We start from the raw sequence: 116,891 nt of genomic DNA, 5'->3' as shown, positions 1-116,891 counted from the left end.
ATTTCCTGTGATAGTAACCAATATTTATTGACCATTTACTAAGTGCTAGACACTGCCCTTGACTTGTATTAACTAATTTCATCTTAACAGCAACACTGTGAGCTAGATATGAGTTCCTATTTTATGGATGGGACACTGAGGCACAGGGAAGTTAAGTAACTTGCCCAAGAGTATATATTGCTAGTAAGTGGAGACACAGAATTCAAACCTGGGCAGTCATTTCCAGAGCCCAGGTTCTTATCCATTGCTCTACTGCCTCTCTGTATAATATTTTGCATCGTAAATAGGGCACTTACCTGATACTGCCGAGCACTGTAATTACACAGTGTGCGCGTGCACACACACACACACACACACACCTTTTTAAGAGGCAATGTTCATTAAGAAAGAGAGAACAGTCTGGCATCAGACCCTGAAGGTCCAGGGTTTCAATCCCAGCTTTACCACTAACTCTGTGAACTTGGATAAGTCATTTATCTGAGCCTCCATTTCTACATTTATAAAATGTGAATGAGGGCTTCCCTAGTGGCTCAGTGGTGGAGAGTCCGCCTGCCCATGCAGGGGACGCGGGTTCGTGCCCCGGTCTGGGAGGATCCCACGTGCCGCGGAGCGGCTGGGCCCGTGGGCCATGGCCGCTGGGCCTGCGCGTCCAGAGCCTGTGCTCCGCGATGGGAGAGGCCGCAGCAGTGAGAGGCCCGCGTACCGCAAAAAAAAAAAAAAAAAAAGTGAATGAAAATTCTGCCTCAAAGGTTTGTTGTAAGAATTCCATGTTAGTAAATTGCCTAGCACAGTGTCTAACATAATGATACCTCAATGGATGTGGTTCTCTTTTTGCTTCTTCTGCCTTCCTAATCCACTCCACAACTAGTTTAGATTATAAGCATTTAAAGGGGAGGAACAACTTCTGTATATCCCCTACAGTACCTAGAACAACCTCTGTTGTGCACCAGATCCTAATATATCTTGATTGGGAAAAATTTGATGAATTAAATGCAAATATCCTGGGGAGTGGTAACACTTTAAGATTTAGCAATCATTTATATCTTATAGTGGAAGCATTTCAGACTCTTTTCTTATTATGATTCGACCTATAAATTAGTGAGTGACTACAACGTGCATACAAGTGAATTAGGCACTGTAGGAATACACAGATAAATGAGGCATAGACCCTGCTCCCAATGGGCTTGTTGCATAGTAGAGAGTAAGATTTGTTAGAGAGGAGAAAATTTCTTCATACATAAAAGAAAGACTGGAAAGAATAAACCAAAATGAAATGTTTGTCTTTATAATTTGTTTTCCAAATGTCCTACATTGAATATGGCAGTAAAATGAGTACTTAGGGAAGCACATTCACATACTTAAGCAAATGATCAAAATATATATATGCTATTTTCCTTTCAAATTACATGATAATGGGAATAACTCTACTAATTATAAAAATGTATAAAGTACTGAATAATAAATATTACAAGGAAAAAATAACTCTATCCCAGTGTGCAGAGATAAACATTCTTAACACTTTGATGGGTCAATATTTTAATTGACCTTTTTCTTAAATACCTATGTACAAAATATATATAAATTATTTTTCGAAATTTAATCCTACTATAGAGTCAGTTTTATGCCCTGCTTTTTTTTCCGTTGTTAGCAATTTTTCTGTATCATTAGACTGTCTTCAAAAACACAGTCTTTTAAAAATGATTGTATAATGCTCCAGCATCATTTGAATATACTATAATTCATTTAACTATTCTCCTATTGCTAGATATTGATGTTGTTTCCATGGTTTTTCCTTCTGCATATCCTTGTATATCAGTCTTTTCTGAATTCCTGAATTTTTCCTTAAGATAAATTCCTAGAAGGTGAATAGGTCAAAATTATGAATTTTTCATATATACATATGCATATGTATACAAATTTAATAACAGCTAACATTTACTCATCACTTAGAGGATGCCAGATACTATGCTAAGTGACTTGCATGTATTGTGAGATTAGTACTATTAATTCTCTCCATTTCGTGAATGAGGAAACTGAGCCAGCAGGGAAGCAGCTCCCCAAGTCCAGAGCAGGGCTGCCACCTGTTGGGGTACTCAACTTAAACCTGTATTGTTCCTCAGTTTGCTGCTGCTGCTCCTTTAATTCATTTAGAAGATATGAATATTTAAAAGACTCGATACATATTACTAAAGAGCTTTCCAGGAAAAAAATTTACCCTCTGATCAGCAGTATAGAAATATATATGCATCACCACATCAGATCTGCATTGAGAGTATCAGTGCGTTTTCCATCTTCACTAATTTCATTATTTAGAATTTTGTATTTTGTGGATTATTTGTGTGTTACAACATTTTTTCATATATTTATTTGTAGTATGTATATCTTCTGTTTATGTCCTTTGCTATTTCTATTTTGAGTGTTAGTGGTTTTTGATTGATTCATAAGAGATCTATATGACATCAATCATGTTTTAAATATTTTTCCAGTTTGTGTTTGTCAATAAATTTGATGGAGTCAAATCTAACAACACTTTTATGATTTTTTCATTGCTTTTATGCTTAGAAAATTCTTCCCAATCTGAAGATTAAACATTTGCCTATATTTCCTTAAAGCAGTTCTATTCTTTCATCTTTTTTTACATTTAATATTGTTGACTAACTCTATCCTCATTGGTCTGTGATGCTTCTTTTATTGTATATCAGGTTCTTATCTTTTTCTAGGTGATACTCAAGGCTTTCTGTTCAGTCCTACTGATTTGTTTGTTGATTCTTGTGACAGTACTATGTTTTAAATATTATAACTTATATATACATGTTAATATCTTATAAGCCAAGTCTCCCATCACTATTATTCTTTTTCTAAAATTTCTTTGCCATTCTCCCCTATTTATTGTTTTAGGTGAACTTTAGAATCACTTTATCAAGGTAAAATAAGTTTGAATTTTGACTGGATTGAATTAAACATGTAATTAATTTTAAAAGTTGATATCTTACAAAATTTAGCTTTCCCATCCAGAAATATGGCATCAGTTTCCATTTATTCAAATCCCAGTTGCTGAGAGATGTACAAATATCCTTGTTTTCTTTGTGTAGAGCCTATACATTTTTTAAAAGTTATTCCTATGGATTTTATGCTATTTTTTTGTCATCATGAATGGATTTTTTTCTCCATTATATCTTCTAACTTGTTGTTGCTGACTTACAGGAAAAACTATTGATTGGTATTCAACCACTCTGCTGAACTCTTTTCTGAACTCTCTTGTTAAATCTATGAGTGTTTCAATTGATTCCCTTGGGTGTTTTCTGGATAGACAACTGGATCAGCTGCAAATAATGACAATTTTTGTCTCCCTTACAATACTTATGCCTCCTTTCTTTTTCACATCTTACTGTGTTAGCTACAGGCCAGCTTCTAACATTTGCCTGGCCTGGGGCAAGAGTACAAATGGAGGCCCACTTACCACATGTCAAGGAACCATGATTTGGAGCACAAAAAGAAACATGAAAGCCAATGCTTGTTACTACTGGGAAACAATCATTGTTATGAAAGAATCTATTCCTATTGAGAGAGGAAGGACTTGACAAGTTAATTTGTGTTTTCTCTTACTAAGCACTTCCGCTGCTCAAATTCTCCCTGTACACCAAAGCAGTGTCTGACATCAGCGGCAGCATAACTCACATCATGGCATTTGGATGTATTTGCCTTTTGTTTCAAGTTAGTAAAGAGCTATCATTTACTGAGGGCTTACCATGTGTCAAATGACATTCTAGGTGTTTTACATACATAATCTCATTCATTCCTTATAGCAACCCTAAAAAGTAGGAACCATCATTGTTAGGCTTCGATTAAGTAACTTACTCAAAGTCACATGCCTGTATGTCCCTGGGCTGGCATTTAAAACCCAGGTAGGGGGACTTCCCTGGTGGTCCAGTGGTTAAGACTTTGCCTTCCTAATGCAGGGGGTGCAGGTTCGATCCCTGGTTGTGAGCTAAGATCCCACATGCCTCGCGGCCAAAATATCAAAATATAAAACAGAAGCAGTACTGTAACAAATTCAATAAAGACTTTAAATATGGTCCACATCAAAAAAATCTTTAAAAGAATAAAATAAAACCCAGGTAGGTCTGAAACCAAAAGTTCATTTTGTTAACAACTACATTATACTAACTTCTATTTTATCATTTATCATGATTTTGGCTATTGGTTGAGATGGATATTCTTTATCTGGCTCTGGAGGTGAAATAGAATACTGGATTTTTCAACTTGAAGTTGAAACTGAGCTGAGACCCTATACCTGGTTCCTACAAAGAGGTGGCCCTCTTTGTTGTCTCTTAGGGCCTGAGAAATTCTGTTCTTGATCCATCTCATTCCTTACATCTTACCACTTAAATATCTGTAGGTTTTTGCTTCAACTGTAGAGGTCTCTGGATGGTGACTGCCCAAGGGTTCACAAACTCACATGCCTGCAGAGAGTGAAGAGTTAACATAAATGTGTAAATTAGTGAGACATTAGGCAACAGAACTGGGTTGTTTTTTTGTATTGTGACCCCTGAATGCTCTGGAAATTCTGGGGTAACTGCTAATGAGGTGACCAGCTATAGCACAGATCATCCCGCATTCTTTTGGTGGTTCTCAAAGTGTGGTCTGAGAACCCCAAGTGGTCTATTATTCCCTTGAGGTATTTTGCAGGCTGCTCTCTTAGACTATTAATGTTACTTTGTTTCTGTTTTGCATTTACTTGTGTCTTATTCAAATAAGCATCATTTCCTCAGTTTGTTATGGGAGAGGTTTGCTGTGATGTACAGTAGATGTTCTGCAGAGTCATTTGCCTTGTAATAGCAGTCCTGATTGAAAGACTGTGAGATCCACCCAAGAGTGGGCACAACACCCACATCTCCCACAGGGTCACAATCTGAGGACTTGCTCTGTAGATTGAAGTGGGATGCCTTAATTTTATTACAGGCTACCATCTAGAGAGAGATCGCTCTGTGCTAGGCACTGTATCATTACAGTGCATTATATACACCAGCCCATTTAATCCTCCAGACAGCCCTATGAAACAAGTCCAATGGGTTCAATTATTATGCCAGGTTTTACAGATGAAAGAAAGGGAGGCTCAGAGAGGTTAGGCCATCTTTTCCTAAGTGGCAGAGCTAGAAGTGGAGTCTGCCGCATAGCAGAGCCTATATTTTTGGATCATTATTAGTCCTTAAACTTGGTTAGCATTAGAATCACCTGGAAATGTGTTTTTAATGCATATTAGTGGGACCCATCTGCAGAGACTCTGATTTAATTGGTCTGGGGGGGTTCCCAGCACTGGTATTTTTACAAAGATGTCCAAGCGATTCTAGTGTGCAGCTACACTAATGAACACTTCACTCTGCTGCCTTGAAACTCAGCAGCCTCAGCTGTATCTCAGGAAACTACAAGGCACATGGTGGAAAAAATGAAAAGAGAAATAACGTTATGGTGGGGTAATTGTTATGTTCAACGTGTGCCTCTGTCTACTGTAGGTAACATGTGTTCTTTATAAGGTAGGTGTGAACAACCAGCTCTAAGGAGAGCTTGCAAGGTAATGGCTCTTTCCTCAGCTTCACAAGTGGTGCTAATCGAGCCCCTCCGCAGCCTCAGACTGAATGTGTGAGTTATATCAAAATCCCAACTGACAGGTAGCTATACTCAGCAAATACTGAGCTTCAATTTTAACCCTTCAGGTTACTTCCAAAGGAGAACCAAGATCACATGATACATGCAGCAGGTTTTTATAGCTGTCAGGACTAAGTTAGAAACTGAGCCTAACTCAGGATATGTCCAGTTCTTTCCAGAAATATTGTATTCTATGAAAGCAGCCTATGCACTGTGTACTCCCCCAGGGTGGAGTCTCTAGTCAGTTGTCTGGTCTTCCTGGAGTGGCAGAGGTAGTGACTGAAACCTGCAGATCAGAACATCCCCAGGATCCCTGAGCACTGAGCCATGAGGAGAGCACAAGCCCCCTGTGCTTCATTTCAGCTGTAGGCTCTTCTGCTCTTGACCGGAGGCAGTAGAGTACAGAGTGCAGGTCCTATGCTCCAGCAGCATCAGCATCAGCACCACTTGGGCACTTGTTAGAAATGCAAATTATCAGGCCCTGCCCCAGACCTACTGAATCAGAATCTCTGGAGATGGGACCCAGCAATCTGTGTTTTAAGGAGTCCTCCAGGGAATTTTGATGCATGCTGGCATCAAAATTTGAGAACCGCTGGCCGAAAGTTAAAGGATTAAGAGTGGAGATGTGGCACCAGACAGTTGAATTCAAGTTCTGGTTCCATCACTTACTGTGTGACCTAGGGCAAGTTACTGATCCTTCTCTAAGTCTCAGTTATCGCATCTATAAAATACAGCCGCCAATTTTCTTATCTGTAAAATAGGTACTTACATGGAATAATGCATATAGAACACGGAACACAGTGGGAGGCACAAAGTAAGGATTCAATAAATGTTGGATACTCATTACCTTCTTAAATTAATTAATTAGTTAACTTTTGGTTGCGTTGGGTCTTCGTTGCTGCGAGCGGGCTTTCTCTAGTTGTGGCGAATGGGGGCTACTCTGTTGCGGTGCGCGGGCTTCTCACTGGGGGGGCCTCTCTTGTTGCAGAGCATGGGCTCTAGGCACATGGGTTTCAGTAGTTGTGGCACGTGGACTCAGTAGTTGTGGCTCACAGGCTCTAGAGCGCAGGCTCAGTAGTTGTGGCGCACAGGCTTAGTTGCTCCGCGGCATGTGGGATCTCCCCGGACCAGGGCTCGAACCCGTGTTCCCTGCATTGGCAGGCGGATTCTTAACCACTGCACCACCAGGGAAGCCCTGGATACTCATTATTATTATTATATTGGCTGTTCTGGATAATCAACTTTCATTTCCAATGTGATTGGGTTCCTCTGGAAAAGATCCTAATTATAAGATCAGAAACCAAATAGTGTATCTTAAACAACTCAATGGGAATGGGGCAGAAAGTATTTCATCTACCAGTCTCGTCACAGAATCATGGAATATAAAAGTGGGTGCATGCCTAAAAGTAGTCTAGTTCTACCATTCCATTCAGCCTAATAATGGCTCTTAAAAGAAATCCAGGTACATAGCGTCAGGAAAGAAAGTAGAGATGAGTCTCTTTATTATTGAGCATTTGCTGAGGATGGTGATTTGGAAAGGACTGAAATTTTAGCCTCTAGGTAATTTGTAGAATTTGTGCCCTCAGTGCTGAGTCCCAAGCATGAAGCCAAGGTTCATGTACTGATGGCATTCCAATGTAGAGCAGGACATGGGATAGGTGTCCCCATGTTATTTCTCTACATCTAGATCTAAGGGATGACTGTCAGTGCTGGGATGATACTGACATTGAATTGCAAATTTCAACACTATAAAAAGCAAAGGGTTGAGACCTTATTAAGTCAGAAAATGAACATTAGCACTAGCCATGTAAATGTGAGGTAGTAAATATCTGTGTTACCCTGGAAACCAGAACATAAAGGTAGCTAGGTAGTTTGGTGACAGTTTCCAGGGTAATTCCTCCCACCTCCAACATAAGAGCTTTCCTATTATGTTAACTCTTTCTCTACATGCCCACTGGACCTTCACTCGATGTTGCACTATCATCTCCCTCTCCCAAAAGATTCCCTGATTTCCCTAAGTAAGTGCCAGTGCCATTCTCCTAAGTACTATTGTCAAAAACCCTTAACGTTTATCAGGGAACTGAAGGGCCCCAAAAGTAATGTGTATCTCCAAACCTAAGAGGTAGAGTTTAGAAAAAATTAGACACATAAATCAGGAAATGATAGACTCTTCAACTGAAAATTAAAAAAAAATAAAAGCTCACAGTGGATGAAACTAGCTGTCTGTGACTCTTCCCCGAAGTGGTTTCTTGTAAATATAATTTGTAGATATACTGCAGATGAGATTAAGATGCTTCCCAATATCTCACCTGGGAGCTACCAACCTGGAATGTAATTCATGTAAGATGAGCTGTTACCTTGGCAACTGTAACATGTAATGAGGCTAGGAGGCAGTTAATATTGTAATGACAGAAGATTCTGGCAACTAGTTAGAGATGGTGGAAAAAGAACATTGGAGTGTCAGTGTTTATCCAGCATTGTTCAAGTAACAGGAACACTGATCTGGTAAAATGTGTTACAAATAACCCAGCCAAAGAGCTCCCTCAAAACCATTCAGCTCCATATATTCAAATTACAAATGATCGTTAGTTTGGTTTCACAAGTACATCAATAGTAGGTAGGTATAACCTTATACAGGAGATAAGAATATGTCAGTCACTAGATACTGTATTCCTCACTGGCATTTGGCTCGTAAGCCAGTCTCCTATTAATCTGCTTAGTGTAAATTAGTCCCTCAGAGTCTAAATCACTTCCACGGGAACTGATGAAATCTAGTTCTCAGTTCCATATACTGGACTATGGGAGCTTCACCAAGATTCATCAAGTCACTTTTTTCTCTGATATTTTAGGTGTTTTTCTCTCCCCCCTAATTTTCAATGTAATGACTGTCTATTGTATAAAAAATTAGAAAGTACAGAAATGGAAAAAAATTGCAAATGATCACCCCAAGCCTACTCTCTAGAAGCAACCACTGAAAACAGCTGGCATATTGCCTTCCAATGCATTTTTTTCTTTACAAATTTAAAATCATACTGAATGCACAATTTTTTACCCTGCCCTTTTCACTTAAGGTTGCCTTCTACACATATTTCTATGTCATTATAAACTTTTCAAAGACACAATTTTAAGTTAAAAAATTTTTTTAATTAATTTTTGGCTGCATTGGGTCTCTGTTGCTGTGTGCAGGCTTTTCTCTAGTTGCAGCCAGCGGGGTCTACTCTTCGTTGCGGTGCGTGGGCTTCTCATTGGGTGGCTTCTCTTGTTGCAGAGCACGGGCTCTAGGTGCATGGACTTCAGTAGTTGTGGCACTCGGGCTCAGTAGTAGTTGTGGCTCGCGGGCTCTAGAGTGCAGGCTCAGTAGTTGCGGAGCACGGGCTTAGTTGCTCCGCGGCATGTGGGATCTTCCGGAGCAGGGCTCGAACTCATGTCCCCTGCATTGGCAGGCAGATTCTTAACCACTGAGCCACCAGGGAAGCCCTAAGTTAAATTTTTTATTGAAGTGTAACACATACAGAAAAGCACACATATGAAGAGTATAACAATGAATTTTCACAAAGTGAATACATCTTTATAACCAGCACCCAGATGAAGAAATAGAATACTACCAGCACCTCAGAAGCCTCCTCATACCCCCTGCCAGCCACTCCCTGCACCAGAAAGGTAATGCCATCCTGACTTCTAACACCATACTATGAGCATAATTTTTAGTGTCTAATAGTCTATGGACAGACCATATTTTACATAACCATTCCCTATTTTTCTAATGTTGGACCTTGAAGATGGTTTCTTATTTTTAACTTTGAGAGCCTCTGGGCATATATCTTTGTTCACATCTCTATTTCTTTAGAATAGATGCCTAGACGTGGAATTTCTGGGGCAAATAGTATAAAAATTTTAAAGGCTCTGGATTCTAATTGCTTTCCAGGAAGTTTGTATCAATTTACAATCCCACCAGCAATGCATGAGAGCATCTGCCTCACTGTCCATGGTCTACTTTGAGGAATATCAGTTCTTTTTTAAATCTTCATCAATTTTATAGATAAAATAGTATTATCTACTTGATGTATAGTTTGCATGTTCTGTCATTATTAGTGAGGTAGAACAAAGCATTTTTTGACTAGTTATGTTTCTTTTCCTGCGAATTACCTCTCCATGTCTTTGCCAAGGTCTCTATTGTGGTCATTGGATTTTTCTTATCAGTTTATACAGCTCTTTATACAATAAAGAAAATGACCTTTTGCCATAGTCGTATATATTTTTCTATTTGTTTATGATTGAATTTAATTATATTTTTGTCATATAGAAGTTTGTCAGATTTATGTAGTAAAATCTATGTATGTGGTGTTTTTTTCCCACTGCTAAAGTTCTCCTGCCTCCAAATTTCAGATGTATAATTATCTATATTTTATTTTAGGGCTTTTACGATTTGATTTTTTTTTTGACCTTCAACTAATTCATCTGGAATTTGAGTTGATGCCTGGTAGTAGGGCTCAAATTTTCACGGGCATCACTGGGGTGCTTGTTAAAAACCCAGATATTCTTGGGCCCTACCCCTCTCGGATTTTGATTCTGTAAGTGTGGGGTGGGGCTCAGGAACCTGCACGTGTTACAATCACCCCAGATGATTACGTTGCACACGGGCCCCTGTGCACATTTTGAGAAACTCTTGCAAAGTGCAGTGTAGCCTGCCTTAGTACGGAGACTCAGCACCTCCCATCTGGATGACTATAGCAGTCTCCCTCAGCTTCCAAGTCACTACACCCTAAAATCCATCCTAAACACAGCTGCTAAAGTTCACTTCCAGAAACATCTCATGAAAAATTCTTCACTAGCTGCCTGTTGTTAAGGGAACTAGATCAAACCCCTCATCCCAGCACTACAACTCCAGGCCCTTCTTTTTTTTCCTATTTAATAAAAATGTTTAATGCTGCCCAAAAGTATAAAAATACAGCATGAATGGCTCCAGGCCCTTTATCTTCCTGGACCTATTGATCTCCACTGACTTTGGCACCACAGTCCCTTCCAGCCGGGCCTGCCTCCTCCTGGGCCTTGGACATATATTTTGCTCATTCCTCTTTTCATGCTGCAGCCCCCACCTCCTCTCAGGTGATTAAAATTCTATGCATTAATTCAATTCTCATTCTCTTCCTTCCTTGACTACCAAGAATATCCTCTGCTTTTCTAGAATTACCAAAGCCCATGGTTGTGTATTCTGACTTTGTGAGCCTTGTCTTTCCATCAGGTCACATACTCTCGAGGGTGCAGGCTATGTCTATCCCTCATGGCCTCTAACACAGGCCTAGAGGCCTGGGAAGCACACCTGAAGAACACGGCTAATGCAACCAAATCAGCCCTAACTGCCAAGTGATTTTATTTGTTTATTTATTTTTCCAAGTGATTTAATACATGTTATTTCTGAGAGCTAATGAAATCTTTAGCCTCTCAGAAATCCTTTCTTTGGTCCAAAATGAGAATATTTGACAAATTTCTAGAGATTTCACTTTGTAGTGATTTGGTTTGCTGGTAACAAAGTTAAGCAAAGGTTTTCTTGGTTTCGGCCCTTATTTAATTCAACAATATTTCTTATCACCTATGACATGTTCATTTATTGACTTTCCTGTTGACGAGTCTAACCTTTTCTATAATATGGGATATTTCCTCCCTCTTACAAATGTAATGATTTCACTTGTAGAGAAGAACATGGTTTATCAGATTAAATATATATAGAAATGTTAAGGCTAAGTAATTACATTATAGCTTCCTTAATCTCTTTTCTCTGGTCACCCCTCAGGGTTCTGCCTTCTCAAATGACAGACCTGCTTTAAATGAGTTCGATTGGATGCTCAGAGCAGGTGAGGGTGGGGGTGAGCGAAGATACGCCCTTTTCCTTTCAGTAGACAAGGTGGGATTCAAATCAATTCAACAAATATTTATCGAGCTCCTATTGGGCACCTGGCTCTGGGCTAGGCACAACAAAAGATGCCAAGATGAGAAATTATAAAGGAGCAGAAGGGCATGGGAAGGAGAAGAAAGGGGAAGAAGAGGTGAGGAAAGGAGTAGAGCTGGCTTTCTGAATAAGAGGGGATTAAGAGGAGAGAAAGGGAGAAGAGACCCAAAAGCACACTCTCTGGCCTGGTTTCACTTGCTAGCCCAGTGCAGGCCTAGAAACCTGAAGCAGTGGTTTGCACTCCAATTTTGCTCAAGAGCCATTAGAGCAGTTAGGAAGGCCACAATCTGAGTCAAGCACTTACCTGCTCAAGTCTTTAGAATGGGAAGCAAAGATCTCTCTTCTTTTCTTTTTTTTAGTGGATTAAAAAATTTTTTTCATTAGGGTATAGTTGATGTATAATACTCTATTAGTTTCAGGTGTACAACATAGTGATTCAAAACGCTTATAGATTATACTCCATTTAAAGTTATTATAAAATATTGGGTGTATTCCCTGTGTTGTACAATATATCCTTGTAGTTTATTTATTTTACACATCGTATAAAGATCTTTTTTTAAAAAAAGGTATATATGCACGTGTGTGTATATACACACACAGTATATACAATTATTTTTGAATGATAATAGCTAACATTTATTGAGTGTGTGCTCACTCTGTCCTAAGCACTTTGCATGCATTAACTTCTTTAATCTTTATCAAAACCCAGTGAGGTAGGTACAATTGATACGGACGTTTTTTCAGATGAGAAAAATGAGGCACTGAGCAATTAAGTAACTGGCCCAAATTCACACAGCTTATAAGTGGCAGATCTGTGCTTTGAACCTTGGTCAGGCTGACAATGTTTGCTGTTATGTGAGTTATTGGTCCTTGTTTAACTTACTGCTGTACTCAATAGGGTTAATGCATTGCCTTGCACATAATAGGCATATTATGCTTTGAATAAATAACTGAAATGTTGACTATAAAGTGTTTTCCATTTAAGCCCAATTACTATTAAGCATACAAATCGAGCGTCATAAAATGTAGATTCACTTTGCTGTAAATTTTATTCTGTTAAAGTAACAGAATAAAAACAATTTTTTTTACAGCACATACGTGTGCATCCTTCAACGCTGCGATTTGAGGAAGCCACCCCGCTCTTCCTCTCCCAATCTTCCAATCCATTATGGATCTGATGCCTGCAATTCTACCATTAGAAAACTATTCTTTTGGTTGTAGGCTACCCCTATAGAGGTAGCGCTGTTTACGCTACAGTAGTGAGAATTTCTAAGTGATTTAGGAGATTTATCCAGATCCACCAATGGGAGGGTGAGGCGAGCAGGCAGGGGGCGGGGCCGCGCGGAGGGGTCGCTGGGGAGTGAAGGCGCCGGGCCTTAGCGCAACGAGTGCTTTGGCGGAAGATTTCTAGAGAAGCACCAGGACAAAGTCGGGGGAAGGGCTCACGAGACAAGCTTCCAGGTGTCGGGCCAGCCAGCGCCCGGGGGAGCCCAGCGTCCCGTCGCGTCTGTTCCGGGAGTAGAGGCGCTGGGCGCACCAGGAAGTGACTCTCCCCAGCGGCTGCGATGTGGACCCTTAGCTGATTTTGTCGTTAACCGCCTCCGGTTTGTAAGAAGATTTATAGGTTACGAAGGTAAGAGGGGTACGTGGAGTGTCCGAAAACCCGATTTATCCCCTGCGGTAGAGAAAACTGTTTACTGCGCCAAGCTGCCTCCTGGGCGGGGAGTTGGGAAGGCCGGCGAGGTGGGGGAGGGGACGACCGGACGCTAGCTGCATGTGGTCGCATCCAGCTCTGCTTCCGCCTGTGTTCTGACCTCCCCCTGTTCCCCTTGTCGGCTCTTCTGGCCCTGCAGCCCGCCCAAGTTCAGTGGTAGCCTTTCCTAGTGTCTCTTCCTCGTTACCCTTCTTACAAACACGGTGGGCAGAACTTGCCCAAAGAGGAGAGGGATGGAAGGGCTGGTGAAGGGGGTCTGGTGGGGGAAGAAAGGACCTGACTGCACGTGGGCTGCAGTCAGGACGCAGCAGTACCCATCTGTCCGTCTGGTTTAGCCAGGAACCATGTCTGGGGCCAGGCCAGCTGCAAGAAGGGTGAACGGAGAGTGTAAGCAGGATCCTTTTCCGTGGGTGAACATTTGCTCCAAGGAGATCCTTGGCTCTGTGAGGATTAAACCTACTACATAGTCTCTGCTTTGAACCTCTCTGAGCATTTCAGGCTGGTTAGCTATTCAGCCCTAGAGAGTTAGTATACCTTGCTCTCTGGCAGCTCTGGACCTTGGGTCTCTTTCTGATCAATTCCTGAGGCAGAAATAGAGCAGTTGTCACATTCTTTTTTTTTTTTAACCCAAGCATTTATTTAAAACAGGAAACACTATAAAAACAAAATATAACTCACTTTGACTGGTATTACTATACTGCCTTGAAAACTATATTTCACTTGAGAAATTACTAAGTATGATGAGAGACTCTTTACCAGGAGAGATGTCTGGTTGGCACCCTGAAATAGTAGAGTCCTATTGTAGACTATATCTGACCATTTGGAGAAATGTAGAAGGACAAGGGGTACAGGGCAAGTGGAGCACAGTCATGGTGGCTAGTCACCAGGGAGAGGGCCCACACTCACAAAAAGTCTAAATATCATGGGATAGAGATAGCTGTACTCAAATTCCTCAGCTCCCCTGCCCCTCTGCCAACCCCCAGTGGGCCTGCAGTTTCCTTCTTCCTTCCCTGCCAGCTGGAGGGACAGGGCCCCTTTCCTGGAAGAGCACCACTCTCTCCACCTGTAGTGTGGGCCTCCTCAGTGCCCCTCTCCGTACCATTCTTTATTCTTTGTCTCCTGCCCCTTCGCTCATTCCTTTCTCTGGTTTTGCTTTTCAAATATACACATCTGTCTCACCTTGGAAGAAGGTCTACCACAGGTCACACATTTGGTAGTATTAACAGGTGGTCCTGAGTGGGCCTTAAGTTCACCACACTCCAGCAGGCACTGAGGTTAGGAGAGTTTGCGTGTGTGTGTTGTTTAAGTTTCCACGTAATTGTTCTTACGCTCACAGCACTCGCATGCATTATATCTCACCAGATTTACAGGTTGGACACATTAAGGCGCAAAGAAGTCAGGTGACACACTTCGAATCAGAGCCTGAGGCAGGGCAGTGACACATGTTGAACAGCTGCTGTGTTAGGCACAGACCTGAGTGCTTCCTATATATGAGCTCATTTAATTCTTACCACAACCCTGAAACGTAGGTGTTACCAGTCATATTTTTATAGATGGTGACACTGAGATTCATAACACTTAAGTAACTTGCCCAGAGTCACAGAGCTAGTGAGAAGAAGAGCTGGGATTAGAACATGGCCCCAGAGCCCATGTTCTTAACGACTTGTCCCTTCCTGGGAGCTGGGTGGTGTGTGTTATTGTTAACATCTGAACTCCGGGCCAGCTTAAATTTATTCTGTTAGAAATTTGAAATCCTCAGAATGCTTCCAAGCTATGACAGTTACTTTCTTTAGTACTTTGTAAACATACAAAATACTGTATGGGCTAAATATTACAGCACCCATGTCAGCATCCTCTAAATTATGTAGTGATCATGCATACTAATTTTACAGTAATAGAGGGAGCCATGGAAGAATCTTTTTAATTTTTAAAATAAATTTATTTATTTATTTATTTTTGGTTGCATTGAGTCCATGGAAGAATCTTTGTTAATAAACCTATTCCATATGTTGGACTTGAAATGTATTTCATTACGAATTAAGGTATGACTTAACATTAGGATGAAATCCAAGGTAGAGGGCAAGGGCAAATAGGTAATTTCATGGCAGATCAGTGAGGTGTCTGGCCAAGTCCATTCATGTGTCCTGGGTACTCAAAATAGTTAAACATCAATGATCAGGCACCATTAGGTAAATAGGCAACAACAGAGAGTCCTGTGTGGGAGGAAGAGGGGTTCCTTCCTCTTTCCAAAGTGAGGCCCTTCACCTGTTCTAACTCTTCCAGCTTTTGACTCATAGTTACTCCCACTATTCCTTCCCCCTGCTCCCTTCCTTTAATATTGCCACCCCCATTCAGTCCCATACTGTCTTTAAACATCATGACAGTTGTAATTAACATGTACTGAGTTTTTCCCAGGCACTGGACACTGCTCAGAGCTTTACAAACATCTTGTCTATTTAATCTTCTGCTGAGTGCTTTTTTTTAACATCTTTATTGGAGTATAATTGCTTCACAATGGTGTGTTAGTTTCTCATTTATAACAAAGTGAATCAGCTATACATATACATATATCCCCATTTCTCCTCCCTCTTTTGTCTCCCTCCCACCCTCCCTATCCCACCCCTCTAGGTGGTCACAAAGCACTGAGCTGATCTCGCTGTGTGTGCTATGCGGCTGCTTCCCACTAGCTATCTGTTTTACATTTGGTAGTGTATATATGTCCATGCCATCCTCTCACTTTTTCCCAGCTTACCCTTCCCCCTCCCCGTGTCCTCAAGTCCATTCTCTACATCTGTGTCTTTATTCCTATCCTGCCCCTAGGCTCTTCAGAACCATTTTTTTAAGATTCCATATATATGTGTTAGCATACAGTATTTGTTTTTCTCTTTCTGACTTACTTCACTCTGTATGACAGACTCTAGGTCCATCCACCTCACTACAAATAACTCAATTTCGTTTCCTTTTATGGCTTAGTAATATTCCATTGTATGTATGTGCCACATCTTCTTTATCCATTCATCTGCTGATGGACACTTAGGTTGCTTCCATGTCCTGGCTACTGTAAATAGAGCTGCAGTGAACATTGTGGTACATGTCTCTTTTTGAATTATGGTTCTCTCAGGGTATATGCCCAGTAGTGGGATTGCTGGGTCATATGGTAGTTCTATTTTTAGTTTTTTAAGGAACCTCCGTACTGTTCTCCATAGTGGCTGTATCAATTTACATTCCCACCAGCAGTGCAAGAGGGTTCCCTTTTCTCCACACCCTCTCCAGCATTTATTGTTTCTAGATTTTTTGATGATGGCCATTCTGACTGGTGTGAGGTGATACCTCATTGTAGTTGTGATTTGCGTGTCTCTAAGGATTAGTGCTGTTGAGCATTCTTTGATGTGTTTGTTGCCAGTCTGTATATCTTCTTTGGAGAAATGTCTGTTTAGGTCTTCTGCCCATTTTTGGATTGGGTTGTTTGTTTTTTTGATATTGAGCTGCATGAGCTGCTTGTATATTTTGGAGATTAATCCTCTGTCAGTTGCTTCGTTTGCAAATATTTTCTCCCATTCTGAGGGTTGTCTTTTCATCTTGTTTATGGTTTCCTTTGCTGTGCAAAAGCTTTTAAGTTTCATTAGGTCGTATTTTTGATTTTTGTTTTTTATTTCCATTTCTCTAGGAGGTGGGTCCAAAGGGATCTTGCTGTGATTTATGTCATAGAGTGTTCTGCCTATGTTTTCCTCTAAGAGTTTTAGTGTCTGGCCTTACATTTAAGTCTTTAATCCATTTTGAGTTTATTTTTGTGTATGGTGTTAGGGAGTGTTCTAATTTCATTCTTTTTCATGTAGCTGTCCAGTTTTCCCAGCACCGTGCTAAGTGTTTTTTATTATCCTTTATTTAACTCTTGCAACCACTCTATAAGGTAGATGCTATTATTATTTGCTCCCCTGGTGTGCCAGAAAACCTCCAGGTTGGTCACAACTCTTTCTGGGCTCAGCATGTAAGGGAAACTTCACCCACATGATAGCCAAGAAGTGTCAAAGAAGACAGAAAAGTCAGAAGAAACCAAGACATCTTGGACCACTAGATGATTCCTGGCAGGAAAGGTAAGGCCCTGGGTGATATCCCTTCCCCTTAACAAATCTGAATCTCTGGGCCTACTGAAATTCTGTATGCCTGACGTACAGTGTGGCATTTGCAGGGATTCAGGGGGGCACCTCAGGTAGGATACCCAGGGCAAACTTAAGACATCTAAGGAATGTTGATGGAAATGCTTTGTGATTGCAGAAAATGTTCTCCTTGCCTTTATGTGTGTTTTTGGCAGAAAGAGAATATTAAACTGGGACCTTGTGTCTCAAAAGGTCCAGGACAGGTATACTGAAAACCAGGGACTTAGAGATGAGATGAATTAGAAATGAATAGTCCCACCGCAGCCATGCAAACACAAATATACCTCATTTTATGCAACAACTGTATTTTCTAAATCAAATTATATTTTAAAAGTGTTAGGGAGGTGAGCTATTTAAAGGAACGCAACAGTGAAGCCTTTTTATAATATGATTAATTACCTCCTGATAAATCTGGATTTTTCTTATATTAGGTTTGCCCATCTGTTCGGCTTTGTTAAGTAGACAGCACCAAAATGGGCTCTCTTCCCAGACTCCATCTCCCCAGGGGCCTGAGAGTTAGGTCTTCTGAATGATAAGTAAAATGCCAGAGCAAATGGTGGCAGGAAGTACTTATGCGTAGTAGGTGCTCAGTACATATTTAGATAATGAATGAGGTGCCTGGATTATTTTATTCAAGGCTGGCTGATGTTGTGATGCCACTCTGGAGGCTGAGCCATGAAGAACAGCTCAAGGTAGGTACCCAGCTTAAGTCTTCACTCCTCCATTCTATCAGGTGCTAGACTTGTAGGAAGCTTGGCTGAACAGGTCTACCCAGATGCCCCAACGTGTCCTTAAACTCAATATGCTAATGACTCTGAAATTTTCACTTTAGGCCAGTTATGTCTTCCAAACTCTAGAGCCTTATATCCGAATGCCTGTTTCCTTTCTTCCTTGCTTTTTTTGGGGGTTATTCTTATAGCTCTGTGTGTGTGAGTAGCAAGTGTTCTTGCTGCTTCATATATAGCTGCACTTTCCAACACAGTAGCCACTAGCTACATGTGGCTATTTAAATTTAAATACAGTCAATTCTGCTCTAATGCTTGTTTTGAAAATGAAAATTTGTTCCAACAGATTGATGTATTAGGGAACAATTTGAACAAAATGCAGATTTTATGTTTGCTTAGGAGTGATTCTGTCCACGAGAAACATGAGATGAAAGGGGATCTGTACCTGGCCAAACTGAGCTGCATAAGAATTTGTAAAATGAGCGCCCACACACATCTCCCAGCTCCCTCAGATCACTGAGTGTGGTATGAGCCACACCCATTCACATCTGCTGTGAGAACTTTCTGTTCCACCCCCATAACCCTCCTTTCACCACCTCATGATAACTCATAAGTGGACAGCCACTTCCACAAGCAAGTTTCAGGTCTTTGTCAGGGTAATGAGCCATCATTATTGTAGTGTTTATACATTGCTTAACCATTTAACATGTGCAAAACTTTTCTATGTTTATTAATTTCCTACTTTTTTTGTGTGTGTTACTGATAAATTTTTGGAATGTGTGTGCCCAACCCCATTTTCCCATGAGCCCTGAGCCCTGTGATTTCTTTTGAGTAATTTTGCGTAGTATAGTTTAGGAATGCTTGTGTCACGTGATAGCAGAGCCGACTGTTAATTAAAATGAAATAAAATTAAAAATTTGTTTCCTCAGTCACATGAGTCACATTTCAAGTGCTCAGTAGCCCCCTGTAGCTAGTGTAGGCTGCCATATTACATAGAACATAACCAATAGAGAACATTTCCATTATCACAGCAAGTTCTACTGGACAGCACTAACATATAGCTGGAATGTTCAGTCTGAAAGGTCAGATGAAATGGTGAGCTTACACAAGAGCTCACTTGACCTTTTCCCAGTACCTCATTAGGTCTGTTGCTGTTCCATCATTCTGAGTTCCTTATCTGCTGAGACCATGACCCAAGAATCCGTGGGACAACCTTCTCTTATCCTGTTTGTTTTCTATTCTTTGAGGTGATACTGCAGAAGTCTTTTGTTTCACTGGTTATATTCTTTTGCAGGTGAAATTTGAAGCTCAGAAGAAAATTTTACAGAGACTAGAATCTTACCTACAAATGCTCAATGGAGTCAATGTGACAACAGCTGCACCCAGATCTGAGGGCCTCTGTTGTTTTCTCCATCCTATTATACCTTCTGTAAACCCCTACTTCCCTATCCTTTATCTACCAAGTCTCCTTAATAGCTAATACTATCAGCCAATACTTAACCAGGCACTTGCTGGGGACCAGGCCCTATGCTAAGTGATTAACATGTATCATTGTCTTGTTTACTATTTACAGTCACACTGAGGGATAGACAGTGTCATTTTACAGATGAATACTTGAGGCTCAGAGAGATTAAGTGATTCGACCAAGGACACACATCTAGAAAGTGCCAGAGCTAAGGTTTACACTCAAGTTGATCTGATGCAGAGCCCACTTTCTCAACCAGTACGCTACTGCCTCCTTAGAAAGATTCCAGACTTTGGAAAACTTCTAATGAGGCCGCAGAAAGGCAGAATTTAATTTGTGGCAGAGGTTGGCAAACTATGGCCCTGAGGCCACATCTGCTCTGCTGCTCGGCTTTGTAAATAAAGTTTTATTGGAACACAGCTGAGCTCACTTGTTTATGGATTGTCTATGGCTACTTTTGCACTACAGTGGCAGAGTTGAATAGTTGTGACAGGGACCGTATGGCCTGCAAAGCCTAAAATGATTTACTGTCTGGCCCTTTATTGAAAAAGTTTTCTGACTCCTGCTTTCTCCTATGGAGTGTCTATGGAGTGTTTTGATCTTCTCAGTCATGGAATTTCACCTATGCCATACCTTCCAAGCAAGCATCATTTATTTTTTCTCATCCAGAGAACATTCTTTCATTCTTTGTATTGTCCTCCTTGGTTTTATTTGACCTGTTGTCCCTCTCCTGTCCTTCTGCCTTCTCCAGCCTGTCATCAGTGGCTACCGAAATAAGTCCACCTTCTCTGTGAACTGAGGTCCAGATGGCAATCCAAAGACTGTGGGGTACTACCTGGGAACTTGGAGAGGTCAGTCGAAGGCTGTGACTAGTAGAAATAACCAAACAAAAACTGAGAGGAAAGGGGAGGGTGCAGAGAACAGTGTCTGTGGGAGTATAGAGGAGTGGGAAATATGGTGGCTCTAAAGGAGAAAGTTGAATTGGAAGCCTTTGATGCAGAGCATGATCACAAGATTAATTGGAGATGTGGTATATATATACACAATGGAATATTGCTCAGCTACAAAAAATGAAATAATGCCATTTGCAGCAATGTGGACCTAGAGATTATCATATTAAGTGAGGTAAGCCAGACAGAGAAAAATAAATATATCATTTATATGTGGAATCAAAAAAAAATGATACAAATGAACTTACTTGCAAACCAGAAATAGACCCACAGACATAGAAAACAAACTTATGGTTACCAAAGGGGAAAGTGGGGGAGGGATAAATTAGGAGTTTGGGATTAACATACACTACTATAACATACACTATAAATCCATACAGTGGATTTATACACTACTATATATAAAATAGATGACCAACAAGGGCCTACTGTATAGCACAGGGAACTGTACTCAATATTTTGTAATAACCTATAAAGGAAAAGAATCTAAAATATATATATATATGTATATGTATATATATACATATAAAACTGAATCACTGTGCTGTACACCTGAAAGTAACACAACATTGTAAATCAACTATACTTCAATTTAAAAAAAGGCATTAAAAATAAGATTAATTGGGGATACTTTTTGGTGAGTAGTCATTGTATTATAGTGCTAGGAATCAACCTCCCCGCCCCCCAGCTTTCTTCCTCTAAAAGCCATATGCCTGAGACCTAGTAAGCACTTCATAAATATTGATGCTGGTGCTGCTGGTCTCATTATCATCATTGTTGTCAACATCGTCGTCATCATCATTGTTATCATTTTATGTTACTTTCTGTACTGGGAGCAGTCTCCTGCTTATTAGAGACATGCCCTTTCTATTTCACATCCCCATATCCCTGAAAATTAAGAGCTTTCTGCGATAAATCTGCCTTAAAAGAACTGGTAGGGGAGGTGAGTGCTGGTGAGAGAAATCACAGTGGCATATTTCTGAGACTTAATTCCAGTATCCATTCCCAGATTCTATTCCTGAACTTACCATTTGCCCATTTTCAATAAATCCACTTGAAACACCATCATTTTATATTAGTTACACTGTTTAATATCCATATGCCTTAAACTACAGTTCATTAGGGTAGGCACTTGGCTTTCTTTTTTTCCCCTGTGTGCTGAATTAAATGAGTATATGACGTCAGTGTTCTGTTATTCACTAACAGAAAAACAAAACCCATTACATTTTACTTCCCTCTTAAAATCTGAACAGAAAGCAGACATTATCATATTGCACATTTGTGGCATGAGAGAAAATATTGCGGACTAGCTCCATTAAGAATAAGCTTTTTAATGGCCAGACCAGGAAACAGGTTTTCTCTGAAAAATGGCCTTGAGCATGAATTAGGTACTTTGCTTCTTCATATTTGCATATGCCTCTTTGGATTAGGGGATTTGAGTTGCTAGACATTTTATTCTAAATAATCTTTTAGGAAGAAAACCATGTAAATCAAATTCTTTTTCTTTCCATAGACAGGAACATGGTCTGTGTACGGTCTAACCATCTGAAAAACATCCCCAAGAAACACAGTCAAGTGGCACAGGTAATAAGGAACAAAGGCTGGTTGAAGATGACCCCAGGCATTGCAGTCTATAACGGCAGCATGCCTGATATTTTAATCATAGAGCTCTTCTAGTGCTACAGGCGAGGAGGGGTTCTGTTCTGAAAGTGTACTTCTTAACGGTGGAGAGAACATTGCTAGTGTTTCATTTCAGAGAGGGTGGAGAGGACGAGAGAGAACTGCATCCATTATTGCAAATGTCAAGCATCCAAGGAATTTAATACAAGGGAAATTTAGGACAGAGAGATACTGATAAGGGCAGGATAGCAAGTGGCAGGTGTCTGTATTTGGAAGGCTAGTGTTTTCAGCAGAACAAGGTTGAAACATATCATGAGAGATGTGGGAATGGGCGTAAGGCATCTACATCATTAGATTGGCCTCTGAGACATTTTAGTATCCCTCTATTTCATGTACCCACTATTTATTGAGTACCTACTATGTGTCAGGCACTGGACTAGGTGCTGGGGATCCAGTGGTGATTCAAACAAACATGGTGCCTGCCCTCCTGGAACTTAAAAGAAAAAGGCAAAAGAAACAGGACTTCCAAATGACATACTTGTTCCCTGTTTATACTTACAGCATCCATCCTCCTAATGATTCAGCTTTCTGACACTTGGGTGGTGCCTTCTCATAGGACACATCTTGACCTCAAAGATTTCCTGGCTAGAACACAGCTCCCATCATAGGATCATTCTCTGGAAATCTTCCTGCATGACCCTTGTCAGCTTCTTCTCCCATTGTCTTCAGTGACTATTCCAAACTCTTACCTCTCCTCGAATTTCCTATCCCATCACATTTACCCTTGCTCTTGAGAGATGGCTGTGCCTGGTTCTTCACTGGAAAATTAAGACCAACAGATGAGGATTCCCTTAGCTGCTTCCCCTACCATCTACCAATTTCGCTGAAATCTTACCCCTCCTTTCCCTCCTATCTCAGTGAAATGCTGTTAGTCTTCTACCTGTCCAAGGCTATTCTTCCTTGAAACACCATCTTGGACTCATCTCCTCTCTCCCCAGGTCCCTTATTCCTTTGTTACATTCCCTCTTTCTCCCGTTTCTTTACCTACTTTTCTCCACCTCTACCGGCTCTTTTCTTTCATAAACATATTCAATTAAAAAAAATCTGATGGTTCTTGCTTCTGCCCCCAACAATTCCTAGAAATTAATCTTGCCAAATTCATCAGTGAGCTCTGTTTTGCCAAATTAAATGGAAACTTTCTGCCCCTAACTTACTCAACTTTTCTCTGCCTTTGGTACCACTTATTCTTATTTTCCTCCTTGGGAACACTGTCTTTGTTTGGTTTCTGTGATACCATTCTCTGATGGTTTTCCTCCTATTTCGCTGGCCACTTCTTAGTCGTTCTCATGGGATCTTTTTCTCCCTTTCTTTCCCACGATAAGTGTTGGTGTCCTCCAGGACTCTGTCCTTGGCCTTCTTTTTGAATATATTCATGGGAGATTGCACACCACTATAGCTGATGATTGGAATGACCACCTGTAAATTGATAACTCCTAAACTTATATTTGCATACCAGCTCCATCTTGAGCTTCAGGAGGTGGGGTTCCAAAGGCTACCGAACATCCTCACCTAGTTTTCCTGTAGAGCTCTTCAAATCAGCATTGGCCCAGATTCAGATTTCTCAACCTTCGCACTATTAACATTTTGGGTTGGATGGTTATTTATTGTGTGGGGCTATTAGGTGCACTGGAGGATGTTTAGCAGCATCCGTGGCCTCTGCCCCTAGAGGCCATGAGTTGTGACAACCAAAACTGCCTCCAGATATCTCTTGTGGGGCACAATCACCTCCGGTTGAGAACCATTGCCCTAAACTAAATTTACCCTCTTCCCTTTCCAAATGTGCCCTTTTTTCTCACGTTAGTAAATGGTAGCAACGTGTACTAGAAACATATGTCCTCTTAGACTCCTCTGTCTTAATCCTACCACTTCCTCCTCAGCCACATATAATAAATCTCCACGTCCTTTCAGTTTTCCTTTCTTTTTTTTTGTTTTCTTATTTATTTCGTTCAGTTTTCCTTTCTAAAAATACTTTGACTCTACCCTCTTCTTTCTATTTCCACCACCATCATCACCACTCCAGTCCAAGCAACTGGTCTCTAGCATCTGTATTGTTATGACTGTAGATATTCACTCCTGAGCCAAGTAGATGTACTAAGATTTTGTTTCCTTTATTGTACTGTTTTTTTCTTTCATTTTATGTTGTGGAAAATTACAAACGTGTAAAAGTATAGAATGGTATAACAAACCCCATGTACCCATTACCCAGCTTCAGTAACTATCAACACATGGCCCATCTTGCTTTCACTATACTCTCACCCACTTTCCACCAGCCCCTTTGGATTTGTTTGAGGCAAATTCCAGACATTATATCATATAAGATATAAATACCACAGCATGAGTTTTAACAGAAAGGACTTAATTTTTTAACATAGTTTCATACCATTGTCACACCTGCAAATAAACATTTATCCCATAATATCATCAACTACCTAGTAAATGTTCAGATTAGGCACTGTTTTATCTCATAAAAAGCTTAATTGATATAGTTGGCTTGTTCAAATCAGGATTCAAACAAGGTATATACATTGCATTTGATTAACATGTCTCTTTAGCCTCTTAATTTTTAAGTACCCCTCCCTATTAATTTTTTTGTCCCTGCAATTTACTTTTTGAAGAAACTGGTTTGTTTTCCTCTGGAGATTCTCCCATTCTGGATTTTGCTGATTGAATCCCCTTGATATCATTGAATGTTCTTCCTCTATCCCCTGTATTTCCTCTAAGCTGGTAGATCTAGAGTGTTGATCAGATTCAGGTTTGATTTTTGGCAAGAATGTTTTTATATGTAGATGTCTAATGGGCTCTCTTTTTTGGTGATGTTAACATTGAACAGCGGATTCAGGTGTCATCAGTCTGATTCACTCATTGAAAAGTTCCCTGTCAGCTTTTCGCTTAATGGTTTAGCTGTCATTAGTGATCAGTGCCTAGATCTCTTATTTTGGGCGGGGGTTGCAATGCAGTTCTGTTCTAAATCTATTATTTATTAGCTGGAATTCTTCTAGAAATAACTTTTCCCTATCAACCCTTTGGTTACTCTAAGGTACTCTTACAGGAAAGGCAGGATAAATCCTTGGTTCTTTCACCTTCCTCAAAAGATGATCAGTTAATGTGTTTGTTTTGGTATCATTAGGAACTCATAGATTTTTAACATACTTGATATGTTTCAATCTACTGCAGATACTAGGGGTTTTTTGGTACTCCAGTTACTCCATTTTTGGCCAATTGGAACCTCTTTAAATTGGCTGTGAGACGTAGATGGCCGTGATAGTTCTGGAATGATAAGATATTTCTAGCACATCTAGTCCATTTTATGCCTGGGAGCTGGAATCAGCCGTTTCTTTTTTTTTTTTTTTTTTGCGGTACGCGGGCCTCTCACTGTTGTGGCCTCTCCCATTGTGGAGCAAGGCTCCGGACGCGCAGACTCAGCGGCCATGGCTCACGGGCCCAGCCGCTCCGCTGCATGTGGGATCTTCTAGGACTGGGGCACGAACCCGCGTCCCCTGCATCGGCAGGCGGACTCTCAACCACTGCGCCACCAGGGAAGCCCTCAGCCGTTTCTTTAAGGAATCCTTGTCTCTGTTAGTGGGAAATGGCAGGGTGCTAGGTGCATGCTCATTTATACTGAGTTGGTCATATTTCAATGCCTTTTTAGTGGACAGAGCTAGGAAATATTTTTTTTTTTTTTTTTTTTTTATTTTTCTGCGGTACGCGGGCCTCTCACTGTTGTGGCCTCTCCCGTTGCGGAGCACAGACTCTGGACGCGCAGGCTCAGCGGCCATGGCTCACGCGCCCAGCCGCTCCGCGGCATGTGGGATCTTCCCAGACCGGGGCACGAACCCGTGTCCCCTGCATCGGCAGGCGGACTCTCAACCACTGCGCCACCAGGGAAGCCCCAGGAAATATTTTTTAAAAGAAAATATATCATGAGTTCACAGTAATATGTCCAAATCAAATTAAAAATTATAGAGTTTTTACTTAAATCCTTTGATTTTATATTTTTATCTCTTGTCTCTTACAATTAAAACTTCAGTCCTGACAACATTAGAATACTTACAATTGACCCTTGAACAAGGCCATGGTTAAGGGCGCCAACCCCTGTGCAGTCGAAAATCCACTTCGTATCTGTGGTTCCACATCTGTGGATTCAATCAGCCATGCGTCGTGTAGTACTGTAGTACACGTTTAGTGAAAAAAAACTTCATATAAGTGGACCTGTGCAGTTCAAACCCATGTTGTTCAAGGGTCAGCTGTACTTATTTATTCCATCCTACTCTTTACATATAATTTCAGAACAACAATACTAGTATTATTACTAACAAATGATTACTGAAAAGAGCTCAAGATTTCTGTCCAGTTCTTTTTGTCCAATTATTGTGGCTCTGAAGGAATTCATCTCTTTGTAGTTACACCACCAACTTGACATGATACATGGATTCTTTTTTTTCTTCATTCTTGCTTTCAAATTTTAGGGATTGATTTTTTTCTTTTTCCTTTTGATTAAATTTTTGTTTTATAATTTTGTAAGATATTTACATGGTTTCAAAGTCATATCTACAAAATAAAGGTGTATTTTCTTTTTGTTTTGTTTTTTGGCCGCGCCACATGCAGGATCTTAGTTCCCTGACCAGAGATTGAACCGGCCCCCCCTGCAGTGGAAGTGCAGAGTCTTAACCACTGGACCTCCAGGGAAGTCCCATAAAGGTGTATTTAAAGAGGTCTAGTTTTCACTTCTGTCCCCTCTGCCCAGTTCCCATCCTCCTTCTATGGGTAACATTTTTATTCACTTTTATTTATTTTAAAAAATGGAAACATATTTGTATCTCCCCTTTTCTTAGCTAAAAGGTAGCTTAATATGGACACAGTTCTGTACCTTTTTTCCACATAATAATATGCTTCATTTTTTTAATATTTACAATTGTTATATCTTCTTCTTGGATTGATCCTTTGATCATTTTTTTAACATCTTTATTGGAGTATAATTGCTTTACAATGGTGTGTTAGTTTCTGCTGTATGCTTCATTTAAAAAAAATAACTGCTTAGTCCTATGTAATATGATGGATTTTACAACTTTTAGTTTTCATTGGCTTGAATAATTACCTAATTTTCTCATTGGCTTAGTTTTCTCTGAACCTATTGCTATTTTTTTTTTCTGAGTGCTCTAAGAGCTCTGTCAAACATTCATCAATGTTCTCCATATGGTCTAAAACTTGAGTTTAGTATTTTCCCTGAAGACCTTTTTTCTGAAGTCTCCATCCTAGGCTCCTGAGGCCTTCTGCCTAGCTGTTATCTTGGGACTCCTTTTGCTGTTCTTCTGTCTTTACCCCTGTTTCTCAGATCCCCTGTCTTCCTTTTTCTGGTTTACATCCTCATTTAGTTGGAATACAACCTCCATTACCTTCCTGAGGAAGGGTGCCTAGGAGTAAACTTTGAGTCTTTGCATGTCTATAAATGTCTTAGTTCTTTCCTGACATATGACTGAGAGTATTTCTAGATTTCAAATACTAGGTTTGAATCATTTGCCTTTATAAATTTGAAGACATGGTCTCATTGTCATCTGGCCGCTAATATTGTGTAAGCCTGGATGCTACTTTAAGTCCTATTCCTTTGTAGATAATCTCTCCCCTCTTTATTTCTCTAGAAGCTTTTAGGGAATCTCTGTCCGTGAAACTTCATGATCATGTGGCCCTTCTTTCATTCATTGTGATGGACACTTTCTAGTCCTTGTCAAGCTGGAAACTAATACTTTCAGACATGGGAAATTTTCCTATATTATTATTTTTTTAATTTATTTTTTATTTTTATATTTTTGGCCATGCCACGTGGCTTGTGGGATCTTAGTTCCTCAACCAGGGACTGAACCCGGGCCCCTGCAGTGAAAGTGCCAAGTCCTTACCACTGGACCACCAGGGAATTCCCTATTTTTATTTTTTTTTATTGAAGTATAGTTGATTTACAATGTTGTGTTAGTTTCAAGTGTACGGCAAACTGATTCAGTTATATATATATATTCTTTATCAGATTCTTTTCCATTATAGGTTATTATAAGGTGTTGAATATACTTCCCAGTGCCATACAGTAGATCCTTGTTGTTTCTCTATTTTATATATAGTAGTGTGTATATGTTAATCCCCAAATTCTAATTTATCCCTCCCCTGCCCCTTCCCCTTTGGTAACCATAAGTTTGTTTCTATATCTGTGAGTCTGTTTCTGTTTTGTTTTATGTATGTATGTATGTATGACTGGCTGTGTTGGGTCTTCATTGCTGTGCGTGGGCTTTCTCTAGTTGCGGTGAGTGGGGGCTACTCTTCGTTGTGGTGCGCGGGCTTCTCATTGTTGCGGCTTCTCTTGTTGCAGAGCATGGGCTCTAGGCACGCAGGCTTCAGTAGTTGTGGCACATGGGCTCAATAGTTGTGATTTGTGGGCTCTAGAGCTCAGGCTCAGTAGTTGTGGTGCACGGGCTTAGTTGCTCTGCGACATGTGGGATCTTCCTGGGCCAGGGCGAACCCATGTCCCTTGTATTGGCAGGCAGATTCTTAACCACTGCGCCACCAGGGAAGCCCTCTGTTTGGTAAATAAGTTCATTTGTATCATTGTTTTAGATTCCACATATAAGTGATATCATATGATATTTATGTTTCTCTGTCTGACTTACTTCACTTTGTATGATAATCTCTAGGCCCATCTATGGGTTACTGCACATGGCATTATTTCATTCTTTTTATGGCTGAGTAATATTTCATTGTATATATGTACCACATCTTCTTTATCCGTTCCTCTGTCGATGGACATTTAGGTTGTTTCCATGTCTGGGCTATTGTAAATAGAGCTGCAATGAACACTGTGGTCCATGACTCTTTTTGAATTATGGTTTTCTCAGGGTATATGCCCAGCAGTGGATTGCTGGATCATATGGCAACTCTATTTTTAGTCTTTTAAGGAACCTCCATACTGTTCTCCATAGTGGCTGCACCACTTTACATTCCCACTGACACTGCAGGAGGGTTCCCTTTTCTCCACACCCTCTCTGCCATTTATTTGTAGACTTTTTTTTAATTGGAGTATAGTTGCTTTACAAAGTTGTATTAGTTTCTGCTGTATAGCAAAGTGATTCAGTTATACATATATATATATATCCACTATTTTTTAGATTTCCTTCCCATTTAGGTCACCACAGAGCATTGAGTAAAGTTCCCTGTGCTATACAGTACATTCTCATTAGTTATCTATTTTATATATAGTATTTGTAGACTTTTTGATGATGGCCATTCTGACTGGTGTGATGTATTATTTCTTTAAGTACTTCCTCTCATTTTCTTTGTTCTCTCTATACCTCCTATTATTTGGATTTTGGACTTCATGAATTGATTCTGTAATCTGCTACTCATTCCTCTTCTATTTTCCATCTCTTTTCCCTTTTGTTCTTCTTTTTGTGAAATTTTCTTGAAATAAATGCCAACATTTTTATTGACTTTTTTTCTACCACCTTTTAATTTTCAAAAGCTTTTGCTTGTTCTCTGATTGTTCCTTTTGTATAGCATCTTCTTTTATTAAAATAATGTAATATATATATACACACATATATATATATATATATATATATTTTAATCTTGCTTTTGCCTTTTTTTTCCCTTTTTTTTTTTTTTTTTTCGGTACGTGGGCCTCTCACTGTTGCGGCCTCTCCCGTTGCGGAGCACAGGCTCCGGACGTGCAGGCTCAGTGGCCATGGTTCACGGGCCCAGCCGCTCCGCGGCATGTGGGATCTTCCCGGACCAGGGCACAAAGTCGTGTCCTCTGCATCGGCAGGCAGACTCTCAACCACTGCGCCACCAGGGAAGCCCTTTTTCCTGTTTTTTGAATTGTCTGCTTCCTTCAGGGATTTTTTTTCCCTGTTTTGGGTATTGTCTTTTGCAATGAAGGCTTTAATCAAATAGCTGGTGGTAGTTGCCTGACCGTTCATGTTTAAGCATGAGGCTTTAAATTGATTGGCAATTCAGCTTGAGTGGGTTTGTTGATTCTTGGCTTGACTGCTGGTGCTTGTGGGTGGGGGCCCATATCTCTCTCGGGAGATCATTACTCCGGGACTATTCAGTTTCTTGAGAGAATTTACATTGAATCTTCCTGTTTCCACCCCTGTGCCACCACTCCGCCTGGTATTTCCTGGTATTTGTGTGTTCATTTTTTCCTAAGGGAAAAAACATCCCCAACCTCCTGCTACAGAAGGATAGAGGTTTTTGGTAGGATGAGGTTGTTTACCAGTTTTATGTCCAGACTTTCAACCAAACCCTGTTTTAAGCCCTGTACCTTATCCCATCTCTATCTCCTTGCACTTCAAGTTTGAGCCTTTCCAGGCTTGTGTGGAGCAGATAAGCCTTACCTCTCAACAGATCCCCCTTTGTAGGCAATCCGGATGTAGCTTCCTTCATCTTGCTAAGTCAGTTGCCATTCCAGTCTTTTATCTGGTTTGCTCTTGTTGTCTTCTCTCCCATTATCTCTGTTCTTTCTTTCATTTATTCATTCAACAAGTACAATTGAGTACCTACAAATGCCAGGCACTATTCTAGGTGCTTAGGATACAATAATGAAGAAAATATCCCTTCCCTTGTGGAACTTATATTTTAGTGGGGGGAGACAGATTTTTAAAAAAAAATGATAAAGTAAATTATATAATATGTTAGAAGGTGATAAGTGCATTGCTGGTCTGAATGTTTCTGTCCCTCCAAATTTCATATGTTGAAATCCTCACCCCCAAGGTAATAGTATTAAGAGGTTGGGGCCTTTGGGCGGTGCTTAGGTCATGAGAGTGGAGCCTTCATGATTAGGATTAGTGCCCTTATAAAAGAGGACCCAGAGAACTAGCTTGTCCATTCTTTTCATTTATTTATTTATTTATTTGTTTGTTTTTTAAAATTTTTTTGGCTGTGTTGGGTCATCGTTGCTGTGCACGGGCTTTCTGTAGTTGTGGTGAGCGGGGGCTACTCTTCGTTGTGGTGCGTGGGCTTCTCATTGTGGTGGCTTCTCCTGTTGCAGAGCATGGGTTCTAGGCACGCAGGCTTCAGTAGTTGTGGCATGTGGGCTCAGTAGTTGTGGCTCATGGTCTCTTGAGCGCAGGCTCAGTAGTTGTGGCGCACGGGATTAGTTGCTCCGTGGCATGTGGGATCTTCCCGGACCAGGGCTCAAACCTGTGTCCCCTGCATTGGCAGGCAGATTCTTAACCACTGCGCCACCAGGGAAGCCCCTAGCTTGTCCATTCTGCCATGTGAGGTTCCAGTGAAAAGACAGAAGCCGTCATTGAGGAAGCTGTCACCAGACACTGAATCTGCCAGAACCTTGATTTTGGATTTCCCAGTCTCCGGAACTGAGGAATTTTTGTTGTTTATAAGTCATCCAGTTTATGGTACTTTTGTTTTAGCAGTCCAAACAGACTAAGACGAATGCCCTGGGGAAAATGCAGCAGGATAAGGAGGATGAGAAGTCATAAGTTTGGGGGAAATGCGGGTTGTAATTTTAAATGGGATCAACGTAGGCTTCATTGAGAAGGTGATATTTGAATAAAGCAGTAGTTCTCAACTGGAATTAGTTTTGCCCTACAGGGGACATTTAGCAATGTTGGAGACATTTTTGGTTGTCACCACTGGGGGATAGTTGGACGGTGCTACTGGTATCTTTCTAGTGAGTAGAGGCCAAGGATGCTGTTAAACATCCTGCAGTGCAGAGGACAGCCCCCCACAACACAGAATTGACAATAGTGCCAAGGTTGAGAAACTTTGGAATTAAGACTTAAAGGAAATGAGGGTGTCAACCATGTGAAGGTCTGAGGGAAGAGCATTCTAGCCAAAGAGAACAGCCATGGCAAAGGCCCTAAGGTAGGAGTATGGCATGCTTTCTGGAGGAACTGAAGGTAGACTCAGAAGAGTAATAGGAGAAGAGGTAAGGTAGTTAATGGGGACCAGATAGTGTAGTGCCTTAGAGGTCATTGTTGGGACTTTGGCTTTTATTCTGAGCTGTTGGAGGTTTTGATTGGGGGGCGGGCATCTCATGATATGATTTAGGTTTTAAACAGGATCACTCTGGCTATTATATTGTGTATGGATTGTTTCAGGGAAAGGTAGAAGCAGGGAGAGACTAGTTAGGAGGCTCATGTGGTAATCCAGATGTGAGATGATATAGCCCAGTGGGAGCAGCAGTGGAGGTGGATATATCTTGAAGACAGAACTGCAGGATTTCTTGATTGATTGAGTGAAAGGTATAAGAGAAAGAGAGGAGTGAAAAATGGCTCTAGGTTTTTGGGAGGAGAAAGTGGAACAGTGGAGTTACTATCTACGGAAATGGAAAAAGCTGTGGCAGAGCAGATTTGAGCAGGGGGAGGTTAGTAGCTCAATTTTGGACATGTTGCATTGAGATACCTATTAGGCATCTGAGTGGATATGTTAAATAGGTAGTTGGATCTGTTAGGATGAGGTTCAAGAATTAGAAATCTTGGAGTTGTTAACATGTAGATGTTATTTAAAATCATGAGACTGGAAGAGATGACCAAGGGAGTGAGAGTAGATAGAAAGAGAACAGGAACATGGACTGAACCCAGGGGCATTCCCATTTTAAGAGGTCTGGGAGGAGAAGAGGAACCAGTAAAGGTGACTGAGAAGGGGCAGCCAGTGAGGTCAGAGGAAACCAGGAGAGTGTGGGATCCTGAAAGCCTAGTGAAGACAGTGAACTGAGGAGGAGGGGCTCATCAGCTGTGCCAGTGCTGCTAGTAGGTCAAGTAAGATGAGGAGTGTGAATTGACCTTTGAACTGCATGACACGGAGGTCGTTGGTGACCATAATGGGAGCTGTTTAGGTGGAGTGGTGGGGACCTGATTTGAGTGGGTGAGTAGAAGGAGAGGAATGGGAGGCAGTGAATATAGACAGTTCTTTTGAGGAGCTTTGCTACAAAGAGGAGCGGAGAAATGGAACAGTGGCTGGAGGGGAAAGTGGGTTCGAGAAGGTTACTTTTCTTTTTAAAGGTGGGAGAGTTAGAAGAACATGCTTGTGTATTGATGGGAATGATCCAGTAGTGAGGGAGGAAAATGATGCAAGAGAGAGAGAAGGGAGAATTGGTGGATCAATGAGTTTAAGTACGTTTATGTCTTTTTTATTCCTTTATTTCATTTTAGTAGGATTTTAAAGAGGAATAGTCTGTTATTTTAACCAGAAGGCCCTTTCACTCTTTTTAAAAATTTTATTTTATTGAGGTATAATTGACATGCAACATTGTGTAAGTTTAGGGTGTACAGTGTGTTGATTTGATACAATTGACCCTTGAACAACATGGGGGTTGGGGCGCTGACCCTCTGCACAGTTGAAAATGCACCTATAACTCTGTAGTTGGCCCTCCATATCCTTGGTTTTCCCATATCTGCAGTTCCATGTCTCGAGTTCAACCAACCCCAGATTCAACCAACCACAGATTGTGTAGTAATGTAGTACATATTTATTGAAAAAAATCCACATGTAAGTGGACCCACACAGTTCCATGCTGTTCAAGGGTCAACTGTATATTGCAATATGATGCTTAGGCATTCCCATGTAAGAATAGGAGTTTCAGGCTCTATTTTATAAATGAAGAAACCAAAGCCTTGGCTCATACAGTGGAGAAGCTGTATTTCATATTTACTTACCCATTATCTTCCAGGTCAGACTCAGTTTTTCAGTTCCCATCCTTCTAGGACCTCAAAGACATTTGAATCTTCTTCCAGAAAACATTCCTTTCCAACCAGCAAGTAAACAACAGTTGAACCAGTCTTTCTTTAAATCACCAACTTCAAAATTTGGAAAAATTTGTTCAGTATAAGTATAGTTAAGCATCTTATGTTGCATTTATATGAAATTATAGCAGAAGTGGTCAAGTGCACCCTTAATTGATTTTTACCCTCTCAAGTGGCACTGTTTTTTGGTGTAACTCTCCCTTCCATGCACTATTTTGGGTTTGTGTGAAAATGCAGTGGATCCAGAACCCATGCATTATGAAAACAAGAGGACCTAGTAGATCAGATAGTGTGTTCTGTTGTGGCAGCAACTGGCTTGTGTTTGAAGTTTGGCTTTAAGGATTTCTGATATCTCAACACTGAATCAGGATTGCTTTTGACCTGTATTTACCAGGGGAAGATGAAGGATCCAACTAAGCTAGTTGGCACCTGGTTATATGAAGAAATACAGAAACAATGGGCTTACATCAGGAAGTTATAAGTAAGAATGGAATTATAGCAGCTTAGTAGTATATTAGGAATTGCTGCCAGGAGGAATTCACAGAAATGGATGATTATTGTATTCCACGCTGTGTACACAACAAGCTGAAATTCTTCATACAGATACCTTTGCTGTTTCATACCTTCTTTCAATAATAATTATTGAGCACTGGTTATGTGCTAGACTCAGGATACAACTCTGAGCCTTCATGGAACATACTTTTTGGGCTGTCATGGATAGGATCCCTCAGTAAGGTTGCAGGGCAGTGATCATGTTTCTTATATCACTGCATTAGTTTGCTAGGACTGCCATAACAAAATCCCACAGACTGGGTGGCTTAAACAACATAAACTTATTTTCTCACAGTCCCGGAGGCTGGAAGTCCAAGATCAAGGTGTCAGCAGGTTTGGTTTCTTCGGAGACCTCTCTCCTTGGCTTGCAGATGGCTGCCTTTCTGCTGTGTCCTCATGTGGGCTTTCCTCTGTGCACGTGCACATCCCTGATGTTTCTGTGTATCCAAATTTCCTCTTCTTATAAGGACAACAGTCAGATTGGATTAGAGTCCACCTTAACTGCCTCATTTTAACTAATCACCTACTTAAAGGCCCTATTTCCAAACACAGTCACATTTTGAGGTACTGGGGGTTAGGACTTCAATGTATGAATCCTAGGGGGACACAGTTCAGCCCACAACACTCTCCTCTGGACCCCCAAAATTCATGTTCTTCTCACATGCAAAATACATTCACCCCCATTCCAACAGCCCAAAATTCTTCACACATTCCAGCATCAACTCTAAGTCCTAAATCTCATCTAAATGAAGTGTGGATGAGAGGTATCAGTCAAGGTATAATTCATCCTAAGACAGAATTAGCTGTGAACCAGTGAAGCTGGACAAATTATCTGCTTCCCAAATACAATCGTAGGACAGGCATAGGATAGACATTCCCATTCCAAAAGGAACAAATCAGAAAGAAGAAAGGGGTCTTGGGTCCCAAGCAAATCTGAAACCTAGCAGGGCAAATTCCACTAAATTTTAAGGCTTGAGAATAATCCTCTATGGGTTGATACTGTCCTCCAGGCCCACTGGTGTGGTGGGCCCACTGGGGTAGCAGCGTGGCCAACTGAAACCACAGCATTCGGACCCACCCTAATGGCCTAATTTTAACTTAAACACATCTTTAAAGACCTCGTCTCCAAATCTGGTCACATTCTGAGGTACTAAGCGTTCAACATATGAATTTGTGTGTGTGGGGGATACACTTCAGCCCGTAACAGTCGCTCAGCATGAATAATGAGCTGTCAAACTTTGTTAGTTTTGCCTGTGTAATAGTACTGTTTTCTTCCTAGTACTACGAAGTAACCTTCAACAGTCCCCATTGGAGCCCTGCCTTCTGTTTCGTGAAGGTGGGTACTGGCGTGAGCTCATAGCCCACACCAATAGCCAAGGGCACACAATGGCCATCATCTCTTTCCATCCCCAGGAATTAAGGCAGGTGAGACTCAAAGGATGATAAGGAACAGCTTCTATAGCAGCCCTTACTATCAATATGCTGCAGTTGGTATTTGGAGGTTTCAGGGAAGATAGCAGAAACAATGCATCCATAGAATGTATGGGTTGGAAAGAAGGGTTGGGGATGATGATGAGGAGATGGCAAGGATCCTGTTAACCATGCTGCTGGCATAATGAAACCAAAGAGACTGAGGCTAGGTTACCAAGTTAATTATCATGTGAGGACTCCTGAGGATTTTCACAAGAACTTTGCCCACAGAACTTATTAGGTGTTCTACTAATTCCAGAAGCCAATTTAATAGAGACTAGAATATGGTCAGAATTTCATAATCTGCATAATACTTTTACATTTGTAATACACTTAGAGCTTTCAAACATGCCTGTATCAAAATATTCTAATACTTATGTGATCATCTCAAGCAACTTGTGAAGTAGGCTGGAGAGGAAGAGGTATTGTTCCCTTCATTTCACAGCTGAGCAAATGGAGGCATAGAGGTACGCAAGGTTAAAGAGCTAGTAAATAGCAAAGCTATAGGGCTTGAACCCAGGTCGTTGATTCCTGGCCTTTTAACTCTATAGCTCCAACATAGTTTATTGTCATATGTCCTTGTGTCTAGCTGATGGATAGGGCTCTCTGTAGTGACGTAAGAATTTTAAAACGTTTAGAACTCGAAGAAAGGATTTAGTTACCGTGCTCATTCTGTTCCGTGCCCTTTCTTTCCTTTCTCTTAGGACGTGTGTCTTCTGAGGTGGTGTTTGGATGGGTGGATGGGATATTTGAAGTAGAGAAGTGTGAAAGGAATTGAAAGGTTATTGCTTGTTTGTGATGGGACAAAAGCTTAGTTTAGCTCCTAGGTTACAAGAATAACTCTCACACTTTCTTTAGAGAACTATTAAAGAGGCTCAAACCAGAGAAAGTGCCATGTCTGTTGTATAGCATTTGTCAAAAGCCAATAAGCAAAGGAGTGCTTCTGCTGAGATGTGAAAATAGCTTTTTTTTTTTTTTTTGGTCCTACAGAACATTGCTTTAAGTGTTATCTATAATAGGATTTGAGTAATGTGCCTTCTTGTCTGACTGCTGCAGGGCTGATTACCATAGAGCTTGGAGAGAAAATTTGTCAGAGGTGGGTTTTTGCTTGACTCCTGATTTTGTGGTCTGGGCAGGAGGAGCTCTGTGTTCAGAAGGAGACTGTAAAGAAGTTTTTCACCAAAGGGCCAGGAGCAGTCTGTGACTTGACATCACTTTACTTCCAGGAAAGGTAAACCTGGGACAGCCCAACAGCAAGCTACAGTCTGATGGCTTGCCATAGTCTGGGTTGTGGATTACTGAGGCAGCGCCGCTGATGACCAAGTGTTTGCATGTACCTCCATCCCCTGAGAGGGAAACTCCTCCAGAGCTCTCAGGGCCATGCCATGGAGGCTTTGTCTCCTAGCTGAGATGCTGGGGCCTCCCTCTCCAACCAACCACTAGAGATAGGTTGGTCTGCCATTCCAAGGTGCTTTCTTCTTTTATTCTTTTCTAGCACTACGACCCGTTGCAGCCATCAGCAGTCCCCCTACCAGCTCCTGTTTGGGGAACCCCACATCTTTGAAGATCTCCTGGGGTTGAAGATCTGCATCTCTCCAGATGCCTTTTTCCAGGTTAACATTGCTGGTGCAGAGATACTGTATCGGACTGTGGGGGAGCTGAGTGGAGTGAACTCTAACACCATCCTCCTTGACATCTGCTGTGTAACTGGCAAGTGGCAGCCCAGGGCAGAATCAACATGCAGCTTATCTCCCCAACACCATCCACGCAGCACCCAGGGCCCTTGCAGCCGAGGTGGGGAGGTGGTGATAGTGGTGCAGGCATAACCTCATTGGTAATACCATAAAATACCCTCCTCTTATTCTCTCCTACTTCCCCAGGTGTGATTGGCCTCTCTCTGGCTCAGTATACCTCCTAGGTCCTTCGGATTGAGTTGGTGGAGCAGGCGGTAGAGGATGCCAGGTGGACTGTAGCCTTCAATGGTACACTGCTCACATTCTGGGGAGAAATTAAGAGCTGTAGTTGTTCTGTACTGTGGGAACGGTTGTGTGGGAAAGGGCATCTACTGTATCCATGACTGGGGAGGAAGGGAAGGTGTTCTGGAGTGCTCAGAGTTGGATCCTGACTTTCTAAAAGAGGTCCCCCTTTTTTTTTCTTTTTTTTAAAAATTGAAGTATAGTTGATTTCAATGTTGTGTTAGTTTCAGGTATACAGCAAAGTGATTCAATTATATATATATACATATATATATATATATGTATATATATATATTCTTTTTCAAATTATTTTCCCTGGGCTTCCCTGGTGGTGCAGTGGTTGAGAATCCTCCTGCCAATGCAGGGGTCACGAGTTCAGGCCCTGGTCCAGGAGGATCCCACATGCTGCGGAGCAGCTGGATCCGTGCGCCCCAACTGCTGAGCCTGCACTCTAGAGGCCGCGAGCCACAACTACTGAAGCCTGTGCTCCGCAACGGGAGAGGCCACAGCAATGAGAGGCCCGTGCACTGTGGCGAGGAGTGGCCCCCACTCACCACAGCTAGAGGGAGCCCGGGCACAGCAACGGGGACCCAACACAGCCAAAAATAAATAAATTCATTAAAAAAATTATTTTCCCTTATAGGTTATTACAAAATATTGAGTAGAGTTCCCTGTGTTATACAGTAGGTCTTTGTTGGTTACCTATTTTATATATAGTAGTGTGTATATGTTAATTCCAAACTCCTAATTTATCCCTCCCTAATCTTTTTGTTTCTATCTGGAAAAAGCCTAAGGGAAGGAATAAGCCTAGCTGATAGGAAGGGAACTTGGCAAAACTTTGAATAATATAGAAGAGCCTTCTTGACATTAGACTCATGAGGCATCATAACAATACAATAGGTTTCAAACTATTTTTAGCAGTAGGACCTTTTCTTTGAACAAAGTCTTAGGCCAAACTGCAACATAGAAAAAAGATTTTCTTTCCCCTCTACCTCACTTCTAGACAGCTCCTGAGGCTCCATGTGAAAGCCTCCAATATAGCAGAAGGAGCACTTGAGTTATAGTCAAGGTTCTCTTCTTGGTATAGGTCCTTATGTGCTGTGTGAGTCACTAAGTTGTAAAATAACATATCTAGTCTCTCAAGCTGAAAGGCCTACAGAGATATTGCAAGGGAAAGCGCATTGGAAAAAATGAAGCAGCTCCAAAAGCATTTCTTTCATTGTTATGCAGAAGTATGTTAGATCTAAAGGGAAGATGGCAGAGCCCTCCCTGCTTTCTGTACGTTTCTATAAAGCTGAAGCTCCCCACCCCCAACTGCTTGGCTTGCATTTTGAGTTATGGCACGTGGGCCTCTCTTTTGCAGGCATCACCAACTGTGAATTCCATACTGGTCGAGCAGAGAAGATTTTGCCACAGCTACTGAAGTCAAAGGAAGATGGGCAGTTAATTGTTGCTGTAGTGAACCCAGCCCGGGCCGGGACTGCGTAAGGATGACTAGATTTCCTGCTACAGAGCTAGTTAGGTATTCCCATGATGTCCACCAGCTTTGGTCTCTCATTTCTATACCATGTTAAGGCTGCTCTCAGTGAGCTGGCTCTGAACCTGCTTCTCCTCTTTTCCTAACCAGTGCTATGTGCCAGCCAGTTGCAAGTTTGTGATAACCTGGACCATGATAGTTTAATTATATTAATAGCAATGTGTTTCTTCCTTTAGATTACCAGGTGGTTCAAGCCATTCGAAACTACGGGGCCATCCACATACTAGTTTTTGTTTCCTGCAAGCCCCATGGTGAAATCACAAGGAACATCATTGAGTGAGTCTTGACTTCGTTTTTAAATTATTTTTCCTGGGCTTCCCGGGTGGCGCAGTGGTTGAGAGTCTGCCTGCCGATGCAGGGAACATGGGTTCGTGCCCCGGTCCGGGAAGATCCTACATGCCACGGAGCGGCTAGGCCCGTGAGCCATGGCCGCTGAGCCTGCGCGTCCGGAACCTGTGCTCCGCAACCGGAGAGGCCACAACAGTGAGAGGCCCGCGTACCGCAAAAAATTAATTAATTAATTTTTCCTGATGGTCAAAGTAATCCTTATTGTTATGCTTATTGTGCAGAATATGGAAAGTGTACAGAAGTATAAAGAAATAAAAAAGTCATTATACTGTCATCAAGAGTCAATTATAGGGTCAGGTCTTGGATGAGGCAAATAAAGCAACCCACATCAGGTACAAAATTTAAGAGGATGCCCCAAATCTTAGTAATCAAGTTGCATTTTTTTTTTTTTTTTTTTTTTTTTTTTTGCGGTACGCGGGCCTCTCACTGTTGTGGCCTCTCCCGTTGTGGAGCACAGGCTCCAGATGTGCAGGCTCAGCGGCCATGGCTCACGGGCCCAGCCACTCCACGGCATGTGGAAGCTTCCCGGACCAGGGCACGAACCTGTGTCCCCTGCCTCGGTAGGCGGACTCTCAACCACTGCACCACCAGGGAAGCCCTATATATATCTTCTTTGGAGACCTGTCTATTTAGATCTTTTGCCCATTTTTCAGTTGGGTCATCTTTTTATTATTGAGTTTTAAGAATTCTTTTAAAATTCTAGATATAAGTTCCTTATCAGATATATGATTTACAGAAATTTTCTTTTCTGTGGGTTGTCTGTTCACGTTCTTGACATTATCCTTTGAAGCACAAGATTATTTAATTGTGGTGATGTCCAGTCTGTTTTTTCTTTTGTGGCTTGTGATTTTGGTTCTGAATAGGAATAGCAAGGTATACAGAATTGTTGATATAATGATAGCTATCTTTGTAAAAACGGACAAAAGGTGAAGAGAATATTGATTTGTATTTGCTGTATATGCATACAGAAACTGGTAAGTTTTATAAGAAACTGATTAATAGAAAAAAATTAAGAAAAAAAAAAGAATTTCCCTGGTGGGTCAGTGGTTAAGTCTCTGTGCTTCCACTGCAGAGGGCACCAGTTCGATTCCTGGTCGGGGAACTAAGGTCCTACATACTGCGATGTGCGGCCCAAAAAAACAAAAACAAAAACAAAAAACTGATAATAGTAGTTATCTATGGTGGGGGAAAACTGCAGGGATGGGAGTCAGAGGTGTGGAGAAACTTCACTATATACCTTTATATGTTTCACTTTTGAATAAAATGAAAATATTTATTTTGCAAAACAATAGATTAAAAAATGCAACGATTAAGAGTAAGCCTAGGATTCTGCTAACACTCAGACTGAATAAAACAATAAACATGGCCTCAGAAAGGCAAGAAAAAGTTACTTTGAAAAGACAGTATGTGCATATGGTAGGAAAAAAAAACAGTACATAAGAGTGCATGTGCATGCAGTGAATAATGAGTCTTCTTATTCCTGGCTCCTAGTCCTTCAGATGTCACCACTCTTCCTAGTTTCTTGTGTAGCCTACCAGATATATTCTGTGTGTGTGTGTGTACATCGCTCTTTCTTTTGTAAACAGATAGAAACAGACTATAAACACTGTTCTGATGGACCTAGAGATTATCGTATTAAGTGAAATAAGTCAAAGACAAAAAAATCATATGATGTCACTTATATGTGGAACCTAAAAAAGTGATATATAAACAAACTTATTTACAAAACAGAAATAGACTCACAGACGTAGAAAACAAACTTATGGTTACCAAAGGGGATAGTGGTGGTGGTGGGGGAGATAAATTAGGAGTTTGGAATTAACGTATACACACTACTGTGTATAAAATAGGTAAACAACAAGGACCTACTGAATAGCACAGGGAACTATACTCAGTATCTTGTAATAACCTATAATGGAAAAGAATTTAAAAAATATATATATATATATGTATAACTAAATCACTTTGCTGTACACCTGAAACTAACACAACATTGTATATGAACTATACTTCAATTTAAAAAATTTTTAAAAACCCACTATTCTGCACCATGCTTGTCACTTAACAGTAGATTTTGGAGATTGTTCTACAATGATGTAGGATCTGCATCAGTACTTAAAGGTCTACTTAATTTTTAAAATAGGCTGTATAGTTTTAACTTACATAAATATATAATTTAACTTGTCCCTTTGAAGGGACATTCATCCTAATGAATTTTGAGGTTGTTTCTACTCTATTGTTACCACAGTGTTGCAGTGAATGTCCTTGTACATATATCTTTGTGTATTTTTGCAATGACTATGTATATGTGATGAATAAGTGTATGTGATAGTATATTTATTAGATAAATCCCTGATGTGGAATTGCTGGGTTAAAGGATATATGCTCTTAACGTTTTCATGTATTTTCTAACAGAGCTCTAGAATCAACTTATCAAAAATATTCTTTTGGGCTTGTGATTGGAATTTATTGATTCCAATTAATTTAAGGAGAATTGAAATCTTTTACAGTATTTTTTCTATACAGGTATGTGACCTATCTCTTCAATTACTCTAGGCTTATGGAATTCTCTAAATATAAACACGTATTTTTTTCCCAATACAGGTCTTTTTTCTTAAGATTAATACAAGATATTATAAAGTTTTTATTGCTTTTATGACAGGGACCTTTTTCATGATATTTTCTAACTCGTTATTGCTGATTTTGTGTCAAGCTACCTATTCTTTTATTTGTTTTACAGGTTTTCCAGTTGATTCTTTCATTTTCTTGGTAGCTGGCCATATGATCACCATATAAAAGCAGTTTTGTCTCTCTCCTTCTAATACTTTTTTTTTCTTATTACATTGGATAAGAAGATGTTCCAGTGTAGGAGTGATAGTGAATATCTTGTCTTGTTCCTTATTTGAATAGGACAGTGCTATTTAAACGACTGAGTGTTAGCCAGGGAAACAAGAACTCATCTGGTGTGTTGGTTTGAGTGTAAATTAGTACAACCTTTTTTAACAAGGTTTAAAAAGGTTTAGTCATACATATCTTAGGGCCTTAAAAACATACAGGCCCTTCAACTCAGCAGTTCTTCTAAATAACTAAAAATGTAAGCAAAGATATAACTATAAGAATATTCATGAAGGGACTTTTTGAAATAGCAAAAGGTTAGAAACAGCTTACATTTCCAATAGCAAGGAATTAGATAAATAAGCTACATTACATTTATTTAATGAAATACCATATAGCCAATAAAAGTGAGGTAACTACATATAGTGGAGAGATGCTCATGATGTGTTATTATGTGAAGAAGCTGTTGTAAAACAGTGTGTATAGTGTGTACAGTGTGACTCCACTTTAAGAAACCAATTTAAATGTACATATTTGGAAAGATATATCCTGAAAAGTTAGAAGCATGTATTCTTCTCTGAATGGTGAGTTTATAGGTGAATTTTTGTTCTCAATTTTACTTGACTTCCTGTGATAAGGGAAAAAGTAATTTGCTTAGGAAGTTTTCAGTAGAATAATTCAGTAATATATATATTAATAACCTATTGTGTGTAAATCATACAGAAAAGTGTATGACTCAGGCCCCTTGCTCCATTCACCATTGAACCCCTACTCTGTGTCACACACTGAGAACACAGAGATGAATAATAAGCAGTTTTTGCCTCATTTCTAGCCTCAAAAAGATTATATACTCCCATGAGGAAGATGGTTTAAAAAACCCAGGTAGTTACATTAAATGCGATAGCTGTGGGAACACAGAGGAAGGGCTTAAATTTTAAGGAATTGTGTTCCTGTAGTTTCTCCTTGGTTTATCAAACTGAATATTTTTTCTTTGAATTTTATTTTATTTATTTTTTTATACAGCAGGTTCTTATTAGTTATCATTTGCCTTATGTATTGAGGTGCTTCTATGTTGGGTGCATATATATTTATAATTGTTACATCTTCTTCTTGGATTGATCCCTTGATCATTATGTAGTGTCCTTCCTTGTCTCTTGTAACATTCTTTATTTTAAAGTATTTTATCTGATATGAGTATTGCTACTCCAGCTTTCTTTTGATTTCCATTTGCATGGAATATCTTTTTTCCATCCCCTCACTTTCAGTCTGTATGTGTCCCTAGGTCTGAAGTGGGTCTCTTGTAGACAGCATATATATGGGTCTTGTTTTTGTATCCATTCAGCGAGCCTGTGTCTTTTTTTTTTTTTTTTTTGCGGTACGCGGGCCTCTCACTGTTGTGGCCTCTCCCGTTGCGGAGCACAGGCTCCAGACGCGCAGGCTCAGCGGCCATGGCTCACGGGCCTAGCCTCTCTGTGGCATGTGGGATCCTCCCGGACCAGGGCACGAACCCGTGTCCCCTGCATCGGCAGGCAGACTCTCAACCACTGCACCACCAGGGAAGCCCGAGCCTGTGTCTTTTGGTTGGAGCATTTAATCCATTCACATTTACGGTAATTATAAATATGTAAGTTCCTGTTACCATTTTCTTAATTGTTTTGGGTTTGTTTTTGTAGGTCCTTTTCTTCTCTTGTGTTTCCCGCCTAGAGAAGTTCCTTTAGCATTTGTTGTAGAGCTCGTTTGGTGGTGCTGAATTCTCTTAGCTTTTGCTTGTCTGTAAAGCTTTTGATTTCTCCATCAAATCTGAAGGAGATCCTTGCCAGGTAGAGTAATCTTGGTTGTAGGTTCTTCCCTTTCATCACTTTAAATGTGTCATACCACTCCCTTCTGACTTGTAGAGTTTCTGCTGAGAAATCAGCTGTTAACCTTATGGGAGTTCCCTTGTATGTTATTTGTCGTTTTTCCCTTGTTGCTTTCAATACTTTCTTTGTCTTTAATTTTTGCCAATTTGATTACTATGTGTCTTGGCGTGTTTCTTCTTGGGTTTATCCAGTATGGGACTCTCTGCACTTCCTGGACTTGGGTGGCTATTTCCTTTTCCATATTAGAGAAGTTTTTGACTGTAATCTCTTCAAATATTTTCTCAGGTTCTGTCTCTCTCTCTCTCTTCTCCTTCTGGGACCTGTATAATGCGAATGTTGTTGTGTTTAATGTTGTCCCAGAGGTCTCTTAGGCTGTCTTCATTTCTTTTCATTCTTTATTCTGTTCCACAGCAGTGACTTCCACCATTCTGTCTTCCAGGTTACTTATCCATTCTTCTGCCTCAGTTATTCTGCTATTGATTCCTTATAGTGTATTTTTCGTTTCAGTTATTGTATTGTTCATCTCTGTTTAGGTGTTTGTTCTTTAATTCTTGTAGGTCTTTGTTAAACATTTCTTGCATCTTCTCAATCTTTGCCTTCATTCTTTTTCCGAGGTCCTGGGTCATCTTCACTATCATTATTCTGAATTCTTTTTCTGGAAGGTTGCCTATCTCCACTTCATTTAGTTGTTTTTCTGGGGTTTTATCTTGTTCCTTCATCTGATACTTAGCCCTCTGCCTTTTCATCTTGTCTATCTTTCTGTGAATGTGGTTTTCATTCCACAGGCTGCAGGATTGTAGTTCTTGCTTCTGCTGTCTGCCCTCTGGTGGATTAGGCTATCTCAAACTGATATTATGATTTCTTTCTACAGGTTGTGCTGTCCTCCAAACTCTGCCAAGAAGCTCCTTGGCGAGCCTTTCGTCCTAAGACAAGCTGTGCCTGTGGATCTGTTCCCCCACACCCCGCACTGTGAGCTGGTGCTTCTCTTCACTCAATAAGCAGCCTCCTACAAGCCTGCAGGTTCTTTGTTAAGGCTGAAGTGTCAGTAACTTCCAGGTCTAGCATATTGCTACATCGCTGACCCTGAGAGCATTACCGAGGAAACCAATCTTTGGACCCTGAGCAGGAAGAATATAGTGGACCTCCTACCTGAGGTAGATTTATAACCTTAGTTTTCACGTTTGCTGCCTCTCTTGCGTGTTTGCCTGGTTGTGACCACTCCTTAGCCCTGGATCTGGACTGTTCCTTCTTTTTGCCGTCAGTCTATCATGGCTCCCTTGATCCTAGTTTACAGTCTGTCTCCTCTGTCTAGCTCTGCCTGTGGTGGAGTGACAACTGAGCTTTTTTCCACATCTGGTCATAATTTCACATTGACTCGGGTTTTTGTATTTGCCTGGAGATTTTACTAGATGTGTTCTGCATTCATGAGGTAGCCAAGGATTAGAACTAGAAACAAGTCTAGCTTTTTTAAAAAGCAGAGTAAGCTATGAAATGATTGCAGAGTGTCTGTGTGATCTCAGTAGAGATTCATTACTTTGGGTTTTCTAGGCTTTGAGGCTTCCAGAACAGCTTTTAAAAATGTGGTTTCCCTTAGGAGCAATACCACCGATTAGCTCTCACCTGTGGAGGGAGAAGTGGTTGTAGTAGAGACCCTATGGGAAAGGAGAGCTTCAAAGAAGAAACTGAATACCTATAATTGGGCTGTGTAGTATGGGTATTGAAACTGACGTTCTCTAGTCATGATTTCTTCAACTCCGGAGTTGTTCTTGGATACATGCCCAACAATTAAATTATGTTTTGAATCTTAACAGACTAAGGACGTGTAACTTAGTGAGCACTGTCTGATTTACAAACTGATATCAGGTCAGCTAGTGTTTTTAATTTTTCTCAATCCTAAATACCTCTAGAGAAGCCCCTTTCTCAGAAAAATATGGCTCTTAAAGCTACTATATAAATATCCATGTAAAAAATATTAGAAGGAAATAATCTAAAATGACAAAAAAATGTTGATTAATGGTAGTCAGATAAGTTTTATTCCCATTTCCCTATTTTTCATTTTATGTAAATAATATATATTTGTATATTATATACATTATGTTTCCATTTCCCTAGTTTATTTTATATAAATAATATTATATTATTTTTATAGCTGAAAAACCTTAATGTAAAACATAAATGAAAAGTGACTTTTATTTTCTCCTCCTTTGTTGCCTATATCTGTAAATGGCAATCCCATCTATTAGTTATGTAAACCGGAAGTTGGAGTTATCTTTCTCATTCTCATATCCAACTGCCGACAAGGTGGATTCCACCTGGATATCTTCTAGGTACTCTGAAATCAACATATCTAATGTTGCATGCTTCACATCTTTCCCCCAAACCTGTTCTTGCTCCTATATTTCCAATCTTTTTTTTTACATCTTTATTGGAGTATAATTGCTTTACAATGCTGTGTTAGTTTCTGCTTTCAAAGTGAATCTGTTATACATATACATATGTCCCCATATCTCTTCCCTCTTGCATCTCCCTCCCTCCCACCCTCCCTATCCCATCCCTCCAGGTGGTCACAAAGCACTGAGCTGATCTCCCTGTGCTATGCGGCTGCTTCCGACTAACTCTCTATTTTGGTAGTGTATATATGTCCATGCCACTCTCTCACTTTCTCCCAGCTTACCCTTCCCCCTCCCCACATCCTCAAGTCCATTCTATAGTAGGTCTGCATCTTTATTCCATCTTGCCCCTAGGTTCTTCTGACCAGTTTCTTCCTTTCTTTTTTTTTTTTTTTAGATTCCATATATATGTGTTAGCATACAGTATTTGTCTTTCTCTTTCTGACTTACTTCACTCTGTATGACAGACTCCAATCTACTTGGTCACTCAAGCCAGAAGCCTGGGAATTATATCTGAGTCCTTCTTTTCCCATACCCTCTGCCCACATGCAGTGTATCACCAAGTCTCCATCCCTACAAGTTACCATCATCTCTCACCAGATTATTTACTGAAAGGGCCATGTTCTTAACTTGTGCTGCTGTCTTCATTCTTACCCCCATCCATTCTGTTCTCTACAGCCACAGTGAGTTTTCTAAAATGCCAGTCTCATTGTGTTTCTCTGGTGCTTGAAATCTGTCTGTTATGGGCTCCTTCTTGCCTTTAAAATTAAGTCTCAGATTCTTCATGAAGCCTCAAAGCCCCTTCATAATCTGGGTACCCTCATTTTTCTATACACATTGAGTTCCTTTCCTTGAAAAAGATAATTTTTTTTTCCATTCTGGTCCTTTCTCATTCTGTTTCCTCAGCTGGGAATGTGCTTTTTTCTTTTGGCTAACTCGACTCATTTTTCTATTTTTAACTTAGCTATCCCCTAAGGAATATCTGATGAATAAATATAGGATTAGCTGTAGGTAATCAGCTTCCAGGTAATTCTGTTAGTGTTACACCTTGTAAGTAAGATGATCTTAGAATTATGCTTTCGTCATTTCTATAATGAAAAGTTTTAGGCATACAAGAAAGTTGAAAGAATAATACAATGAACACCAGTATACCCACCGCCAGGATTCAACAAATGTTAACATTTTGCCATATTTGCTTTATCTGTGTGTGTATCTATTCTTTGATAAACCATTTGAAAGTAAGTGGTAGACACCATGGCACTTCACCTTTAAACGTCTCAGCATCCATCTTCTAAGTGTAAGGACATTTTTCTACATAACCATAATACCGTAAGCCCAGCTAAAAAAGAAATTAACAGTACCTCAGTGATCTTTGCTAGTGTTATCCATTATCTAGTACAGTGCTTCCCAACGTGTGGTCTGCAAACTGCTTGATGGTTCAGAGGGAGATAAGGAGCTTGTACCAGAGTGTGTATCAGTGCACCACATCCTTCATTGAGGAAGTTTTCTTACCAAAAATATGTCAGCCAGATTAAATAGTGTGATTAGTGACCTGGTTCATTTACATCTGTGGGCTAGCTGAGTAGTACGGCTCTATATTCAGATTTCCCCAGCTGTCCCCTGAAGTCTTTTATGGCCAGTTCACATGTTGCATTTGAGTGTGGTCTCTCTTTAGTGTCTTTTAATCTAGAACAGTCTCCCCACTTTTTGTTAATCACTGACTTTTAGAGACCAGGTCTGCCCCACTTATGAATCTTTCTGACTGTTGTGTGTGTGCCCAACCGTCCTAGTTTTCCTGGGACTCTCTTGGTTTAACACTGATCCTGCATCCTGGACAGTCCTCAGTCCTGGGTAAACCAGGATGGTTTGTTTTCTTATGATGGTGTTTAGCTTTCCCTTCCAGCACCTGAGTTTCCTGTAAACTGGAAGTTGTTAGGTCCAGAGGCTTGATTAGATTCAGTTTTGATAAGTATGCTTCATAAATAATGCTGTGTACTTCATGTAGCATCCCATCCAGTGGTACATAATGGCAGTTGTCCACTCTTAGTAAAGGTGATGGTTAAGGTGGTGGCCCTCAGAACTCTCCATGTAATTTTAATTTTCTCTTCCTAATTAGCAAGAAATCTGGGGTGTTACTTTGGTACCATGTGACTGTCCTGTTCCCCAATAACCTCTCACCTAAAATTTCAGCATCCATCAATTCCTGTTTCCTCACTCAGTAATTTGTTTTTCTAATTTTTAAAATGTATTTCCTGACTTTGTCATTTAATCAGGGGTTGCAAGATGGTGATTTCCTAATTCTATCATCCAGTCTATGTTTCTTAGCTGGCATTCTTCTGTAAAGATGAGCTTTTTCTCATCTATAGGATATGAACCAAAAAGATCATGTAAAGGCCTAATTCTTTTCCCTCGAATACCAATTTTCAGAGCAAGTTGATGTAATAGTTACTTCCAATAGTAGAGAAGTAGTTTTACTTATTGTTTTGGAAGTCACTTAATTCTATGTTTTTCTTAATGTAAATTCAGTGCTTTACATTCAGTTCAGCATTTTCTTTGTAATGCTCAGATTTTCTCCAGTTTGGCCAGTGGGAGTCCCTTTAGTCCTTTTGACATGCTTCCATGAGTCTTTGAGCACTTCCTTAGATTCTGACAGAAAATTCCTAGGCTCACCATACATTTCTCTGCCCTAGTCCTGGAATCAGCTGTTTCCAAGGAGCCCTGGTTCCTTTTAGTGGAGGATGGATGCTGGATGTTAGAAGCAAAATCTAATAGTACTGGGCTTCCCTGGTGGCGCAGTGGTTGAGAGTCCGCCTGCCGATGCAGGGGACACGGGTTCGTGCCCCGGTCCGGGAAGATCCCACATGCCGCGGAGCGGCTGGGCCCGTGAGCCATGGCCGCTGAGCCTGCGCGTCCGGAGCCTTGCTCCACAACGGGAGAGGCCACAACAGTGAGAGGCCCGCGTACAGAAAAAATAAAAAAATCTAATAGTACTGTATTCCAATCTGTGAGCTGTAAAACATTACCACAGTGACCAACTGTCCCGATTTACTCTGAATCTGGAACTTTCGGTGCTAAAACCAGGAGCGTCCTAAGCAAACCAGGACAACAAGTTGGTCACCCTAAATTGGTCACATTGTTTTTTTAATTATTATTTTTAATTTTATTGAAGTATAGTTAATTTACAATCCCCATTGTTAATACACAGTAATGATTAAGGAAGAATAGTGGAAATTGGGATTGGGACATCTGGACCAGTAGTAGCTAAAGTAGCTATAAATTCTCAGGAAATTTAAGGGTTTATACTAAATGATCTCTTCCAGCTGTAAAATATCTAGGTCTAGGGCAGTGGATCACAAGCCTCAGTGCACATTTGTATCACCTTTAAAAACGCTGATCCCTGGGCCTCAGACATTACAATTTAATTGGTTTAGGGAGGGGCTCAGACATCAGTATTTTTTAAATGCCCACCAGTGATTCTCATGTGCAGCCAAGGCTGAGAACCAGTGGTCCACGGGGGGCTCTACCTTTCAAAGTGTGGTCCCTGGACCAACAGCATTGGCATCACCTAGGAGCCTGTTAGAAATGCAGACTTTCAGGTTCCACCCTAACTGGATCAGAACCTCTGAGGGTGAGGCCCAGCTATGTGTGTTTTATTTAATGTGCCCTCCAGGTGACTCTGATGCACACTCAAGTTTGAGAACCACTGGTTTAGAGTGACAGTTCTCAGCCTTGGTTGTGTCAACTGAAATAAAAACGCATAACTTGAGAGCTGTGAGTTCAGTTTTATTTGGGGACTTAACTGAGGACTAAAGCCCGGGAGACAGCCTATCAGAGAGCTCTGAGGAACTGCTCCAAAGAGGTAAGGAGGGAGGTCAGCATGTATGTGATTTTGGCGAAGGGGATATGTGCAACCAAGCACACATCCTGGTAGAAGGTTGCTGCTAGTCACGAGGAACAGACATCTTAGCTAATGATTTTAGTGCTTTTCTAAGTATGGGAAGATGCAAGAATCTGGGTTCATAAAAATTTTTCCTGAAGATATTGTAACTGAGGGCTTGTTCTGCCTGTTTTCCCAGAGCAGAGTGCCTCATTCTTGATCTTCGCTCTGCATTCCTTTCAGGGTGTACTGTAGGTAGAACTGGATGGTGGGCAATATTCTTTGTTTTACAGTTGCAACATTAGAATCACCTGGGGACCTTTTTTTTTTTTTTTAGCATTTTTAAGCAATTTTTACTTTTAAAAGTATTTTTATTTAAGATATGTATTTTTAAAAATGTTTATTTTATATTGGAGTATAGTTGATTTACAGTGTTATGTTAGTTTCAGGTGTACAGAAAAGTGATTTAGTTATACATATACATATATCCATTCTTTTTCAGATTCTTTTCCCATATAGGTTATTACAGAATATTGAGTAGAGTTCCCTGTGCTATACAGTAGGTCCTTGTTGATTATCTAGTTTATACATGGTGGTGTGTATATGTTAATCCCAACCTCCTAGTTTATCCCTCTCCCTCACCTTTTCACCTGGGGACCTTTTTTTTTTTTTTTCTGGGGACCTTTTAAAACAGAGATTCCTGGATGTCATCCCCTCAGAGATTGATTTAATTCACTTTGGGTGTGGCCCTAGCCTCATTATTTTAAAAGCTCCCTAGATGTCTCTAATGTGTAGGTAAGGCTGAGAATCATGGTCTAGGGCTTTTTTCCTCCAAGCCCAGAGTTTGGCTTGGTGAGTAAAAATGCACATGAAGTTGCAGGTAAAAACTAACTAGTTGGATAATACGTAGGTCAAATAGCTTGCTTTTCTGCTTCTTCCTTGTCTACATCCATGCAGGGTCTCTGAGCAGTGGTTTGCAGCCCTTTGCAAAGGTTTTCATCCCTTTAAAGTACTTTATTTCCCATTCTTTCTGCAGTTATTTTGGTGGGTGTGGTAGGGAGTGGGGCTTAGATACCATCAGTTACTAGTGATCCTAGACAAGCCTTAAAAGTTGACCCTCATACATGGCAAGAGAAAAGTGAGCTCATTTTAATATTAAAGTAGGACAGTTGTTCTAAGGGTTTGTCCTCAGCCTGCTTCCCACCTGGCTTCTAGAACTGGCTTCTTCACATTAGGCTCATCTTAGAGTTGCTGAACGTCTGAGTGCAAATTTTGCCTTTGCCCTTATTGCAAGTGTGGAGTTGCACCTACGGCCGTGCTTCTCAGCCTTGGCTGCACATTGAACTCCTCTGGGAGTTCAAAAAATCCTGGTTGTTTGAAAAATCCTTCTCAAAAAATCCTGGTTCCTGGGACTTGAGCACTACCCCCACATCTTCTAATTTAATTGGTCTGGGATGTGGCCCAAGCATCTGGACTTTTTAAAGATGCCCCGAAGATGATTCTAATGTGCAGCCAGGGTTATGATCCTCCGATTAGGGCTGTGGTTCCCAAACTTGTCTGCACATTAAAATCCCCTGGGGTTCTTTTAAAACTTCCAAAACCCAGGCCACACCCCAGATCAATTAAGTCTTCACAGTCTCTGGGGGTGGGACACAGGCATTGGTAATTTTGAAGTTTCCCCAGTGATTCCCATATGCAGCCAGCCTCGAAAACCACAGGGTTAGGGTATTTGATTGTTTGGAGGCTGGGAGAGAGAAGAGAATGATTGTCATTTGCTGAGATTTAAGTCTTCCAGCCCTTCACTTTTAAAATCACGTTGCCAGTTTATAATTTACAGGGTCATCATTGTCATTTTTCTAAGAAATATATTTCAAAATGGAATGCCATATAGTCATGAACCAGTTGAAGCTCCCTTAGAGCTCACCAATTAATGCAAGTGTGAAAAGACAGTTGAAATGGAATATAATTATTGTGTCCCAGACTTTAAAAATTTCCATCAGCTGATTTGATTTCATCATTATATGTATCTGCACATTATAGTTCCCATTGTTTCTCATCAAAGGAGACTAAGTGGCAGGGTGGGGGTGTGTGTGTGCAATGCTGACATCTAGCCCAGAGCCACAAAATAGAGGAACATGTCAGTATCCTCAAGTTCATTCCTAACTGTTAGGGATCCTCAGGGTACACAGAGGGGAAAGGACTTTTCTCTGAGGACCTAAAAAAGGAATTTAAATATATAAAGGTGTTGGGATTCACTGATTGCATTTACTGATCACCTTAACTTGTAACCAATCCAAGGAATACCTAAGAAGAGAGGGCTGTTACTTAGCTCTTTAATGGTCTCTCTCCTCCAACTAGACTGTAAGATTTGAGGGAATAAGGGCTGTTCAGTGTTGTATCTCTGTCTAGCACCCAGCGCAGTGACTGAAATGGAGCAGGTGCTCAGAGCGGCAATATAGCGTACTGGCCAAGACGACCAGCTCTGGAATCAGGCTGACCCAGCCTTGAATTCTGGCTCCATCACTCTATGCTGTGTGACCTTGGGTGAGTTACTTAACCTCTTAAATCCTCTGGAAACAATATTTGTAAAGCACTTTGCAAATTGCCTGGCACATAGTTGGCATGGATTAAGGGGGGAGTTATTCTTGATTATCCGATTATTTGTTGAAGGAATAAATGGATGTTATAGCCTGCTTTCCCTTTCCTCTCAAGATTAACGAGTCAAAATAACCTAATCAATTTGGTTTTTGTAAGATTTCAATACTTAATTTCAGGCAAACAAAACCAAACACACATTGGAAAGAGTACCTTCCCTGTTGGTGTGGGTGTTTCTCAGCATTTATGTTACACTCAAATATTACAGCTTCTAGTAAAAAGTTTCAATACAGTTTGAAGAAAAATGACACATAGGAAACAGATAAGGCCATCCTGCTCATTTTGTCACCCTCATAATATTGGTTGCTAAAATAACCCACTTGTCAAATCCCTTTGTACTACTGTGAGAAGTGCTGATGTAAGACATGTTTTCTGAAAATAACCATGATGAGGTGTTCTGAATTAAGGGCTTTGGTACAGAAGTGATAGAGTTCCCTTCTGGGTAGAATAGCTCAGGATCATAAATTGCCCAGACACCTACTGGCTTACCTGTTCCACCTCCTAAAAGGAAACTTGTTTCTAGGGGTGTTTTTTTTTAACTAAACATTCTATATATAATCACTACATGGGATCCTGGATTGGATCCTGCACAGAAGAAGGACATTAGTGGAAAAACTGGTGAAATATGAATGAAGTCTGTAGTTTAGTAAATAGTTTTTGTTTTTTGTTTTTTGTTTTTTTGCGGTATGCGGGCCTCTCACTGTTGTGGCCTCTCGCATTGCGGAGCACAGGCTCCGGATGCGCAGGCTCAGCGGCCATGGCTCACGGGCCCAGCCGCTCCGCGGCATGTGGGATCTTCCTGGACCGGGGCATGAACCCGTATCCCCTGCATCGTCAGGCGGACTCTCAACCACTGCGCCACCAGGGAAGCCCTGTAGTTTAGTAAATAGTATTGTGCTAACATTAATGTCATAGTTTTGATCAATATACCAGAGTTATATGAGGTGTTAACCTTAGGGGAAGCTGGGTGAAGGGTATCTAGGAACTCTTTGTACTATATTTACAACTCCTCTGTAAATCTAAAATTATTTCAAAATACAAAGTTTTAAAAAATATCTACACATAGTCTTTTAAAAACTAAACATACTGATTGGAAGCTAATTCTAGAAAAACCAAGTCTGGGCAGGTGTTGAAGCCAGGACCCCAGAAAGAGAATAGTGCTCACCCAGACACCCAAATATGTGCTAGATGTTTGGCTAACTCTAAGCACTACCAGTGACAAGGTGACAAGGGGTGGGGTTGGGGGAGAGCATTTAGCAATTCTTTTTCAATAAGGAATTTCTGTCAGCCTATCAAAAAACAGTTCCTTTCTCTCCATATAAGCTAGCTTAGTTCAAAACACAGCAGTCCGACTTCAGAGAGGTCCAAATACATGTTTCCTTAAACTCCCATCTTAGAGTTTGGTGGGCTAGGTGTTTTGAAGGAATTTCTCATTGGAGTGCTAAACCTGAAATGATAACGTGCCCTGATCTTGAGAAGGGGCGTGGGAAGATGAAGAATCCAGTCATTTTAAAGCACCAGCCCCCTTAGCATTCAGTTCTTCTTTATTCCCTGAATTAAATGATCTGCAGAGTTAACTCCTGTGTCACTTAAAAGACAGGTGCCTCAGTAACCTAGCATGACCAGCATGACAGTTTTAAAAAAGTGTATTATAATAAAAGGTGGTGTGTATGTGGGGGGGGGTGGAAACTCAAAGGACTGTGGTGCTCTTCATTTTCTTTGGTTCTTTAGGGATGAACTCTTTGATGTGTGTTTTCCATAGTTGTGATTGGCATGTGTACCTATTTCCTACTTTGCTGTTTTCATGTAACATTATTTCGCATTCTGCTTCCCACCTGCACAGTGTGCATAGTTTGCATCTTTAATGGCCGTATAACATTCCATTGTATTGAATAGCAGGATCGTTCTTAGGGCTGGGCTCATTTTTCTGAGCAGATATAAAAGGGCTGCTGTCTCTTAGCATCAGAGGTCTATTTTAGCTCCTGGAAGTGGTGACTGGCAGGAGCGTGGGATTGCGTGGGATTCTTGAGTCATCATAGAACAGCGCAGTTTGAGGCTTTGTTAACATCGTTCTGCCCGGCACCTGACAGCAGAGCCTCCCGGGCTCCCTGAACCTGAGCTGGGCACTTCAGGGGCACTGGAGTGGAAGTACAAGCCCCCTGACTCCCACGACCCTCAGCTGATACTATCTCCCTGCCAACAGCAGGAAGTTCCTCCTGCTTTCTCTCTTGCCTGGGATAACAACTCCACCTGTGTTTCCCACGTAACTTGATATGGAAGAAAAGGCAAGGAGGAGTGGGAGGATGGATTATTATAGCTAAAGGAATAAGGCACAGGTCGGGGCGCCATGGCTGCAGTTCTTTTAGGCACACCTGTGAAAATAAAGTGGGATGGGGGATGGTTTCAAGTGCTGGAAAGCTGGGCGATAGAGCTCCTGTTCTCTACACCCCTTCCTGTCAGAAATCCAAGTTTGGCCCATCCAATAAAGGGTTTACAGGGGTGAGTGACAAAGCAGTGAGTCCAGGCATGAGCGCTACTCCACCCATAGCCAATGGTGTTTTATAGTTAAGGATGCTAACTGGCAAAATTCTCCTGAGTGGTGTTGTGTTCGGTGTATTTGGTTACGTCTTGCCAGTTGCAACTGCCTTAAAAACGAGTGATTTTTAATAGGATACTGGGAGGGAAGAGTGATATTAGAAACACCACTGGGATGGCCCAGACACTCAAATCTCCATGGGATTTGTGACTAGGTTAGTTATTCCTGGTTTCCATCTCCAACCCTAAATTACCACAGTTCTTCCTTAACCCTTATGGTGTACTGAATCTCTGACCCATGTTCTGCAGATCATACTGGATACCAACCTTACTGATTGGGCAATACACGGTGGGTAGAAACAGTATATGAAGAGTAGTAACAAGATTTCAGGAGTAAAAACCATTCAGAGCAGAGGGACACCTCTACCTATACATATGGAATTCTCTAGTCTGAAAACCCAGACCTGTCTTTCAAGACAAAGTGGACAAGTATCCGGAGCCACATGGGGCTTGTTGAATGATGGGCCAGGGTTATATGTTCAAAGTGTCTCTGACAGGAGCTAGACTTTAAAAGTCCTGGAGGAGGGAGGCCAAGACCTTGACAATGAGAGAAACTCCAAGGCAACCGCTTGCCTGAAAGAAAATTTACCCTCAAGGCTCAAGAAACTCTCACTGATCTTGGTTCCTGGGCTGCCACGCTAAGACAGATTTGTAAGACTTCTTTGGCAGGTTTAGGATTCTCAAACCTGGGAATCATTGCTTGGCAGTGGTTATAGTTACCCTAGATCCCTATACTATTTGTATTTTAGAATCTAAGACATCTCTCTTTGGGTTGTTCTTTGCAGAAAAGAGGATACTTCTCTCAGAAAGGGGGTATAGCTATCTAATGATCTAAGATCCTCCCCTAATCATAATAATAGTAGCTAACATTTCATGAGCTACTTATGTGCCAGGCACTCTGCTAAGCATTTTGCTCTGGATTGTCCCCTTTGATTCGCCCAACAAGCCCGTGAGGTACATACTCTTATTCCAGTCTTCACTGGGGGAAATTGCTTGGCCACCCAGCTTGATAAGGGGTTTGGAGTATGGTAACAGCCTGCAGCAACAAAACTATTCACTCAAAAATAAATAAGAATACACTAATGATGAAAAATATGAAAGAGAAATTAAAGAAACACTCCCATTTACCATTGCAACAAAAAGAATAAAATACCTAGGAATAGACCTACCTAAGGAGAAAAAAGACCTGTATGCAGGAAACTATAAGACACTGATGAAAGAAATTAAAGATGATACAAACAGATGGAGGGATATATACCATGTTCTTGGATTGGAAGAATCAACATTGTGAAAATGACTATAGATTCAATGCAATTCCCATCAAACCACCTATGGCATTTTTCACAGAACTAGAACAAAAAAGTTCACAATTTGTATGGAAACACAAAAGACCCCGAATAGCCAAAGCAATCTTGAGAAAGAAAAATGGAGCCGGAGGAATCAGGCTCCTGGACTTAAGACTATACTACAAGCTACAGTAATCAAGACAGTATGGTACTGTCACAAAAACAGAAATATAGATCAATGGAACAGGATAGAAAGCCCAGAGATAAACCCATGCACCTTTGGTCACCTTATCTTTGATAAAGGAGGCTAGAGTATACAGTGGAGAAAAGACAGCCTCTTCAATAAGTGGTGCTGGGAAAACTGGACAGCTACATGTAAAAGAATGAAATTAGAACACTCCTTAACACCATACACAAAAATAAACTCAAAATGGATTAAAGACCTAAATGTAAGGCCAGACACTATAAAACTCTCAGAGGAAAACATAGGCAGAACACTCTATGACATAAATCACAGGAAGATCCTTTTGACCCACCTCCTAGAGAAATGGAAATAAAAACAAAAATAAACAAATGGGACCTAATGAAACTTCAAAGCTTTTGCACAGCAAAGGAAACCATAAACAAGACCAAAAGACAACCCTCAGAATGAGAGAAAATATTTGCAAATGAAGCAGCTGACAGAGGATTAATCTCCAAAATTTACAAGCAGCTCATGCAGCTCAATATCAAAAAAACAAACAGCCCAATCCAAAAATGGGCAGAAGACCTAAATAGACATTTCTCCAAAGAAGATATGCAGACTGCCAACAAACACATGAAAGAATGCTCAACATCACTAATCATTAGAGAAATGCAAATCAAAACTACAATCAGGTATCACTTCACACTGGTCCGAATGGCCATCATCCAAAAATCTAGAAACAATAAATGCTGGAGAGGGTGTGGAGAAAAGGGAACCCTCTTGCACTGTTGGTGGGAATGTAAATTGATACAGCCACAATGGAGAACAGTATGGAGGTTCCTTAAGAAGCTACAAATAGAACTACCATATGACCCAGCAATCCCACTCCTGGGCATATACCCTGAGAAACCACAATTCAAAAAGAGTCATGTACCACAGTGTTCTTTGCAGCACTGTTTACAATAGCCAGGACATGGAAGCAACCTAAGTGTCCATCAACAGATGAATGAATAAAGAAGGTGTGGCACATTGTACAGTGGAATATTACTCAGCCATAAAAAGAAATGAAATTGAGTTATTTGTAGTGAGGTGGATGGACCTAGAGTCTGTCATACAGAGTGAAGTAAGTCAGGAAGAGAAACACAAATATCGTATGCTAAAACATATATATGGAATCTAAGGGAAAAAAATGGTTCTGAAGAACCTAGGGGCAGGATAGGAATAAAGACAGATGTAGAGAATGCACTTGACACAGGAAGGGGGAAGGGTAAACTGGGACGAAGTGAGAAAATAGCGTTGACATACATACTCTACCAAATGTAAAGTAGATAGCTAATGGGAAGCAGCCGCATTGCACAGGGAGATCAGCTCGGTGCTTTGTGACCACCTGGAGGGGTGGGATGGGGAGGGTGGGAGGGAGACAGAAGAGGGAGGGGATATGGGGATATATATATACATATAGCTGATTCACTTTGTTATACAGCAGCAACTAAACATTGTAAAGCAACTATACTTCAGTAAAGATGTTAAATAAGTATGCTGGCTGTATTGGGGGATATTCTTTAAATTTTTATTTATTAATCATTTTATTATTTATTCATTTTATTATTGATTGATTGATTGCTGCGTTGGGTCTTCATTGCTGCCTGTGCGCTTTCTTGAGTTGTGGCGAGCGGGGGCTACTCTTCGTTGAGGTGCGTGGGCTTCTCATTGTGGTGGCTTCTCGTTACAGAGCATGGGCTCTAGGCGTGTGGGCTTCAGTAGTTGTAGCACGCAGGGTTCAGTAATTGTGGCTCGCGGGCTCTAGAGTGCAGGCTCAGTGGTTGTGGCACGCAGGCTTAGTTGCTCCACAGCATGTGGGATCTTCCCGGACCAGGGCTGGAACTTGTGTCCCCTACATTGGCAGGCAGATTCTTAACCATTCTGCCACCAGGGAAGCCCTCTTTAAATAATTTTGGTTGATAGATTTTATGTAGGAAAATTTGGTTGACACCCAGGAACACATATATTGTACAAAGGGAAGTATGCCAATATACTGAAATTCAGTTTTGTCAGAGGTCGTTTCAACCTAAATTCTCCACCCTGCCCATATTCATAGATAGCATTCCCACACCCTTTTAGCCATACTTTTCCTTCTCTCTTGGCTGAGAAAGTATGCCTGCCTCATAGACATACATGCCATATAGAGAAATGTGGGTGGTCCAATTTTCTGAAGAACCTTGGTTTGTTGAATTATAGTCTCCTGCCTGATAAAACTGTTCTTCAGTAGAGAGATTTGCTGCGTCCCTGGGTGAGAATGATTGTCAGCAGAATTCTCCAGTGATATTTATTGGGCAAATTGGAGGAAAGTAGGTGGGTCAAGAGTGGCCAGAGAAGCCCCAGAGAGGGTGTAGTACATTGGGGCATGGAAGATAGCACACTGGCTTGGGCATGCAGGAGATCTGGATTTTAGGAGCATGTCTGTCAGTGATCGCTCTACAGTCATGGGCAAGTCACTTAACCTTTCTGTACCAAATTCCTAATCTGTATAACAACTGGGGTTGGACTAGAGGTGTAAGGTTCCTTCCAGCTCCATGACTAATAAGCTGAGCCTTAGTCAGAATCCTGTCAAAGACCCACAAAGTGCCTGGGGTGATCCTCTTGGACATGAGGCCATATGCAATGCATAAAACAAATGCTGCAGTCTTTGACAGTGTCAGGCCCTCCAGAAGGGGTTGTGAGACTGATCCTTTATGTGCCAGGTTTCTATCTCTCAGAAACAATTATAGGCTAGTTGGTTTATACTGCCTGGTGAGACCATATAGGGTAGGAATTAAGAGCATGAGTTATGGAGTTGGAGCTTAGTTTGAAAACCAGTTCTGCCATTTCCTAATGGGTGCCCTGGGGTAAATGATTTGACCTCTCTGAACATTAATTTCTGCCTCTGCAAGATGATGATAATAGAACCGACCTCATAGGCTTGTGACGATGCAAGGCAGTAATGTATGTAAACCACTTAGCCCAGCGTCTGGCAGAATGGAAGTGCTCACTCACCCGTGTCTGCCACTACCATGGGTGTGCTTATTGCTGTCAACGTAGTTCTGACATGGGCGTGGTGAGGCTTCAGCATCTTTCCTGGGTATAGCTTTCTCTTTCTGGGTAGAGTTTGAGCAAAGCATAAGCAGATCTTTCTGGCCTAAAGTAGCTCTAGAGTCAGATCTGGATTTGGTTCCCTGCTCTGCATCTTACAGGCTGTGGGACCTTGGATAAGTTATTTAACTTCCCTACCCCTTAGTTTCTTCATCTGTAAAATGCAGGCAGGTATACTGCCTACCCCCAAGGTTTTTGTGAATAAGATAATGAACGTGAAGAGCTTAGTGCTGCGTCTGACATCCAGAAGGCACTCAGTAAATGGGGGCTGTGGTATTGATGGTGAAAGTAACAGCTGAACTAATAGTGAAGAATGATTACCACCACTACTACTGCCTTCCTTGGGATGGAGAGTTGAATGTGTTTAAGCTCGTACGGTTTTTGCATACCTAACCTAAGTGTTAGGAGAGACAGCAATTGCTATTCCTGAAGGGACAGCAAAAGAATTGTTGCCAGGCTTCTCAGACGGTGGTAGGGAATTTAAAACTGAGTTGTTTTCAGAGGCATGATTGAAAATGATTCAGCAGAGCATAATTCTCAGCAGAACAGTTCTATTTATTTATGCCAGTCCCCTTCCACCCAAGAACATAGGGGGAAAATGTAATTCTAAACTGTCCCTGTACTTCTAAGGCTCAACTGCAGTTGGTCACCCACAACATGTTGCTCACAAACTTCATCGGGAGCACCTGGGTACAAAGACGTCAAGGCTCTGATCTTCTTTGCCAACGTTGTCTTCACTCTCAAACGGATGCCGCCTAACTGTTCTTGAGCCTCTCGGTGGGGATAAGATTCATTTTATGGCTCGAATGTCGATGTACAGGCACAATGGGAGTTCTCAGGGATATTATGTTAAGAGTAGGTGGAGTTGTAGGGGGACTGTAGAGGTACTAACAAACAGAAATTGAAAAACTGAATAATCCTAATGGTTCTGTAGATGAACCCATTTACTAAAGGAGGGATATGAGATGTTTCTTTTGACTTCCCTTCATTTTCCTCTTTAGCACTCTGTTAAAAGTCTAAAAAAAGAAAGAAAATAGGTAGTCACTGCAAGCAAAGCTAAGCACCAGGCTTCCTGTCCATCCAGGTGAGGAGTGTGTTAGCTACTTTCCAAGGTCCCCAGTGTCTTCTCTCTTTTTTGCCCTTGGTTCTGAGGTTATAGAAATGAAAAATGGATTTCAATTTTGGACAGAGATTTAAGGGTAGATTCTGACATCTAGAAAGACACTTCCTCCACTCTTCTGCCAGATTCCATCCACTCACCTCTCATCCTCCTTCCCAGAGCAGTACCTCTCTCCTCCTCAATGTTCCTATCTAGGGCCCTCTGTGTAGGTGTAACAACCCAAGCCTCTGGGGTAGCCTGAAGGGCCAGATCCTTTGGAGAGCAGAAGTGACATTATAATATTGACAGTTTATTGTCATGGAGACTGGGGCCAAGGAACACTGAGATGGAGAAGACATTAACAACAATGGGCCTTTAAGTCATCACAGATTTTTTTAGTGCCTTTAGTATATTGGGAGAAATCATATATGATTATTAAAAAATTTTCCAGTAATAACAAAAATCCAAAGAAAGGTACCTTGGCTCTTCTCAAAATCACCTAGAATCTTACCCCTAGAGAAAACCACTGCTTGTGTTCGGTGATTCCCCTCCAGATGTTCTATGCATGTGTACACATCATGCTGTATGTGCTGTGCTCTCAATTGCCATTTTCTCTAACAAAACTTTGGGTTGTGGAAAACTTTCCATGTCAGTAAATATAAGTCAACATTAGCCCTTTTAAGGTCTGCATAGTATTCCATTGTGTGGGTGCACCATAATTGATTTAGCCATTCACTATTATTAGGCATTTAGCTTGTTTCCAACTTTTAGCTGTTATACACAATGCTACGATTGAGCAACCATGAGCATCCTTTTTGTGTACTTGTGTAATTATCTTTGGCTTCAGTTCAAGACATGAGATGATTGGCTCATAGGGTTTCCACAGTTTTAAAGTTCTAGATATATATCTATTGAGAGAGAGAGGGAGAGCAGGAGGGAGACATACAACCAAACTACTCTCCCTAAAGGTTGTACCAATTTGTACTTCCACCACTGGAAATCATAACCTTTAAGATAACCTTATAGCCATCCAAACAAAGATCTTGGGGCATCATACTGGACGGCCAGAGGGTGATCCCCAAGCACTTCATCTACATATCTTTCTTCTGACCACCAACCATAGTATGAGAAAAGAGTTTTGGACTCAAAATACGAATACTGTTTTATAAATTGTGAGGAAAAGCCTTTATATCTTTTCTTCTCTGACTAACCACTGATCCAGGATTACCTTCAAAAAGCTTTCTCAGCATATGGAGCTGGGGGCTCTGATTGTAGCCAGGCTCAGTGGTGTTACAAGCTCCATTTCCCCCATAACATTCATCCTCCTCCTTGGGTTCGTCTAAAGCAAATGTTACTGATGTGTTCTTTTTAGGTCTTGTTATACCTTCTTTCTGTATAGCAGGAAGATGAAGGAAAAAAAAGTCAGTTGGTGCCCGAGAGCTCAGGGATTGGTCCCTGGGGCAATAACATTTAGTGAGCCACTTACCTGTAGGATTGGCTTTAGAGGCCTAGGTTCCATTGAGTGTTGTCCTAGGTGCTGTCTTTTTTCTTCGGACTTTCCCATCCTGGTAGTGAAGCTGGGGAAGATAGAAAGGACAAAGCCATAGTGAAAACAGATGCAAGCTCCTTAATCAAATCCAGCTGTCCCCTCATCCCTGCCATATGTCTTTGGAACAATTAAAGGGACAACAGAACAAGAGGACATTTAGTCCTTTTATTCCTCAAAACCTTGATCACCCCGTTTTCTTTATTTTTCTTCTTCTTTTCCATATTCCTGTTCCCTCCCATCTTTCCTTATCATTGGGATGATCAGAGAACAGGAAGCGGAGAATGTGGGGCACCTCCAGGGTATTTAGCCATAGAATATTGCCAATAAGCTCCTTAAGGGGCTCGTGCTCCTTTTCTCCTCTCTGTGACAAACCAGGGAATTGAAACCCTGTTTTGGAGACAATGTAATACTGATGACTTAACTTATCCCACTGACGTGACCACTCAAATTGTGCCGAGGGGAGGGTGTACCTAACAATGTTGGTATGTTTGTGGTCACTGCCCTCACCCCATTTGGGCCAACTGATCTTGAGAGACTTGCTCAGCACCGCACAGAATCCATGCCCCTCCCAGAACTCACTGCTTAGGTTGAAGACTGACTTTTGCATCTATTCTTTTTTTTTTTTTTTTTTTTGCGGTATGCGGGCCTCTCACTGTTGTGGCCTCTCCCGTTGCAGAGCACAGGCTCGGGATGCGCAGGCTCAGCGGCCATGGCTCACGGGCCTAGCCGCTCCGAGGCACGTGGGATCTTCCCGGACTGGGACACGAACCCGTGTCCCCTGCATCAGCAGGCGGACTCTCAACCACTGTGCCACCAGGGAAGCCCTTTTTCATCTATTCTTATCAGTACACCTAATAGAGACAGCTTGGTACCTGTCTGATGAGCATATTTCCCCAAAGCCTCTGGTGCTCTTGGGGGCTGGGATGCTCGATGGGAGTGGCTGTTGGTGAGCACACAGCTCTTCATATTTATCCCCAATGGCAGATAACAGCCAGCGCAGGCCTCCAATTATAGGCTCATGGTTCCTTCTCTGGCGGTTTTTGATGGCTGAACAGGGCTCCTGTGACAAAAAGAGAAGGCTCCAGCCCAGCAACCTGGGACCCCTGGGGCTCACAGTCCCAGTCACCCTCAGCCAAAGAGCACAGGTGCACATAAGCTCTGCTGTGCCTAGAGAGGCTCTTAAGACTTCCTAGGAGATTCTCAGCATTCACTCCTGAGAAGGTATATGAAAGGTACAAAAGCTAAGATCCTTTAATCAAGTGTAATGTCTTGGATGTGTGATCTCGGACAAGTCACTCAGAGTCTCTGAGCCTTAACTTTCTTAACCATAAAATGAAGCTATTGAAACTTCCAACTCTAAAGAGCTATTTTGCAGGCCTAATGAGAAAACATGTGAAAGTGTTGTAAGAGTGTGATATTTATTATCACTGTTGAGTCAGAAATCATCACTGTAGTTGTTGCCTGGCAAAGAGAGGCTCTGCCTAAGACCCGGCATAGGAGGCTGATTATGGGCCAAGGGAGGCATCGGCCTTGCTTGAGAGGACAAGGGAGGGGAGGGCTAGACACTTACCACTCGGCACAGGGACTGGTTCTTGTTTGTTAGCCTTTCCAGCAGCAGATATTCAGTAATATCACGAAGTAGCAAGGCGTCCTTCTTGTCTTGCTTGTTGGCCAGGCTAAAGCCGGGCATTGGAGAGAGGGAGGGAAGAAGAGAGGAAGAGTAAAACTGAGATAGAGGCCAAGGGAAAGAAAAGAAGGGAAAGAGGGGGACAACCAATTCTGGTACAGCTGCTACATATCCAGGGACTAGCTTTTAAGCCATACCCAGTGCGGTGAGCCCGACATTTTTCTAGCCAACTCTCAGTGGAGGAAAGAATAGCACAAGTAATTTGAATCCGAGATAATCCCCAGGCCTCATTTCTCACTTCCTCTACACTGCACCATCAAACTTTAATTAGAATTGCTAACTGGGATACGAACGAATTTGGCGCTTCTACATCCTCCCCCAAACTCTGTCCATGCTTGGGTTGGTGGTCCTAACGGGGAACAAAAAAGGCTAAAAGGGAGTGGGGGAGGGGTGAGGATTGACTGGCCACTTGAATCATCACCCTGGGGTAAGAGTTAGTTACATAACTCTCGGGCAGTTTACCAGGGGAGGAGGCCATTGGCACTGAATATACAAAATAGGGGTTTTCTGCCATCATCTCAGGGTCAAAGACTGAAGCCAGAAAAAAGAAGCAAATTTAGGAAGGCAGTCTTCAGGAAGAGTCGAGGGATGGGTTGGGGCGGGGGGTGCAGTGGAAGATCCAGATATTACTCTCCATTTCCCTCTGATGCTTGCCTTCAAAATTACCTTTGCACAGTTAGGTAACAGGTTCCCCCATGGCAGTGCCTGGTAGAAAGTGGCTCTTGAAAACAGCCCCCAGAGGACTGGGCCACTCCCCCTCAGCCAAAGAGGAGAGGAAGTCTAACTGGATGTGACACAGGGACCACTTAACCCTCTGTCTACTTCTTCTAAAGGCACAAAATGGGAAGGGGAAATTGGACACAAAGGCAGACTCTTACAATAGGATGGGTTTCCCGGCCACTCTTTCATCAGACAGCAGGTGTGGTAAGATGACCTTCACTTCCTGCATGCGGCTTAAGTCACTGGAATCCAGGACAAAAACAAGTCCATGTGCCTGCGAGTAGTAGCTTGGCCAGATTTCTCGGCCATTCCTGTCTCCATTCAGGTCGTAGACGGAAACTTCATAATCATCCAGGAGGAGTGTGGTCAGTTCAGGTTTCATACTACCGCCCGTCCTACTGGGGAGTACTATACATAGGGGAAGAGAGGAGAAGCAACAACAAAATGGGGCTATAGTTAGATGAATTTGTTAAACGATGATCTGAACTTTGACTAGAGCCTGCCCTGAGGAATCCTACGAATGTATCCTGCCATCTGGCTCATGCTCGCCAATCCATCCTCCTAAACCGCACTTTGCTCATGCTACCCTCTCCTGGCTCAGTAACCTTCCGTGAGTACCCACTGCTCCGAAGGTAGAATACAGACTCCTTTGCCTCCTAACCTGCCAGATCCATCTCTTCCCTGACTGGTGTCCAGGGTCCCTGGTACCCAGTCTCTTCCTCCCTGTGCTTCTTGATTCATGTGCCTCTCTACCCCCCACTCCACATGATTGTCATGCTCTTTCTTGCCCTGGGCCTTCACAAGATGCTATTCCTGCTGGTTAGAACACTCTTCCACTACTCTCTGCTTGGTTAACACCTATTTTGTGTTTTAAATATCAATTTAGATCTTGTTCCTTCTAGAAAGTTTTCTCTAACTCACACCACCATCCCCCACTTTCTTCTGGGCTTACCACCATCACAGCACATATTACAGTGTTATAAATTCTATGATTTATTTATCTGGGTTATAAACTGCAACAGGATAGGAACCCCTTCAGTTTTACTTACTGTTATATACATAATGCCAAGCACAGAGGTTGGCACACAGGTGCTCAATAAATATTTGTTGAATGAATTTGATGAGTGAATGAATGAATGAACAGGACGCTCTTCTCTCGCATCCTTTCTTCAAGGCCCAGCTCAAGTACCACTTACTTTAGGAAGCTTCTCTGACCGGTCCAGCTCTCACTTCTCTCTCTTTTTGAACACGTGACCTGTTAAACTGGCCCTTCACCTCATTCTGTGCATGTCCTGTCTCCCCAGCTAAAATCTAAGCTCTGTGAGGGAGGGGCTCTGCATTCCCTTATGCACAGTAGGTGTTCAGTAAATGTTTATGGTGCCTGTTACTGTGGATGAGCGTATGAAGTCCTCTTCTCCTATCTCCTCTGAGAAACCATGCCAAACTCAGATACCTTTGCCCTTTCAAGGCTATGGCCAGACCATACAATCCCACAGGGCATTCCACCCCTCACTCAGCCCCCAGAGAAATGTGGTTCAGCATGACAGTCCATAGACACATTACAGTCTGTTGAACTGACCGTTCTGGCCCAGCTCTCTGCCCATATTAGTAGCAAAATGATTTTATAGATTCTCTACACTCATACCTGGGAGTTCTAAGACCAGAATCAGTAGCTTCTTATTTATAGTTTCAAATCTACCTGGAACATTTTCCATAGGATTGCCAGAATAAGTCGTTTAGCTGAGAAGTTAATAGGATGCTTTCAGATCTTTGGAAATGTATGATTATACACACATTTACATGTATGCATGTCTATATGTGTGTATATGTACATATTATTACATTTTAATGTCATCTCATAATGTCCTCTTCTGTTGTTATGTTAGTCAATGATTTATTTTTAATTATAGCTTTCACAGAACATATAATTTTCAGTCACAGCTTTGATATGTTATTTGTTATGTATTAGACTACTTAAAAATAATAAGTGAAGAGGTTAAAACTCTAAAGGTAATTTTAAAATCTTGTTTTCTGTATCAGTGCAAGCTTTATCTTTCCCCATTTTTTTCTTTTTACTTGAAACCTTACCATTTCTTCAATAATTCAGTGTACTGTTGGCAAACTCTAGATGCCACCAGAAGTTGTCCCCTGAAAATTTACATTTCTCTTATTTCCTCTATTAATTTATAAACACTCTGAGGACAGGTACTGAGATGAATCCATTTCTATATCCCTAGCAGAGTGTTGCATAAAGCATAGTTTGGGGACTGTCTGCTTTAGAGTTACATGTGGGTGATGGTTAAGCCCTACCCTGTACCAAATGAATCAGAATCTCTAGGCTTGGGACCCAAGCATCTGTATGTTTAGCAAACTCCTACATTTAACAAAATCCCCAGGTGATTCTTCTGCACCTTACATTTTGAGACCCACTGCCTTAAAGAGCAGTAAAATTCATGCCTGTTGTGTCTCAGCATCATCTGGTGCGCTTGTTAAGATTTTGATTCCCTGGGCCTTCTCCAGGCCAAAATATCTGAACCTTCAGGTCCCACATCAGTTGGTGTGAAAGCTCTTCAGGTGATTCTGATTTTTGGCTCTCAGTACTGACTATGCTTCAGGATCACCTGTGGAGCTTTTAAAACCTATGACATTAGGCCTCATTCTCTGAGAGTTTGATGCCATAGATCTGGGGCGGGGCTCAGGCAGCATTTTCTTTTAAAGCTCCCCAGATGATTGAAATGTATAGCCGGGTTTGAGAGAAACTGCTTTAAATGCCCTCATTTAGGGCACCTGCTTGTGCTCATGCTTGGGTTTCTTGCCCCATATGACCATGCCAGACAAAATAGTTATAGTGAATGATGTTGTTAATGATAATGGCTTATGTCCCCAAATATTTTATAGCTGGTGTCTTCAGAGATTCACACAAGTTACTACTTGTAGATTGGAACTTCCTCCCTAGGCTATTATCTGTTTTTGGCAATCATAAACATTTGCAGGAGCTGGTGGGGGGGCAAGCTATTGCATTTTGGGTACAGAGGAACCTACTAGATTGACTCTGGCAGTCCTGCATGGACAGAGGTGGCCTGAGATGTTCTTTAGAATGTGACATCAGTGGCACTTTGCTTCTTAGCCATTAAAAACTTCTCCATGAATGAAGTCACAACCATAAACCTATTGGTTTATCAATCAGCCCCAAGTTATTCACCAAGCACAAGGCAAGTTATACAGTAACAAATTAAATAGACTCCAGGCTCTGTCCTCCAGGAATTAGAATGGAAAGCAGATGCTATTCTCATAGGCAAAATAGCATAGGGCTAATTACAGATGAGTGCTTCCCAAAGCTGATTGGCCAATTGAAAGGCCTGGGGAGTTCTTAAAACATAGATTCCCGGGCCCCACCCAGACTGGATGGGAATCTAGGGGTGGGGCTGAGTTGGGCTCTAAAAATTATCCCCACTTTTATCAGTAATTTTGTGATTTACCCTGGCTCCTTGATTTTCTTGGTGCTGCTTACCTTTTTACCATTTCTGCCAATCAGAGAATTGGGAGAGGCAGTCAAGTCTGCTGCCCATAAGGTGGGATACCAGGCTGAACCATTGGCTAAAATGTGCTTGGGGCTGCCACTCTGAGGGTGGGGGGAGGGGAAGAGAGGGAAAAGTTGGAATGAGGCAACATGTAGCCTGAGGAGAATGGTGGAATAAGGGAGAACATTCATTCCACAAGTGAATGAGTACCTACCTGAACGTACTAAAAGTACAGAGACTGAAGATACAGAGCTGAAAAAAATCCATTATTTTTCCTCAAGGGCTCACAGTGTAGGGGATGGACTTGCAGTTGTGCAATGATGTTGTGATAAGTGCATGATCGAGGGAGGCACAGAATAGAGTAGAAGCTGAAGAAGGAGGCGCTGGGCATTAGGGATGGCTTTCCTGAGGTCAAGCTTAGGCTGTGTCTTGAGGCATTTGATTAAGCAGGTAGATGATGGAGGGGATGAAATGCTAGGTAGCAGGAGAGCATGTACAGAAAGCGTGGGCATGTGAACTAGAATGGTATAGTGGCAGATGAATGGCAAGTCATTTGTTTTGGCTCCATCAAGGGGCCTATGTGCAGAGCATGGGAAATGAAGCTGGAAAAATCAGGGACCAAATCATGGAGGGCCTTCCTTGTGTGCAGCTGAGGAACTTAAGTTTTATTTTGATGACAACAGGGAGGCATTGAGTGGTTTCATGCAGGGTTGGGTCATGATCAGATGTTTGCATTAAGTCCTTCGGGCAGCTGTGTGGACTGAATACTGGGGAGACAGCTACAGACGGCAAGATCAGCCAGCAGGCTGTTGCTGTATTTCAACGAAATTGATGCTGCCTTCAAGTAGGCCAGAGGCAGAGGAGTCAAGTTAGCCCTTTCCTCTACTTTGTAGATTGCTGCCAGCCTATATAAAACAACCACCTCATCATAACCCTTCTTTTATTTAATAAAAATCAGTGGAGGGCATCCTGTGCCAACCACTGTGCTGGGCTCTTTGGCTAGCAGTTAGCTGTGTCTTCACAACCGGAAAAGTAGCTCCCTGAAATTCTGTGTAACGGCTTCTTGAAATGTCAAGGTATTAAACTGGAGATTTGGTATTAAACTTGCACGTCTCTGAACTGACACCATTTCTCAAGCTCCAACCCTCTATATGAACTGTCACAAAGAGTTTCACGTTATTGAACTTCTTCATCATCCCCCACTTGTCTCTCTTATCTAGACCAAATTCCACTTTAATTGAGCTCTGAAACTAGACACTTTCAAACATGCTATCCTTCCTAATCGACTGTGGTGCTTTACATAGTCTGAGTTCATTCATACTGACATTAGGAGAAGACCTTCAATTAGGATATCTTATAAAGGGAGCAGGTGACAGGCATTACATAAACAGGCTGATAACACCCAAGGAGAGCAGAGAGAGAGAGAGAGAGAGAGAGAGAGAGTGTGTGTGTGTGTGTGTGTGTGTGTGTGTGTGGAAGTGTTTACCTTAAAAGAGGAAACTCAAGGGTCATGAAGTAAGGCTAGGAAGGAATGATTGTTTCATTGGTCGCTGGGACCCATGGGAGACCTAAACCAGGATCTAATACTCTCAATTCCTTACGTCTCTGGAATGCCTTCACAAGAACAGTTTTGCCTGAGTTGTCCAGTCCAATGATAATGATGGTCACATTCCTAGAAATGGAAAATGAGCCAAAGCTTTAAAAGTACTGTTAGTTCTTAGGCTAAAGAAAGAATTATACTCTTCCTTGGTGTTTGGGGCTCTGCCTGCGGTGGTCCCAATGCAGTCATAAAAGGCACAGCCAGGTGGTAGAAGGTGGTGTGGGGACCCCTCCCCAAAGCCTCCAAGGATGCTTTTCTTCCCTGATTCACTTGCCTTGTAGAATTGGCCATCCTCCCCCAACCCTGCCCTTAATCTTGTAGACACTACTTAGTCACTTCCCCTAATAATATATATCATAAAGATTTGTTCTTTGAGGGACTGTGGGCAGGTACATTGGAGGAAATGGTGGAACAGGTCTAGAGAAATAATTACAGTATTACCTTCGTGTCTCTTCAGTTGCGTTTACACGAGGCCAGCAGGAGGTCAGTATCCGGAACATGATTCAGCTTAGTTCTTTAATATTAAGGGAAACAAGTAAACAAGAAATCAGCCTCATTATTAACTCTGAACCTAAATCAGCTTATGAGTACACAGGTACTGATAAACAGGAAGCCTGGGACTGTCAGAAGTCCATTACTTCATTCTATCCAACCTTGTCTATGTCATAGAGGGAGGGACTGGTTATCGTCAACTCTAGTGGCAAAATGGGGTGATTTCTTATTAAAGCAACCCACATAGGCATGATGGCATCAGGTGTGACCTATCCCTTCAGCCATAGTTCATTCCTGTTATGAATATCTTCATGCAACCTTGGGGGTGCGGGTGGGGTGGAGAGATGCCTTGGAGAAGAACCAGCTTAGAGTTCAATTGGAAGACCTGTTCTAATGAACAACAGTTCATTGGGCTTGGTTCTCTTACTGCCTGTGCTTCCAAAATGTGGGTGTTGGTGACCCACTATCATAGATTTCATACAATTCCTAGTGCTATAAGGGATTTTAGAGATCATCTACTCTAACTGATTTCAAACATCAGTCCAGGTACCCTACTCTCAAAGATTCTCAGGGAGCAGCATAAGCTCCCCAGGTGATATCAAAGTACAGCCGTATTTGGAAGTGATTGCCTAAGTAGAAAGGGTAATTTACACAGTCACTTTACAGTTAATCCGTGTTTTAGCATGTATTAGTATTTCATTACTTTTTATGGCTGAATAATATTCCATTGTATGGATATACCACCTTTTGTTTATCCATTCATCAGTTGATGGACATTTGGATTGTATTTACTTTTTGACTCTTATGAATAATCCTGCTATATACATGTGTGTACAAGTTTTGTGAGGACATATGTTTTCAGTTCTCTTGGGTATATACCTAGGAGTGTAATTGCTCGGTCATATGATAACTCTATGTTTAACCTTTTTAGGAAGTGTCAGATTGTTTCTACATTTTACATTCCTACCAGCAAGGCAGGATGGTTCAAATTTCTCCACATCCTCGCCAACTCTCACTGTATTTTTTATAGCCATACTAGTGGATGTGAAGTGGTATCTAATTGTGGTTTTGCTTTATATTTTCCTAATGACTAATTACGTTGGGGCCCAGAGCTGGGGGTAGCTCTGGTTGGGTTAACAAAGGACTTAGGCTGATACTCAGATGGGCTTTTCTTAGCTATCTGATGAGCACAGTGTATGTGCCAGCTTATCAATGAATAACTTAGCAGGGTTCTGCAGAGTCACCCACTGTTTTAGAGAATAGCCATCCCCAAATAGGGACTCACATTTCATAGCATGTTTTAGAGCATAGTTCATTCCCTAGAAAATTATTTGGATTCCCATAAGGACCTCCTGGAGAATAGCTCTGGCTTATGCCAGATGAAAGGGAAACCTTATATGTGGCCTGTGATCAAAACCAGCCTTACTCCAGCTTTGCTCATGAAACTGATAAGACCTGGAGCCTGAAACACCAGAGTCTGATTGTCTGGGTTCCATGATAGCCATCTCCCTTTGAGACAAGAAGTAGCAGCTTCATGTCTACTTCCTGATAATTAGCAGAGCTTCCTAACTTGATCTCAGGCAGTCTGTATTTGTTAGTACCACTAAAAAAGGTCAAACTGGCATCACACAAATTCTTCATTAAGAACATATCTTAAAGAAGGATCATGTACCACAATGTTCATTGCAGCTCTATTTAGCCAGGACATGTAAGCAACCTAAGTGTCCATCGACAGATGAATGGATAAAGATGTGGCACATATATACAATGCAATATTAGCCATAAAAAGAAATGAAATTGAGTCATTTGTAGTGAGGTGGATGGACCTAGAGTCTGTCATACAGAGTGAAGTAAGTCAGAAAGAGAAAAACAAATACCGTATGCTGACACAAATATATGGAATCTTAAAAAAAAGTTTCTGAAGAACCTAGGGGCAGGACAGGAATAAAGATGCAGACATAGAGAATGGACTTGAGGACACGGGGAGGGGGAAGGGTAAGCTGGGACGAAGTGAGAGAGTGGCATGGACATATATACACTACCAAACGTAAAATAGATAGCTAGTGGGAAGCAGCCACATAGCACAGGGAGATCAGCTCGGTGCTTTGTGACCACCTAGAGCGGTGGGATAGGGAGGGTGGGAGGGAGATTCAAGAGGGAGGAGATATGGGGATATATGTATTTGTATAGCTGATTCACTTTGTTATAAAGCAGAAACTAACACACCATTGTAAAGCAATTATACTCCAATAAAGATGTAAAAAAAATAAAATTAAACCTACCATTTTCAGATTTCTTATCTACAGAATGGAGATAATGATACATTTTGCTTACCTTGGGGTGGTTAATTATGTATCTGATTAGAAGTTGGTTCTTTTTGGGTGAAAGAAATAGGTTGGGTAGAGTAATAGGAAGGTGTATTGAGCTTTCTAGCCTTCTTGCCAGAGTAACACAGCTTAGTTGCCCCCTTATGAAGAGTAAGTCCACGTCCTAACAGTGGCTGTCAAGGTTCTGGCATATCCATGGTAATCACTGCCTAGTTCATAGCAGCCAAACCCCCACATCTCCCTACCTTGTCTGATTAAAGCTAATTACTAAATGAACTTTTTTTTTTTGGCTGTGTTGGGTCTTCACTGCTCCGCGCAGGCTTTCTCTAGTTGCGGTGTGTGGGCTTCTCATTGCGGTGGCTTCTCTTGTTGCGGAGCACGGGCTGTTGGTGCGCGGACTTAAGTAGTTGTGGCTCACAGACTCTATAGAGTGCAGGCTCAGTAGCTGGGGCACATGGGCTTAGTTGCTCTGTGGCATGTGGGATCTTCCCGGACCAGGGCTCGAACCCGTGTCCCCTGCATTGGCAGGCAGATTCTTAACCACTGTGCCACCAGGGAAGCCCACTAAATGAACTTCTGGTCATCATGGTTTTTTTAAGTTTACAAAGTATTTATATAGAACTTACTATGTGCCAGCACTCTTTTTAGCACTTTATACATATTAAACTCACTTAATCCTTATTATAACAAAAAATAGGGGCTATCATTCTTTTTAAGAGATGAGGGGGCTTCCCTGGTGGTGCAGTGGTTGAGAGTCCGCCTGCCGATGCAGGGGATGCGGGTTCGTGCCCCGGTCCGGGAGGATCCCACATGCCGCGGAGCGGCTGGGCCCGTGAGCCATGGCCGCTGGGCCTGCGCGTCCGGAGCCTGTCCTCCGCAACGGGAGAGGCCACAACAGTGAGAGGCCCGCATAGTGCAAAAAAAAAAAAAAAAGAGATGAGGTTCAGTATATTAATGCATATATGTGGAATCTAGAAAAATGGTACAGATGAACCAGTTTGCAAGGCAGAAATAGAGACACAGATGTAGAGAACAAACGTATTGACACCAAGAGGGGAAAGTGGGATGAATTGGGAGATTGGAATTGATATATATACACTAATATGTATAAAATAGATAACTAATAAGAACCTGCTATATAAAAAATAAATTAAATTTTTAAAAAAAGAGAGAGGTGAGGTTCACAAAGAGGTTGAGTAATTTGCCCAAGTTTACCCAGCTAGTTAGTGGTAAAGCCCAGAATTCAAACCCAGGCAGTCTGGTTTCAGAGTCTGTGTATTAAGTTAAGGGACTCACAGGCTGTGTGAGTGAGATTTCAGAGACCAGAGAAACTGCCTCAGCTCTGGGCCTTTCCATCTTTTCTGGACAGCCTATATTGTACTTCTTTTTTTTTTAAAGTCAACTTCAAAAAAACTTTATTTTTTAGAACAGTTTTAGATATACAGTTTTAGAAAAATTACAAAGATAGTACAGAGAGTTCCCATATACCCTGTACACATTTTCCCCTTTTATTAAGTGTTGACCTAAATCACATAGGCTGCTGGTTATTTCTCCAGCAAAAATGGGTTTATTCGGGATCAACAGAGAATTACAATTTGGGGTCTGCAACCATGACAAGCCAAACATAAGTACCCCTCACAGCAAGGAGGAGAAAAGGAAGTTGGGTGAGCTATACTAAACAAAAAGTCCATTCAAGGAATTGAGAGTTTGAAGTATAGTGGCTTTTCATTGGCTGAGTTGTGACAATCTCATTGGCTGAACTCTTGCCAGGCAAGAAAAGGAAGTCTTCCTGTTGGTCTCTGCTGTTGTCATAGGGTGTGAGACCTCCCCCTTCTAGCCTCTTGACTATTTTAATTGTGGTTTTTGTTTATTAATTTTTACATTTCCTCCTTTTGATCATGATCGTTCTCTGAAAGCATCACTGGTTAAGAGTCAGGTTTTCTGGTTTCAGTGGCTTTTTGTCCCTCAGTGCCAGAAGGGACCTTTCCTGGGTGTAGTGTCCCACAATGCAGGGAAAGTGCACATACTGGAAACTTATTGAGATCACATTTGAGTAACAAGGAAGGGCAGGAGGGACAACTCTGAGGCACTTTTTATCTAAAGTCCATATATCATCAAGATCATAGACATTGGAGATCATATGACATGTGGTATCATCATCAAAGGATTGGCAGACAAACTTCTGACAAGCCTGTCCTAGATATCTTTGGAAAGTTGTCTCATCAGATGTTGTCTGCTTCAATTCTGGGAACTATTTACTTTCAGGTCACCAGATGATGTGCAGGTCCACTCAGGGTGCGGTGCTTTCTTTACATGTGTCATGTGAATCAAAGAGTCTGTTCCCTGGAGTTTGATGGCACAAGGGTTGGTTAGCAGTACCTGATAGGGGCCTTTACAGTGACGTTAAAGAGAGTCCTTCTGGAGGTGTCCTTTTTATAAATTTTTTTAATATTTATTTTATTTATTTTTGGCTGTGTTGGGTCTTTGTAGCTGCGTGCGGGCTTTCTCTAGTTGCGGTGAGTGGGGGCTGCTCTTCATTTTGGTGCGCGGGCCTCTCATTGCAGTGGCTTCTCTTGTTGCAGAGCATGGGCTTTAGGCGTGCAGGCTTCAGTAGTTGCAGCACGCGGGCTCAGTGGTTGTGGCTCACAGGCTTAGTTGCTCCACAGCATGTGGGATCTTCCCGGAACAGGGCTCGAACCCATGTCCCCTGCATTGGCAGGCAGATTCTTAACCACTGCGCCACCAGGGAAGTCCTGGAGGTGTCTTTTCCAGTAGATGAAATCTCCAGGCTGCGAGGGTGCTTAAGGTCTTTGTCTCCTGAGAGCACACTGTGAAAACATTGCTCTACTAAAACATGGTTATTTTTAAAATTTATTTATTTTTTGCGGTACGCGGGCCTCTCACTGCCGTGGCCTCTCCCACTGCGGAGCACAGGCTCCAGACGCGCAGGCTCAGCGGCCATGGCTCACGGACCCAGCCGCTCTGCGGCATGTGGGATCCTCCCGGACCGGGGCACGAACCCGTATCCCCTGCACTGGCAGGCGGACTCTCAACCACTGCGCCACCAGGGAAGCCCAAACATGGTTATTTTTAATAGAAGCGATTAGGCCTTTGCAATATTGGAGTATTTCTCATTTTGTCAGTTGTGGGGCAAAAGAGGTAGGAACCAAGTGCATTGAGTGACCTGTGACTATCTCAAAGGGTGAGCGTTTGAGTTCCAAAAGGGATGGATATAAGATTTAGAAGGATCAATGGCAGTGCTTTTGGCCAACATATTTGGAGGGCCCATACAAATTTTGCCAATTGAGTTTTAATAATGCCGTTACTGCATTTGAATAAACCAGAGGATTGAAGGTGCTAAGTGCAGTGAAACTGTTGTAAAACTGGCCAAACAGCACAGACGTCAAAAATACCTGACCAGTAAAATGGGTCCCTTGATCATTATGAAGTTTGAGAGGATTTTGCCAGGTAGGTATAATATTTTCCAAAAGGACTTTAGCCACAGAAGAGGCAGTAGCCTCTCTGCAAGGGAAGGCTTCAGTCCAGTGTGAAAACATTCAGGCCATGACCAAAACGTATTTATTTACATCCCTGAGATGGAGGAAGTTGTATGAAATCCAATTGCTAGACCTTGAATGGTCTATAAGGCAGTTTAAAATACTTGGGAGCAGTAAGAATAGGTTTCCCTGGGTTGTACTTTGGACCAGTGGGACAAATGAGGTAGGCATTTTTTTCAGCTTTGTTAATGTTTCCCGACGAATATTGATTCATGAAAGTTGTAATTTCGTCAGTAGACCAATGGTTTAATGCATATACAATGATTAGGAGTAGGAATATTAGAGTCTTCAGCAAGACTGAATTGTTATTTGATCTGAACCAAAGCTTTCACTTTTTATCAAACCAAGAGTTGTTGAATTTCCAATCTTGTGTTTCCTTTTCTGAGGCCAATTATTGGGCTTCTCCAGCCAGTTTTTCTAAGTTATCATTTGGGGAAATATCCCTTTGGACCGTGACAGAAGTTTGACTGCTTTTGGTTCCTTTAAGGGCAGCATTCCCTTTGGAACTGTCAGCAAGGTAATTTCCCTTAGCTTCCAGGGAGTCAAGTTCAGAATTTTCTGGAATTTTAATAATAGCTTAAGTGGCAGGTAAAAGTATTACATTCAATAATTCCTGAACATAGGGGCCATTTAAAATTTTATTTCCACTGGAAGTTAGGAAGCCATGTTGCTTCCACAATATTCCAAAATCATGAGCTTTTCCAAAAGCATGTCTACTATCAGTATAAATATTGGCAGTTTTGTACTTGGCTGAAGTACAGCCCTGTTGGGCTGAAGTAGCCATAGGTAAAGATGCTGCCTCAACAACATAAAAAGGAGTTCTGATAGCATCCCCAGCACAATATTTACTATGATCACCTTTTAAAAAAGAACCATCAGCAAACCATGAGAAGTCAACATTACCCAAACGATTTTCCTGCAGATCATCACGAGGTATCAGGAGGTGATCCATAAGTGTTAAGCAGTTGTGAGGGACTTCGTTGATGATGGAGGAGAGAGGAGTCACAGGGTTAATGTTATTACAACCTAAAAGAGTTATGTGAGGAAGTTAACAAAAGGACTTCTTAGGAGTTGAGGTGGCTGAGAAATGTTGAGTGTGATGAGAATTCAGAAGGGCTTCTACCGCATGAGGTACAAAAATGGTTAAAAGGGATCCCACCACGATCTTTTTGATAGCCTTAACCAAAAAGGCAGTGGCAGTAATGGCTCTAAGGCAAGGTGTGGGGTGGGGGTGTCCCTGTGCCACAGGGTCCAGTTGCTGGCTATAATACCCTGTGGATCAATGGTGGTCCCCATGTTTTTGGGTGAGTACCCCAAAGGCATTACCTTCCTTTTCATACATAAACATGGAAAAGGGAATCTGATCATTGGATGCCCAAGGGTGTGTGGGTTCATCAAACTCTCCTTTAAGGCCTTAAAGGCTATTTTGTCTGGTTCTTCCCATAAAATTGTGTTGGGGTTGCTCTTCAGTAAAATATACAGAGATTTGGCTGTAAGAGAGAAATCTGGAATCCAGTTTCAGCAATATCCACCTAGCCCGAGAGAACCTTGTAGTTGGCGCTTAGTTTTGGATTTTCAGAAACTCAGGACATCATGAAGCCTTCTGGATCCAGGTATAGCCCTTTTTCTGGTATCAGATGCCCTAAATATCGAACCTGGGTTTGGGAAAACTGCAATTTTTTCCTTGGCAACCTTATGTCACTTTAAGGCTAAAAGATTTAGCAAGTGGTTGCTGTTTTCCTATGAGAAGGCTTGAGAAGGAGGGCAAAGAAGCAAATCATCCACATACTGCAACAAAGTAGAACCCCAAAGGAACTTTATACCATCCAGATCAGCCTTCAGGATTTGTGAGAAATAAGGACTCTCAGTAAAACCCTGAGGCATTACTGTGCAGGTGAATTGTTTCTCTTCCCAAATGAAGGCAAAAAGGTATTGGTTAGAATGCGCTGCATAAATCAATCATAGTAAAGAGTTTGCTTCTGTTGGAAACAGATGTTAGTAGCATATGAAAGTCCAGAATAACAGGGTGTTGAAGGATAACAGTCTTGTTTATTGCTCAGAGGTCCTGGACAAACTTCCACCCTCAGCCCTTAGGTTTTCTTGCTGGTAAAATCAGAGGACTACAGGGATTAGTACAAGGGATAATGAGGCCTTGAGCCTTGTTATCTTCTATTAAGGGCTTTTTACCTTGAACGCCTTCTTTACTTACAGGGTGCTGATTAATTCTGGGGAGAAGTTTGGGGGGGTATTTGGATCTTGATGGGATGTACACTGTGAATTACCAATATCAGTTGGAGATTTTGCCCACAAGGAGGGTAGTAGCTGATCCAATAGGGACAAATGATCAATATTTCCAGAATCAGCTGTAGTACCATCAGAGACAGAGCAAACAAAAGATGTCAAAGGGTCATTTAATTCACCTGATTGACTGCTTTGATGACTACTGTCAAATTGTAGAATTATTTCTTCCTTTTGGGAGAGAAAAATTCTGGCATGACGCTGTACTTCTCTAAGAAGACTCAGTGAAATAAATGGATAGGGGTGGAGGAACTAAGGAGAAAAGGGTGTGTATCTCTCAAAGGGCCTAAACAAAAGAGAATAGGTTCAGAGACAGGAACCTCTTGAGGTTCATTAGGGATCCCTACTATTTGAACTGTCTTAGTGCTCCAAGGTAGAAACCATTTTATTGTAGTGGGGTTGAGCATCAAGAGTGTGGCTCTGGTGTCAGGGCTGGAAAAGATTTATCCTTAATCTGGAGAAATGTTCTTCAAGATAATTAAGAGGGAGGGATTGGGAATAGCCCTTATAGTTCCTTTGAATCCTGTCATTGAGAATTGGGAGGATGTTGGATAGACAAGTTAGAAGGCTGAAGGCACCTGAAGTGCTTAAATTGGTAACAATCTCTTTTCTGATATCCTGGCTCTTTGCAATAATAGCAGAAACTAGGAGGGTTTTGTTTTTGTTTAGGGGCCTCCATTTGCTGGAGTTGAAGATCAAGAATTTTAGCAGTTTTCCTTTTATGTGACTCATCTAGAGTGTAAGAGAGCTGGTTTGCCAGATTAACTAAATCTGGAGTGGACAAAGTTTCCCATTCCATCCTGGTCGTTTTTACTAGAAGAGAAAAACCCTGGTTCAGCCCACTAATAAAAATAGAGTTGAAAGCTACCCAGGAAGAACAACATCTGAGGGAAGATTAGAATTTTCCTTAAACACATTCTGAAGTTGATCATAATAGTCATAAACAGGTTCATTAGGTTTTTGTGTGCAAGCCTGAATTTTGTTCCAATCAACAGGCTTTGGAAAAGCACTATGAATTGCTCTATAAAGTCACTTAGCGATTGCCTGAGCTTGATTGGTAAATAGGCTGGTCTCCCAGTTGTAATTCTAGAGACCTTTCAGGATTTCCCCAGTTGGTGATTTTCATCCAAAGCTGGGCCTGGCCTTCACTGACAAGCATATGAACTAGCTGATTTAAGTCAGAGTTGATAAGTCTGAATGACTATATTAAATTCCTCAGCATATCTGTAAGGATTTCAGTTCCTTTGGGAAAATCTTTGACTATAGCTTTGCAGTTCCACTTTAGTCCAGGGCATATAAAAAAATTAAGAGTTTAGTCTCTGGATCCTCACAAGGCTTAATTTTAGAGAGACAGGTTCTGGTAAGTTCAGAGGAAATGGCAGTGGGGAGAGTTTCAGAGAAAAGGGCAAGTTTGGTGAGAGAATTAGTATGGGGGAACTGAGGGTTACAGAGGAGGGATAGGTGGCATAAAAGGGAAGAAGGAGGATGGCACTGGAGGAAGAGCCAGGGGAAAGGAATAAGATGACACTGGAGGCAGTGTCTGTGATGCAGAAGCCAGGGAAGAGGAACATGAGGCTTTTGCAGCCATTCTATCTTTCTTTGTTTGCCTCAGAGGATCTTAAAATCTTATTTTGCAGAGATGCAATTTTAGGCTCCTGATAATGTTTGGAAGCCTCAAAATAATTGAAATAGGCATTCCATTCAGTTTTGGAAATTTTACAGGTGTGGTTGTCAATTTGGTCTTAAGAAAAGTAAGTTTGGAATTTCAATAGTTCTCCATAATGACCATTCATGTTCTAAATTGCCTTTGGTTAGGTTGGTCCATTTACTTAGAAATGTACATGAGGAAGGAGTGCGTTTTTTTTTTTTTTTTTTTTTTTTTTTTTGCGGTACGCGGGCCTCTCACTGTTGCGGCCTCTCCCGTTGCGGAGCACAGGCTCTGGACGCGCAGGCTCAGTGGCCATGGCTCACGGGCCCAGCCGCTTCGCGGCATGTGGGAACCTTCTCAGACCGGGGCACGAACCCGTGTCCCCTGCATCGGCAGGCGGACTCTCAACCACTGTGCCACCAGGGAATTCCAGGACTGCAGTTTTTAAACATAAAATCAGCCAGGGTCCCTGTAGGTAAGGGTGCCCTCAAGTATTTAGATAATTGGGATCCCATTTCTCAGAGGTTTTTCTTTAGAGTAAAATAGTAATTTTCAAACAGCCTAAACAGCTTAAACAGGCTCAAACAGCCTGAAGGACTACCACCAGCCAGTTCTAAGGGAACAATCTAATCCCAAAGGAGCCAGGCCAAAGGCTGCTCGGAGCAGCCTAATCCTGAAGGAATCAGGCTGAAGGCTGAATAGCACAGTTCCAATGAAACAACTCCTGTTCCAAAAGAAATCAAGCTGAAGGCTACCACAGTTCCAGTTGGAATAGCCTGATTTCAAAAAAAAAAAAAATAACAGGCCAAAGTGCCAAAGAAGTACTCACTGACAGAATAAGGCCTTAATCAGAAAGAATAAACCATTAAAATAGATCCCAAATTAAACCTGGAGAGCTTCAAAACACAAAGAGGGCAGGAGCTTGGATCCAGGAGAAAAACTTGCCCTTAAACCTCGGGGTCAGCAATAAAAAACCGTTCAGTGGGATTTTTAGTTACCGTACCTGTCTGTGCACCAGCCTCAGAGTTGTTGGGGGTCTCCTCTGGATCCCTGTATGGGCCCCCAAAATGTTGACCTTAAACAAACAGACTGCCAGTTACTTCTCAGGTAAAAGTGGATTTACTCAGAGTCAGCAAAGAATTGTAATTTGGTGTCTGCAACTGTGGTGAGCCACAGGCAAGTCCCTCTGCCACAAGGAGGAGAGACCTCTTACAGTTCGAAGAGGAAGTTGGGAAGGCTAGTAAGCAGAGAGTCCATTGGAGGAATTGAGAGTTCGCAGTATAGTGGCTTTTCATTGGCTGAGTTTTGGCAGTCTCTCATTGGCTGAGCTCTTGCCAGGCAAAAAGACTAAGTTTTTTTCCTGCCTGTTGGGGGCTGCTATTGTCGTAGGTTGTGAGAGCTCCCCCTTCTGGCTTCTTTTTTTTTTTTTTTTGCGGGGCCTCTCACTGCTGTGGCCTCTCCCGTTGCGGAGCACAGGCTCCGGACGCGCAGGCTCAGCGGCCACGGCTCACGGGCCCAGCCGCTTCGCGGCATGTGGGATCTTCCCAGACCGGGGCACAAACCCGTGTCCCCTGCATCGGCAGATGGACTCTCAACCACTGCGCCACCAGGGAAGCCCCCCTTCTGGCTTCTTGACTCTATTTTATTTGAGGTTTCTGTTTGTTAATTTTTACAATACCTCACACTAGTATTTGTTAAAATTAAAGAACCAGTATCGATACATTATTATTAACTAAAGTACATACCTCATTCACATTTCCTTAGTGCATTCTCTTTTGCCTTCAGTGTTACAGACTCCACTTATTTCCAAAGTCAGTTGGGTCACCACACTTACCCTGCCTCCTTCAATGAAGTTGTTTCATACATTTGTAATACACATACTGTAATAAGTTAATTTTGTGTGTCAACTTGACTGGGCCATGGGGTGCCCAGATATTTGGCCAAACATTATTCTGGGTGTTTCTGTGAGGGTGTTTATGGGTGAGATTAACATTTAAATAGACTGAGTAAAGCAAATTGCTCTCCCTAATTTGACTTCATTCAATCAGTTGGAGGCAGGACTAAGAACAAAAAGGCTGACCCTCCCCCAAGTAAGAGAGGAAGGAGTCAGAAGTCTGACTGCCTTTGAGTTGGGACATTGACTTCTTTTCTGCCTTCAGACTCAAAGTGAAACAACCCAGGCTCTTCCTGGGTCTTGAGTCTGCTGGCCTTTGGACTGGAACTACAACCATCCACTCTTCTGGTTTTCAGGCCTTCGGACTCGTACTGGAACTAAACAGTCGGCTCTCCTGAATCTCTAGCTTGCCAATTCACCCTGCAGATTTTGGGACTTGCCAGACTATATAAATGCATGAGCCAGTACCTTATAATAAATCTACACACACACACACACCTCCTGTTGCTGGGATGTGAACAGCTACATGTTCTTGCATCAGGACCTCCTTCTATCCTACCCCTTCTCTCCTGCCTCCAGTTCTCTGCCTCAGATACTCTCCTCCCACCCTTCACTTTCATGGTTCGTTCTCATCTCTCAGTTCTCTCATCTTCCTGTCACCTCCTCAAAAGAAGCCTTCCCTGACCCAGGTTATTTCCATTTCCCTTTTCATCCCTGTTATTTTTATTTTAAACAACTTTTTAGTTAAAATAAAAATACAGAAAACTACACAAAACAAAACTTAGCTTAAAGAGTTACTATAAAGTGAACACCCTAGTAACCATCATCTTATTTAATCTACATGTTTATCCTCTATTCCTTTCTCTTTTCTTTTCAACATTACCATACCTTAAAATAGACTTTAAAAACCCACATCTATACAGTTTTAAGACACATAGATTCATGTATCCACAATCTATAGACAGAACAGTTCCATCACCCCAAAAAGCTCTCTGTTGCTATCCCTTTATAGTTTCACCTCTTCCCCAACCTCCCCCACCCCACTAACCTCTGGCAACTAATAATCTGTTTTCTATTATTATAGTTTTGTCATTTCGAGAATGTTATATATATGGAATCATACATTTATGATTAAAACTGGCTTTTTAACATCAGCTTCATGCCATTGAAATTCATCCAAATAGTTGTATATATAAATAGTCGGTTTCTCTTTATTGCTAAATAGTATTCCATTGTGTGGATGTACCACAGTGTATTTATTCTATCTTTTGAGGAACATTTGAATTATTTCTAATTGGGGCAGTTGTGAATGGAGCTAGAATAAACATTCACGTTCAGGATTTTTTTTTTTTTTTTTTTTTGCCGTACGTGGGCCTCTCACTGTCGTGGCCTCTCCCATTGCGGAGCACAGGCTCCAGACGCGTAGGCTCAGCAGCCATGGTGCACGGGCTCAGCCGCTCCGCGGCATGTGGGATCCTCCTGGACTGGGGCATGAACCCTTGTCCCCTGCATTGGCAGGCAGACTCTCAACCACTGTGCCACCAGGGAAGCCCTATGTTCAGGATTTTTTTTAACAAGATGAATGTTTATATTTTTTTAATTGAGGTATAGTTGATTTATAATATATTAACTTCAGGTGTACAAGATAATGATTCAGAATTTTTCTAGATTATACTCCATTTATAGTTATTATAAAATATTGACTGTTTTCCCTGTGCTGTACAATATATCCTTGTAGCTTATTTATTTTATACATAGTAGTTTGTACCTCTTAATCCCCTACCCATATCTTGCCCTTTCCCCTTCCCTGTCCCCACTGGTAATCACTAGTTTGTCCTCTATATCTGTGAGTCTGTTTCTTTTTTGTTATATTCACTAGTTTTAGTTCTTAGATTCCACATATAAGTGATAATATAGTATTTGTCTTTCTCTGTCTGATTTATTTCACTAAGCATAATGCCCTCCAGGTCCATCCATGTTGTTGCAAATGGCAAATTTTCATTTTTTTATGGCTGAGTAATATCCCATTGTGTGTGTATGTGTGTGTGTGTGTGTGTGTGTGTATAACTTCTTTATCCATTTGTCTGTTGATGGTATATTCAGGATTTTTACTTTTTATTTTGAAATAACTATAGATTCACAGTACAAGGAGGTCCTATGTACATTTCACCTGGCTTTCTCTATTATTAATAATAGTTTGTATAACTATAGTACAGTATTAGAACTATGAAACTGACACTGATAAAAATGCACAAACCTTACTCAGATTTCACCGGTTTTACATGAACTCATTTATGTGCATGTATAGTTTTATGCATTTTAAAAAATAACAGCTTTATTGAGACATAATTCACAAACCATACAGTTCTTCCATTTAAAATGTGCAATTCAGTGGTTTTTAGTATATTCAAAGAGTTGTGCATCCATCACTGCAATCAATATTAGAACATATTTTCTGTATTCTGTAAGTTTTGGTATGTTGTATTTCCATTTTTATTTGTCTCAAGATGTTTTTTTATTTATCTTTTGATTTCTTCTTTGACTCATTGGTTGTTCAGTAGCATTTTGCTTAACCTCCAACTATTTGTGAATTTTCTGGTTTTCTTCTTGTAATTGATTTCTAATTTCATACCATTGTGTTTAGAAAAGATGTTTGATATGATTTCAGTCTTCTTAAATTTATTAAGACTTATGGCCTAACATATGATCTATCCTGGAGAATGTTCCATGTGTGCTTGAGGAGAATGTTTATGTTTATGTAATGTTTCTTTTCAACCTACCTATGTCATTATGTTTGAATTGGATTTCTTGTAGACACCGTGTTTGGGTCATGTTTTTTTAAGCCACTCTACCAAACTCGTTTTTTAATTGGTTTTTTTAGGCCATTTACATTTAATGTAATTGTTGATATGTTAAGGCTTATGTTTCCTGCTTTATTTTTGTTTCTTGTTTGTTCCCTCTATTTTTTGTTCCTCTTCTCAATTTTTTCTGCCTTGCTGTGTGTTACTTAAACTTTTTTTTTCAATTTTTAATTTTTCTAGAAAGATATTTATTTATTTATTTATTTATTTTTGGCTGCATTGGGTCTTCATTGCTTCAAGCAGGCTTTCTCTAGTTGTGTCGAGCGGGGGCTACTCTTCATTGCCGTGTGCAGGCTTCTCATTGTGGTGGCTTCTCTTGTTGCAGAGCACAGGCTCTAGGCACGCAGGCTTCAGTAGTTGTGGCACACAGGCTCCAGAGTGAAAGCTCAGTAGTTGTGGCGCACGGGCTTAGTTGCTCCGCAGCATGTGGGATCTTCCCAGACCAGGGCTTGAACCCGTGTCCCCTGCATTGGCAGACAGTTTCTTAACCACTGCGCCACCAGGGATGTCCCTTGAACCTTTTTAAAGAATTCCATTTTGGTTTATCTATACACGTTTTGAACATATTTTTCAATAGATTTTTTAGTGGTTACTCTAATTATTACATTATACATAAGTAATTTATCACAGTCTACTAATATCCACATTTTCATCTTTGGGAAGCTTTCAGCCAGTTATTTCTTCAAATACTTTTTCAGCCCTATAGTCTTTTTTCTCTTTTTCTGAGACTCCAATGATATAAATTCTGTCCTTCTTTCATTTTCCCACAGCCCCCCTGAGGCTCTGTTAATTTCTTTCCAGTTACTTCCTGAAGGGTGTGGAAGTTCAGCTCCTTGCTAGATCTCCTCAACACCAGATGGAAAAGTGGGGAATGGAGGGTTGACTCTCACTACCTCACAGCTGCCAGGTGGGGATGGCCCCACTAACATTACTCCAGTGGGCTAATGGAGTGCCAGCTAGCACCACCTTGCATTGCCTTGTTCCACTTCTTTGCTACCAGGGAGGTGGGGTGGAAGTTCTGTTCTCTGTTTGGTCCCACTGATATCACACTTGTGGGGGAAACAGAGGGCCACCTCTCCCTGTCTAACTGCTGCCATGAGGGGCCAGACATGGGTGACTCTATTTGGCACCACTGACACCACAGGGAAGGGACAGTTTTTCCTCTGATGTTTGGTTAGAGTAGGTTGGGTATTATCAAAAATATTTTTCTGTTCTGGCTAGGCAGCCATTTCCCTGATTATTTAACTAAAGGGAACAATCTTCTCTTGGGGCTTTTCTTGGTCTGGGCCTTTTTGGCAATTTCAGGTTGTAGTCTTCTCCAGTGCCTTATCTGCAATATATGGGAAGCAAAAAGAAATCCCAGGCAACTCACCACTGTAGTGTTCCTCACATCCTAAAGTCTCCAGGCAGTCCACTTTCTTCTTTCCACTTTTCAGAGTCTTCCTACACTTGATTGTTATTTTGTCCAGGTTTTTTTTGTTGTTGTAAGAAGGAAGACTAGAGAGAAGTGGGCCGTTAATTTTGAAAAAATATTTAATTATTTCTTTGGGTATATTTTATTGTTATTTATGTGTATTCTTGAGTTGACTTTAATTCATTTTTTGTCAGTGAAAATAATTCATGTATTATCAGTTGAAATATATTTGAATATATTGGAATAAATAAATGAATTTAATGCTACAGCTTTCTTATGAGTACCACTTTAGCTGCATATCATGGGTTTTGACTTCCTTGCTGATCATTTCTAAAAAGTTTGTAATTTCTGTTTTGATTCTCTATTTAACCCAAGGGTTACTTAGAAGAGTGTTTTAAAAATGCTAAGTGGATAGATGAGCACAGAGCTGTCCTTTGTGCTTGCATATTTCTATGTAAGGCCAGGCAGTTCTTCAGAGAGCCTTTTTCTGAGAAGCTATCATAGAAAAATGAGATTAAAAATTTGAATCCTGCTATTCTTTCCTTATTCTTCATTCTTTAGGTGTTTATCATGTACATATATTCAGTAAGTCTCAAGATGCTTGGTCTTGACAAGGAGAAAAAAATAAAGTTAAGACATAGTTCCTGCCTTCAAGAAGTGTACTATTTAGTTGGGGCAATGGTATATATACCCCAAACTAGTTAAATAACAATACCTGACACTAGTGACTAAATTACTGGCAATGAGGGTCCAGAGAAAAGGGAAATCACTGTAGGCTAAAATAGCTGGGGGAAGACCTTTTGAAGGAGGGAGAAGTGTTTGAGTTAGAACTTAAAGGTAAGTAGGTAAGATTTAAATATACAAGGAGGAAAGGGAAGAATGTTTCAGGCTGAGAGACTAACATATCAAAGGCCACCTTTGATAGAAATGGGAAAGTTGAGTTATGGTGATAGAGGAAGATGATTTCAGTTGTAGCTGTGTTGAGTTTTGGATGATTATAGGACATCTGATGGGGAGATACCCTGGAAGTTATTGATCCTCATTTGGTGATAAACTAGTTGAGTTTAGCTTTGTCTAAAATAGTAGTCTGTTCTCTTTTGGCTTGGTCAGAATAGTATTCTGTTTTGGATAGAATTTTGGTTCAGTATATGTGTCATGGATGATGTACCAGATATCTTTTGCTTACCCTTCCTGATCCACCCTCTGCCCTTTTATACCCTGCTCTGTGCCCCAGGAGGCTAACCTATATGGATTACATCAGTGAGTTCCCTTTCCTTCTTGGCCTCTGGTAGGGTTTGGGCAGTGGAGATCCCTGGCAGGACATCAAAGGGAGAAAAGAAACTGAGGTCAGGTTGTTTATTCCTGGCTTCCTTCTTATAGGATTGCTTCTGGTTGGCTGCTATCCCTTAACTAAAGGTCATAGCACCTTTCAAGGGGACCCTCTCTACACCACATTCTCCTTTTTCTGGTATCTGTTCCCTCCCCTCATACTTTTGGGTGTAGGGGTGGTAACAGCACCAAGTTACTGCACTATCTATCCCTCTTTGTTTTCCTATACTCTGCTCACACTTGTGGATAGTCCTTTTCGTAAACTTTCCACTAATTATGCTAATGCAAGTGCACCATCTGTTCCCTGCTGGGACCCTGACTGAAACAGATGAAGTCTCAGTTTTCAAAGGCTTAGAATACAATAAAGTAAGCCTAACATAAAATATGACTAAATATGATCCAACATAAAATATGACTAAATATGATTCAATCTGTCTCTCTGTGATTAATCTAGGCTCTTGCAGTGCTTCCAGATAATCATTCTGAAGCAGTCTTCAGAGTATCATAATGTGTAGGAGTGCCAGTTCGTGGAATATTAACAATAACTGGCATTTATCAATTACTTACTCTTTCCATGCACTGGGCTATACATGTTTTATATGCATTATTTTACTTAACCTTCACAGCAAACCTATGAAGTAGGTAATTTTTATCTTTTTATAGGCGAGGAAACTAAGGCTCAGAGAGATTAAATAGCTTACCAGAGATTTCACAGCTAAGAAAGCAGAGCTGGGATTTAAACTCGGGTCTGTCTGGCTCCATAGCTCATGTTGTAAGCACAAAGTATGGTCCTGGATCAGCAGCATCCAGGAGCTTGTTAGAAGCACAGAATCTCAGGTGTCACCTCATATTTCCTGAATCAGAATCTGCATTGTAACCGATCTCCAGGGGATTCACACATACATGAAGGCTTGAGATGCAGTGATCTAAACCATGTTACTTTACAGTCTATTACTGAATACCATAGAAAGTTCTGTTTGATTGGTGCTAGGTAAAAAGAACATTTTTTTAAAAGGTAACTATGTGAGATGATAGATATGTTAATTAGCTTGATTGTAGTAATCATTTCACAATGTATAAATGTATCAAAACATCATGTTGTACACCTTAAATATTTACAATTTTATTTTGTCAATCATACTTCAGTAAAGCTGGAAGGGAAGAATATTTACCATTCTGTGCTCTTTAACATTGGTATCATGTGGCCTTGTAAGTGGAATCCACAAAGCCAGAGCTGTCATTTTTTGAGATGAGGGCATTGAGAGCCCGTTCGGAACTCGACTTGTTGAAAGGTGCCAGGAAGCAGCCAGAGCTGCTGCTCTTGTGGAAAAGAGAACTTGGCCTTTGGTCGCTGCCAGATTTTTATGATTTACTTCAAACATGTTTAACATACACTTTTACATGCACCTTTATAGCACCTTTAGCTGCTGAATTTAAGAGACTCCCAAATCTGTGTACACTTGGCTAGCCCTCAGAAAAACTGGTCTGCTTAGAAAGTGTGATTTAATGTCCTTAGGCTCCCCTTTCTACAGTGTTATCATCCCACACCCATCCCTTAGTCACTACCTCCCCACCATGTCCTTCCTCTCACCTCTTTCTCATTCTTGTCCATATCTCCTTTAAGAAAGCATATCAGATGATAAACCTATGAAATGTGCTCCATCTCACTAGTCATCATGGGAATTAAACTTAAACCACAATGAGATCCCACTACACATCCATCAGAGTGGTTAAAATGAAAAAAGACCTACAATACCACGTACTGATGAAAATGTGGGTCAGTTGGAACTTTCTTCCACTATTGGTGGTAGTGTAAATTGGTACAACTACTTTGGAAAAGTATTTGCCAGTGTCTACTAAAGCTGAACTTATGCATACCCTATGACCAAGTAATTCCACTCATGGATTTTTTTAAATTGTACATTTTATTTATTTATTTATTGCTTGATTGATTGATTGATTGAAGTATAGTTGATTTACAATGTCGTGTTAGTTTCAGGTGTACAGCACTCATGGATTTTTAATCAAGAGAAACTCTCCCACATGTGAATAAGGATACGTATGCACGTACAGATGTCCACTGAAGGATTTAGTTTGTGATAGTCATTTAGGTTGTTTTCCATTTTTTACTATCAACAGAATGAATACATAAATTATAGTATGGTGAATTCATCTGATGATATTCCATAAAGCAGTTGAAATGAGTTATAACTACATGTAGCAATATAGAGCTAGAGCAAAATGTAACAAAACCATACTGTTGAGAAAAAACTTGCATAAAATTCTGTATAATTACGCTTATGTAAAATATAAGAACACAAAACAATACCCTATAATATTTATGGTACATGAATGGATAGTAAAAGGAAAAAAGTTCTCACTAAATATTTGTACACACACACACACACATACACATGCATAGCCAGTTAGTGGCAGAGCTAGGAAGAGAAGCCAATATTCCTTCTTTTTCTTTTTTTATTAAGACTTTATTGTTTTAATTAATTTTATTGACGTATAGTTGATTTACAATGTTGTGTTAATTTCTGCTGTACAGCAAAGTGACTCAGTTATACATATATACATTCTTTTTCATATTCTTTTCCATTGTGGTTTATCAAGGATATTGAATATAGTTCCCTGTGCTATACAGTAGGACCTTGTTGTTTATCCATCCTCTATATACTAGTTTGCATCTGCTAATCCCAAACTCCCAATCCGTCCCTCCCCCAGACCTTGGCAACCACAGAGACTTTTTTAGAACAGTTTAATGTTCACAGCAAAATTGAGGAGAAGGTACAGAGATTTTCCATACTCCTTATTCTTCTTTAACCTAAGTAATGGAGGCTTCAAACCCTAAAGGGTCTGCATAGTCATTAACGTAGCTCCCTGTCTCGAGTAACTACGCCTTACGTAGCTCAGAACACATTATAGGAGCCTGGTGAGTTTAGGGGATCAACAGGTTGTCTCTTTTACATGAAGTCAGGGCTCAGAGTTGCTATAAACTTTTTTTCCTATATCCTCACCCTCGGTGTACTGGCCACGAATGCTTACGTTTGACCTGCTTAAGGGTATCAGTAAACAGGGCAATGTGAAACACTAGTAAGTAGGTGACTGTTCCAGCCTAAAGCCAGACTCCTCCAGCATTTCTATTATGTTTGACTACCTCTAGTAGTAGCTGCTGGACACAAAGTCTAGCCCAGAGAACAGAAAAGCTATAAACAGTCTCCAGTGTAATTAAAATGGACTATTGGCAGAGTGCTTGCATCGAAATTCCAAGTCCTGAACAACACAAGTTTTAATGCTAAGGGCCTACAGGGTATTTAGGAAAAAACAGAATTCCTGAAAATGAAAGGCAATATATGGTGCCTGCTCTCCCTGACCTACTATGGTTACTTTTTCTCAAGTACTTATTAAGTGGGTTTAAATTCCCCAGGCTGTTAAGACCTTGAAAATCTATCAGAGGCCTATGTGAGATAGAATAAAAGAGAGTTTTAGAAGGGCAGGGAAGAAAAAGGGAGAAAAGAAAAGAAGAGATTCCCTTCGATGGGTTGTTTCCTTTCTTTGATGTTGTAATTGATGGTCTGCCTTGCCTATTTTAGGCATTTGATCTAGTAATGACCCTTGAGAAAAACCTTAAGAGAGGTTTAGGTTTCTAGTCCAAGCACCACCACTTACTAGCTCTGTGACCTTGAGCAAATCAATTAACCTCTTTGAACTTTAGATACCTCATCTATAAAATGGTGATAATAGTATTTACCTAATATGGTTGATGAGGTATGTAAAATGCTTAGCACAGTGCCTTGCACACAGTAAGAGCTCAGTATATTAATGGTGATCGTTCTGGTTGTTACAGCGTCATGGAAGCAAAGGAGAAGAGCATTTTGAGTAGACAAGGGAAATCTGCTCTACATAATGCCACATACAGCCGAGGGGTCAAGGAGGATGAGAGCTGAGAAAAGGCAAGGGTTTTGAGACTTGATTAGAAATGCTGAGTGATATTTACATTCGAAACTTATCTTCTGAGCTCCTTATTTTTACTGGAAATAGGAATCAGAGTTTAAAAAGAAAATGCATCACTTTTTTGTGGTCAGGATACATATTTACTTAACTTCACAGCAAGCAATGTTTATAGGGAGTGTATATAAGAAGGTAGCTGTGGCTGTGACAGCCATAGCAGACTCCTACAATGCTGTCCATTAGAACTTTCTGTGACGTGGAAATGTTCTCTCTCTGTGCTGACCAATACACATGTGGCTGTTAAGCACTTGAAATGTGGCTAGTGTGACTGAGGAATGGAAATTTTAATTGTATTTAATCAATTAGCTTAAATTTAAATAGCCACATGTGGGTAGTGGCAGCCATCAATCTAATTGGGGAAGCAAAGCATATACTCTTGAAACCAGTTAAATACCAAAAGGATTGAGGTCAGACAGTAGAGACTTAATTGTTCAATCCTTCTGGTCTGGAGAGTTTAAGGATTTTAAGTCTTGTAGAGCAGGTGAAACTAGGGCTTCACCTTGAAGGATGTATAGTGTTTGGATAGGAGGAAAGAAGGCAGGAGGTCATTCCAGATGGGTAGGATGGTGTGGGCAAAGGTTTAGAGTTAGAAACGCTTCCTATATGAGAAGTTAGAGGACAATGGCCTTTCTAGAATAGAGTATTCATATCAGGAGTTAGATGGGTTGGGGCCAGGTCATGGACAGCCTTGAATGCTAGAACAAAGTGTTTGGGCTTTGTCCACATAGGCCAATGTTTTGCAAAGCTTGTTTAAAACACAGATTCCCAGGCCCCACCCTAACCTACTAAATCAACTTTTCTGGGTCACAGCTTAGGAAATCAGTATTATAAGTAAGCTCCACAGGTGTGTATGATGCACATTCAAGTTTCAGATCTATCAGATAGGCAGAAAGGAGCCCTTGGAAACTTTTTGATCAAAGGAGTGACATGTTGATAGAGGAATCATAGGAAGCTTGATAAGGACAGAAGATGTAGGATATAGAAACTAGCCAAGGAAACCATTTAAGTGACTGTTCAGATATGGACTTCACAAATCCTGATCTTTCTGGCTGGTGTCCTTGGAATTGTTCAGTCGATTCCTAATATTTCCCTGCAGGCCCTATTTGAATTTTCCACACAATTTGTTTGTTGTTTTAAATGACTAGGGCCCAGGCACCACAGCTTGACTGCCTAGGCTCAAATCCCAGCCGTACTATCTAAGCTGTTTTAGCTCAGACAAGCCACTTAACTTTTCTGCGCTTCAATGTCCTTATCTGTCAGCTGGAAATGATCATAGCCCCATCCCATAAGGGCATCGTGAGTATTAAATCACATCATAAACGACTTACAACAGTACCTGCCACATAATAAGCACTCAATTAATGCTTGTATTAATATTATTTAAACTAAAGAGCTCTTGGGATTTCCCTGGTGGTCCAGTGGTAAAGAATCCACCTTCCAATTCAGGGGACATGGGTTCGATCCCTGGTCGGGGAACTAAGATCCCACATGCCACGGGGCAACTAAGCCTGTGTGCCACAACCACTGAGCTTGTATGCCTCAATGAGAGAGCCCGTGTGCCACAAATTACAGAGCCCACGCACTCTGCAGCCCGTGCACCACAACTAGAGAGAGAAAACCCACACACCACAACTAGAGAGAAGTCCGCGCACCACAACAAAAGATCCCACGTGCTGCAACTAAGACCCGATGCAGCCAAAAAAAAAAAGAAAAAAGAAAATTAATAATAATAAAAGAAAACTAAAGAGCTCTTTCATTTATTCCAAGTTATATAATAGTTAAAGCTAATCTTCACCAACAAAGTGTTAAATTTGCCCATCCAGAATATTAAACCCAAGCCCTAGACTTTTTGTTTAATGAGTTGTATTTCAAAGCATGATTCTTCACTAAATTTAACATATGATTATCCTTCATAAAATAAGTCTAAATAGAGGACAAATTGTTCTTCCCACTGAACGTTTTAATCTATGGTTAGTTCTTGGCTATGAATTATATATCTTTTAAAACTTTGTACCTTTTATATTGCTACTAGCTTTCAGTGAATGCTCTTTATGATATTCATTTCAGAAAAAAAGAATGAACTCTTTTTTGTTCTTATAGGGGACTGATAATGGACTGATAATGCAAAGATATATATCTCATCTGGTGTCAGTGAGCTCACGATGTACTGTGGGTGCAGTGACAGCTTTTTCAAGGAATGAGAAATTCTCTTTAGATGCCTACTTGGTAGTTTGTGAACTTTTGGCTTCTGCTTCACTTTTCTTCCAGGCCTCACCGGAATAGAAGCTTCTCCTAGTCTCTCCAGTTTCTGTTGACAGTCAGCTGCCTGAAGCAACTCTCAAGATGTACCTTCAAGCTTGAAGGCAGAGAGGGAAGGAAACAGCTGAAGACCCATCATAGCTACCTACACACTTCTGAGACAGGCTGAGCCAAGAAATTGCCTTAGACTCTTCTTTCTGCTTTCAGAAACAAAGTCTCTTCCAACTTTGTTCACTTACGTTCTGCTAGATGGTTGAAAAAGATGGGTTTGTGACATGGCTCGTTAAGGTTCTTTTTTATATTTTGAACAGATGAATATCTATTTTCCCTACTACCATCTCCCTCATTGTCCATTTCCCTTCACTGGAGTCAGTCACTGTTACCAGTTTCTTGTGTATCCTTCTTGAGATATTCTATGCATATTTGTATATGTACACCCCTAATTTTTATACAATTGTAGCATACCATAAATGCTATTCTGCACCCTACTTTTTTCACTTTTTACATAGAAGGCTGTTTCATATCAGTACATAAAGAGCTTCTTTATGGCTACATGGCTGCACAGCGTTCCATAATTATTAGAGATATACCAGAATTTATTTAAGCAGTTCTTTGTTGATGGATGTTTAGGTAGTGTCCAACCTTTGGCTGTTATAAACATGCTTATACATATTATATTTCACATGTGAGAGTATATCTCTAGGAGAAATTGATTAGGACACTTTGGTCATTGGCTTGTTCAGTTGCTTGGTGGCGATAAAACCACAGTACTACGTGTGGAATCAAAGATTCTAGGAGGCCTAGCCATGCCTAACTACACCGATGTCATGGGATGTTAAGCTAGACAGAATCTTGGAGATCCCAGAGAGGACCAAGATCACACAAAGATTTAGAAGCAGATCCAGGATTAAAACCCACAGTGTTTTACTCCAGTCTATAATGTAGCTCTTTTTACTACACCAGACTGCTGTGGGTCAGAGAGATTTGGCATGGCCTGATTTCTGTCCTGCCAGGCAGGACTGTGCATTATCTGGCCCACGGTGATCTCACTACCCTGTCTTTACATGATTTCTCTTCCCGGGATCTGACTTTGCCAACCTAATTTATCCTACTTTTCCCTGCTGCTCTGACTTCTCCCACTAATAATAACTCCATCTTTTTTAAAAGTTAGAACTGAAGTCCTTGACAGTTGGGGGACCCTTTAGTAGTAAAGCCAAGTAGGAGAGGCAGGAGTACTGGGAAGGATGTCTGGTAATGGCGTAAGATTTATGATCTTACACAAGCTTTCTACTCTTAGTTCATCTGTTGAGTCATCGTATAGTGTAGGAGGAGTCCCTTTCTCTTCTTGGCACGGCTGGAATATCTCCTTTCCTTGGCCATAAGGTCAAACACCTTAAGGTCCAACAAGCATATAATGTGCCCAATAGGAAAGAATATGAAAGTGTGTGCGGATAGTTTAGTTCTTACTGAATTGTGCTAGGGAGCAAACTACAGGTGATATTCTTCATGGGCAGCCCAAGGAAATCAAGGACCCATGTGTGGACTGACTCTTAAGTCTATCTTCACTTTGGCTCAGGCCACAGAGGGGTCAACTGCTGCCAGTATTTTATGAAATGCTCACTATGATGATGGATAAAATTGTTTTAGGAGCAGATTGTAGAGCTATCCCTGGGACAGCTTTTCTCAAGTTATGATCCTCTGAGCACTTGCATTACTCGAAGGATGGGGCCCTGGAATCTGCAAGTAGTCTTCTTTCCCAAATAACTCTTATGTGAATGTAACTATGAGAACTACTTCCTAAGGAATGGTAAATTGAGAAGGTGGTTGTGAGCCTTCGAATTTGGGGTGGCCTGTAAAATTAGTGAGAAGAGCTGACCAGCAATTCCAGGTAGCATATGGATATTTCATTTGAGAGGATATAAAGACTGGGTTAGGTGCCTCCTATGTGCTTCCACAGATTCTGTGCTTCTATCATAACCCTTGTCACACTGTATTGTAGTTGAATGTTTTTGTCCCTTCCCCTATAATCCAGAGGGTTCTTAGTTGTGAGCAACAGAAATTGATTGGCTAATTTAAGCAGAAAATGCTTGTCTTAAAAGCATATTGAATAGCTCCCAGAATCACAAGTTGGACTGGAGAACCAGACTCAGGGCTACACAGCCAACATCACAGCTGTCACTATTACTACCGCCATGCTAGCACCATTAGTGGGTTGGCTTAGGTCCTCAGAGATGCAGAAACCAAGCTGGGATTAGATATGCAGGAGATTTATTGGGGAAAATGTCAGTGAGAGAACATAGGGAGGAAGCTGGGAGAGATGTTAAACTGCAGTGTAAATCTGACCTTTATGGATGAGAGAAGGAAAGAAGAAGGTTAGGTAGGAAGTGTCGTAGACTGAAGTGCAGTGCTAATAAAGTTTGACCAGGCTGATGGGGAGTTCTGTTGCCACAGTCACAGGCCACATAGTCCTGTGTCTCCCAGAAATGGGGCTGACTTAGTATCCCTGCTGTGCTCAGTCACTGGCTGGGAGCAGTGTGGCTTCAGAGCAAAGCAGCAAATATTGGGGTGAATTTAAAGCACAGCAGCTGGGGCAAAGGTCAATGACACTTCCCACATTGGAAGAACCAAGAGGCACATTTTCATGACTGTCTGAATTGGAGAAGATTGTCCACTTCTTTGGGTCACTGGCTCCCAATTCAAGGGATGGATCCTTGGATTGAGGGAGCCTAAGTCACATGCCTGTGCCCCAACTACAAGGGGGCCCTGCTTCTTAGCAAGAGTCCTGTGTCCTCTCCCCCAGATAAAGGGTTCAAATGCTGTACAGCGACACCCCTAAAAGGACAAATGTCTATTATACCATTACACTCTGTGAACCCCTTGAGAGCAGAGATCTTTGTCTTACTGCTATTACAAATAAATGTTTATTGAAATAACTGAATGAATGTGGCCAGCTAGTGTTCAAATGACCTTGTACACACACACACACACACACACACACACACACACACACACACACAATCAATCAATTTAGCCATCAGGGAAATGCAAATGAAAAACCACTAGGATGGTTATAATGAAAAAAGATAAGTGCCGTTGAGGATGTGGAGAAACACAGTGCTGATAGAAATGTAAAATGGTGCAGCCACTTTGGAAAATGGATGGTGAGGGAGTGGCTTGGAAAAGGATAATCAAAAGTCTTTGTCCTCAGGGAGCTTAGAGCAAAAAGAGAAGGCCCAGAGGATACCTGACTGATTTTGCATTACATATCTCTTAAGGATTCTAACAGTCCAAACCGAGCATTCTACAGACGGAAGCCATTCTTCCATCCTAACTACTGATTCTCCAGGCCTTGTCCATCACCTCTCACCAGATAGTGTTCTGTGACTGGACTATCAGCCACTTGCAGCACATCTCTCTCCTTCCTCTCCTCTTCCCTCATGGATGCCAGCTACCTCTTATGAATCAGCTCTGGCTGTAGGGGCTTTGTAAGCTCAAACCTATCTCCGAACCTTACGTAGTTCAGAGGGGTTCTGAAAGCTGATAAATACGCCAAGAGCTTTTCGATCAAACTGCTTTTAGACCCGTTCTCTGTTCCTGCTGAGTCGGGGGCTGGAGGTAGGGGGAGTGGGGAGTCAAATCTTGGGTCTCCCTTTCTTGCAGAACCAAACCCCTGAACATGGCCCTAGCATTCAAGGGGAAGCACGGGGTTATCACCTCAGATGATCAGTCCTTGGGAGAACAGTGCTCCTAATGGGGAAGGGGTTCCCAGGCCCTCAGCAGTCTGATGAATATCAACATTTCCAGGTCTGTAGTCTTAAGAAGAGTAAAGGGCTGGAGTCTAGAGATTGTCTAAAAGAGGAAGGAGAGTTGGACAGAAACAGGGCAAATTCTCAGTCAGTTTCTCCCAGCAGGGCAAAAGGAACAAGGAAATAAGAGACCAGAGGATTTAGTGACCTAAAGCGCCAGAGAGTCCTAGGGCTGAAAACAGAGAAGCTAGTGGGTGAGGGGGATCAAATGGTAGGAGATTTACACGTATATATCAACCTTGGGGGTCCAAAAAAAATGTAACAGTAGGGTCTCTGCCTTCAAGGAGCTTATGGTAATTTAGTGGTGAAATAAAGATTAATATACTTGAAATAATTTGTAATTTGGTGCTAAACTGTGGGATTGACCCAAAAAAGTGCTGTAGGAGCTCTGAGAAGGGAGAGATCATGTGGGCTGACATCCTCTGTGAGCTGAATGGCTGACTGAGGCAGTAGGTGCCCCACAGGACTTTATGCTCCAGCTACAGTGGCTACAGCTTTTAGAGATGAGTGTGCCTGAGTCTTGTATGTTTTCCTGGAGGAAACACGGGAGGAAGCTTCATCATCATCACTATTTGTTAATCACTATCATCAACAAGAACCACAATAAACATTGAGCATCCCTCCCTGAGTCTACACTTCTGTTTAGGAGGCAGGGCAGACAGAAGGAGTTGAAGGACTAGAGCAAGAGAGTATATGCCAGTAGCACGAAGACAGAGGGAAAAGTGAGAGCTGGGGAGGTGAGGGAAGGCTTCCTGGAGGAGGTAATACTTGAACTGACCCTTGAAAGAAGATTAGGCTTTGGGCTAATGCAGAAAAGAGTGAAGGGGGTTGTAAACGGCCTCAACACGGCACTGAGAGAGCAAGGCAAGTGTGATTAAGTAAGAAAACCTGCTGGACTGAAGCAAAGGGTGTGGCAGGGTAGCGTGGGTGATGAAGTTGGAGAGGAAAATAGTCTGATGATTATAGAGAGCCTTAAATGTCAGACAGAAGGAGTCATATTGGAACAAAGTAGGAAGGCAGTGTAGGTTTGTGTATTTGGGGAATGAGAAGGGCACAAGGAAGGAGAGGCTAAAAGAAAAACATGGGGATTCTACATTCTTCCTAGTTTCAGTCTCCCATGTCAGGGTGGCCAACTCATCCCAACACAGCAAACAGATGAGTTTCTCACCCTACTTGTGATCCATCTTGGGAATAGGTCCTGAAGAAGCCTACAAGAAGTTCTGCACCGTTATACTGTTGGCAGAGAACTTTGTGCCTTTTGGAAAGGCCCAAGCCATCAACACTATGAAGTGTTCTCAGATAGCATTGCCCCGCCTTGTGAAACAGAAAGGAGGAAGGGTCAGCCTCCTAACCCAGCTGCTAACACAGGTACAGACCAAGATAGGACATCTGCTTCAAAAGCAACAACCTTTTGAAGCTGATCTGTTCTTGAATCAGCTCTGGGGAAAGGAGACAGCAATTGCAGGAATCTTAAAAACCAATACAACAGCAAGACTAAGCCTTTCTTGAAGCCATCATTTTGGTGGCTGCTACTTGGCCACTCCTCACATAGATCTTTTTTACTGACTGCCTGCAGCAAAAGGAGATTGGCACAGGCTACATTTATATTATTACCAGGAGGCAGATGTTTTCTCTTTTCCCCTGGGGTTTAGAATTATGCAAATGAAGGCACAAAAACAAAAGCTCAGCAAGGTGGGGGAAGATTGCTCTTAAGAATCTAGGCAATTTTCAGAGCTCTTTAAGACACACCTCTCAGTTCTTACTAACAGCTCTCCTGGCTCCTCTCCAGTCTATTTAGAATTTGGCACCTCTTTAGAACCTTACAGCCAAAGACCTGAAAATTCATTCTTAAGTTCCCATCCTGGCCTCATTTTGCAAGTGGAGAAATTAAGGCATATAATATGGGTCTGTGGGCTGACTTTGAGTCTTTCTTTGACATTCCCTCTTTCTCTTTCTTCCTTCTGCTACATACACTCTCGCTTGGAAAGGAAACTCTACGGCCCAATTGCCCTCCAGGTCTCTCCCCAGCCCCACCTTGATAAAATCTGTAGGGCAATAGGACCTAGGGAAATTTAACCCTGAGGCCGAGAGAGACATTCCTGCTTAACCGCCTGGCTTGAGCGAGTGTGGAAGCGAGCTAGTTAGGGAGGGCGGGGTAGAACTGGGGATCTGCTGCTGTTGGCGAAGAGGAAAGCTGTGGCTCCCTCCAGGGTCCGGGGGTCGTGATGAGAAGTGCTTCTGAAGGTTGACCCAAGCCCCTTTTTGTCGCGCCTCTGTGCACCGAGCATCCTTCATCTGCCCGCCCTGGAAGTCGCAGGCTGGTTTTTTTGGCCCCAGCTGTCTCTCGCATTTCGTGCAGCCCCGCCATCGGTGCCTTCGTTCCTGAAGCCACCGACCTCTCACAGCTGGAACTGCGAGCCAGGCAGGACTCCGACAGCAGACGGCGCCCAAGAGTTTGCCGACGTCCGTCGGGCCGGGTTGGCGCCCCGCACGTCGTGTTTTTCGCTAGTAAAGTTTCTCTGTGGAAAAGAAGCCCCTCCAGCTTTCTCTTGATCCTGCAGCGGGCGCGTGCTCTGCTTCTCTCCCCGGTGACTGCGCTCGGGGCCGGGGTTGTGACTTTGCTCCTGTCCCTGGCCTGGCGGCCTTGGGGGCGGAGCTTGGGGAATTGGAGGAGCCGCCGTGAGAACTCTTGACTGAGCGAGGGTGCGGAGAGACCGCCGGCGAGCAGGCGAGCTAATAGCCGCAGCCTAGCATTAGCTAGGGTGCCTGGGCAGTGAACTGGATCCCCGAAGGGACGCTCAGGCTGCGCCCCGTCTTCTGCCCTCGCTCAGTTCTCAGCTGATTTGAGAGAGCACACTGGTCAGGGCTCCTCAAGAGGAGCTGCTGAGTGTCGGTGCCCGCGAGAGTGGCTACCCGTCCTGCCTGGGGGGCTGCGAAAGGCGGAGCCGCCACGGAAACAGCTGTTCCCATGGCTCTTGACGCGCCTGGAATTGGACTCCGGACTGGGCGCTAAGATGATTGCTTTTGCCTTGTCCAACTTCCACAGCACGTAGTTGACGATTGGAATCCTGGGCCAATCAAGAGTCTAGTTTCAAAGTGGTACTCCTGGGCTCTTCATCCCAGACTCCAACAAGTCTAATTTGAGACGAGAAGAGAGCGGTCTCCTGCTCTAACTAGTAGATCTCCGTTCTGGAATTGGACTTGACAGCTCTCCTCACCAATACTTGCACTGCAGTGGTTACAGGGTTCTCTTGGGAGGTGGGGATGGGAGTGCTCTGAAGACCAGACCACAACACTCAGAACCTCGACAATGGACCGAGTTTTTGAAATTCCTGAGGAGCCAAGCGTGGAGCCGATATCCTCTCTGGAGGAAGATGTCATCCGTGGGACGAACCCCCGATTTACCTTTCCATTTGGCATCCTCTTCTCCACGTTTTTGTACTGTGGGGAGGCAGCATCTGCCTTGTACATGGTTAGAATCTATCGGAAGAATAGTGAAACCTACTGGATGGCATACACCTTTTCCTTCTTTATGTTTTCATCCATTATGGTCCAGTTGACCCTCATTTTTGTCCACAGAGATCTGGCCAAAGACAAGCCACTATCATTGTTTATGCATCTAATCCTCTTGGGACCTGTTATCAGGTGAGCAACTTTTAAATCTTTTCCCTCCTCCCCTACCCCCCAACTGTGCAGAGAAAGATGAATTTAATATTTTTAAGACTGTTACTGTGCCTTGAATCGAATCGATTCTCCCATTCCCTCCCACTCTTGGTTTCCCTGCCTACCATCCAAAAAGTCTTATCTGCAGTCTTAAGTGCCACCACAATGAACATATGGCATGTACCTGTGTTCCGAAACCATGTATGGTACCGTTAATAAGACTTCATTTGACAATGTTTGCTATCTGGATTCGGGTTGTGAAATTGGTATGAGACCAATTGATGTGGTCACCTTGTAAACACAGGCTATAGCTTCAGAGTGTGTTATTTTGACTCTGCCTTTTAGATGCTCTTTAAATTGGATGGAAGTTCCTTACCCCCTCCATCCCATCTCACATTCAGTTTCTTTACCCTGAGTTGCTTGGGCTGCTGCTACTGATATTTTCAAATTTTCTGGAGTTATTTGACATCTGGAAAGTATTTTAAGCCATTTGTGCTCATCTGGTACCCAAACCCATTGTAGTTTATTTTTCTCTGTCAGTTTATTGGTCTCCTATTTATCTCTGTATCTTTCTGCAATAAAGGTACACGGTTAGAAGGGGGCAAAGGAAGATAGCCTATCTCTCCATCTGGATGCTGTAGCACAATGTAATAGTATTGAGTCTTTCCATTCAGATTGTTTTGAAGGGACAAGAATGTGCCTTCAGGGAGATCAGCTGGGTGCTTTGTGACCACCTAGAGGGGTGGGATAGGGAGGGTGGAAGGGAGACACAAGAGGGAGGAGATATGGGGATATATATATATGTATAGCTGATTCACTTTGTTATAAAGCAGAAACTAACACACCATTGTAAAGCAACTATACTCCAATAAAGATGTTAAAAAACAAAAGAAAGAATGTGCCTTATCCTAGGAATACAGGCATCTGTGTCAGAAGTCTCATCTGGATGCTATGTGATTTTCAAGGTAGAGAGATGTTGCAAAACTTCTGAGGTCAGTAGGAAAGAATGGACCAAATTTATCTTGATTGCAAGAGAGGCAGAAACTTGCAGTCAGCTGAGGAATATGGGTCAGAGTGTTGATGTTGTAATTGCAATGGGAAGATATTTCATCCTTAGAAATAAACACAGTCTGAAGTTCAGGATGGAACTGCCCCCTTTAAAAAAATTATCAATATGTTTAAATGGGGAGGAATTGATTACGCTCCATCAGCGAAAATATGAGACAGAAACAGTGGCCTGGAATTCAGGAGACCTGGAATCTAGTTTGCCCTTGTCATTGACTAGTTACATGGCCTTGGTGAAATCCCTGAAGATGCCTTGAGCCTCAGGTCCTTCATCTGTAAAATAAATGGGTTGGGCTAGATCATGGGTCATAAACTCAAACACTTACGGGGGCCAGGCAGGTATCATAAATGAGTGAAGCAAGCCAAGAATGAGAAAAAACAGTAGTTTCCTGTGTGATGATAAGTAAAAATGAAGTCTCGGTGTTAGAGAAATGATGGAGTGTTAGTGAGTACTGTGGTAATCTGGAGTTCGCAAGATCTGCCTAAAGGAGGCCAGCCTCTCTACAGCTCCAGCCCATTGTTTCCCTGTTGGAATTCAGACCCCGTATTGCCAAGGCCGCAACTTTTCAGGACAAGCTCCCAAGACAGGATTTTATGTGAAATGGAATGATTGAACATGTTGACAACTGATTTTGGTAATTAAATAAAAGAACTGTCTGGGCCAAACACGCCACAGCTGTTCGTCAGATGTGACTCAACTGGCCTATGCAACCTCTGTACTAGGTAATCTAAAGGGCCTTTCCAGTTCTAAATCTTTGAAGTTAAACTGTGAAAGGAAGACCTCATCTCGAACTTGGAACCAAGATGTCATTTAGAGATGTCATTAGAGGAGCAAGGAAACCATTCTTCTTGCCCTTTTCAAATGCAATAAATTGAGTTAACGGATCAATCAATCTTAAGATGCAAATTTCAGTAAGTTCTGCCCCAGCTCCGTTTCTACTTCTCTTTGCTTTGTGGCCTCCCAAGCCATCTTTGATTTGGACCATCCATATGGAGTGTTGAGTACTATGTTTCATTTTTGTCATTTAGCTCCCACTAGAAATGATTGGAAAGCATTTATAATCTCAGTCAGCTACCCCACAGCAGGGAAAAAATAATTAAAAGCTCATAAATCATATCCTTGATAATGCTTATTTTCAAGGCAAATTACTTTTTAGGTAGGCAGGAACTTGATGAATGCTATTAGGCACATGAAGGTGTTTGGAGGTCCTGGCTCCCTTATATGAAATGCAAAGATACTTCTGAAAATGAAAATGTACTCTCATTTGCTGCCGCTTATAAGCAAGGCAAACACGCTTACTTAAACCAGTAAATGGCCTTAAGAATAGAAGCATAAACAGAATTCTTCATGCCACCGCCTCCCCCAATGTTTTATTCAGCAATAGTATTGATGGGCTTGGGTTAAAATCTAAACTCTCTTGGTGGAAATGCACTTATGCATTTTTCCTGAATAAGAAGAGAAAGTTGCTTTTTTTCCTTTTCTGTTCTCTCCTTCCATCTTTTTCTCTCCTGGATTTTAGAGTTTTCCCTACAACATGGATGTTTCCAACTACGTGCTTTAGGCCAGTACACATGCACCAGTCTCAAAGGGCTCCTGTGGAAAAATGATACAAATGAACTTATTTACAAAACAGACTCACAGACTTAGAAAACAAACTTATGGTTACCAAAGGGGAAAGGTGATGGGGGGAGGGATAAATTGGGAGTTTGGGATTGACATATACACACTACTATGTTTAAAATAGATAACCAACAAGGACCTACTGTATAGCACAAAGAACTCTGCTCAATATTCTGTAATTACCTAAATGGGAAAAGAATTTGAAAAAGAATAGATATATGTATATGTATAACTGAATCACTTTGCTGTACACCTGAAGCTAACACAACATTGTAAATCAACTATAGTCCAATATAAAATATTTTTTTTTAAAAAAGGGATCCTGTGGAGAATGGCAGCCAGCACTGTTCCAAGCTTTTCTATTGGGAGCCAAAGGCCTAGAGAGCATATAAATCTGAGCTCGTCTTTGGTCTGTTTTTTTTTTTTGTTGTTGTTAAATTACATTGCCATTATTAATTATTATCTTCTCCTTCCATCACTTCTCACCCTGTATTCTTTTTTTCCTTCTAACTCTTTCATTTACTCAGCAAATATTTATCAAATGCCCACTATGTGATAAGGGCGGTGAGTAAGATAAATGCAACCCGTGCACTCAGCCTATCAGGAAAGACTGCTTAGTTTTTGACACAACTGTTCTTACTTAGAAGAAACAGTTCACAGTTTCCATTTATTTCAGTGTGAGTGGGGGAAGTAGTAACTCAGGTGTTCCAAAACAAGATGTTCTAGTTGCTTCTCTTTTCACCACATCAGAACTGCTAAAGACTTCTGATTTATATGGGGGATATGGGACGGGTACAGCAGGAAATGTGGTCTTAATATTATTTCAAGGATGATAAGATCTCCTAAGTATGTTTTACTCTTTGTAGAGAAAGAATGAAGTTTAAAAGGCTATTGTTCCCAAACAGGTCAAGAGGCCCCAGAACAACCTTTAAAGAGATCTTTTGAGGTTCCCTAGGTATATAGTATATTCGGTTCTGAGTTGTCAAGCCTTTTAAGTACCTCTGTTGCTAAATGGCTTTCCTGTGTATTTGAGAGATTTTTCCAGATCCCTTCCAAGACTTTTTGGCTGAGACAGTTATAGTTGTGGGCTTTGTTTTGAAAAAGCAGAGCTCAAAAGTTCTGATTATGGAGCTGAAAGCTTTGAATAAGGAATGCTTTACCTCAGGAACCTGAGGTGTTATGAAAACCAGAGCCTTTTGGAACCTTCATCATTTTCTCTCAACAAATTTTTAATGTCTTTGTGTTCTAGCCATTTTTCTGTCACAGGCTTATTCTTAAGTCCTCAAACACTTCTGAATTGGCGTTCTTAGGTTGGTCGATTGCCAACCCAACACAAAGGATTTAGACTGAAGTGACACGTGGAAGGCATGACCAACTCCTTGCCTCATGAGAAATGAGTAGAACAGGAGAGAAGGAATGGCAAAAAGCACAGCCCTCCTGAGTTATTTTTACCCCCTCACTACAACTTTCCTTCCTAGGACAGCTTTAGTTAAGTACTCATGATGCTTTACTTCTGCAGATGTTTGGAAGCCATGATTAAGTACCTCACACTGTGGAAGAAAGGAGGGCAGGAGGAGCCCTATGTCAGCCTCACCCGAAAGAAGATGCTAATAAATGGCGAGGAGGTGCTGATAGAATGGGAGGTGGGCCACTCCATCCGGACCCTGGCTATGCACCGCAGTGCCTACAAACGTATGTCACAGATCCAAGCCTTCCTGGGCTCAGTGCCCCAGCTGACCTGTCAGCTCTATGTGACCCTGATCTCTGCAGAGGTCCCCGTGGGTAGAGGTGAGTGGTGTCAGGAGAGGGGAGGGCTCCACTGAAATCAAGGGTCTTAGAAATCTAGACCTGAGTGTCCAATATACTGGCCACCAGCTTCATGTGGCTATTTAAATTAAAATTAAAAATTAAAAATTGATTTCCTCAGTCATACTAGCCACATTTCAAGTGCTCAGTAGCTATGTGTGCCTAGTGATTACTCTATTGGTATTATAGAACTAGTTCTATTGTACAGCACTGAGAGTCAACTTGGGGAGCCAGACATCTCAGGCCTACCAGATTTCTGAAACTGGGGTAAGGTGTTTAGACTAAAAATGCCGCAGAAAAACCCTCTCTGGACCCAGAAGAAGCGAGTAATACCAGAAGCCAGTAGGACATGTTCCCTACCCACAGTGTTTAAATTGTACTGAGTGTGTTTGGTTGGTTGGTTGGTTGGTTGGTTGGTTTAGGGATGGCTGCCTTTAAGTAAGAGGTTCCCAAATATTACGGATCATGAGAAAACATAATTACTGGATGAAAGCTTCCTTTAAAACTTACATCCCATACTCAGACCTGAATCAATCTGAGTGTGGGGAGGCCAAGAATCTGCATTTTTAACGTACTCCAGTTGATTCTGATCAGCCACTTTTGGGAACCGCTGATTTAATCACTCCTTCCAACTTCAGTGGGGAGAAAGAAAAAGGGGTGTGGAATGAATACTGATGCGAGTCAGGCCTGGTCCCGTTCTGACCTTCTCTGTAATCTTTAGAGGAAGTTACCAAAGAGGTCACTGTCTTAATTTCCCACTTGTAAAAGAGGGATCCCGAGATGAGTAAGCCTCTAGCTTGGGCTGGAGCTGGTACAGCTGTGGGTACAGCTTTGGACCGTTTCCTTATTATTAGGTGCTGACCCTGCTTGGCAAAGCCCTATGTTTCAAATAAAGGAGGAAATGTGCCCTCTTTTTTTCTCTACTAAGAATTGTTCATGAAGTTCTACTGGTCTTGAAGCTTTTTACATACCTAGAATTGACAGTAGTATGGGGAGAAAAATCTGGAAATGCTGATGCTCTTCCTCCTGAGAATTTTGAGGGTAATTACATCATCTAATTAAAATATGTATGCATTATAAAAGTAATACATGCACAAACCGGATGGCCTGCAGGTAATTGTATATGCACAGACTATTTCTAGAAAGATATGCAAGGAACCATTTACCTCTAGCGAGTGAAAATGAGAAGTCAGCTGACTTTTATTAGCTTTTACTTTATACCCTTTTATATGGTTTGGATTTCTTTTTACCGTGATCATGTATTACTATTTTTGGTCCTTATTCTTTTTAATTATAAAAATCAGACATGGTTATGGTAAAGACTCAAAACTGTACAGAATATATACAAAATAGGAGATGTAATCTCATTTCCCAAAGGTAATCTGTTTACCATTTAGTGTATATCCTTCCAGACTCTTTCCTTCCTCCCTCCCTCCCTCCCTCCCTCTCTCTCTTTCTCTCTTTCTCTTCCTTTCTTTCTCTCTCTCTCTCTCTTTTTCTTTCTTTCCTGTGCTATACAGCAGGTTCTCATTAGTTATCTATTTTATACAAAGTAGTGCAGACTTCTTTTTATTATGTAAATATAAACATACATATAACATATATATGTGTATATATATATTTGCCCAAAAAGGAAAATTAAACATTCTATTCAGCAGCATGTTTTTTTTCAAAAGTATGCCAATATTTCTTCAACAGTTATCTATATATATAATAATAATGATAAATATACTATATATTTCCTTTATATGAATTGGACCATTCTTTCTTATTTCCCTAATCTTCTGTTGGTAGGATTAAAGTTTGTTTATAATTTTTCCATCCATGCAAAAAAGTTTTTCTCTGATTACAGACTATGCTCCTGTGAACACCTTTATAAGCACCTGTGTACTGGAATGAGACTTTGTAGAATAACTTCTTAGCAGTAGAATTGCTGGGAGAAAAGATATGCATATTTAGAATTTTAGCAGTACTGCCAAAAGGTTGCATGAATTTGTATTCCCACCAGCAGTGTATGAAGATGCCTGTTTCTTTATATCTTAAACTAAATATTTATATAATTATAAAATAACTGTTTTAATAATTTACTTTATGAGTGAAACTGAGCATCATTTCATGTTTGGTCATTCTATTCTTTAAATATCTTATTTATATGTTACTCACTTTTTCTAGTGGGTTGTTTATCTTTTCCTTATTAATTTGGAGGATCTATTTACTTATTCTGGCTATTAATCCTTTCTCTGCTGTGGATAAGTGTGTATGTATACATTTGTATAATGTTCTGTATTTGTGTACATACACACATTCTAAATGTGCATATACATGTCATACATGTAACAGATGTGCAACACACTATATGTAAGAGACAATATACTTGTAGTATTTTCTGGCATTTTGAAGTATTACATTTTTATGTATTCAAATTCTTTATTGCTTTTAGGTCTTGTGCCTTTCAAAGGCCTTTCACAGCTCAGATCTAGTAGAGCAATTTAGCCTGATCTTCCAAACAGAATGAATTTTCACAATCAATTTGTCAATTCCCCCACCAGAAAACAAAACAAAGCAAAACAATAACAACAAAAGAAAAAACATTTTATTGAGACTGTGATTGGGATTGCATTCAATTATTTAGGTTATTTTGGAGGGAGTTTACATCTTTACAGGATCAGTCAATTTCATATTAGAAGATAATTTAAGTCTCCATTTCATTAAATATTTAAAAATCACTTCATCGAGGTACAATTGACAAACAAAAACCTCTACCTATTTAATGTGTACAACTTGATGAGTTTGGAGATAAATATACATCCGTGCAGCATCACTACACTCTGTGCCATAAATATGTGAGACCCGTAGCAAGAAAACTATACTTGACCCTGGGTATCTTCAGCGGATTGTTTCCAGGACCCCCTGCGGATACCAAAATCCGTAGATTCTCAAATTCCTTATATAAAATGGTGTAGTATTTGTGTATAACCTGTGTACATCCTCCCATATAGTTTACATCATCGCTAGGTTACTTATAATACCTAATACAATGTAAATACTATGCAAATAGTTATGAATATGATGTAAATGCTAAGTAAATAGTTGCCAGTACATGGCAAATTCAAGTTTTGCTTTTGGAACTTACTGGAATTTTTTCCCGAGTATTTTCTATCCATGGTTTTGGTTGAATCTGTGGATGCAGAGGGCCAACTATATACAAGTTTACCGAAGTACATGTCATTAAATATTTTTAAATATACTTCAGTAAAATTGTATCATTTTCTTATTATAGGGTTTTCACATTTTTGTAAGGCTTATGTCTAGATGTTCTATCAGTTTTGAAATCACCTGATTTCCTAAGTGTCAGGGTAACACCTAAACAAAGTAAATGCATCTCCTGTACTTCTGGAAATAGAGAATGGTGATGATGATGATGATGATGATAATAGGAGCTAACAGATAGCATTTACTATGTTCCAGGCATTTCTCTAATTATTTCATTTAAATCTTCACAACAACACTATGAGATACTTGTTATTATCCACATCTTACAAATGAGAAAACAGAGGCACCAAGAGGCTAAGCAAATTTCCCCACAAGGTTCCATAAGTAATAGATGGCAAAGAGGATTGGAATGCAGGACATCTGCCTTTAGGATCCGTGTTTCTAACTATAGGTCACTCTACAAAGGATGTAAGGGAATCTTTCTACAAGGCCTTGTTTTCAATTCTTCAGTGATTTCTCCTATTAAAAACTTTCTGACAACACCCTCTCTTTTAAGGTTTTGTGAATTACTTTTTGGTTTTAGTTTTCCTCATTTTCACCCACCCTCCTGTCTTCTCTTTGCTACCCCTTTTCTTATTCCTTTTTCTCTGGGAGGCCGTCTGGATCAGCATAGATGAGCAAATTTCACTAGCAGCATTATGACCTCTTATGGCATGTGTCTTTTTGTAGGGAGACAGATGGAAGGTGTTTTTACATTTATTGGAAGCATCAGGCTTTCTGCTTTTTATTACACTACTATCAATAAACGAGTTCTAAATTTTAGGGAAAGCATCACCACACTTGGCTGGCTGTACCTGATGTTCCAAACTCTACAAGGAGCATCAACTCTTGAGGATGGGACTTAGAGTGGTTTATAAAGCTAAGAGTATATCAAATCATTATGCTGTACACCTTAAACTAATACAATGTTATATGTCGATTATATCTCAATAAAGCTGGAAAAAATAATACATAATAAAAGTAAAGATAAGAGTAGACACTTTAAGAGAGCCTTCCAGTCTTTGAGACTGCAACCCTCTGCTTAGAGCTGGAAAAGATCTCGGAAACAACGCTGTGCTTCTTTCTGGGTTTCTATCAGAAGGTCTTTACTTTTCTTGCAGATTAAATTGACATTTCAATGGCTCTAGTTCCCTGGATCCAGTGTTTTTATGGGAACAGAAAGCTCCAGCTTTTCTTTTGGATGAGTATACTCTGGTGTCTCACTCTCCTTGAGAGCACTAGATTTTTCTTAGTGATTGGTATCCTCTGATATAAAGAAAGGAAGAAAAGGAAAGAGCCACTGTGTGACCTATAGTTGAGACTTAGGATAGCAGGATTAGAGGGCATCCTGATCCTTCAGGGCCCCTACTCTAACGCACAGTGGTATGGATGTTATGGGCTAGGAAATAGGATTTTAAAATTTTTAAACCACTCTGCCAGAAGTTTGGGGACTCCTAAAGTATACCAAAGCATTGGGAAATTGGTATTGCTGATGAGTAATACAAGCAACTCTAGAGTATGTCAGTGACCTAGGGGACCGAGGCACATGGATATTCAGTGAGTCGCACAAGCTCTCACACTGCTGAACCAAGCACTTCTAATCGTAGGTATGTTATGGTGCCTCTCTAAACTCAGAATTCTTCATTAATTCCACAAACATTTGTTGAGCACCTACTATGCTCCAGGCAGTGTGCTAGGCTCTGGTGATACAGCAGTGAACAAAATAGACATGGTCCCTTCTGCTCTCATGGAATTTCCAGTATATATTTTATGTTCTAGAAGTATACACAAACAAGATTAGTTCCTTGAAGAAGATGTTCATCAAAGCAGGGACTTCTATAACCAAAGGCATTCTCTCTGAGTCTTCTAAGACTGGATTTTTTTCAGATCCAGTTCTCTCTGCCTCCAGCACTGTTTTCTCAGAAGCTTGTTTCATCAGGTAGATGCTGCCCATCCCTTTATATGTACTCTTCTTGTGTTAGTGACCTCTCAATGCTAGTGACCCCTCAGTGATGGTTCTGAGGCCCACTGTTTTTTTACTTTATTTTGTATGTTTATATGATTATTAAAATATTGGCAGTATATGTTCATTTCTTATTTCATGGGAAATTTAGAAACTAGGGAAATGTAGAAAAAATTAAAAACTGCCCCAATCCCTGTCACGCAAAATAATTTAGTTTATTTCCATTTTCTTTCTGTGTATGCTGTTTGTTTACATAGCTCTGTTCATTCGTAGGTTTGCTCTTGACTTGGGCCCTTGAGTCTCACCTATCATCTCTCTGGACCTCTGGGTCAGAGTACAAGCTTCACCAACATTGACTGATTATCTATTTTCTTCTGTTTCTTTTTTTTTCTTACAGCTGTGCTAATAGTCTTTTCCCTGATATCTGTCACCTATGGGGCTACCCTCTGCAATATGTTGGCTATCCAGATCAAGTACGATGAATACAAGATTCGCCTTGGTCCACTAGAAGTCCTGTGCATCACCATTTGGCGGACATTGGAGATCACCTCCCGCCTCATGATTCTCGTGCTCTTTTCAGCCACCTTGAAATTGAAGGCTGTGCCCTTCTTATTGCTGAACTTCCTGATCATCCTCTTTGAGCCTTGGGTTAAGTTCTGGAGGAGTGGTGCCCATATGCCCAATAACATTGAGAAAAATTTCAGCCGACTTGGCACCTTAGTGGTGTTGATTTCCGTTACCATCCTCTATGCTGGCATCAACTTCTCTTGCTGGTCAGCTTTGCAGTTGAAGTTAGCAGACAGCGACCTTGTTGAGAAAGGTCAGAACTGGGGACATATGGGCCTGCACTATAGTGTGAGATTGTTAGAGAATGTGATCATGGTCTTGGTTTTTAAGTTCTTTGGAGTGAAAGTGTTACTGAATTACTGTCATTCCTTGATTGCCTTGCAGCTCATTATTGCTTATCTGATTTCCATTGGCTTCATGCTCCTTTTCTTCCAGTACTTGCACCCGTTGCGCTCACTCTTCACCCACAATGTAGTGGACTATCTCCACTGTGTATGCTGCTACCAGCACCCTCGGGGCAGGGTTGAGAACTCAGAGCCATCCATTGATGCTGAAGCAAGGCAAAGCATTGTCTGATTCTGTCTTTTGGGTATTTTGGGACGGGTTGGGGTTGCCAAGAGCAACTGTGAAATGGAAGGAGACGATGAGGCTTATGGGTGAGTACCCACCAGGACATTGTTTTGAATTTTCTGAAAGCCTATCAGAAGAAAGAGCAGCCCCAAATAGATTTTATTTCCTTAAGATTGACTACTATGTTTGGACACCAAGGTAACCACTGTGTACCTGGGAGGGTCAGATATATCATTCACATTCCTCCCACCCAGGTCAGCTGTCTGGCTGTCCTATGAGATAACTTACCTCCATGCACCTAAGGCTCTCTGTGACCTTTAAGCTCTGCTCATTCGCTTGAGCATTACTGAGGTTTCTGTGGGCTGAACCGAATGGCCCAGAATCCCACCAGAATATATCCTGACTGATCAGAGGATGTGCCTGCTTATCAGCTATGGGTACCTCCCGGGAAACAGTCTGACTTATGTGAAACCTGTAACTGTGAACGTGGCTGGGGTCTTTTAATTCCAGTGAGAAACACTGATTAAGAGGAAAACCCCCACTATTAAAAGAGCTGCTCCTTAAATGAGTTAGCTCTCCATTAGGACTTTACTAGTGATCATTCATCAAGGATCTTTCCTTTCAGTGGCCCTTCAAAGGCACACTCTGAGGAGGGAGTACAGAGTGGGTTTCCTTCAAGGCATAAAGCAGAATGACTATCTCAGGGACCTGCATGGGCCTCCACTGTGCTGAGTGGAGTGGTTGAATCAAAGCTCTCACTTCATGCCTCCTTATCAGGGATTCCCTCCAACATGGCTTTTCTGTGCTCGTTGACCAACATTTGATGTATATCTCAGAGAAGCTGAACTGTAATTGAAAATGTTTCTAATGTGTGGAAGAAATGAAGATTGCTTTGTGTTTCCTACTATCCTGAGTATTTTGTTGATTTGTTTTTTAGGGGAGAGAGAGGTAATAATAGCTAGGACATTGCCTTTATGTTGTTTGGGGTTGGGAGAGTGGCTAACACTCCAAGGTAGAGTGAAGGCAGAGGAGGGAAACGAGATCACATTAAATCATCATTGGTACTGCTTTCTGCCCACAGGATTTTATTTTCTAATAAGGAGCATATGCTTATCAACCATCTGCTCACTCCCACACCCCCAGGGGATGAATGCAGTTCTCCCTTCCTTATGTATCTTAATGTTTATATCTTATATGAGTTGGGTATTTTGATGAGAAAGTCAGCTGGATGCCTCTAAAGTCACCAAGGAATTGAAGTTACTATGGCCACTGCCTATTGGGATCGAGTATCCCAGCATCTACCTAACTAATGCTTGCCCCTCACAGACCAGGAAAGTGAGAACTCCTAGTAGCATGTACAGTTGTGCCCACCACAGTGCTGTGAAGAACTGTGAACAATCTAAGCTAAGGCTTTTCATTCTCATCCAGTTTTACTCTTGGGATCATGTTAAGAATTTATCTTTAGCCATTTCCCCTCCTCTTATACAGTGTCAGGACATTATGTTGGAAGAGCTCCCTCTTCTAAGTAGCAGGGCTATGGCCAGAATTGTCCTATTTGCTGATATGTCTAGTGTGGTTTTCCCATCTTCAACCACTGTTCGGGGCTAAATGGATTGCATACTTAATTGGGGGAGAGTGAAGTGACTTGCTTTGGATCAGTGGAGATTTCCTTTTTCAACCTAACTCCCGCATTCCTCATCCTCATCTTTCATGATGGAGATGTAGGTTGTTGTCATAAGAAGCACACACTGCTGTCCTCTGACTGTTATTCAAGGTGAATTTGAAAGAAAGAATCTACCAAACCTCCAGAAGAACACACTGCCTCTTTGGAATTCAAGCAACAATTTCTCCCTAATGGTTAATATGCCTTCCATTAAGAGCAAGAGCAGTGTGGAACCATAATTTGGTCCATAAAAGCCATGTGACTCAGCTACTTAAGGGTCAGATGCTATGAGAACACAGAGACACACAGTGAGCAAGGCAAGCCAATTAGAGCTGGAGTGGAGATACACACAGGGCAGAAAAATGTGCCTCATGCCAGACCAGGCATATTTCCCCCCATGTATCCTCTCCAGCCTCAGTGACTTTATATCCCAGGAATGCAGCGAGTTTAGGGTAAAGAGTGTGGAGCAAGTTCCACCTGAAAAACCTGCTGCCCTTACCTACAGAGAAGAGACACTAGTGATACATTATACAAATGAACCTTCAGAACCTCCTATAGGTGGTAGCCTTTCTGTTCCACAGCAATCTCATAAATACACAGGAGATGAAGAAATTGTGGAATACGGGGGGTAGAGCAGAGGAAAGTGCTCCCTTCCACCCGCAAACACTTCTTTAATTGACTACTCTCTTTTTATCCTCAAATCTTAAAGTAACACAGGGTACTTTTGTAGGGGCAAGTCTAACGGAGTGGGAGAGGAGGCAGAGATGGGGCCAGCAAATGGGTCTTGGAAAAGGAGTGCAGAATCACAAAGTTTGGGTGTAAATGCTAGGCCATTGTAACAACAACTATCCTCGTGTCATTGGAAAGTCAGTAGGCTAAAAAGTATGGGCAAATGAACATATTAAGGAAACGTATAAAATAAACTAATGGTCGTCAATTTCATTTGCTCCACAAATGCCTTAAAGACTATGGGCATAGAACCATGAGGCACTGTCAGATAATTAAATACTAGCTAATATTTATGAGCACTTACGATATGTGTGGCATAGTCCTATATATGCATTATTTCATTCAATCCTCAAAACAACTCTTAGGAGGGTAGGTAATGTTATTCCGCATTTTACAGATGAGAATTCTAAGGCATAGAAAAGTGAAGTGACCTGCCCGAGGTCACAGAGAGTGTCAGAGCCAGATTCAGTCTTGGGGACTCAGGCTCCAGACCTTACACTCTTGATTATGATGTAAACCTCTAAGTTCTCTTAGGTCCTTTGTGAAATTATTTTAATATGTTAGTGGTTTCAAGAATATTTTATGGACTATGGCTGGGTTCATATCAAGCATGCTTTCTCACAAACATTCCTTATCAAGGGGCACCACTCAGTTCACTCTAGAGAAGGGTCAAGTCCTAAAAAGCTTAGGATGAAAACCGAGCATGTGTTCACATGCACTTATAGGCTGGGGACTGGGAGAGTTAGGAAGTGGGGTTGCGGGGGAGGGGAAGGATGGTGAAGGGAATCATTTCCTTTCTAGTTTCAGGATTTTGTCTCCTGTATATTCTTAGACACACACCTTCTAGACCCTGGTTGTGGGAATAAAACTGGAGGGAGCAATTCCCAGTCAGGTTTGTATGAGTACTTCCTCCAGAAATAACCAATCAGAGCAGGGTAGTGCTGAAGCTCATTCTCTTATACTTTCTCTTGCCAACACTGCTCTTACTCCTGCTGAGAAGCTGACTCCCAGAGCAGGCCAGAGGATGGGGATGGTACAGAATAATGCCCCTCTGGGAGCTGTCACAGTCCTGAGAGACTAGGTCAACCTTGAGTGCTCTTTCAGCTAGCCCCCTCATCCCTGCACCTCACAAGGTCATAGTCCTTAGCATTACAGAATTGATTGCTACTTCCTGGGATAGGGCGAGGTGGGCGGCT

The 116,891-nt window shown here is 41.4% G+C and overlaps 3 protein-coding genes across 3 annotated transcripts; 2 read left to right on the top strand and 1 right to left on the bottom strand.

Moving 5' to 3' along the window:
- Positions 1-11,633: 11,633 nt before the first annotated feature.
- On the top strand, positions 11,634-97,865 carry TRMT2B (tRNA methyltransferase 2 homolog B; the record flags this gene model as incomplete). The annotated part of the gene is given in 18 exon segments (XM_082865123.1): positions 11,634-11,690; positions 12,974-13,226; positions 17,218-17,401; positions 18,102-18,156; positions 19,484-19,618; positions 20,406-20,450; positions 20,454-20,505; positions 22,118-22,188; positions 35,857-35,866; positions 35,869-36,002; positions 37,184-37,278; positions 37,543-37,757; positions 37,928-37,962; positions 37,966-38,029; positions 39,387-39,507; positions 39,717-39,836; positions 45,474-45,756; positions 95,000-97,865. Coding segments are annotated over 17 exon segments (1,773 nt in total). The 3' UTR covers positions 45,601-45,756; positions 95,000-97,865.
- ARL13A (ARF like GTPase 13A) lies at positions 46,846-71,394 on the bottom strand (the record flags this gene model as incomplete). The annotated part of the gene is made up of 8 exons (XM_082865122.1): positions 46,846-46,934; positions 63,046-63,208; positions 63,304-63,394; positions 64,239-64,426; positions 64,937-65,042; positions 65,932-66,181; positions 70,896-70,966; positions 71,336-71,394. The coding sequence occupies 8 exons, from the start codon at positions 71,392-71,394 to the stop codon at positions 46,846-46,848; spliced, it is 1,017 nt and encodes a 338-aa protein (XP_082721248.1).
- A 4,241-nt stretch (positions 97,866-102,106) lies between the features above and the next one.
- Positions 102,107-113,309, top strand: XKRX (XK related X-linked; the record flags this gene model as incomplete). Its single annotated transcript, XM_082865269.1, has 3 exons — positions 102,107-102,441; positions 106,665-106,933; positions 112,564-113,309. 3 exons carry the CDS (start codon positions 102,107-102,109, stop codon positions 113,307-113,309), a joined length of 1,350 nt encoding a protein of 449 aa, XP_082721395.1.
- Between the last annotated feature and the right edge of the window lie 3,582 nt (positions 113,310-116,891).

Source organism: Leucopleurus acutus (assembly GCF_964270905.1).
Source record: "Leucopleurus acutus genome assembly, chromosome: X".
Taxonomy (NCBI): domain Eukaryota; kingdom Metazoa; phylum Chordata; class Mammalia; order Artiodactyla; family Delphinidae; genus Leucopleurus; species Leucopleurus acutus.
Note: the sequence above shows the minus strand (reverse complement) of the source record. Positions and strands in the feature narration are given on the sequence as shown.